At 37.5% G+C, this 144,179-nt stretch overlaps 1 protein-coding gene and 1 long non-coding RNA gene across 12 annotated transcripts; one reads left to right on the forward strand and one right to left on the reverse strand.

Moving 5' to 3' along the window:
* The first annotated feature begins 308 nt into the window (after positions 1-308).
* KTN1 (kinectin 1) lies at positions 309-107,839 on the forward strand. Of its 8 annotated transcripts, none has more exons than XM_042943322.1 (44): positions 309-425; positions 35,662-36,214; positions 39,676-39,813; positions 41,591-41,761; positions 42,795-42,925; positions 48,116-48,232; positions 50,794-50,934; positions 54,230-54,336; positions 55,152-55,284; positions 56,604-56,691; positions 60,015-60,181; positions 60,822-60,890; positions 62,331-62,368; positions 63,058-63,148; positions 63,492-63,560; positions 64,088-64,125; positions 64,273-64,354; positions 66,171-66,239; positions 71,293-71,327; positions 71,738-71,828; positions 72,520-72,588; positions 73,216-73,253; positions 73,952-74,042; positions 74,192-74,260; positions 75,545-75,582; positions 76,239-76,329; positions 76,385-76,474; positions 76,934-76,971; positions 79,140-79,230; positions 80,690-80,758; positions 81,796-81,833; positions 83,458-83,548; positions 85,547-85,633; positions 89,093-89,182; positions 92,932-93,012; positions 93,802-93,891; positions 94,020-94,112; positions 95,227-95,298; positions 95,537-95,620; positions 95,783-95,866; positions 98,470-98,553; positions 100,170-100,262; positions 101,337-101,457; positions 103,540-103,681. In XM_042943322.1, the coding sequence occupies exons 2-43, from the start codon at positions 35,692-35,694 to the stop codon at positions 101,448-101,450; spliced, it is 4,083 nt and encodes a 1,360-aa protein (XP_042799256.1). In that variant the 5' UTR covers positions 309-425; positions 35,662-35,691; the 3' UTR covers positions 101,451-101,457; positions 103,540-103,681. The 8 variants fall into 8 exon arrangements, with proteins under 8 accessions (XP_042799256.1, XP_042799258.1, XP_042799255.1 ...); XM_042943321.1 differs by lacking the exon at positions 103,540-103,681 and adding an exon at positions 107,357-107,839 and having other exon boundaries at positions 310-425; XM_042943323.1 differs by lacking the exon at positions 103,540-103,681 and adding an exon at positions 107,357-107,839 and having other exon boundaries at positions 311-425; positions 76,406-76,474.
* On the reverse strand, positions 35,695-58,570 carry LOC122222743. Of its 4 annotated transcripts, none has more exons than XR_006203838.1 (5): positions 58,371-58,570; positions 53,225-53,536; positions 42,733-42,880; positions 39,610-40,026; positions 35,695-35,802 (listed from the first exon to the last, which is right to left on the reverse strand). It is a non-coding gene; the product is annotated as an uncharacterized LOC122222743 (long non-coding RNA). The 4 variants fall into 4 exon arrangements; XR_006203836.1 differs by having other exon boundaries at positions 42,733-42,883; positions 58,371-58,569; XR_006203837.1 differs by lacking the exons at positions 42,733-42,880; positions 53,225-53,536 and having other exon boundaries at positions 58,371-58,552.
* Positions 107,840-144,179: the final 36,340 nt, after the last annotated feature.

The following is a 144,179-nucleotide window of genomic DNA, read 5'->3' on the forward strand; positions in this document are numbered from 1 at the left end:
ACGAAACCAGCTTTGGGGGAAGGAGGGAGCCAGGGAACGAGAGCAGGGCTAATGAATGAAGGGAATTCCGCTGAGCCTCCAAACCCTGGACTCCCACCCTCCACCTAGCTGCGGGACTTTGCCTCGGGAGGAAAGCCCCGGAATCCCGAGCCAGCGGCACGCTGGGGCTTACCGGAGCCCGCGGGCGCGTGCGCCAGGGCAAAGGCGGCGGGCGCCTGTCCCTTTAAGGGGCCGGTCTCCGGGCACCGCCGGCCCAGACGCCGGGACGTGCCGGGGGCCGCCCCGCCCCGAAGCCGCCCGTTTCCTGCCGGGCGGCGCGACGGCACCTGAGCAACTGCGGCGGCGGCGGCGCCTCTGAGCGGGCGGCCGGGGCTGTAGTGCCCGTGCCGCCGCGTCTTCCCGGTCTCCTTCCCCGGCTGCTTAGGGTAAGGGTGAGCAGGCCGCGCCGGGCCGGGCGCCGGCCTTGGGGACCAGGGTAGGGAGGGCTGTGCCGGCCGCGGTGTCCCAGGGCGGGCGGGAGGGCCGCGCTGGACGGGGGGCGCGGCCCCGGGGCCCGGACACCGCCCGCCGCCGCCACAGCCCGCTGGGTAGGCCTCGGGCACCGGGTCGCCACTGTGAAGCTCCTGCCTGGGTCGGGCCGCCGCGGTGGGAAGGCTCCGAGGGGCCGCTTGGCCTCGCCCGGCCGCCCAGGGCCCGACCCCGGCTCCGCCGCGGCGCCTACAAGTGTGGCCGGGGAGTCCCCCGGGGACGTCTCCCGGTGCGAGGTTGGCCGGAGAGGGCCCTGGGGTGACCGAGGCGCCTATTTTTAGCTGGGCCTGTGGGCCCCCAGGAGGAAGGCGGATTACCGCCTCCTCGGCCGGCGGACAGAGGGAGCGCGTCTCCGGCGGCGTCCCTGGGCCGGAGCTGGGCCATGCTTACGCCATGCTGGAATTTCAGTTCTCGCTGCCCCTCCGGATACTTAGGGAACCGGTGCTGGCACTCTTCCCAGTGCCCCCTCCCACCGCCGGGTGCGTGTCCCTGGGTCACGGTCGGGAAGGGGGGGGAGTTGGGGCTGGGAAAGATGCGTTTGGGGAGAGTTTGGAAAAATCTCTGGACCGCCCTCGAGACGGGGGAAGTTATCCCTTCCTCTCCCTGAGGGGTGTGTCTTCCTTAGTGATTCCCCCTCCCCCTTCAGTTTCCAACAATGAGAATTTTGGCTTTGGGGAGCTAGGCAGAAAACCAAACCGGCAGCCTAGGAAAGTCATACGGTAATCAGACACCAGGTGTGGGATGTGCAGCCCCGCACGTTGGTTGTCGAGGAGCATGTGTGCACCAGAGAAGGGCAGCTCCCGGCGCCGGGAGCGGCATCCTAACCTTGTACAGCTGCGGCTTGATCAGGTTAAAGAGCGGGCTGTTTACTTTTAGCCTTTCCTTCTGGGAGGAAGGAGGAATCGAAATTCGTAGTTGGGCCTGTATCAGAAAAGGATTCCTTAGAAGGTATGTGAATAGGCACTGCTTAAAGAGCTAACTGTTCCAAGTTGTGGGTTTTTTGAGATGCTTTGTGGAAAGTCTTGAAAATTTTAGACAGCTGTAGCCTGCTATAGATAAACACCTTGGGGTGAACAGAGCACTTTGAATTGTTTAGGAATTGATTTAAAAATTGAGTTTTTGCTAAATTAGGTTGCACTTGTTCTATCTCACCTAGTAGGCAAATGGCCACACTGCCTCCAGCTTGGCTAAAACGGTTGCCAACAAGACTGGGATGATCTTTGCAAGAATAACACTGAGTACTTTGGAGTTGATCTGTATTTGGGGTAGACGTGCCCTGCTGTAGGCTTTCATATTTACTGTGCTTTCTGATAAACAAGCTCTCCCTCCTCCCCGTTTCATTCAAAGATCTAACAAGAAATAGCTGGGTTTATTGTTTGTAGGTTCTAAGAAAAGTTTATCTTCTTCTGTAAAATTAGAAATATCTTTTCTAATTTTACAGCATGAGTGGTCATAACTGTATCTCTGTCAAGTGTGCTTAGAGAATGCGGTGTTCTATTTACTTTACCTTTATGAGACTCATAATCACACTGAAGCTTAAAATAAAAGAAAGCCAATGAAAAACTTTCTTTAAATATTAAGCTCTTTCAAATTGTAAGGGATATTGAGTATTAACCTTTTCTTGATGACTCAGGGTCAACATTCTGAAGAGTCATTAATTTATGATTTTGTTCCAATTTAGGTTTTTCTATGTCATCCCTTAGCATCAGTAGTCTTTTCTGCTTGATGCATGTGTTTTCTTGGGTCTCTGGCCCCAAGCATCCTTCCAGTTTGTAGGCTTTAATGTGGGAAGAACATTTTAATAATTAGCTGTTAATTAAGTCAATATGGATTTTTAATTTTTTAATTTAATTTTTAAATTTTTTTAATGTTTTTTGAGAGAGAGAGAGAGAGTGTGAGTGGGGCAGAGAGAGAGGGAGACACAGAATCTGAAGCAGGCTCCAGGCTCTGAGCTGTCAGCACAGAGCCCGGTGCGGGACCGGAACTCACTGTGAGATCATGACCTGAGCTGAAGTCAGATGCTTAACCAATTGAGCCACCCAGGCGCCCAATCAATATGGCTTTTTTAAAGTGCCTAAGAAGTGAACGCTTTTTTGAAACTTCTACGACTCAAGATTGTTACTGTTATTAAAGTTAAAATAGAATTTTCCTTAAAAATATGGAAGATATAATTTTAGTTAAATATTATAATTTTTGTGTGGCAAAGTTTTTTTTTTTTAATTTTTTTAATGTTTATTCTTGAGAGAGAGAGAGATAGAGGGACAGAGAGAGAGCATGAACGGGGGGAGGGGCAGAGAGAGAAACGGAGACGTGAAATCCGAAGCAGGCTCCAGGCTCTGAGCTGTCAGCACAGAGCCCAACTTGTGGCTCGAACCCATAAGCCGTGAGATCATGACCTGAGCTGAAGTCAGACGCTTAACCGACTGAGCCACCCAGCTGCCCCTGTAGCAAAGTTTTAATCTAAAGGATCTCATAATACTTTGTAAAAATTTCATTTGTTAGTAAATTTAGTATTTTCAGGAAGTACTTTTGGATTTTTCAGGAATCTGACCTCTAATATGTAATAAAGAAATGTAGAGAGACCATGCTTTGCAGGAGCATCAAATATTTGAGGGTAACATCTTATAAGCTGCTTGTTCTGTGTACTCTTTAAGTTTTTAGTTATTTTGAAGGTAAATCCAGACTACTTAGAGGCTAGAAGCGAGTAACTGGTTCTTTAGAAATGACATCAGTCACTGTTATGCATAGAGTTGAGTTTCATTCCTTTCTCTTTCCGTTTTTGTTAACATGACTTTGGATGTTCTCATCCTAAAAATGTAGTTTATATGCAAATCACAGGGAAAACATTGATTTAGATAGGAGTATATGCTACTTTTTCTATACACAAAATTAAAATCAAACGGGGAAAAAATCTTAAGCAATATGAACTAAGCAGTTTGATTAACTTAACCTGTGGTATCTGAGCTCTAGAAAAAGAAAAGTAATGACAATTTATAATTATTTGTATGCCGGGCTGTTGACTTGCTGTTTAAACGAGTTTTTGGTCTTTGAGAGAGATGGCAGTGCGGACCATTTAGGCTTTTTTTTTTTTTTTTTCCTCCTCTAATGTTATAGACTTTTATGTTAAAAAGATAAAATAGACAAAATATACTTTTAGTGCTAAGACTAATTTTAGTAGAGACTCCAATAGAAAATAGAGTATTTCTAGGAATTATTTAAGAAATGTTCCACTCCTTTTATAAAAGTTATGATTTAGTATTTTACATATCACTTTACTACAGTCTGATTAAGAACTTTTAATTTAAATCTGGTTTCAGCAAAGTGATTTGTATACAAGTGGAACTTAAATTAATTTGTTTATACTCCCCTCCTTCAGGGACAGTGTTTTTTGGGTTTCTTTCCTCACTAATTGCTATGCTCTTTCTGCCTTATGATTCATCCTCTACTCTTGAAGTTGAAGTGCTCAGTCCTTGGTTCACTTTTCTTTTTATATTTCTCTGGTGATCTCATCCAATGTCATGGCTTTAAATACCTATATGCTGATGGCTTCCATATTTATATCTCCGGCCCAGGCTTTCCTTCTGCACTCCAGACAACCTATTCTGCATTTCTGCTTGTAGGTGAAGTACTCAATTCAAACTGAACTTCCATTTTTCTCTTTAAACCTGCCTCAGATACAGTCTAGTCCATCTCATTTGGTGGTAGCTCCATCCAACATTCATGCAAAAAAAAAAGTTGGAGTCATTTCTGACTTATCTCTTTCACACTTGGCATTCTTGGTTCTATCTTATCTTGAAAATATATCTAGAATCAAGTCACTTCTTACCACCTGTATTGCTTTCGAGGCTGGTCCTGGCCATCTTATCTCTAGCCTAGATTTCTGTAGTTAGCCTCCTAACTGGCCTTCCTGCTTCTTCCCTAGCTCCCTTTGGTCTTTTTCAACTCAGCAACTAGATTCTATCACTTGTCTCCTCAAAACCCTGCAATGACTTCTCATAGGCAAAGTAAAAGCCTTTACATCGGCTGTTGTCCCTCTTTGGATCACTTTTTCCCTAAAAAATCATCATGGCCAACCCTGTAGTCTTCAAATCTTTGTTCTTCAAATGTTTTTCAAAAGGTCTATCTTATTTCATTTGAAGCTGTACTCCCCTACTTATGATCCCTGTATCTTGCTCTGTTTTCTCCATGGCACTTGCCACCTTCCAACACTATATAATTTCTTTGTTGATTGTGTTCATTGTCTCTCCTGTGTGTCCCCAACACACACTATAACTTCTGTGAAGGCATGGCTTTTTGTCTGTTTTGTTTATTGATGGATCTTAAGGGTTTCGGTCAGTTCAATAAAGATTTATTAAATATCTATTCATTATAAGTGAATTAAATCCTTATTCTGCAGTTTCTCACTGTGATGGATACCTCATTCTTGGATACATATAGTTTTCAGTTTACTCCTTTCCTAGGAGCAGAGAGCAGCAGAAAAGTGGCAGGAGGCTTTTGAGAACCCCTTGTTGGAGAGAGTGATGTTAGAGTGTTGTGGAGATCTTTTGGACCTTCTCTGTGTGATTAGGACCATTGGTTAGATAACTTGCATGTTTTAACTTAGAACATTTTTATTTGGATCAATCTCTTGTCTTTGAGTAAGGGGTTACTAATCTTTTTTTCTGTAAATCATACCCTAAAAGCATTGCCTATGATTTCTAGTATTGGTTTCTTTAAAATGGAATGAAAATGTAGGCACTGGGAAACTTTCCAAGTTAAAAATCATTCTAGATTTTCCATTCATTCATCAAGGCCTTCCAAAGGATGTAACTTAGTTTTTATAGAAATAACAGTTTTTGTTTTCATTCTTCTATTTAATGGATTTATAGAAATAAGTGAGTATATAGGAGAGTAGACTGCTAGCCAGAAACATTTAGCTTTCTGTGTAGACACTGGCCTATGTATTTTTATCAAGGGGAGAAATGTCATTTACTCCAGTGAGAGAGCTCCTTTTAGATAGTTTTCATGTTGAGTAAGTTTCATAGGGGCCATAGTATCCAACTGCCTACCATTATAAGAGGAAAATGTCCTTTATCCATATTTCTTTATTTTGACTGTAACATTTATTTATTTTTTAATGTTTGTTTATTTTTGAGAGTGTGTGAATGCGTGTGCTAGTGGGGGAGGGGCAGAGAGAGAGAGAGAGAGAAACAGAGGATATGAAGCAGGCTTTGCACTGACAGCAGAGAGCCCCATGCAGGGCTCGAACTCATGAACCCATGAGATCATGACCTGAGCTGAAATGGGATGTTTAGCAGACTGAGCCACATAGGCACTGTGACTGTTAGTAACATTTATGATTAGTTACCAGAACTTACATGATTTTCAGTAATTGTCTATCACAAGACTTGATGTTATACTACATTCTCACTGGAAAATGTGAGAATTTTTTGCACGAGTCATTTAATTTGCCAGGGAAACAGTGTGGTCTGGTGTAGTAAGCTGGAGGTCAGTATTTAGGAGACCTACAAATCTTAGACTTTACTAACTCCAAGATTTTATGTAAGTCCCCCCCCCCCCCCCCCCAGTAGTTGAATTATATAATGTGTGGTGTAGTGGAAAAAGCATGTGTGCTAGGGAGACTTAAGCGCTTAGGTTCGGCTCTGCTAACTAGTACCACTTACTGTATGTGTGAACTTAACTGTCTTAAACTGCCTGAGGTTCATTTGCCTTGCGTGTATTATCTTACTAGTTGCTACATAAGTGATGGCTAATATTAGGGTGCTTATTTGCTGTTAGTCTCTGTAAACACTTATGTACAGTGCCATATATAATCCTCTTAAACAGTTTTATGGGATAGGTACTATTTGGTGGAAACTAGGGAAACAGGTTAAATAATTTGTTTAAAGAGCAAGTAAGAGGAGGAACCTGAATGTGAACTGAGGTATTCTGATCTAGAGCCCATCCTGATTCATCGAATTGTTTTGAAAGAATGCTTTCTAAAGTAATAATAATAATAATGGGGTGCCTGGCTGGCTCAGTTGGTGGAGTGTGTCCCTCTTGATCTGGGGGTTGTGAGTTCAAGCCTATGTGGGGCATAGAGATTACTATACATGAATGAATAATAAATAGGCACTGTCTATGTGCAGTTATCTGTTAGGCATTAGAAAGCTACATTAATGTTATACAGGTTTTTTTTTCTCCCAGAGTTAGAGGATTGATTCTTAATGTTAGCGACTTAAATTTGAGGACTTGAAATTTTTCAAGTGGAGAAAATAGTAAAAGCAACTTAAAACCAAATATTATATAAAATGTTTTATGTAGAAACAGTAGGTAGACTATGCTCTTTCTAGATTCCAAGAAATTTTCTCAGGCTCATTTCTGTGAATGTGTGTTATGAGTTACTGCTGTAACTGCCCACTCTGAAGTGGGAACTTTGTCTTCTTTACCAGGGAACTATATTTCTTGTAGTAGGTGGTACTCAATTTGATGAATGAATGAATTGCTTGTTTGAAAATGATTGGGACTCATTGAGCCTTCTGCTTCTCATTTGTGCCATCAGTCTTCTGTTAGCATGGCTAGTTGATTTACATGGAATGCCATGTAAAGTGAGACCAAAAATAAGGGTTTCAGGTTTATTCTTGGGAGCGGAATGGAAAATGATTTAATACACGAATTCCAGCAAAAATATTTTTGTGCATAGTACCAGTTAACCTTGTTGATTAGTAATGTAAGTCTTCTGAGTAAAATGTGTGCATACATAATTTAGTGATTGCATGTGTTTAGATCTAGTTATCTTTGAAATAAATTTGAACAGGCTAAGCTGTACATTGAAAGCTCCCCAGTGTTCTGAATGCTATGTTGCTGAACATTTAAGATGTTTTCTTAAATTTTTAATATCCACACACAGGTTGAATTCCTTTATGTTGCTTCTGACCTGTATTCAGTTTATGGGAAGTCATGTTTATTTGAAATGTGTTGTGTAATTCTTTCACATTTTCATAACCTGGATGTCTGAGGGTGGCTGAAGGTTATGAATTCTGTGAAGTGAATTTCTCAAGCTTGTCATATTGGTACTCTTCATATCTGGGTACAGTTTCAGGTTCTCTGGTGTATAATAATCCTTGTGGTTGATACCCTTTTGCTAATGAATGGGAGTAATTTCTTAAATCCCTTCCAGTTTGACCTAGATGTTAACTATAATTTTAAGTTTAAATTGGATCCTTTATAAAAGCGACTTAGTCATTTTGCTCTTTTGGTTGTTGGGGGTGGGAGAGTGTCCAGAAAATTGCATTTATTTTTAACTTGAATAACGTCTTTCTGAGCTTGAAATTTTTGGAGCAGTTTTCAAGTAAAATACACATTTAAGATTAGCCTCGGAATTCTATGTAAAATATAACCCATGCATTTACCTTGTCTGATGGGGTAGGGGAGACAAGAAATACTTTATAAATATAAAATAACTGAAATGAACCAGGCTGAATTCTTTCCTGCTTGTCTAGCATTGTTTATATGGTATAAATAGGTGAGTAATCATATTCTATATTCTTTCAGTTTTATTTAAGCAAAACATCCCAGCAGCATTTAAAATAACATACCAATTAAAAAATTTTTTTTTTTTTTTTATTTTAGAGAGAGTGAGCACAGGGCAGGGTCAGTGGGAGAGAGAGGATTTTTAAGTTTATTTATTTTGAGAGAGCGTAAGCAGGGGAGGGGCAGAGAGAGAGTGGGACAGAGCATCTGAAGCAGGCTCTGCGCTGACAGCAGTGAGCCTGATGTGGGGCTTGAACTCACAAACTGTGAGATCATGACCAGAGCTGAAGCTAGAAAGAGAGAGATTGAGAGGTTGAGAGATTTTAATTTATATTTATCTCTTTCTACTTGTCATTTTTTTTATTTTGTTGAAAGTTAAAACAAGTATTGAATGATTCAGGTGTACAAAAGCATATAGAATATGTTGTACAATTTAAAGATGAAATATAAAAGAAATACCTTTGTACCAAATATCTGTGTACCTTTCACTCAATTTTAATTTTTTTTTGTTAAAAATTAAGTACATAAAAACAAAATAAAATATATGAAAGATAAAGAGTAAGGATGCAGTGAACAGCCTTGTATCTAATACCAGTTCAAGAACATTATCCTAACTTTTTCTTTCTTTTTGTGCTACTCTTCCCTGCCCCCCAGAAGTAACCATTATATTTGCCTTTTTTGTTTTTTGTGGGGTTTTTTAAGTATTTATTTATTTATTTATTTATTTATTTTTTTAACATTTTTAATTTATTTTTGGGACAGAGAGAGACAGAGCATGAACGGGGGAGGGGCAGAGAGAGAGGGAGACACAGAATCGGAAACAGGCTCCAGGCTCCGAGCCATCAGCCCAGAGCCTGACGCGGGGCTCGAACTCACGGACCGCGAGATCGTGACCTGGCTGAAGTCGGACGCTTAACCGACTGCGCCACCCAGGCGCCCCTTAAGTATTTATTTTTAAGAGAGAGAGAATGCGAGTGGGGAGGAGCAGAGAGAGAGACACAGAATCTGAAGCAGGCTCCAGGCTCTGAGCTGTCAGTGCAAATCCCGACATGGGGCTCGAACCCATGAACCATGAGATGTGACCTGAGCCGAAGTTGGACACTTAACCGACTGAGCCACCCAGGCGCCCCAACTTTTTTTGCTTTTATTTTTGTTTTTTGATGACTTTTTTTTATGTGATTTTACCACATCTATTTCTATCCCTAAAATATTTTTTTTTCTGTTTTGTTTTTGAACTCTATATAAAAGAGATCCTTCTGTATGAGTTCGTTTGCAACTTTCTTTTTACCCTCAGCTTTATGGTCCTGATATTCTTCCACCATTTTGCATATAGCTCTAATTCATTCACTTTCACTGCTGCATGGAATTTCATTATATGAATATATTTCACTTTATTACCTATTGACGGGCATTTGGGTTGTTTCCACTTTTGCTATTATTAAAAACTCTGCTGTGAACATCTTGCATAGGTGTATTGGTACTCTTGCATACATAAATATCTCCAGGATAGTGTTTTTAAAAATGTTTTTGTTACTAACAGTAGGAAATACATTTTACATTATGGGACTCAGTACATTATCAGATGTGCCACATATAGAACAAGAAAGTTTGTTGAAAAAAACCCACACCTATGTGATGGTAGGACATTTCATTAAAAATAAGATAATTAAGACCCACTAAGTCAATTTTTCTACTCACTAATGAGTTGAGATTTGCCCTTTGAGCAAATTGTTTTGGACTTTCTGTTTAGTTAGGAGTGGAATTGCTGAGTTGTGGGGGGGGGGGGGTGCATTTTCAGCTTTATTAGGCAGTGCCAAATTGTTTTCCAGGGCAGTTGTGCCAGTTTATTCCCCTCACTAACGTGTACATGTGATGGCTCCACATTCTTGCCTATACTTGATAATTGGCAAATATTAGAGTAAGCCTCATGATACCTTGTAGGTTTTGCATTTCTGCTTACTGAGAAGAAACATCTTTTCAAATGTTTGCTGGCCATTTTTGTTTCCTTTTCTCTGGAATGACTGTTGATTTTTCTGTTGGGTTGCTTTTCTTTTTGATAGGAGTTCTTAATAGGTTCTGAATATTAATTCTTTGCTGATTAGTATCACAAATGTCTTCTCCCACTTTGTGGCTTGTCTTCTTTGTTATATAGTGTCTTTGTTAATAGATAAAATTTTTAATTTTGTTGAATTTATCAGTATTTTCCTTTTATGATTTATATTTTGTGTCTTGTTTAGGAAATCCTTCCCTACCACAAGGTTATAAAGATATTCTTACATGTCCTCTTATAAAGTTTTATGTTGCCTTTCAAAGTTCTTTGCCTGGAATTAATTTGTGTTTCTTCTCTTTTATGCTACTGTTTTCTGTAAAATTTTACTGCTTAGCATTTCAATTTGGTTTTTTTAAGGGCTAGAATGTGTGAATTTAGTAGATGCTTTGAAATAAGTCTTTGAATTACTAGTTTTATGCATTGTCCACACCTTGCTTTTAGAGTCATGAGAGTATTAAAATATGGATAGAGTTTAAAGTACGGATAAATTTGAAGTCTCCACTCTCTCCGGGTGACATTATAAGAGATTTGCAAACATTTCAGTGATGCCAGGGTTTGCATCTGGTTTTCTTAAGTTGTTACGGATACTTGTTGTGAAGCAGTCTGGTTAATTATTTCCTTAAATAGCAGCTCATTGTGCTTGGTATTTCACAATTTCACCACAGTGTACTGTATATGAGGACAAACATCTATATATCCAACTAGTACTAAGAGTATGTATACATATAATCTGAGGAATCTGATCTTCAATTTTGGAAAATTCTCAGCTCTTCAAATATGGCTTCTGTTATTTTCACATCTTTTTTGAAAAACCTAAGTTGGGGTCTTTGTACCTCAATTGCTCTTTCAGGTTTTTTTTCTCTTTATTTTTCTGTGCCTTATACTAGGTGAATTCAGTACTCTATAGCAGTTTACCAATTCTACTCTGTTCAGTCTGGACTTCATTTTGTCTGTTGAGTCTATTTGCCAGTATGTATAGTTTTCATCTCTTAGATTTGGAGTTGCTTTTTCATATGCACCCATCTATTTCAGTTCTATTTTTGTTTTATAACCTTTTTGCTACTTTAAAAAAAGGAGTCTTTTTATCTCTGACATCTTTAACATGTTGAAATTTAAAAATCTTTATGAAGACTGTTTTATAAAACTAGTACCATTTGGTGTTAATGTTTTTTATTGATTTCTCCCCCTCCCTCATCATTAATTTTCTTCCTATGGTTTGGGGTTTTGGTTTGTCTGGCTTATTTTGAGTAGAGATGTAAAACAATTTTTTTTTTTCCATCTGTGCTAAATCCCCTGTTACCTCTCATTTTCAGCTGTTTCTACCTGGCTCACTGTGCCTCTAGTCACAAAATAGGTCTATTCTGGAACAGTTAAAAAAACACACACACACGCACACACACAAAAAGCAAAGTGGATACAAGTGTTTATAATATGCAGTCCTGTACTGATAAAGGAGATGATTTTGTGTGTGTGTGTGTGTGTGTGTGTGTGTGTGTCTTATTAAAAGTAGAAGAGAGGGGAGCCTGGATGGCTCATTTGGTTAAGCATCCACTTCTCCACTTCTTGATTTCAGCTCAGGTCATGATATCCCAATTCACGGGATCAAGCCCTGTGTTGGGCTCTGTGCTTGGGATTCTCTCTCTCTGCCCTTGCCCGGCGCTTACTCGCTTGCTTGCTTTCTCTCTCTCTCTCTCTCTCTCTCTCTCTCTCTCTCAAAATGAATAAATAACATTAAGAAATAGAAGAAAATGAAGTCTAAAAAATGATGGTTACTTATGAGGGAGAGACCTACAGTGTAGAAAAGCACAAGGGTATAATTTGTGCTTTGAATTAATTTTTCTTAAGACTTGACTTTGGAGACATTTAGATATTTTACATAATTGTTAAATGAAAATTTAAAAACCCTTAAAAATAAAAAGTAAAATGAAACCACTGAATCTTACTTGTATTCACTTGGTGAACACCAGAGTGAACTATGCCATGTGACTTTAAAACATGGTAACTTGGCTGTATATCCCAATTGAAATATACCCTGGGAGGAGAGTGGAGGAAGGATGGCAAAAAAGGCAAATCTCAAACTACTATAATCATAATTTTGGTGGTAATGTATATATATGTTGTTATTCCTGTACTATGTAATGTGCGCATTGTGGGCTAAATGAAATGAGTGATTACGCTGGTGTTGTTGAAAACAGATTTTTAGCATTGTTGAAAACAGATGTAGTGTCAAGGTCAGTGAAATGACATAAAAATTCCATAGTACTAATTTTAGTGAAACGTTCTATATGCCCTCATGCAATAATTTAGCTTAAAATATATACATTTTCTGGTCCTTTTTGACTAAGAAGACCTGGAAATAATGACTGCCTTAGTAGCAAAAAGCACTCCTGGTGCCTATATTGTGGTCTTTAAATACCTTTCACAATAAAACTAAATTAGTGCTCAAAATGGGCATTTTCTCAGTCTAAGCAGGAAATGTATGAGACAAACTTAAAATTTAATGATTAGTTTCTGTTACAGTATGATACAGGGTTAGATACTTAAAACAACACACATTTATTATACCATGGATTCTGTGGGTCAGGAGTTTAACTGGGTCTTCTGTATAACTGGGTCTACAGTGTTTCACAAAGTTGCTGTTAGGGTGTTGACCAGGGCTGGGGTCTCATGTGAGGCTTAGCCGGGGAAAAATATACTTCCAAGTTCATGTAATTGTTGGTAGCATTCAGTACTTTACAGGCTGCCTAAGCGAAAGCCTCAGTTTCTTGCTGGTTATTGTCCAGGAGGCTGTTTTTAGCTCCTTGCTCCATGGCTTTCTCCATAGGCAGCTTACCAACATGGCAGCTTGCTTCTTCAAAGCCATTAAGGGAGACGAAGCATGTCCTAGTAACATGGGTTACAGTCTTAAGTATCATAATCATGTGTATGTAATCAATTACATCCTGTCACCTTTGCCATACTTTTTTGATATGAAGCAGGTCACAGATCTCACTCACCCTTACCAAGAGATTGCACAAGGGTGAGAACACCCAAGTGGCAGAGACCATGAGGACCACTTTAGAGTCTGTTTGCCACAGACTAGAACATACCTGAAGCAATAGAGGCAAAAAGTATGAGGGTAGTGTTGAAACAACCTAGGAGCCGTCCTGAATAGGATCCCATTGGCCAAAAGGGAATTTGAACATCAATAAAGATAATAACTAATGAATTGAAACCAATCAAATGTGTTTAACCTGTGAATCCATACTACAACATTTTTTAACAAAAACCTTTAATTAATTGCTGTTGGACCAGCTTATTGTTTTGACAATTGGTAAATAGAAGCATTTATCCTACTCATATGAATTGTTTCTCAGGTCAGGGAAGAAATTTCTATAGATGTATTCTACCTAATCAAGAAAGAATGATAGACTTAGAATACCACCAGTTTGCATCTCCCTAATGAATAATGTCTAGGCAAGGATAACCAGTAGCTGCTACTATCACTACAAAGGGGGAGACATCTGGACATTAGATACATACTTTTGGAAATATGCCACGTTGTCTGTGCTGTAGTCTTACACTCAAGTCATAATCCTGAATGCGATGTAGCCTCTAAATTTGCCAATTTATTGGAAATAAAAAGGACTAAAAACTTGTTAAATACTATGAAGATGCTAACAACCTATTTATACTAGGAATCTCTACACCAGCTACGTGGCTTTTCCAACCCCAAATTCTAAGAATTATAAGAAACTGAATAATAAAAAGAGAAACAAGGATGATGAAAGGAGACAAGAAATGTATCAATCACAGTTCGAGCCCCATGTTGGGATCTGGGCTGACAGCTCAGAGCCTGGAGCCTAGTTCTGATTCTGTTTCCCTCTCTCTTTGCCCCTCCCCAACTTGTGCGTGTGTGTGTGCGAGCGCGCGCATGCTCTCAAAAACAAATGAACATTAAAAAAAAAATACATCAATCACAGAATAACTGAAAAGATATTTATAGTTATGGGGAGATGTGAATGTTTTATCTGTCATTTTAAGTGTTTGGAATAAAACCATCCTTATGGAAGTCTTCATCTTCGTTTTTACCTATTCCTATTTTTTAAATTTATTTGAGAGAGAGAGACAGAGAATGTGCGCGTGTGCACACAGGAGAGGGGCAGAGAGAGAGGGAGAGAAAGAATCTCAAGTACACTCCACTCTCATCACAGAGCCCTAGGAAGGGCTCGGACCCCTGAACTATGAGATCATGACCTGAGCCTAACCAGGAGTCAGGCTCTTAACTGCCTAACCAACTGAGCCATCCAGGTGCCCCTCCTAATTTGTTTTTTGAAGCTCAGCTCACAGTATCCTGACTGCTCTAGTTCTGTGATCTGTTCCCTTCCTTTGCTCAACTCTGCCTTCTTTTAATCTTGTTGGGTTATTATTCAACTCTTCAGAATAAATTTGATTTTAGTATCACACTAATTTGTTATGATTACAATCAATTAAAATCTTTAAGCCTTGAAGTGTGATTCTTATTCCTACTAGTTGATCTCACTCATCCTATGTTTCTTTAGTCTATTTTGGTGTATAGGTATCCCTTGCTAGTCTAGCTGAGGCTGAATAATTTTTTCTTTTTGAGATAGAACTGGTGTCCCTTGCCCTCTAAACTCTTATGGAACTCAGAATCAGATGTATTTATCCTTGCTTTAATATCTTGAATTCATTCTTGAAAACCCTGCTGCTAAGCGAAAAGCTATTACATGAAAACATTCCATTAATTTTAATGGTAAGTTATGTTGTGTTCTCACAACAGTTGTGTTCTCAACTGACCAATTTCACATGTAAGAAAATATTAATCTAGCAATGAAGATGAGTTAATGTAAATAGAAACAATTTGAAAACAAATACACTTTGATTGTAAAATGTAATAGGTAAAATGAAGACATATCATACCAAAGGGAAGAGAAAACTTGATGGTGGTGGTGGTTGGTGGGGTGTTACTCTTTGGAAAGTTTATTCTTTTTGTACTGTTTTCTGCACTAATTTCAGCATTTTTGGAGCTCAGGGTTATCTTGCATTTTATCTGCACTTGAGTGGCGCTTGGATGGCTCAGTTGGTTAAGTGTCTGACTTTGGCTCAGGTCATGATCTCACGGTTCATGAGTTCAAGCCCCGCGTGGGTCTCTGTGCTGACAGCTCAGAGCCAGGAGCCTGCTTGGATTCTGTACTCCCTCTCTCTCTGCCCCTCCCCTGCTCGCACTCTCTCAAAAAATGAATAAACATTTAAAAATAATTTTATTTGCACTTGAAAGTCAAATTATGGCTCAGATAGGCACCTTCAGAGGAATAAAGGCCAAACACAAGTCCTTTAAACAGTGTGGAAATTTAAGCCAGGCAGAAACAATGGAAAAGTTGTAGAAGATGCTAGCTCTGCGGTCCTCTTGACTGGCATATGTGTACAAAGCAAAATGTGCTGGGTTCATCCAGTTGTGTGTAGTATATTGATATGTATGATATAATTGGAAACCATTATGTTAAATAAATTGTTGAGCATGTCTTTAGCTGAAATCATAATGTTGAAATTTTATTGTAGAATATTTAGTGTGCATTTAGGTGAACAGTCCCTAATACAAAAAAAAAAAAAAAAAAAGCCATTGTTAGAAAAGTAGTACTTTTCAAGAGCCATTTTCATGAAAATCAGTTAATTGAATTATTTATTTAATAGAGTTTATTTATTTATTTTGAGAGAGAATGCATAAGCAGGGGAGGGACAGAGAGAGGGAGAGAGAGAGAATCCAAAGCAGTCTCAGTGTTGTCATCGAGGAGCCCAATGCAGGGCTTGATCTCATGAACTGTGAGTCATGACCTGAGATGAAATCAAGAGTCGGACACGTAACCTACTAAGTTACCCAGGTACCCCTGAACAATTTATTATGTGAGGTAAATCTGTAGACTGAAATAACATGGCATCCCTCCTTATCTAAGCTAGCTACTGCTACTGGAATTTCTGCTCTTCCAGCTGGGGAACTGAAGGAGTTTGGTGGCAAAGGATAAAATAAAAATCTTACTTTATGAAACATTATTTAGTTGGTTTATCCTTTGTTTTCATTCCTCGTTTGAGATATTCTTATGTTCAACACATCATCATAAACTGACTTATTCAAGAAATTTATTAAAATGTAAGTAAGTTCAGGCAGAGAACAGAGAGTCCTTTGATAGGTGATTAAGGCACTTTCTAAAACATTAATTGGCATCTTTGGGATATGATCATTTAACCTTTTAACTATTCCCTGATTGGTACTACCATTCAGTCATGTTCATTATTTACCTATCTTGTCTTCAAGGGTAGCTTGTCTACTTTATCAACTGTTCTGCCAGAATCAGTCATTCTATAATGTGTATTGGGTTTTCCTGATTTAGTAAGCCTTTTGTATTTAAAACAAAAAGAGAGAGAGAGAGAGAAAGGGACATTGGAATGACTTGTTTATACTGAATGACTTTTGATGCACCTAAATTTTTTAGTTAGTGACTTTGGATTTATCCATAATGAATTCACCAATTTTAGTTTGACTACTTCCTGCTCTTTTCAGTACATGCTCTTTTCAGTACATAAAACAAGTCTTTTATAGATCTTGAAATGTAGAATTGTGGCAGCTGTGTACTGTCTTTTGAAGGCAGTATCTATCTTCACATGGCTCTTAAGGTTGTCTTGTAAACATGGTTTCTAAGCCCAGTCTGCAGAACAGAATAGCTTTAGGATAGGAGCCTCTTCTTATGGCTATATTTTATTTTATTTATTTTTTTCCAGCATTATGAAAGTGTAATTGAGATAACATTATGTAAAGTACAGTGTAATGATTCGATATATGTATACTTTGCAAATAATAAGGTTAGTAAACATATCCATCACCTCATACAGTTATTTTTTACGTTTTGTTGTTTTTTTGCAGTGAGAACTTTTAAGATTTACTCTATTAGTAACTTTAAAGTATGTAGTAGAGTATTGTTAACTGTAGTCCCAATGTTGTTCATTAGATCCCCAGAACTTACTCATCTTGTCATTGGAAGCTTGTGCCCTTTGACCACCTTCACCAATTCTCCCTCCCTCTCTTTGTAACCACCAATCTACTTTCTGTATGTATGAGTTTGGATTTTTGAGGAACCTTTGTACTGTTTTCCATAGGGCTATACCAGTTTGCATTCCCACCAGCAGGGTGCACGTGTTGTCTGGATAGCCTTGCCGGTGCATGTTATCTGTCTTTTTGATAATAGCCATTCTGACGGGTCAAAGGTGATATTTCATTGTGGTTTTGATTTTCATTTTCCTGATGATTAGTGACATTGAGCACCTTTTCATGTGCCTGTTGGCCATTTGTATATCTTCTTTGGAAAAATGTCCATTCAGGTCCTTTGCCCATTAAAAAAATTAAAAAAAATTTTTTTTTTAATGTTTGTTTATTTTTGAAAGAGACAGAGGGCAAGGAGGGGAGGGGCAGAGAGAGAGGGAGACACAGAATCTGAAGCAGGCTCCAGGCTAGGAGCTGTAAGCACAAAGCCCGACAGCGGGGCTCGAACTCATGGACTGTGAGATTATGACCTGTGCCAAAGTCTGATGCTTAACTGACTGAGCCAGCCAGGCGCCCCTTTTGCCCATTTTTTAAATTGATTTTTTTTTTTTTTTTTTTTTTGCTGTTGAGTTGTAGGAATTCCATACATAATTTGGATATTAACCCCTTATTTGATACTGAGTTTACAGATATTTTCATCCCATTCCACAGGTTACTTTTTCATTTTGGTGGTAGTTTCTTTTGCTATACAGAAGTTTTTAGTTTGATATAGTCCTATTGATTTTTGCTTTTGTTCGTTGTGCTTTTGGTGTCCTATCCAAAAATCACTGCCAACACCAATGTCAAGGAGCCTTGTCCTTATGTTTTCTTCTAGTAGTTTCACATTTAAACCTTTAATTCATTTCAAATTAATTTTTGTGAGTGTTGTAAGATAGGAGTTCAGTTTATTCTTTTACACGTGAATATCCCGTTTCCTCTGCACTGTTTGTTGAAAAGACTATCTTTTCTCCATTGAGTATTCTTAACTCCCTTGTCAAATACTAATTGACCAGATATGTGTGAGCTTATTTCTGGGTCCTTGATTCTGTCCCATTGCTTTATGTGTCTGTTTTTATTCTACTACCATGTTATTTTGATTACTGTAGCCTTGTAGTATAGTTTGAAATCAGGAAGTGTGATGCCTCCAGCTTTGTTCTTCTTTCTCAAGATTGTTTTGGCTATTCTGGGTCTTCTGCGGTTCCACATGAAATTTAGGATGGTTTATTTCTGTAAGACATGCCGGTAGAATTTTGATAGAGATTGCATTGAATCTATAGCTCTAAGGCTTAGGACAGACAGTATGGACATTTTAACAATATTCTTCTTTTCCTTGAACACATGATATCTTCCCATATATTTGTATTTTCTTCAATTCTTTCATTGTCTAACAGCTTTCAGTGTATACATCTTTCATTTCCTTGGTTGCATTTATTCATGAGTATTTTATTGTTTCTGGTGCTATTATGAATGGGATTGTTTTCTTGTGACTATATTTTAGATTTCTTGTATCTCCTTCGAACTTCTTAAAATATATTTCTGTTGTCTGGAAGGGAGTCTTTGCAATCACAGATTTTGAAGGTGCACTGTATTCAGTGTTTTGATTATGTTAACTAGATAGTTTATAAACAATTTAAGAGTGTGGAAACTCCGTTGGTGAAATCTCAGAGACTTGACTTTTTCTCAGAGATTGTTCTTAATAAGGTAACTTACTGTTTTTTGTTTAGGTTGCCTGTTAGGAGTGATGTCAAATCAAATCAATGGCATCAATAGGAAAAAACCCCAAAACACAACTTGTTTTTTGACTCTTGTAGGTTTAAATGTTTGTTAAAATATAAAAGTTGTACCTGTTTCCAGTTTATGGTAGTTTTATCTGGACTATTTGATTTTTAACTTTCCATTATGTATCCTTTTGTAGCTTCAAGAAAATAATGAAGTCCATATGGTGATAAAAAGTCCTTGATTTTGTTTTTCAGAGTACTGGTGAACACAGATAGGATTAGTGTGTATTGTATTTTTGAAGGTTTATTTTGTCTTTTTTTTTTTTTTTTAATTTTTTTTTTTTTTTCAACGTTTATTTATTTTTGGGACAGAGAGAGACAGAGCATGAACGGGGGAGGGACAGAGAGAGAGGGAGACACAGAATCGGAAACAGGCTCCAGGCTCTGAGCCATCAGCCCAGAGCCTGACGCGGGGCTCGAACTCACGGACCGTGAGATCGTGACCTGGCTGAAGTCGGACGCTTAACCGACTGCGCCACCCAGGCGCCCCTGAAGGTTTATTTTGAAAGAAAATCCAAAGAGAAGGACTCAAGGATTACCTTATATGTTATAAAAAAAACCCATAAAATTATTTGTTTTGAAATTATTTATGTCATGAAGTAAACCTTTTTTTTCCCCCCTTGCTGGTTGCCTTTTAGTCATCTATTTCCACAGTACTATGTGTTGAGCACTGTGTTGGGTTTACAGACAGTAGGTAGGAAAGAAGACCATGCAGTCAGTAGGAGAGTCACTCATTTGGCATGTTAAACTTTCAGTAGTGTAAGCAAACCTTTTAATAGGACTACAATAGGACTACATCTAACCTTAGTGTGTAAGAAGTAAGTAAAAATCTTGAGTGAATGTTGTTTTAAACCATCAGTTTTTATCAAGATCTTTCTGTTTGGTAATTCTTCAGTTTTAAAAGTCTGTGTGTCTTTCTTATGTGTATGAATGCTCTTAACACAATTTGTAATTTCCTCAGTTCTTTCTAATCTCTCTGGTGTTTTATATTCTTTTAATTCTCTGGTCTTTTAATTCTTTGTGTGATTTCTTTTATGCGTCTAATACCTGAAAATTTTTTTATAGTATCTCACATTTTTCTGTTTGGGATTCTTGGGGGTATAATCCCTGTTTGTAAGTTTACCTTCAGCAGGGGTGTATCTGAAAATGCTGCACTGTGCAGGCTAGATTGGGTAGAAGGAATTTTTTTTCCCAGAGGATTTCATGACCTTGGCACTACTTTTGTGTTAACTAATTTTTGGTAGAAGAGGTGAGAGTATTCTGGACTGGCAGAGACTATGGATGCAAATCTCAGAGCCCATGGTTATAAAATCTTTATGAAAACTTTTTTTTTTTTTTTTTTGGCTTTTGAGTGGTAGGAAAAGTGGGACAAGCTTTCTCTCTTCCTCTTAATTTACCCTTTGCTGACTGTAGACCTCTTGAAAGTCTGTTTTTCATACCTCATTTCCCCTTTTCCAGCTGCAGTTCAGTGTCTTGTGTCTTTACCTTAAGTGTCTTTACCTTTCATTTCCCATTTGATTTTCCCTCTTCCTTAGGATTTCCCTTAATTACCAGAAAATTTGTCTGTTTTAGAGCAAAACAGTTTTTGTTGTATTTAATTGGAAGAGTTTTCGCTCATATGGCTAGACATGGATTCCTCAATTTAGTTTTTAAAAGTTGCAATTTAGGGCGCCTGGGTGGCTCAGTTGGTTGAGTGTCTGGCTTTGGCTCGTGAGTTTGAGCCTCACATAGGGCTCTGCTGTCAGCCTGCTTCAGAACCTCTGTCCCCCTCTCTCTTTGCCCCTCCCTGGTGCGCTCTCTCTCTCTCTCTCTTCCAAAAGTAAATAAAACATTTAAAAATCAGTAAAAGTCACAATTTAATTCATAATTTAAAAATATAATTAAATTTACATTATGTTATAAAATATGTGTGCATGATGGGAAAATGTAAACGTTTTGAAGGATGTAAGATGAAAAGTTACTAAGAAAAGCACCAAGAAGTCGCCATAGAGTTAATGGTTTCTCATGTGTCCTGGGAATTTTCTAAGCATGTATGAGCATGATTCTGTCATGTAAAAGGGAATTTTCTCTCTGTACCACTCTACAACTTGCTTTTTATGTATGTTTGATTTATTTACAATATATTTTTTTAGTGACCATATTACATATGAGGCTACCACAGGCTTATTTAGTCATTTCCCTAATGCCGGACATAGGTTTTTAGTTTTTACAAAGTTATATTGCTAACAGTGAACACTCCTGGGTATATCTTTGTAATTGTGTGATTATATCTATGTATATAGATATCTAGTAGTAGTTTTAACAAGAAAATGAATTTTCTCTGTTGAAGGGTATGTACTATTTTTATACTTTAAGATTTTTCCAAATTTTTCTTTAAGATCGTACTAGTAGTTATAATCAGACTAACACTAAATCAGAGTATTGTGTTTCATACTCCCTGGTCCATGTCTTACTTTTTTTAGACAGTTTTATCGAGGTGTAGTTGACACACAATAAATGGCATATATTTAAAGCATACGGTATGATCAATTGTGACACAAGTGTACATTGGTGAAACCACCATAGTCATGATCCTCCATACCCTTTTGATCCTCGTTTGCACATTTTCCTGCCCTGCCAGCCTGAGTGTGAATTTGCATTTAATAGAAATTAATTTAATGTGACTAAGGTTGCATTATTTAAAAATACACTTAGTGGATGTCTTTTTTTTTTTTTTTCCTTTGAGAATCTTCTAAACATGTCCTTTTGGGTTTATCTTTTTCTCACATTTTTTAATTTGTTTTTTTAATTTACCTCCAAGTTAGCATATAGTGCAACGATGATTTCAGGAATAGATTCTTTAATGCCCCTTACCCATTTAGCCCATCCCCCCTCCCACAACCCCTCCAGTAACCCTCTGTTTGTTCTCCATATTTCAGAGTCTCTTATGTTTTTGTCCCCCTCCCTGTTTTTATATTTTTTTACTTCCCTTCTGTTCATCTGTTTTGTATCTTAAAGTCCTCATATGAGTGAAGTTACATGATATTTGTCTTTCTCTAATTTCACTTAGCATGATACCCTCCAGTTCCATCCACATAGTTGCCAATGGCAAGATTTCATTCTTTTTGATTGCCGTGTAGTACTCCATTGTATATATATACCACATCTTCTTTATCCGCTCATCCATCGATGGACATTTGGGCTCTTTCTGTCCTTTGGCTATTGTTGATAGTGCTGCCAAAAACACCATAAAAGTGGGGTGCATGTGCCCCTTCGAAACAGCATACCTGTATCACTTGGGTAAATACTTAGTAGTGCAATTTCTGGGTCTTAGGGTAGTTCTATTTTTAATTTTTTGAGGAACCTCCATACTGTTTTCCAGAGTGGCTGCACCAGTTTGCATTCCCACCAGCAGTGCAAAAGAGATCCTCTTTCTCCGCATCCTCGCCAACATCTGTTGTTGCCTGAGTTGTCAATGTGAGCCATTCTGACAGGTGTGAGGTGGTATCTCAGTGTGGTTTTGATTTGTGTTTCCCTGATGATGAGTGATGTTGAGCATTTTTTCATGTGTCAGTTGGCCATCTGGATGTCTTCTTTGGACAAGTGTCTATTCATGTCTTTTGCCCATTTCTTCACTGGATTCTTTGTTTTTTGGGTGTTGAGTTTGATAAGTTCTTTATAGATTTTGGATACTAACGCTTTATCTGATATGTCATTTGCAAAAATCTTCTCCCATTCTGTGTGTTGCCTTTTAGTTTTGCCGATTGTTTCTTTGCTGTGCAGAAGCTTTTTATTTTGATGAGGTCTCAGTAGTTCATTTTGCTTTTGTTTCCCTTGCCTCTGGAGACGTGTTGAGTAGGAAGTTTCTGCGGCCAAGGTCAAAGAGGTTTTTGCCTGCTTTCTCCTCGAGGATTTGATGGCTTCCTGTCTTACATTTAGGTCTTTCATCCATTTTGAGTTTATTTTTGTGTAGGTGTGAGAAAGTGGTCCAGGTTCATTTTTCTGCATGTCTCTGTCCAGTTTTCCCAGCACCACTTACTGAAGAGACTGTCTTTATCCCATTGAATATTCTTTCCTGCTTTGTCAAAGGTTAGTTGGCCATACATTTGTGGGTCCATTTCTGGGTTCTCTATTCTGTTCCATTGATCTGAGTGTCCGTTCTTGTGCCAGTACCATATTGTCTTGATTACAGCTTTGTAATACAGCTTCAAGTCTGGGATGCTTCCTGCTTTGGTTTTCTTATTCAAGATTGCTTTGGCTATTCGGGGTCTTTTCTGATTCCATACAAATTTAGGATTGTTTGTTCTAGCTCTGTGAAGAATGCCAGAGCTGTTATTTTGATAGGTATTGCACTAAATATGTAGGTTGCTTTGGATAGTATTGACATTTTAACAATATTTGCTCTTCCTATCCTGGAGCATGGAATATTTTTCCATTTTTTTGTATCTTCTTCAATTTCTTTTCATAAACTTTCTATAGTTTCAGTGTATAGATTTTCACTTCTTTGATTAGATTTATTCCTAGGTATTTTATGGTTTTTGGTGTCTTTTTCTCACATTTTAAGGGGTTAAAAGGGGTTAAGGCAATCAGACCTTGGTCGTTTTTTGGAATTTAGTCACTTTTCTTTTGCCATACAAGTCTTTAACATGTTTTCTAGTCAGATTTCCCAGGCTTTTCCTTTACAGCACTAGGTTTTACATGAGACCAAGAAAAGCCTTTTACGAAATAGAGTTATTTTACAATGCAAAGAAATAGACTTGTGTCTTCTAGTTCTTTCTTGGTTTAATTTTTAAACTGTTAAAACCAAAATTTATATTACTGAGGTGTAGGGACTTCGTTTCCCCTGAAAATGGCTGTCATTTGTGTCAGTACTACTTATTAAATAATCTACATTTTTTACATGTTGATTTGAAATGGCTTGTTGATTATATACTAAACTTTTCATATGTATTTGGTCTATTTCTACTGTGTTTATTTGGCTGTTCTTGGGCACGTTTTAAAAATTCTTGTTTAATAAGTGAAGCTTTTTTAGTAGTTCCCTCAGTGTTTTTGAGTAGTATTTGACATTCTTGTCATTTGCATTTCATTTTTAGTTTGTAAAATGATGCTTTTTAGTTTGGGAATAGTAGGCAAGAATAAATACATTTTATCATTTTAGTACTTTCATTGTTGAGTGACCTAAGTTGATGCACTTAAAAGTTATTTTAACAGCCTGTTATGTTCAACTTTAAAACTCCAGTCAGACTTTCCTAAGGGATGACAGGTTTTGAAGTAAGTTTTGTTTGCTGGTAAGTTTAATTGCTACCAGATACCAGTTATTAAAACTACTTTTTGGTAGTGGGAATGGACCTATTTGGTGAGGTTAGGCGGAAATAGGACCGCAGAATGAAGTTACAGGGAGAGAAGATTTTGGATCAAAACTAGGAAAAATGTTCTAATAGCTTTCTAAAGATACAAAAGGGGGGTTGGGGAAGTGTTCATCCCAGGTTTTCAAGTAGGCTCACTGATGATTCAGCTGGGTTCAATCTTTGAATGGCTAATTGGATTATGTGGCCTTTCTAACAAACCCAAAAAATTGTGTGAAAAAGTAAAAGTAGGTTAGGATTGTAGATGTTAGGGGAAGGAAGTCTTCTGTATATGGTACAGCTATTTTACAATTACATTGTTGATGTGAATTTCATGTTCTAATATTAATGTTTGAACAATTTTGATGATTTATGTTTTGTCTTTGGAAACTATTGATTTGAAATACTGAGTATTTAAAGTGTGTTTTTTGTATTAAATAAAGCTTTTGATTTGTCTGGTTATCAAAAGTTAGATTTCTTTACAGAATAAACTTTTAACCTGACTGTGGAGGTATCTTTAAATGAGCAGCGTTGCTTCCTGAGAAAATGGACTAGTTTGGGCTTGCTAGGGAAGCAGAAGTCTGAAAGATACTGGTTTCACTTTCAGTAGCTACCGGCTTTGTAGATCTTTTTTAATTTCTTTAAAGAGCGGTTCATACTGATTTATCTATTCTTGTGTTATAGAAAAAAATAAGTTTGGCTAAAAAAATAGAAGTTTCATATAGTGTGACATATCTATTGGAGAAATTAAATTTTATTACTCATCTCTGGCATTAGTTGAATTTGTTTCAGATTAGGGTAGCAGTACTTCAGAATGGGTATTGCTTGAAATAAGAAGTATGTGAATAAGGTGTGAGTCATAGAAATAACTGTGTTGCAGTTTAAAAGGAGAAATTGCACCACAGCTTTGAGATTTCAGCGTAGTCTATAAAGTTAATTTTAGACAAGTTACTGTAAATGGAGTTCCCATGTCAGGCAACTCTGTGTTTCATTTACTAGATTATCTTTTAGTTACTTTGAGTTTTTTCCCTCTTGTTTTAAAAGATAAGTTTACAATTGTACTGTGGGCTCTGGGGCCATTATACTTTTGGGGTAGTGACTGATGAGAGAGTGGAAATTTAGATGGGTTTTTATATTTTGATGGCTGTTTGAGGAAATGGCTAATGTTTGGTTTTTCTCTTTTCTTTTTCTTATTAATTTGAAGAATCAGGTTTTTAAAAATTATTGCAGGTGTAATACACCTGTAAACTTTTAACCATATACAACTACAAAATAGATTGAATCTGGGGCGCCTGAGTGGCTTAGTCGGTTGAGCGGCCGACTTCAGCTCAGGTCATGATCTTGCATTCCGTGAGTTCGAGCCCCATGTTGGGCTCTGTGCTGACAGCTCGGAGCCTGGAGCCTGTTTCAGATTCCGTGTCTCCCTCTCTCTGACCCTCCCCTGTTCATGCTCTGTCTCTCCCTGTCTCAAAAATAAATTAAAAAACGTTAAAAAAAATAAAAAAAAATAGATTGAATCTTTTTATTTTCTTGCATTTTCTTAAGTACTTTATACATTTTCTTATGTTTAAAACTTTAATCTGTCTGGATGTTTTTTGATGTAAGTGATCAGTAGCCTTTACTGACTTGAAATAATGTAAATTTTTATCTATTTGGATCTGTTTTAGATGGATTTCCACTACTATCTGTTCTTTTAACTTTATCACATTGTAGTATACTGTGGTCTCCTTTTAATTGTTAGATTTTCTCCTATGTCACAGAATTCTGTGAATGTGTACCTAGAGAGTTAAGTACTCTAGGGTTTTAGGAGGAGAACTAGCTGTAGGGATGGTATTTGAGCTGGAAGAGTAGAGCCACATGGAGACTCAGGTTTGGTTTTTTTATGCTCTGGTTTATAGATAATATGTGCTTTACTTCTGCAACAAGATCATTTAAAGTCGGCAAATCAATTTGTACAACACTGCTAAGCATCCTGCATTCTCCATTCAAGTTTTTAAATTTAAGTGGAGAATCAAAGTTTATAAGGAATAAAAATTTAACAATATAGTAACCATAATGTATTTCTGTGTGTCCTCCAATACCACCATTTTTACTCTTTCTCTGGACTACAACTTTGTTTCCCATTTCATTAAGAAAATAGTAGCATTGAGGAAGAGGATTTTCACAAACTTCTATACCATATCTACTTCCTTGCCTGTGCCTGTATACTCTTTCTTCCTTATGTTTTTACAGAAGATTGTACTTCCATCTAAGGCCGTGCTTTCTACTTGTACATCAAATTCTATTCTTTCTTGTCATTTGAAAGCATTGTCCTTCATTCTCCTGCATCATCGGTCTTACCGTTTCTACTGGATCATCTTTGTCAGCATATTAACATGCTGTAGTTTCTTCTATTTTTAAAACTCAAGCTCTCAAGCTCATATATCCTTCCAGCTTCCATTTCATTTCTCTCATCTCTTCATAGAAAATCTCCTCTAAAGAGTTGTCCACACTTGCTGGAGTACTTACTTTTGAATTCATTTTAGTCAGGTTTTGATCACAACTACTCTACTGCTTTGGCCAAAATCACCAGTGAAGTCTGTGTTGCTAAACCCAGCAGTCACTTTCTAGCTTTCATTGTACTTTATTACCGACACCATTTGATAAAGTTGATTGGTCTCTCCTCCTTGATAACACTGTTTAGCCACTAGGGTAACATCCTCCTGATTTTCTTTAATTGGCTTTAAGTATATAATTCATTTTGCTGAATACTCCTAAGTTTGTATCTCCAGCCTGCAGGTCTCACCTGTCACATACTCTTGTTTAGCTGTCTGCTGGGCATCTCCACCTCTCGAAAAGCTATCTCCTAATCTTCAACCCCAGTCATGTCCTTTCCACATTTCTCTCATCTCAGTAGAGGACAACTGTGTTGTTTTTGGCATAGTCTAAAATTTTTGGAGTTGACATTGTCTTTGCTTGTACTCTCGTGCCCCAGATTCTAGTTCTCAGCAAATCATCTGGTCTCTACTTTCAAAATGTATGCAGAATTTGACAACTTCTTACTACTCCCCTTGTCACCAACTTGCTCTAATCATCTCCTGCTTAGATTATTTCACTTGTCTCTTAACAGTTTTCCCTGCTTTCAGCTTTCCCTACATCTTTTTATACTCAGAACCCTTTACTAGTTTCCCATGTTACTCAGAGTCCAAGCCGTAGTCCCTCTAGTTGCCTTTAAGAGACTGCATGATTTGTTTGCTGCGCCTGTCCCCTTCACATGGTCTCTTTAACTTCATCTTCTACTTTTTATCTTTATTGTACTTGAATTACACTGCCCTTACTGTTCTTGCTCAATTATGTCATGTATTTTCCTATCTCCTATACTGTATATTAATTGCTGGACTGTCTTCCCTTTAGTAGGATGATGGACATAAAAGGGCAAGGATTGTAGCTTTTCTTTTTTCTTTTTATTGTTGTTTATTTTAGAGAATCCTAGAAAACAGTGCTGACATATAATTGGTGCTAAGTAACTCTAGAATGAATGAAAACCTATTGTGGAAGACCATAGTTGTAAAGATATATTCATAGGTATGATTTGAGCTGAGTTTTAAAGGATAAGTGAAGATTTCAAACAGAGGATAAGGCAAAGTTTTTTAGATTTGACTGTAGGGAGGAGGTGTGATAGGACTTGTTTGAAAAGTGACTTTTCGGTTTCTTGATTCAGAACCTGTGGTAGCTTCTTACTGCTGATTTTGTCTCCATTGACTGCTGATCTTCTCCACCTGGTTGTATTTCGTATTCAAAATCATGTCTAAAACTCCCAGACATGAACCTATTCCTGTATTCTTGATCTTGGCAAGTGGTTTATCCATTTATGGACCCTTCTAAGTTAGAAATGAAGAATTGTGGTAGACTCCTCCCTCACTTTGTGCTCTTAAGAGTTACCTTGTCCCTGTTAGTTGTTCCACCCAAGTGTGTCTGTCTGCATTGACTTAATTCACTCTCATCAGATCTCTTTGACCTATTAAAATATTAATTTTAATTGGCCTCCTTGCATTTATGTTCACTTGTCCATTGGATTTAAAATTTTGATATTTTTTATTTGTAGAAGTTCTGTTTGATTCATATCTACCCAGGCTACTCTGGGAGCCTGTATTTTCCCAGTTCCCTCTTATTTGTCTATGAGTGTATGTTGTAATCTATTAGTTCCAGTATCTTAAATCTTAAAGGGATCTAATTCCTTAGTTTGTTTTTGTTGCCTCTTGCTCCTAGTAGCTTATCTTATGTTCTGTCATTTTGGATGGTGAGCTTTTATCTGGATGACAGTCTTTGGAAATCTGGAGGAACCTGGCTTAAGGGAGCATTCCACCAGAGAGGATGGGCATTTACTTCTGGCCACAGGCACTGTGGGCACCACCAACTTGGAACCACTTACATTTTTTGGCTTGGTATTCCAAGATCATGCAGGTAATGTGAACATTAAGAACTTTGTAAGAAAAGACCCCTGGAGCCAAGGCTGAATTGGGACCAAAAGTCAAGATTCTCAACTTCATTTTAATGCTTTATTATGTTGCTATTCATTGGTTCTAAAGTTTATTTTTGTGGGGTACCTGGGTGGCTCAACTGGTTAAGTGAAAAACTCTTGGTTTTATCTCAGGTTATAATCTCACAGTTTGTGAGTTTGAGCCCCACATTGGGCTCTGCGCTGACAGTGCTGAGCCTGCCTGGGATCCTCTCTGTCTGCCACCCCTCCACCCCCAGTAAATAGATAAATTAAAAAAATACTTAATTTTGCTTAGGATGTGTCTGGAATATAACATGCATATTGTATTTGAAGATTAGTAACAACACAATGTGTACTCCTAAATTTTAGTAAGAGTTCAGAAAATATTATAGATACTTCTGTTGTGGAATGGAAATTTGATTAAATGATACTGGTCCACCAAATAATAGACTTTATCATTGTAGAGTACTTGCCATAAACTGTTTTTCTTAAAAAGATTAACTTGTACATTTAAAATAATAACTGTAAGATGTTGTGGATTTAAAGGAAGGGAAACATGGTATGAATAGTGGCATGTTTGGAATGCAAACTATTTAGATTCAGTGTGATCAGGTTACAGATTTTTTTTTTTTTTTTATATGAGCACTGTTTTTATAAAGAACCTGTAATAAGAGTTTTCAGCATAGGCTTCACAGCTACTTATAAAATTTTAACTATGTTGTATATTGAGTAAAGCCTCTGAAGGCAACTCTGGGAGCCTGTATATGTTTTAAAGGTGGGTTTATTTAGTTGTCCAGACAGTATTATACAGGAGCTTCTTTGAAATTTTGTATTCTTGGGTTGAAAACTACCATTCCCTCAATTGGTTGCCATTTATCTATCTATCTATCTATCTATCTATCTATCTATCTATCTATCTATCAGACATGCCGACCTACTAGTATGTTGTTTGGTGTACATCAGTGGGAAAAAATTGACTTTCAGTTTGTTTGGATTTTAGTTTTGAATTTTGTTACATTTTTCCTAATAGTTCTTTGAGTCATCCCAGTTGACAAAATTTTAACAATTGAAGAACAGAAGAATTTATAAAATTAAGTTTTGCCCTGTGTTTTAAATCTTTTTAGTTTAAAGGAAATGATGGCAGAAGCAAGAGTACCTGAAATGCCATGGTAGTAAGAAAGTAGAATTCAAACTCTTATGTTTACGTGAAGTTCAGTAGTATACTGACCAGACTGCTTTAGTTTTCCCTCCTCATAACATGTAAGCAATTCCTTTTTGTGTGTTTATTTATTTATTTTGAAGGGGGGGGTGCGTGTGAGTGGGGGAGGGGACAGAAGGAGAGAGACAGAAGGTCCACACTGAGCATGGAGCCTTATGTGGGGCTCCATCCCACGACCCTGGGATCATGACCTGAGCCGAAATCAAGGGCCAGACACTTAACTGACTGAGCCACCCAGGCACCCCTCTTTGTGTTTATTTAAACTTTTAAAAGTGTAATGTGCATTCAGGATGGTTACTTAAATTTCTGTTTTGATGTAGAAGAAATTTAAAAAGTTCAACAGTTAAGCAGGGGTTTGAGGCAATGGAAGATCCCCTTTTAAATTGACTACCCCAAAACTTAACTAATAGCCTATTGTTGACTGGGAGCCTTCCTGGTAACAGTTGACACATTTTATGTGTTATATGATTATATGCTGTATTCTTACAGTAAAGTAAGCTAAAGAATATGTTTCTTAAGATGTTATAAGGAAGAGAAAATACATTACAGCACTGTATTATATTTATAGATAATATAAGTTGATGTATGTATTGAAAAAAAGCTGTGTGTACGTGGACCACCTACACAGTTGAAACCTGTGTTGTTCGAAGGTCAGCTAGCTGTACATTAAAAATATTTGTAATTTCACTCTAAAAAATGACTCTCACTTTCTCTGTGTAGTCTCAGGTTATATTTATATGTATGTAATTGTGCTCAGCATAAGTAGTTTTTAGTTTTTTTGTTATTGTAGTGTATTTTGCTGCATTACACTGTCTTAATTATTTTAAATGGTGTGATTTTTATTTTAAAGATTTTTTAAATTTTTAAAATTTTTATTTAATTTTGAGAGAGAGCACGCGAGTAGGGAAGGGGCAGAGAGAGAGAGGGAGACACTGAATCTGAAGCAGTCTCCAAGTTTCAGGCTGTCAGCACAGAGCTCCACATGGGGCTTGAATTCATAAACTTTGAGATCATGACTTGAGCCAAAGTCAGACACTTAAACTGACTGAGGCACTGGGTGCCCCAATTTTTTTTTAATTATTATTTTTTTAATGTTATTTTTGAAAAAGTGTGAGTGGGGTAGGGGCAGAGAGAGAGGGGGCACAGAGGATACAAAGTGGGCTCTGTGCTGACAATAGAGAGCCCAATGCGGGGCTCGGACTCATGAACCATGATCATGACCTGAGCGGAAATTGGACGCTTAACCAACTGAGCCAGCCAGGCATCCCTAAGATTTTTTTTATTTTTAAATGATCTCTGTACCCAATGTGGGGCTCAAACTTACAACCCTGAGATCAAGAGTCATGTGCTCTATTGACTGAGCCAGCCAGGTGGTATGTTTAAATGTGTGATGTTTCTGTAGATGTCCTGCATTTATCTAAGCCTATTATTATGTCTAGTTATATCATTTTTAATTAAGCAATTGTGGTTGAAATCGTAGTAATTGCTCCTAGATTTTATTTGTAAATCATTTAAAATTTTAGGTTTTACGTTATTAATACTAAAAAGTTGTTGAACCTTCTGAGAAATGTATAGTACTTAACTGAGTAATGCAGCTCAATTTTTGTATGAACAAATTAAGTTAGAATAAGACAAGTACATGGAATCTTAAAATTATTTGATTAGCATTCATAATACATACTTACTTGAAACACAGAATCATAATACGTACTCAGATGAGACAGAATTTTTATATATTGTTTTCCATCCTGTTAACTTTTTTTTTTAAATTTTAAGTTCTTTATTGGTAGGGCAGGGATGAAAACTCATCTCTTATTCTAGAGCAGGATTTTAAATGTGGGATCCACCTTAGTATGTATTCTTTAGTTTTGGGAAAGTGGATTGGTCTTTTATCAATTTCTTGAAGGATTTATGTCTAAATAAAAGATTAAAGCCACTGGTATGGAATGTGTTTATTATGATTCCATGCTTATCTCACTCCTACTTTACTTGTCCACCATTGGCTATTAATTATATTCAGACTGGAATCTGTTAAGGTGGAAGGTATGAGGTAAAAAGCTCATTAATATTACAAAGGGAATATGGAAAAATTATTAACGTTGGTGACTTATGCTGTCATCTCAAAACCTGAGCTGCTAATTGTCTATATGTTATATCAACTCAACAAGCATATGTTGAGTTGTATATTATGGACTGAGAAAATTTTAGCAACCTGATTCCTTTCACCTTGAGCTAAATTAACTTTGTCTCAACCCCTCCTACCCTTTCCTTTTATTTTTTCATGGTCTTCCCCTGCCCCACGTAAAATGAAATCTCTTGCTACCTTTGTTCTTCTCTGTATTTTTCTGGATTTCATTCCCAGGCCCCCTTTGTCTCTTTTCTCTCCTTATATTACTCTTATACCCATGTGTATAATGTGAAACTATGGTTTATTATTGATATTTTAGTACTTACTCATTTTGCCATTTTTTGAATTAAGCAAAGAATTAAACGTTTTGTGAATATCTCTTAAAAATAACAAAGTGTAAAACTAAAATATTAAGGCAGATGAGACTGCACCCATGATTCTGGCACAACTCTTTTTTGTTTTTTTTTTTTTTTTTTAGAGCGAGAGATAGATAAGGAGTGTTCATGCACTTGGGAGGGGCAGAGGGAGAGGGAGAGAGAATCTCAAGCAGGCTCCACACTCAACGCAGAACCTGATGCAGGTCTCGATTTTGTGAACCATGAGATCATGACCTGAGCTGAAATCAAGAGTTGGACACTTAACCGACTCAGCCACCCAGGAGCCCTGATACACCTCTTTGTTTAATCATCTTGATATTGCCTATTATATGTAAAAAATTTTGATCATACAAGCAAAATTACGATTTTTGACTATACTGAATTGACAAGAAATCTTATTAAAGGCTTTTTTTGATTTTACAGTTTTAATAGCAATATTTTATTGTGTTGGTATTTGCTAATTGAACCCATTCTGATGTTGGATATTTTATGTCTCAGTTTTCATATTATATATAATGTTGCTGTGAACATCTTTATATGTGCTGCTTTTCCTTGCAAATTTCTTGGTTTAAAAATTCAGGATTATTGGATTAAAGAAATACAAGCATTTTCTTGACTTTAAATTTGTCTTGGTGTTCTGGTTAGACCTCTCTAGGTGCAGAAAGTAAGTTCAAGAGAAGGGGAATTGAATTGTGTGAAGGGAATCTTATGAAAATCCAGAAATGGGAATCATGATTCCTCCAGGCTTTTATGAGACCTGGAAAAGGGAACTAGAAAATCATCAGAACATTCGAAGAATCTGTGTTTTAGAGTTCTTGTGGTCTCATGGGCTCTTTCCCCTGAATGTCTGCTTCTTGCTTTAATCATAGATTTTGCTCTCCTGAGACCTAGGCTACACATGGCTGCAGTTTGCTGTTCAAGGTCTTTCTGACTTTGACTTGACATCCCCCACCCCCCACCCCCCACCCCCCAAGCATCTGTGGCTGCTGGTAAATGCCTTTGTGGCTTTTCTTCCCCGAAGCAAAAATCCAAGTTGTAACTCATTGTTTTGTTCTTTTTCTCCCCCAACCTCCCCAGCTAACTTCGACAGGCTGTGTGTACCCTGTGGATGGTAATGTTTAAACAAACAAAAAACCAAAGATAAAACGTGGTCTCTGCTCCTTGAAAGCATTTCTGTTTGACAAGTAACACTTAGACACAGTAAAATATGTCTGATTAGTTAAAAACCTGGAGAGTTCATGACTTATCAGGGAAGAACAATTCTGTATAAAGTTTCTTTTAGTATTTTGTTAGCACGTGATTCCTGTTCCCCGTCAACCTTTTAAAACCTTGTCTAAGTAAGTCTAGGGTTGTAACACCATTAAAAAAATTGCCTATGGAAATGTGAAATGGTAACAAATGCTGTTTTAATCATAAAGATCAAGAGTGTGCCTAATAAAACAACTTAATTTTCAGGTTCCACTTCTCACTATTTTTAGACTTAAGTCATTGTTGGTATATCTTGAAAAAAGTATACTCCACATTTTAAAATGAGATATAAGGAAGTTGAAAGACAAAGTTAAACTAAATGTGCTTAAGTTTGTCATAAACATAAGATTTCTAGGTCTGTTTATCTTGGCAGTTAACAGAGACTACTGTGAATAGCTTTATTTTGTCTTGGAAAACTCTTGAGTCCTATTAAAATGGTTCTGGTGAAGTCTTAAATTCATTAAACTCAGATTTATTCAACTTTAAAGCTGCTGTTTTCTAAGGTCTGAAATAATTCTTAGAATATTTCTGTTTAGGTAGAATTTTGTTTCTTTAATCATTACCGTTTTTGAGACTTCAGATGGATAATTTTAAGAACTTAAGATTCTCAGATTCATTTACACATTAAAAGTACAAAAGTAGAATTTACATAGCTTTACCTTAAGCATGTCCACGGGTTTAATTTCATCTGCATTACATACCTTGCCTTTTTTTCACAACAAATGTGATAGGAGTTATAAGGATACAAGCCGTATTTATGTGGCTTATACATATTTATAGGAATATTGATATCTAGAGCCTAAACATCAGAACCATTCTTACTTTGAGGTATAATTTTAGCTATAACTACCCTTCAGATGAGGGATTATAGTGTCTATGTTCAAGGCAGATCTGAGTAATCAGACCATACCTTTATTTTCTATAGCTGTTTGGTTAATCTAAAAGTAGGACTCATACTCTGTTGGTGAGGCAAGGCCTCTCTTATCTTTTAGCATTTAGAAAAGATTATTATGGCCAGCTTTGTTTTTTGCAGTATAATTTAGTTTGTAGTAAGGGGTACCCTGAAAAAAAATCAAGAAAAGCATCTAATTTGTAATTTATTTCAATACTGAATGACAGAGCCTAACATTTTAATTTGGCTGTAGTATGTTTCTGTATCTGTGATGTATCTCACTTATATCATGAGGCTGTTAGTTGTTGGAATAAAGGTACTAGCAGTTGGTGAATGGGCTTAAATTTCTAAATGGTGAGATGAACCATCTCTCTCTCTCTCTTTTTTTTTTTTTTTGCAATTAAAAGTATGGTACCTTTTGGTTTTTTTTTTTTGAGAGCGAGTGTGCAAGCAGGGGATAGGCAGAGAGAGAAGGAGAGAAAATTCCAGCAGGCTCTGCTCTGATAGTGCAGAGCTCAGTGCAGGGCTCGAACTCATGAACCCTGAGATCATAACCTGAGACAAAATCAAGAATTGGATGCTTAACTGACTGAGCCACCCAGGGACCCCAAAGTATGGTACTTTTAATGAATATCCAGTGTTTCGGTAACAGTTGATGGCTTCTGTTTCCACATATAGTAGTATTGGTCAACAGTGCAATAAGAGGAAAAAAGCTAAGTACTAATAAAATGTCAAAAGATGATGTTTGGGAAAAAAAGTAATGGATGTCTAGAGTTTTTTTTTTTTTCCTCCTGTGAAGACCTTTTCATTTGGTTTAAAAGCAGAGGATATATTACACTCTAATTATTACCACACATTTTTATTTCATAGTATATTTGAGTTGTAGATGGCAAAATAATTAAGTATGTGATTTAAACAACTGTAACCTGCTTAGATTTGTACATCAGGTTAGATCTGAAATACTACTTGAAAGAGCAGAGGTTTTGTGTTTAATTTGTATTATGCTGACTAAAGTTTTTGTTTTTTCTATCCCCCCCCCCGCCCCCCATTTAGGTTTTATAGGATCACATTAACAAAAGCACCATGGAGTTTTATGAATCAACATATTTTATTGTCCTTATTCCTTCAGTAGTTATTACAGTAATTTTCCTCTTCTTCTGGCTTTTCATGAAAGAAACATTATATGATGAAGTTCTTGCAAAACAGAAAAGAGAACAAAAGCTTATTCCTACCAAAACCGATAAAAAGAAGGCAGAAAAGAAAAAGAATAAAAAGAAAGAAATCCAGAATGGGAACCTCCATGAATCTGATTCTGAGAGTGTACCCCGGGACTTTAAATTATCTGATGCCTTGGCTGTAGAAGATGAGCAAGTTGTACCTGTTCCACTGAATGTAGTTGAAACTTCAAGTAGTGTCAGAGAAAGAAAGAAGAAGGAAAAGAAACACAAGCCTGTACTAGAAGAACAGGTCACCAAAGAAAGTGATGTGTCAAAGATTCCAGGCAAAAAAGTAGAACCTGTCCCAGTTACTAAACAGCCCACCCCCCCTTCTGAAGCAGCTGCCTCAAAGAAGAAACCAGGGCAGAAGAAGTCTAAAAATGGAAGCGGTATTATAATCTATTCAACTTTATTGTATGATTGTATTTGTTTTAATGACTTTAGAGCTTGAAATTTAGATACTTTGTTAGGTGTGTATACAAAATGTTAAAAATATGGAGTCTGAAACCAAGAACATTGTCATTTTCACTGTGTGTTTGCTTTCATTAACATTAAATGCTGATAAAATTATTGATCATAAAACAGCATTTAAAACTAAACTTTATATTAGAAATATGGAAAAGAAACTTAATGGAAATATATAAAATTCAACTGTTTTACTGGAACTAGTAAGGACCTATAAATATCAGCAGTTAGAAACTTCTGTTTTCTAATTAGTGTGATAGGAATTAAAGATGAAAAGATAGATACCGTTTTTGTCTTTAATTTTGCAAATGTTTTTCATACAGCTATTTTATACTAGGCATTATACTAGGTAATAGGGCTGCAGTGATAAAACTAGTGCGTTTTCAAACTGTCGACATGAACATAAATAATTATTGTAAAATGTTTAATATAATGATTTTGATATGTTTAAACCAGTGTAGGAGTTCTAAGTGGATCACTTAGAGGATGTAATGCCTAAAATTAACCTTAGAGGTTACGTAAGTACTAGCTGGTTTTTGGGTGGCTGGGAAGGGTGGGATAGGATATTCTAGGTAGAGGGGTTAACAGATGTAATGGAAAGCCCATGAGAAATGGTGTCATGACGTGTGAAACTACAAACAGTTTTTATGAAAGGACTTGTGTTTACCATTAAGTTGTTTGTGTGTCTTGTGGAGTGTTGAATTCGTTATATTGGATTTTAAATATTTGTTTGCCAGCTATGATCAAGGCATGATGCTAGAGAAATCAGAGTAAGCACTTCTATTTTAGTGGGGGAGAAGGACATGTAAGCCAGTAATGAAATGTGACTTACATAAGAGATGTTTGAAGTATACAAGAAATGCAGATGCCTAAACAACTACTACTTATGGGGATCAGAGGTAAAGAGCTTTACAGAGGAGACGGTGCCTGAGGTCTTCCAGGCACTGAATCACTTCACCAAGCAGCTTAGTGGGTCTCATTCTATACTGTCAGAATGTCACTTAGATAGAGATAGGAGTACAGTGTATTTTTGAACCATGAAATAGGAGGTTGGGAGTGGTAGGACACAAAGATGAAAAGACATGTAGAGGCTAGATCATGATGGTTTTTGTACACAGCGTTAAGGAGCTGGGGTGTTATAGTTTAGCCATTGTTGAAAATTTTTCAAGCCGGTCAGTTTATATGGTCTGGTCATATTTATATTTTAGAAAGATGTCTTTGGCAGAACTTGGGGAGGACAAGTTTTATGGAGTAGTATTTAATATAGATAATCTAGTTATGAGATTATTGTTTTCCAAAGTTAAATTGGAGGACTGAACTGTGGTAGTGACAGAAGAATTAGAAAGTAGATTAAAGGGGCACCTGGTTGGCTCTCAGTTGGTAGAACATCCTACTCTTGATCTCAAGGTCGTGGGTTCAAGCCCCACATTGGACCGGGAGCCTACTTAAAAAAAAGTAGATTAAAGAGGTCTATAAAGTAAAAACAACATGACTAATCTTATTGAATGAGGTATGGCAGATAAAGGAGAAGGCAGAATCAAGACTGATTATCCAAGTTTTAAGTTTCTCAGGGTTGGCATACTAAAATCTTGGAGCCAAATCTGGCCTGCTTTCTGTTTTTTATGGTCCATGAGCCAAGAATAGTTTTTATGTTTTCAGTGATTCGAAAAAAGTCCAAAAAAGAATCATATTTTGTTAAATGTGGAAATTACATGAAATGCAAACCTGTTTGTCTAGAAATGAAGTTTTTTTGAATGCAGCCATACTCATCCATTAACGTATGTGTATGGCTGGCTTTCATACTGCAACAGCAGATGAATAGTTTTAATTCTTTTTAAAATTTAATTTATTCATTTATTTTGAGAGAGAGAGTGGGGGGGAGGGAGAGTGAGAGAGGGAGTGAATCTCAAGCAAGCTCCATGCTCAGCGCAGAGCCCAACGAGGGGCTCGATCCCATGAACTGTGAGATCATGACCTGAGCCAAAATCAAGAGTTGGATACTTAACTGACTTGAGCCACCCAGGCGCCTCAAATAGTTTTGATAGAGTCTGTATGGATATGCAGACATATTTAATGTTTGGGCCTTTACAGAAAAAGTTTGCCAATCCCTGATTGGTAGGTGGTTGGTAGCACTAAGATAGGGAATATTGAGAGTGGATGTATATGGAGAGGAGAATGCTTTCAGGTTGTGTTTCAGGTTCCTATGGGGGGCCACTTACATAAAGAGCAATTTAGGATGCAATAGGATATGTAAGTGCAGATGCATAAGGCTAGAATATAGACTTGGAAGCTGTAAGCATGAAAATAGTTGTTGAAGTCACGGGTATAGATAAGCACATCCAAGGGAATTGTTTAAATTAAAGGTACTACCCTGAAGAATACCAGCATATGAGGTATTCTGTAGGAACAGTTTACAAAAGAATTTGCAAAGGAATATTTCAAGTGTAAGAAAAGAATTGTGGGAGCTGATAGAGAATTTTTGGGAGCTGATAGAGAATTTTTGGGAGGTGATAGAGAGTTTTAAATTTTACTTTATTGTGGCAAAATATACAATAACATTTACCATTTTACCATTTTTAAGTGTATAGTTCTGTGGCATTAAGTACGTTTACATTCTTATGCAACCATCATCACTAGTCATCTCAGGAATTTTTCATCTTCCCCAATAGAAACTCTGTACCCATTAAACAGTAATTCCCCATTTCCCTCCCTCCCCCCCCCCCCCCCCCCCCCCCCCCCCCAGCCCCTGGTAACAACCATTCTACTTTGTTTCTGTGAATTTGACTAGTCTGGGTACTTTATATAAGTGAAATCATACAATATTTGTCCTTTCATGATCTTATTTTACTTAGCCTAATGAAGACAGAATTTTAAGGAGGTAGAGATCAGTAGTATGAAATGCTAAATAGAAGTCAAAGAAGAAATAAAGGATATTGGTAGAGTATGGCATTTGGGATGCTAGCTTGCTCTGTAAAATCCTTTCATGGATAATGGAAGAGATAAAAATCAGGTTGCAATTGACAAATGATTGGTAAAAGAAGTACAGATCATTCTTTTGTTAATATAAGAAGAAATGGGTGTGGGAGGCTGGGAATTACAGTGGTGGGAAGGATTTTCTTTTTTAAGATGGTAGGGATTTGAGCATGCCCATAGGCTGAGTAGGATTAAGAGTGGCTGAGAAATGGGATATAAAAGAAGCAACAAGTATTTTTAGAAGTCTTGATGAAATTAAAGACAGGTGTAACAGAGTAAGAAAGCTGGAATAATACTATTAGAGAGTTTAAAATTTTGAAGGTAAAGCATTCTGGGAATTATTTACCAGTAATTGAATCTTCTGGTGTGTTCATTGTTTGCTATGATGACTTTTCATTTATTTTCAATAAAGATGATCAGGATAAAAAGGTGGAAACTCTTATGGCACCTTCAAAAAAGCAAGAGTCATTACCCCTCCATCAAGAGACTAAACAAGAAAGTGGATCAGGAAAGAAGAAAGTTTCTTCAAGGAAGCAAAAGACAGAAAACGGTGAAATGTGTAGATAATGTGTTTTATAAATACTAATTCCAGAGAAGTACACTTAGGACAAGGATCTTAGAACTCACATGCTCTTCAGTTCTCTGCTTAATGTGTACTATAACAATGTTAATGCTAAAAGAAGTCCAGGGATCTCTTGAGTCTTGTGGTTTCATAGTGTTTTGACAGATGGCCAGGGTATATGTTTGTGATGAAGAAGTTTATCTGAAATTTAAAAAGGACAAAGCATTTATTAAATGGTCTCAATGGAGTTTTGAAAATAATGTAAATAACATATAAACTATAGAAGAAAAGTATTCCTGAAACATTTGTACTTTTTTTTTTAATATGAAATTTATTGTCAAATTGGTTTCCATACAACACCCAGTGCTCATTCCAACAAGGAAACATTTGTACTTTGAAATATCACTTAAAGATTATGCTTGAGGACATTGTCTAGATATATCATTACCCTATATTCCCAATTATTTCCTAAACATTGTTTGCATGTATATGTGGGAAGCATCCCATTAAGAGTGATGGAGCAGTTTGTATATGTTCAGAATTGTCCAGGGAAAACCTCTGTGAAACGTGTGTAGATTAAATGGTGATATTCAAATAATATTGGACAGTGGTATCAACTAGTGCTGGAAAATATTAAAATTAGAAAGAGAAAAGATGAAATTGTATTACTTGCACGAAAATTATGATGTATCAAGCAACTAGGTACAGAAAAATATTACCCACAAATATTTCATAAGATTAAATATTTATTATAAATTAAAATAAATTTTTTTAATGTTTATTTTTGAGAGAGAGACAGTGTGAGCCAGGGAGGGGCAGAGAGAGAGAGAGAGAGAGAGAGGGAGGGAGGGAGAGAGAGAGAATGAATCCAAAACAGGCTCCAGGCTCTGAGCTGTCAGCAAAGAGCCTGATGCGGAGCTTGAACTCAGGAACTGTGAGATCATGACCTGAGCTGAAGTCGGATGCTTAACCCACTGAGCCACCCAGGCGCCCCATATTATAAAAAAAAACAAAAAACAAAACGAACAAAACACACTCTTCTTGCCCAAAAGCTTTTTTAAAAAGGTAGGAAGATAGATTTCCATATGTGTGCAGAAGTTTTTATCTTTAGCCAGCAGACATCAGACTTTAATGTTCAAACTCTTAAAGTTCTTCCTGTTAAAAGTAGGAACAAAGTGTAAGGAGGCTTCCTTCCTCCACTTTTAATGTTGTTCTGCAAATTTTAGCCAGTTCAGTAAGATGTGCCATGGAAATTACAGGCATAACTTTTAGAAATGAGACAATATCTGCAAGGAACAATGACTGATTTTTGTACCTAGAAAGTGGAAGGAACTCCGTTAAAAACTTATCATTTGCAGTAAGAATTCGGCAAAGTACAAACATAAATAAAGATTAGTAGTTTTCCTTGGGCACTAATTAAATGTGAATGGATTTTTTAGTTAAAACAGGAAGACAATGAGAACTAACGAAAATATAAAGGATATAGAAGAAGTTTTCAGATAGTGTTAGAAAGGAGATACGCTACACACTTTCAGATAACTTAAATGATTTACTGTAGAATAATATTGAATTGCTACTGCTTAATTAGAAGTGTGTTTTTACTTTATGTTAAATGATAAAATAGGAATTTAAAGCCAAATTGACTTGGTGTTAGATATTTGAAAATAACTGCATTTCTCATTGAACTTAAATGTGTGTACATGTTATTTAATTACTCTGCTGTAAAACCCTGAGTAATTCTAATTTTGTTGAACTTAAATTGCAGTCTTGGTAGATGAACCCCTTATTCATGCAACTGCTTATATTCCTTTGATGGATAATGCCGATTCAAATCCAGTGCTGGATAAGAGAGATGCTATTGATCTAATTAAACCTGACCAAGTAGAAGGAATCCAGAAAGCGGGGGCTAAAAAATTGAAGACTGAAACTGATAAAGGTAATATGCAGCATGTAACAATTTGTATTGAAGAAACACGTTTTTGAGTTCTGATGGAGTTGAGTAAATTTTCTCATAGAAACAATGAATGGTAAAAGAATTATAGAATCTTTGTAATAAAAGGTTTATTGGTAATTTTCTAGTCCAACCTGCTAAGTTTTATGGGGCCAGACCCTTGAATTTGACTTGCCCAAGATTTCACAGCTATTTTGCTGTCTGATGATTTTTTCTCTTATGCTATGGTCTCTTGTGAAGTTTCTGTGCTAATTCACAACCACCATTCATTATTATTTTACTTTTTTAATACACTTTTTTTTTTTTTTAAAGAATAATAGTAGCTTCACAGCAAAATTGAGTGGAAAGAACAGAGAATTCCCATACCTTGCTCTCACGCACACACATAACTGACTTTTTAAACTTATGATGTTGCTGAACTATTAAAGCCTTGGGCTTCTCTGGGTCTAATGCTTGGCAGTTGGTTTTTAAGGAAAGGAAGTTTGTGCTTTATGTAAGAGCCCCCGAGGAAATTGAGTGAGTCAGGGGATGCTTGATGCGTGGATTTTTTTAAATGTCAGGATTGTTTGTATATATTTGGTATTTGTAAAATCATATTTCCTTTTTTAAAAATTTTGTTTCCTTTTTATAATTATTTTCATGCTTATTTTATCACCTGTAAGGTTTGATTTGTATATCATGATTATTAAGTTTAAATGAGAATATTTGTGAACATACTTGGTACAGATACTAGCATACTAGACATTGGAATGATTTTTTTTTAAGTGAGGGCATACTGGCACTTTAGTATTCTGTAGTTTGATTAAATTTTAGTTAATATAATTGTTCCATAGTATATTAAAGATGATAAACACTTTTTCTCTCTTGACTGGAGCATTTTTTAGTTGTCTGACCTGAAATATAAATCTGTTTTCTCTTGCTGTTGACTTTCTGGGTCAAGAATTCTTGATGCTTACCTTTGCTGAAGTTATTACTTGTGTCTCTTAAATGCCAATTCTTTTCTTTTTTTTTTTTTAAGAAAATGCTGAAGTGAAATTTAAAGATTTTCTTCTGTCCTTGAAGACTATGATGTTTTCTGAGGATGAGGCCCTTTGTGTTGTAGACCTGCTAAAGGAGAAGTCTGGTGTGATACAGGATGCTTTGAAGAAGGTAAGCATGTTTTTTAGTATGGGCATGTTTGGGAACAGTGATGAGAAGTTCACCAAATAAGACTTTTGCTAGAGTAATAAATTCATATTCCCATCATTCATACTCCAAAGCACATAGTCACATTTAAAAGTTCTGGAATGGCTTCAGAAGTTATTTTGTATATCTATACTAATCAGTACACTTATTTAGTCAGGTGTCTGACAAAAGTGAAGTGCTTATAAGTAAGATGATTTATAGGGCTTTAAAGTCATTTGACACTTAACACCGTACCTTGCTTTGCTCTGTTCTGAAGGGAAGGTAAGGCGATTTCTGGATAGAATATATGGAATGCTTTTGTGACTGAAGATAGCACACTTCAGAGAACTTGGGAATCTTTGCTCTTTTGTGTGTGTGTGTGTGTGTGTGTGTGTGTGTGTGTGTGTGTATGAAGTATCATCCTTCTAAAATAAGTGATTTGGATGGTAGAACCGCTGCTATGATGGACTAAAACTTGTAAACAAAAAACAAACAAAAAAAAACAATCCATGGAGTTAATACTTAATTTCTCATGGGTCAGGCTCACTATATTATCATGTATACTATGTCATACTGGAAAGGTGACAAGTTTTCAAATGTTATTTGTGTGAGGTAAGATGACACGGTATCTGATGTTCAATATTAGATGTGGACTTCACTATTCTTATTCTCAGCACGGGTGCGCGCGCGCACACACACACACACACACACACACACACCCCTCATTTAAAACAATGAGTGGCTTTCATTTTTTTTTCGTTAAAGAGCACGCGAGTCCAGGCTATCCCCCTCACCTGATTACCTTTAGTAGTCTCCTATTTGTTGTTTCTGTATCATTTCCCCATATAAAGCTAATCTGAATTCCCAGTCTAAATTGTTCTCTCTGCTATTCTTTCTCATAACCATCTGGGCTTTTTTTGTCATAGCATTTATCGTAGCATATTAAGTCTGCTATACCTCCAAGTATCTATTGACAGTGAGTTTTACAAGTCTGGCATTTTACAGTGTAGTATGCTTGTTGGACGGTCTCCATGTGGTGCCAACAATGGCTCAGTGTAAGCAAGGTGTTCCAGGGTAATCAGGGTGAGTGTTGTAACTGTGTGACTTTGGATATAATATCTGATTATTCTGTTGCAAGAAACTTTCTTGAAATACTTGACTGAAGAATTTGTCCTTTGATTTATTTTAATCGGCTAAGTATATCTATCTTAAAGGGTTTCTTAGTTATTTGTGGGGATAAGGGAAAAGCCTTCAGCTGAAGTTTTTGTGTTATACCCAGTGTTTGAAATTACTGCTTTTTAAAATTGAAAATAATTGCTTTTAGTGTTCTCTTCTAAGGATGTTGGTAGTGACTTAAGGGGGCAAGAGTAGTTATTTTATTGTCTGAGATAGCTTTGAACTCTAGAGACTGGGGGGTAAATCAGCCTCCCCGTGTTTTAGTTGTTTTAGGCAGGCCAAGGAAAAAGTTGGGGACTGTTAAAGGTAGTGTTTTGAAATAGACTATTTTGCAGCTTCACTTTTTTTCCCTATCTTTGGAACTTTTTGTTCCAAAATCTAATTATTCTGTGTTTCTCGTAGAGTGGTTCTGTTCTCATCTCCAGGGACACAGTGTCTTTGTAGGTCCCCAGTATTTGCAAAGGTAAATTTAGTTTCTCCCTTTTCCTGTCATAGGAACTGTTTTGGTCAGACCTTTTAATAGATATCAAGTTTCCAGGTATAAGTAAATCCCCACCCCTAATACTGCTCCAGAGGAAGGGGGAAGATAAATGCAGGATCACCAGCATAGGATGGAAATGGAGGAGTTAGAGGACCTGCTGGCCAGTTAGATGAGGTAGCTAAAGAAGAGTCTAGAATGAATGCTTGTTTTTGCTCTTGAGTAACTTGGTAAATTGTGGTGACAATGCTATTTATGAACACTTTGCAGAGGAGGAGAGAGTAGAGGATTGTGAAAACTTTTGTGTAGTTGTTTTAGGCATCCTCTGAATCATTGAAGTAGATATATTCATTTCACAGTTGAATATGTATTTCTCTGGAGTTGAAAAAAAGATCATAATGGGTGTGATTTAGGAAAATACTCCACTATCAGCAATACACATGGTGGATGTGTGCTAGACTAGAGAGAATGTGGGGAGTGCTAAGAAAATTCAAGAGTGAACCCTGAGAAACGCCAACATTTAAAGGGCAAGGAAAGCCACCGCAAAGGATACTGAAGAGGAGTAGGAGGAGAAGCAACACCAGGGAGACAGTGGAATCACAGACACTTAGGGATGGTAGAGAGTTCACCAGTGAGGGGAAAAGTCAACAGTGACATGCTTTAGAGAGATGAAGGATGATAAGGACTGAAAAATTGGATTTGATATCATCAGTGAAAGTTTGATTGAAGTACTAGACTGTAGATAATCAAATGAATAGGAAAGGGGACAGTGTCCACCCTGAATACCTTAGATGGGAAAGGGAAAACAGTAAAAGCTAGAGGGCTTGCAGAGTTGAAGAGATGTCATGTGTTGTATGTGTGCCTGTGCGTGTGTGTGTGCACGTGTGTGCGCATGTGCCTTATGTTTAAGCTGCAGGATACTTGTGTTTTATATTAGAGTTAATATCCTGGGTTCTAGAGTCAGATTTCCTGGATTCATATCTGAGTTCTGCCACATTGATATTTGTTTGGCCTTAAGTTACATAACCCCAGTGTCTCACTTTCCTCTTCTCCCAAGTGGGAATGATAATCAGGTTTTGAATATTAAATGAAATAATACATAGTAGGCGCTTAGAGTTCTTAGCATACAGTAATTGCTCAAAAATGGTAACGGTTAATGCATTAGTAAGAAAATATTTGATTTGATTATTTTAGTCAGTCATTCTTGGTGTTGACCTTTAAATGTATTTGCCTCAATTATGTGATTTTTCAACTTTAAATTGTTAACTCTTCTGACTCTATGCTATATAATAGGAGGTTTGCCTACTTAAAATTTTTTCCTACCCCTTCTCCTTTTTCCCGTTCAACTTTTGTTGGGGATAGCATTTGTTTGTCAGATACTTAAAACATTTAATGTTTACTTTGTGACTATAATTTTCATGTTTTAGTCGCAATTCTGCAGGTTAATGGTGGGTTCAAAGCTTGATAACAGTTCTTTTGCCATGGTGTCTGTATTTGTCTCTTGGTTGGCTGAATTTATTTTTCCTGGAATTTCTTCAGGAAAGGCTCATAGAAACTATTATTTCCCAGGTTGTGGCAAGTTAAAATGCTTTTTTGTTGTCATTATAGATGAATGATAATTTGATGGGGTATGATATTTCTGGGTTTCACTTTCTTTCCTTGAGAATTTTCCTACTTGCTTTACCATTCTTTACTCAGCTGGATAGAGGTCTAAGAACACACTGAATTTTGTATTCTTTTCATGTATTTTTGTCAGATTACTCTCACAATAAAAACATCTTTTGGGCAACCCACCCAGATGTTTATTTTTTGAACTTTTCCAGTGTCTACCCTACCGTACAAACATCAAGGGATTCATTTTCTTTTAAGTTCAGCAGGAAATTTAATATGGTTTTGGCCTTGACTCCTGTGTCCTCTATATTTCTTAGGATAAAGCATATCTTTTCAGCCATGAGATTTATCCCTTAAAATAATTGAAATAATGGGTATCAAGTAAGCATATACTAAATCTTTGCCTATTGTCTTTGTGTTTCATGTTTTAATCCTAAGAGAAAAGCTTTTGGTTTATTTCTACTTCTTTTTTTTTTTTTTTTTCACTTCTCTCCATCCTAGACTCTGTCTCTTAATATATTTCAGCAGCCTGTCTCTTTTTGTTTTCTACTTCTAATTGGATTGTATTTCTGAGATAGCGTTACTTTTACTTCCAGTTTGGGTTTTGCTGGCTCATACTTCATCTCATTCTGTGGTCTTTTCTTTGAGCTTTTCTTGTGAACTTTATTCTTTACTCTTGATTTCCAGAAATGACTACTATAAGATTTTTAAAACTCATAGTGATTTTTTTTTATCACAATTTTTGTCTGCTTTTTGACAATCTTTTTTGGTGATTTTTCTTCACTTGTCATTTGTTTTTTGTGTTTTCTTTTTTCATGTATCTTGCATAGACTTTTTTGTCTTAAAAAAAAATTTTTTTTAAGTAATTACTTTGAGAGAGACAGAGACAGGACGAGCAGGGGAGGGGTGGGGGGGGGAGGGAGGGAGGGAGGGAATCCCAAGCAGGCTCCTTGCTGCCAGTGCAGAGCCAGACATGGGGCTCGAACTCCTTGAAACTATGAGATCGTGACCTGAGCCAACCAAGAGTCGGATGCTCAACTGACTGAGCCACCCAGGTGCCCCGACTCTGTTTTCTTTTTGATCTGTACTCCTCTTTTAGTGAGGGTGTTCCTCTTGGATAAACTCTGTGCCTGGAGATTGACAATGAAGGACCAATGCTAAGTGCTGTTCTTTTCAGGCTGTATGTGAAAATAAGTTCTTTTAGCCTTTCTGTCTTACAGATAAAAGACGTCACTACAGAGTATGACTATGAAGAATTTCTCCCCACTCTGCCTCACTAGCTGCTTCCTTTGAGTAAAGTTTGTATGATTTCTTCTTCATTCTCACTTCCTTTGCTTCTTGAGCTCTCCTTCCAAGAAGATTCCTACCTTCTGTCTTTGTTCCTGATGTCAAATGGAAGATAATTGGTTTTTCCATATGCTGGTTGATTGCAGAGAACTAGGCACCAGGGCACTTCTGTAGTCTTGAGTATATTTTGACAGGGTTGTGGAGCACCTGTGTTTGATCTCCATACTTTTGGCAGTCTTTTCTGATGTTATGCTTTGACATTACAGGTGATTGTTTCATTTTGGTTGTTTGTATTTTGGTTTCATATTCCTCTTTTGATCTTTTAGGAGGAGAAGGGAGAGATTGCAATCTTGACTCTGGGTTTAAAACTATAGAGTCCTATAATTCTTTGTAAAAAATTTATTTCTTGGTTGATATGTATCCTATTGTATGCCTCAGAATATAGAATGATAAAGTGAATCATGAATCATGAATGATATTTCACTGACCAGGATTTGGCAGTCATTCTACTTTATACGTAATTGTGAACTCTGCATTGGCCCAAGAACATTTGATATTAGATGCTTCATTTTCATTAGCTCATGTTAACTATTACTAATTCTGTATTGATTTCTCTACTGTAGTCAAGTAAAGGAGAATTGACCGCACTTGTACATCAGCTTCAAGAAAAAGATAAGTTACTTGCTGCTGTGAAGGAAGATGCTGTTGCTATGAAGGATAGGTGTAAGCAGTTAACTCAGGTGAGGACATTTTTATATTTAAGGGATATATGTTCTGAATCAGAAGCAGTAAAGGACTTCAGAAACCATGTATAATTACAGATTTAATTATTTGTGTAGTAAATTTTACCCAGTTAAAGTCCATTTCTTATACAGTTGTGGTGGTGGTGTCTCACTTTGTCATGTTGTTTAAGCCTGTGGTTGAATTATGAATTTAAAGTAACAGTGCTTCTAGATACATTAATTTAAAATGACAGAAACATTTGCACACTGGGGGCATGTTTCATTTGGATCTGACTTAGAATTAGTCTCTAAGGAAGCACAGAACTAACTAGGTGTGATCTTGTTTAAATCCAGTAGGATAAGTGTAAAACTTATACCGATAATTTATTTATAAAGGTTTTTGTGATAAATATTGGTAACTTTTAATCAGTGAAATTCTTTAAACCCCAGAATTTTACTCCAGAAGGGGGGGAAATCTTTAAAAAATTGTGTTAAATAATATAGATTTCCAGTTATAAATCAGTTCTGGGGATGTAATGTACAGCAGTATAACTATAGTTTGTAATAATATGTTGTATATTTGAAAGTTGCTAGAAAGTATATCTTAAAAGTTCTTATGAGAAAAAAAATTATAACTATAGTGGTGATGGTGTTAACTAGACTTAATGCGGTGATCGTTTTGCAATGCGTACAAATCCCAAACCATGTTGTATACCTGAAACTTTCATAAAGTTCTATGTCAATTATATCTCAAAAAGAAATTATATAGACTGAGAACATAATTGAAATTCTATAGAAAATGTGGTTTTATTCTTCCTGAGGTGCTTGTTTCTCCTTTTAGGAATTCAGTACGGCACATGAGGTTTGTATTACTCACAAAACTGCTTGATGACATTAGGATGGCCTCATTTGAATATAAAGCCTTTTAGGTGAATTTGAACTAAAAAAAGTTAATGGAAACACTTGGTCAGATTAAGATTAATCAAAGTTGTTACTAAAATAAGCATGTTTCTTTAAGATTAGAAACCTTAGTATAGTTTTATGTGACTATGGTTTTTGGACTATAATTTAAAAATTAAAAAGCTATCCACTTTGTGGTAATTCATTAAGCTATACACGTAAGATATATATATGCTTTCTTCCTAAGCAGTATAACACCTTGCAGATGTATGTGAACTCTTGAGGGCAGCCATTAAGACATAAAAGTTTTAAATTTTGTCAGTTTCTTAGAGGAGGGTGTATAAATTGATCATTCTTGCAAATAATTTAAAGTTGGTTGGCTCTTGGGGTGCTTGGGTGGCTCAGTCAGTTGAGTGTCTGGCCTTGGTTCAGGTCATGATCTCTCAGTTTGTGAGTTTGAGCCCCACATCGGTCTTGGCTGCTGTCAGTGCAGAGCCTGCTTCGGATCCTCTTTCCCCGCCGCCCACTCCCCCCCCCCCCCCCATCACCCACGTGAACTCGCTGTCTAAAATAAATAAAACAGAAAGAGTTGGTTGGCTCTCTTTTACTTTGATGATTAATATTTGTTCTGGGAGTTCATGATAGTTGCAACGTAAAATGAAATCACCCTTTTGATTTGACTTGGGAAGACAATAAAACTTTGAGTTCTGATTTTTTACTTTCCCTTATTCCAAGCTTCCATTTTGTTGTAAGCATGTCTTCCTTATCTTTTCTCTTAGGAAAGAGACTTCTTCTTTTCCTCTGCTAGATTTTTTTTTTTAAGCCTCTTTCTAAACCCTAAAAGAGAGCTAGTACCTGTGAATAATAGAGAATTAACTCTTTTGCTTTAAAACATCTCTTCCAATAAATAAATAAATAAATAGGTAGAAAGAAAGAACGAATGAACGAGCTATTCTTTCTTCTAATCAAGTTAGAATATAGAATTTATTCTAGGTTCAGCTCTTTAGCTCTTAGACCAGAAAGTGCATCTGGAATAAGAGTAAACAGAACAGCAAAGTGGTTGTGAAGGAATTGGTGTAAAGGTAGATGCAGGTAAATGCAGAAGACAATTTCTTTTTTTTTTTTTCTTTTTTTAATGTTTATTTTTGAGAGACAGAGTGTGAGTGGGGGAGGGACAGAGAGAGAGGGAGACACAGAATCTGAAGCAGGCTCCAGACTTTGAGCTTGTCAGCACAGAACCTGATGCAGGGCTTGAACCCACATACGGTGAGATCATGACTTGAGCTGAAGTTGGATGCTCAATGTCCCTGACAAATTCTATTTTAAACCTTTGATCTTAGGGGTACCTCATCTTGATTTCAGCTCAGGTCATGTTCCCAGGGTCATGGTATAGAGTGCCACATGAGGCTCTGCACACAGCAATGAGCCTGCTTGAGATTCCCTCTTTTGCTCTCTCCCCCTCCCCCTCCCCCCTGGCCCTTTTCCCTGTTTGCGCGTGCTCTATCTCTTAAAAAAACCAAAAAACACAAAAAAACTGATCTTAAGCATGTAGTTACTTCAAAATTCATCATTGTTTTATTGACATCATTTTGCTGATGCTAAAAATGTCTTTATTATAAATTATGGTACTTACTTTTTTAATAAAATGTTTTCATAATTTTTTTTCTGGTTTATTCTAGGAAATGATGTCAGAGAAAGAAAGAAGCAATGTGGTTATAGCAAGGATGAAAGATCGGATTGGAACGTTAGAAAAGGAACATAACGTATTTCAAAACAAAATGCATGTCAGTTATCAAGAGACTCAGCAGATGCAGATGAAGGTATATTTTTACTTTTTGAAAACAAAATGAAATTTTGCATTCATTTAACTAGGAAACTTTAAATGCCTAATATGTGCAAGGCAGCGTGCTGGGCTATGGTATTATAGCTAGTTAAACTGGCTCCCTGCGTGTAAGTAAGCACCTTTTCTAGGTGCAGATGAGGAAGAAGCTGGAAGGTGACATGTAAATATACTCCATTACAATATTGTAGTCCCCCCTCCTTATTCCTTTTCACTTTCTGTGGTTTCAGTTACCTGTGGTCAACTGAAGTCTGGAAGCAGATGATCCTCCTTCTGACATAGTGTCAGAAGGTCAGTAGTAGCCTAATACTATGTCATAATGCCTATGTCATTTATCTCTCTTCTCATCATGTAGGCATTTTATCATTTCACATCATCACAAGAAGGGTGAATTCAGTATAATAGGATATTTTGAGAGGGAGAGGAACACCTTCATGTAACTTTTAATATAGTATATTATTAAAGTTCTGTTTTTAGTTGTTAATCTCATAACTGTGCCTGATTTATAAATTAGTGATATGTGTGTGTAAGGAAAAACATAGGATACCTAGGGTTTAGTATTCTGCAGTTTCAGGCATCTATTGGGGGTCTTGAAGGTAGGTATTCCCTGTGGATGGGGGGATTACTGTAGAGGTAACCAGTGGGCGCTTTGGAACCATTGGGATGAAAGGTGGGGAAGAGAGAGGTTATAGAGCAGACTTGTTAGAAATGATATGTAAACTGTATTGAATGTTTTGAAACAATCAGGCATTATTAGAGAGTGAAGAAATCGGCACTGGGTTATTACTTGGTGTGATTCCTTAGTTCTGTCCTTAGAGGTGATGGGTCCATGGGTCTGTAAAGGGGTCCAGGATGGAACCTTTTAATGCGTGCTACTCAGGTGTTTCTGATAGAAATTGCCCAGTGATAACGGTTTTTGAGAAATGCAGTAGCAGTTGTGTTTGGAAATCAGTACTAGAATGAGGAGAAGATCTAGAGATATAAATAGAGACCCTATCTTAAAGGGACTTGTATACTGAAAGACTAGGGAGCCGCTAAAGGAGTTTAAGCAATTCAACAGTGTGATTTTATTAGCAGGTTTTTTTTAAGTTTGTTTATTTTGAAAGGGAGGAAAGTACATGAGCAGGGGGAGGGGCAGAGAGAGAGAGAGAGAGAGAGAGAGAGAGAGAGAATCCCAAACAGGCTCTGCACTGTCAGCACAGAGCCCGACTTGAACCTGTAACTCACAGATCATGACCTGAGCTGAAATCAAGAGTTGGATGCTTAACTAACTGAGCCGCCCAGGAGCCTCAAGTATTTTTAACTATTACTCTGGTAGAAGTGTGGAGAGTGGAATAAGGAATAATTGGAAGGCTTTTGCAGGAATCCAAGTCAGAGAACAAGGGCCTGAAATCAGATGTTGACAGTGAGAGGTTGAGTTTGAGTGATAACAGAAGAGTTAGTAGATGGGGCTTGGTGATGGAATAGAGAGAGCAAGAGAAAAATTATAATGAAGGATGACTCCTAAGGTTTTTGCCTAAGTGACTTAATCTCTTGTTACTTTCACCTGTCTTCTTTCAACATGACACAAGGTTCAGTTCTTACTGTCTTTTCCATATATTGATCATTTTCATGATTCCAGTTAGCCTGGACCCATGGTTGGTTGGTTGGTTTTCTTTCTCTCTCTCTTTTTAAGATTGAAATACCACTTTTACTATTGATAAAGAGGCTATTGAAGAACATGGTTTGGGTCTGCTTGCCTGGTGATCTAATAATATTTCCCCTAATTGAACTCTCTGAACCAATGATTTTTTTAATTATTTCCATTACTAGTTGATGCTTCAAATTTGGAAGCTCTTGTGATCACCTTATATTTAACATATGTCTAGAATCAAACTCTTGTTTTTGATCAAGTTGTTTTTATTTTCTAATATTTGAGGCATCATTATCCTTATGCTTGAATCCTTTGACTTCTCTCTCTTGTCCAGTTCATAGTTTGTTCTGAAATCTTAAAGATAATTTATTTCTAGGTACTCTTGCATTCAGTTCTTAGCTATTACCTTAGTTTATTGTTTCATACTAGTATCATTATAGCCCCTTTTTAATAGGTCTCTCATTTCCATTTTAACATGTAATATCAGGTTTTTGTTTGTAAGATACTATTCTAATCACATTGCTAGTCTGCTGAAAATTTTAAAATTAATCTTTACTGTTATCTAAGTCCCAGTGTTTTCCATGGAAATAAACTAATAGCAAAAAAGTAGTGAATGAATCTGTGGTCCGGTTCTTACCCTGTCCACTGCTGTCTGCTTTCATTTGGTCCAATCCTCTCTCTTTCCAAACCCCAGCCATTTGAGATCTTCTTTCCCATTAATAAATAGTTCTTCTTATTGAAGAACTGATTTTCCTACTCTCAAGGGATCTTTTCTGTTTCTTAATTCCTACTTCCTAGTCATTGGAAATTAGTCAAGTACTTATAGCACCGTCTTTTATTGAGGATGGAAGGTGATTTCTCATTTTTCTTTCCTTCTCTCTCTCTCTCTTTTTTTTTTTTATTTAATTGCATTTAGAAGCCAAGATATAGGTTCCATATGAAAAGTTCTCTGAAAAATAGAAACATATACTTTAATTTCTCTTAACTGAATAGGTTTACTTAAAATTATTAAGATTATTTCACATTCTAAAATAAGGCATATCCCTATGGGAATATAAGACTCAGTGTTCTTTATCTTTTGGTCCTGTAGTTGTGAAATAAGAGGCCATAATATTTTAGTAGATTTTTGAGTGATAAATTTGCCATCTATTTGGTTATAGCTCAATTTGTAACTTAATATAAATATGTTGAACATATTTTCAGTTTTTATTTTGATTACTTTTGATTACTAAGTAAATACTGAATAAACTTTTGATTACTAAAATCTTTCATTACAAATACTGCTAACCTCAAATTGATATAGGTTTAAGATAGAGTTAATTCTATATGAGTCTTTTGGGTAGGAACAAAATTCAGTGTCTTATTTCTCAAACATCTCTACATGTATTTATTTTACATTTCCAGTATAAGAGCAGCAAGCATCTACTTGCATTCTTGGATGTTGTGGCAGCTTGTATTGACTTTGCATTCATCACTATCAAAATATAATTCTTCCCTTAAACTTCTTTATATTTATTTGAGAAGGATGGTTCAGACTTCATTCTATTGATGCTTTTTACATTCTCATCATAATAAAGTTTCTTTTAAAAGTTAGCTTTGGCAGTTATTGTTTCTAAATCTTATGTTTGTAAAATAATTTTAGTTCCAGCAGGTTCGTGAGCAGATGGAGGCGGAGATAGCTCACTTGAAGCAGGAAAATGGCATATTGAGAGATGCTGTCAGCAACACTACAAACCAACTAGAGAGCAAGTATGTTTCCAAATGCTTTATTTTTAATTGAATGGCAGAATATTTTCATTAAATGGCAGATATTTTCTTGAGCCATCAAAATGTGTTTGATAGTAATTGGTTAGATTTCTGTATTTTACATGTTTTTAAAATGAATTAATTTTCACAATTTTTTTTTGCTATGTGAAGAACTTCTTCAGCTAAACTATGTGATAAATACAATGCTGGCGCAATGGAACATTGTCTACAAATTTGAGACTGCATTTATAAGTTTTAAAACATCTATCCCCGTTAACAGTAGTTCTCAAACTTTATTATTCTGAAGAGCATCTGACATGTTTGTCAAAAAAGCATATTCTTGAGTCCTACCTCTAAAAGATTATGATTCACTGGCTCTGAGGTAGAGCCCAGGAGTCTGCATATTAAGGCACATTCCTTGTGATAGTGATGAAATTGACTCTGGGCCACACTTTGAAAACCTGTATCTTGGAGAAGACTAGTAGCATGCTTACAAGAATAAGCACTCCGACTGATTTTAATAGATTTTCAGAACACCAGTTTGAAGGTGACAATGTTGACTTATGTTCATGAGTATGTGGTCATCCATTTCTTTTGATTATTTTATGGTGATTTTGGAATCTGTGTAATTGTTACCAGAGTGATTCAGAGATGATACTCAACCAAACTTCATTATTAGTAGTTGCTTACAACTTTTCTGTTTCAGTTGGCTATAAGTGGAATTACTAACTCAGAAAGACTAATAGAAAATATGTTTTGTTTGTTCTTTTTATGTGTTTGTAATAATAGAAGGTTCCTAATCCAGTTACTGTTTTCAGGCAGTCTGCTGAACTAAATAAACTACGCCAGGATTACGCTAGGTTGGTGAATGAGCTAACTGAGAAAACAGGAAAGCTCCAGCAGGAGGAAGTCCAAAAGAAGAATGCTGAGCAAGCAGTTACTCAGTTGAAGGTGACATATTCCCACCTTTATTTATCACTTCATAAATAATGTAGACGTTAAACTTAGGGACCTAAATATAAATATGTACGTAGGTTTGAGAAACGTAGGTTGAGTCTTAAAAGTCTAAGCACTCTGCCTGTATAGAAGCTTGTGCATTAATGAAAGAATTGAATATAGGCTTGAGTTTCAGGTTGTAGACTGTCTGAAGATAAGAAAAATGAAATTTGCTGATTGACAGATACAAGCCGACTTTCTTCTTGTATATAGAAGTTAGGTTCATAAGGGTGAGGCAAAAACCATGTAGTTAAAATTACCTTCAATATCACTTATCCATAACTTGGACTTTTCAATAAGTTCAGTAAAAACTATTTTTCTTCTAGTATTGGAATGGATGATTTTCCTTTGCTTTAGCACAAGACCAGGAAATGCTCCAGTAGCTTTCACTTGAGCCATACTACATAGTAATTCATAGTAATTCAGCTGAGTCAGTTTCTTTAGATATCAGAATGGTACTTAGTATCATGAGAAGGTCATGCTGAGATGTGATACATGGGGTTGCTCAGGCTACAGAGGAATAGATTTGTTCCTTTTGTATCTTATAGTGTATGTACATTGAATAGAATGATGAGAAGTGTCCTTTCTTCCTTTGGGGGGAGGATTTGTTGAACATATAGTTCAATTTGTGTAAAGTCAAATGTATTAGATTCTTAGGTCTTGGGTAGAATTCTTCCTGATAGCAGTTCCAGAGTAGGAGGGGTTAAGAGGACTTTGACAATAAATGAAGGTGGAAAATAGTGCAGTTTTTATTTTTTTGAAGTTTTCAAAAAAACAGAAGTCCCTGTGGGGGATTGATAAAATTTGTCTTGCTGGTGTGTTTGCTGCTGGAACTTAGGAATATGGAAGTTCTGTATGGATATGGATAAGCATATAGATGATGCTGAAGGTTATAGTCATCATTGAACTCTTGTGCTGTACCTCAAAATAGGAATTTTAGGTACCTACTGAGATTTACCAGTAAAGATACCATCCTGTCTTTTGATAGCCAGTTGGCTGAAGAAGTAAAAATGGATAGCTAAATGGATCAGATCTATACATAGTAGGAGTTATAGTTATCTATCCGTATTCAGTTTCTGTAAATGCTGCATATTGGAGGATAGAATGGCTGTGGCTGATAATATCTTTGCAGAAGTCTGGGCGTATCTGCTTGTTTTAGTAATGTAGGAGATGATTTGTTGGAATAGGTGGTTTTATGACAGGACTAAAGATAGAGGATGCTTTGTTTTTTTAATTTGAAGGTTTGTGATTGTGCTGACTTACCCTTTTTTCAGGTTCAACTACAAGAAGCTGAGAGAAGGTGGGAAGAAGTCCAGAGTTATATCAGGAAGAGAACGGCAGAGCATGAGGCAGCACAACAAGGTAAGGTGAAAAGGTATTCATGTAAATTTAGTATATAGTCCTGCTTAAAATCTTCTTCCCTCTGTATATGAAGAAAGAATAATCTGACCTTTTTGTTTAGGCCAATAAAAATAGCTTTTATACTTTCAGAGTACCTTTATTTCTTTAAGAGTTCTTAGAGTTTTAAAATAAACTCTACTAGCTTTATCTTGAAACATTGAGTTGCAGATAAAATTATGGTTTCTAAGGTAATAGTAACCTAGCTGTGCGTTTCCTATCTGAATTTATTCCCTTTGGTTCCTTGATTACTTCTTTATTTTTCCTTTGTAAGGGAGGACTCACTTCCTTTATGGTGGGGGGAAAAAAGCATTACCATTCCAAATAGTTGACTTAAAACAGTCTACTTAAATGTTAACTTTCATTACTTATTTATTTTTTTTAAGTTTATTTATTCTGAAGAGAGAGAGAAAGAGAAAGCAGGGGAGGGGGGCAGAGAGAGAGGAAGGGAATCCCAAGCAGGCTCTGTGATGGCTGCACAGAGCCCGACGCGGGGCCCGGTCTCATAAGATGTGAGATCATGACCTGAGCCAAAATCAAGAGTCAGATGCCTAACCGACTGTGCCACCTATGTGCCCCTCATTACTTATTCTTAATTTGATGAATCCATCTGGGAGGTAATGGAACTTGTATTATATGTATTATTCGTCTCTATTACTCCTTTTCTCCCACAAAAGAGGCAGTGAGCTAGTTAAATACAGTTCTAAGCAATAGGGTAGGTCATACGGACTTTTAGCTTTTTAGACCTTTGGTTTCCTCTGATTCCATATACCTGGCATCCCTCCACCTCCCTATTTCCCTTTGGCTCAAAATAAATATACCCACGCTATTTAGAGGCCTTTTTCTTTATATATAAAATTTATGTTTATGTTAAGATACATTAGCTTACTTTTATTTATTTTTATTTTTTTAATATAATTTATTGTCAAATTGGTTTCCTTACAACACCCAGTGCTCATTCCAACAAGTGCCCTCCTCAGTGCCCATCACCCACTTTCCCCTCTCCCCCACTGCCCATCAACCCTCTGTTCTGTGTTTAAGAGTCTCTTATGGTTTGCCTCCCTCCCTCTCTGTAACTTTTTTTCCCCTTTCCCTTCCCCCATGGTTTTAAGTTTCTCAAGATCCACATATGAGTGAAAACATATGTTATCTTTCTCTGACTGGCTTATTTCACTCAGCATAATACCCTCCAGTTCCATCCACATTGCTGCAAATGGCAGGATTTCATTCTTTCTCATTGCCAAGTAGTAGTATTCCATTGTATGTATAAACCACATCTTCTTTATCTATTCATCAGTTGAAGGACATTTAGTCTCTTTCCATAATTTGGCTATTATTGAAAGCGCTGATATAAATACTGGGGTACATGTGCTCCTATGCATCAACACTTTTGTACCCCTTGGGTAAATTCCTAGCAGTATTAGCTTACTTTTACAATTACGTTTCATCAGTGAAGCACACATGAATTTTGATAAGAATTGTAGCTATAAACTATGTATCTCTCTATAAACTATGTATGTCACTGTAAACAGTAAAGCTTCACTCTGACTAGAAGCAGTCACTTTTGCTTTTAGTATTTTCTGTCACTTTTGCTTTTAGTATTTTCTGTCATATTTCTAAATAAGCATATTATTTGTACTTACACTGTTATCTCTTAATAGGCATCTGTTGACTTTGTATTACAGGAAATGAGGACTTAACACTCCCACACCATTGCTCCCACCTTCCCAACATTCTACCAGTAATGGCTATGCATTCTTTTTGATTACATCAGCATTCACTCTTTGCATCATTAGGACTTTGTGACTCAATCCTGAGCCAAGATAAACATTAAAACTGCAATTCTTCTCATAAACAATATTAATTTCCTAGAGCTTATTATTGCTTTATGTTTTTAACTTGTTTGATCCTCATTTTCTTATTTAAAATTTTACCTGTGGTTATACTTCTCTTACCATCTTCCCTCTTCCACCTTCACAACATATGAAGTACTGGAGAATGTTTTCAGTTTTTTGGGGGATATCCCTCTGGAGTCCTCTGTCTTCCCGTTCCAGTACTTGTTGTTTTCTAGGTTGGCTCCATGACTGTCTTCCTGAGACTGCCTATTGTTTGAATACTCTGTCACCGCCATCTTTCTTGCTTTCCTCTCTCATTCAATAGCATATCTTTTAATAGCATAAGAGTATGCCTTTAAGTACATTTGTTGAGGCTTTGCATATCTGAAAATGTTTTTATTCTTTCTACCTTCATGCTTGATTGGTAGTTTGGATGTAGAGTTCTAGGTTATAAATAATTTTCCCCCACAGAAATGTGAAGGCATTCAGTGTTTTAACTTTTACTATTGCTGGTAAAGAAATATTGTGCTCTTTCGAGTTCTAATCCTGAAATGACCATTATATGTTTAATTATCAAGAGTTCTTTTTTGAGTTGTGTTTCATTCTGTTACTAGTGTCTTGTTAGGGCATTAATAGATTTTCTTAAAATGTGATATGTGCGCGCACACACACACACACACACACACACTCTTTTTCTCTCTATATGCCTCCCTTCCTTGATGGTAGTGGTGGTGAACTTGTTTATGTTATGGGGCCAAAGGCAGCTCTCATGATACCTGGTCTCTCCATTTCCTGAGCCTTTCCAGATTTCTGGAACACTTTTCCCTTCCAAGTTAGTGATCATCTCTCCATTTTATCTTAATTTCTGTGATTTGGAGTTACATTCATACTCTGATTGCATCAAAGATAGTTTGTGCTTGTTGCTTATTTTCTTTGTTGTTTTGGGGTCATTGCTAAGAAGAGAAGTAGGCAGACAAGTTTTACTTTATTCTATACCAGCGCATTTGTTAACCATCAGCATCTTTCTCTGTTTTCCAGGTAGGAGAGTATGGGGAATTTATAAGAAATACGCTAGATAACTTTCTAAGTGTCTTTGGGGGAAATGAATGCTTTCAAGAAATGATACAACAGTTTTAAACATTCACGTACCATTCGGTTAACACATTTATTGAGTATGTACTATGCGTGAGCCTTGGACACTGCTCTGGGTATAGAAAAAAGGCAATCTCTGATCTCAAAAAGCTCACTTCCTGGGTGAGGAGAAGAGTTAGTACAGAGTGGCAGGTTCTGTGATTAGGTAAACCAAGGCTGCTCAGGGGAGCCATGTGCAGGAGGGGAAGAAGAGGAAAGATTCAAGGTGTGTTCTCTAGAGGAGATAATGCCTGCGCTAAAGATGAGTAGTAGTACCAAGCAAAGGAAGAGACCTTTGTAAAATGCAATGTTCTGTTACAGATTTACAGAGTAAATTTGTGGCCAAAGAAAATGAAGTACAGAGTCTTCATAGTAAGCTTACAGATACCTTGGTATCAAAACAACAGTTGGAGCAAAGACTAATGCAGTTAATGGAATCGGAGCAAAAAAGGGTGACCAAAGAAGAATCTTTACAGATGCAAGTTCAGGTATCTGATTTTCCCTTGCTTTTACTTTATTTAATTTTTTAATTTTTTTAAACGTTTATTTTTGAGAGAGAGCACAAGTACGGGAGAGAGAAAGGAAGACAGAAGATCTGAAGCAGGCTCTATGCTGAGAGCAGCAAGCCAGATATAGGGCTCGAACTCACAAACTGTGAGATCATGACCTGAGCCAAACCCAGATGCTCAACTGACTGAGCTACCCAGGTGCCCCTAATTTTCCCTCTTTTTAAAAAATAAAGGTGGGCAGTGGCTGGATGTGTCTCTGTAGAAGAGAAAAGTTGGTCTACTTTATCCTAATTCTGGAGTGTTGATGAGTAATTATAGCTTAATCTTTAAGCAGTTGTCATGATATGGTGTGTTTGTGTGCTTAAAGATGTCCCCTTTAAGCACAGTTTTAAATTCTTTGTGTTAGATTACGAACAGCACAACTTATTAATTTATACCTTATAAATCAACTCTCAAAATAGGTGCCTAGTGATTGTTGTTTAAATTATGCCTTTTGGAATCTAAGAATGCCTTTTTAAAGATAAGCAGAAGTTTATACCTTATTTTGTTCATATATGTTGGTGTATTTGTTAACAGCACACTTTTCTCCTCTCTCCTTTTTGGTTGCTATTTATGAAAGGATATTTTGGAGCAGAACGAGGCTTTGAAAGCTCAAATTCAACAATTCCATTCCCAGATAGCAGCCCAGGTAATCGTGCTTTTTAAAATGTTGTTTATCATTACTAACAGCTGCTGCTTTTTGTTTGTTTGTTTCCTTACTGATAGCTTCCTAGCCATTTAAATAGTCATCTGAATGCCTGTTGAGTGCCAAGCACAGGATTAGTAGTTGGGAGACTAGTCAGTCAACAGTGATGATCCTGATTGCTCAGCACTCTGATAATTATGTATAGTGCTATGGGAAAACACCAAGAAAGAAATCCAAATCCAACTAATGGAGAGTTTTTACCATAGGAGGAAAAAATGTTGATAATCTTGACACAAAACAGAAGAAATTGGCCAAATGGTGTTAAGAATAGTGGTTTATGTATTAAAAATGCTTGCTGAATATTAACTAGCCATAAGGGAAAACTTTATATACCCTCAGAGGGTAGCAGTATGTTAATATAATATATATTAATCTCAGGTTATATATGCAAAAATTCACTTTAAAACTTATACTTCTGTTTAGTAAGTAGGAATACCTTCCAGAGTTTTGCCAGTTGTGTTGTTAGACCTGTTACTCTTTGGCAACATTGCTGTGCCACATAGATATATTCTAAAGCATATATCTCTATAATAAAACATTAAGAAAAAGAAAAAAAGCTTCTAAGTACTTATTTCTCAGTACTTACTATATACATACTGTGAATTTCGGTTTCAATTCCTCAACTTTAAAATTCAAAAAATTGTGGAGAAAGTATTAGCTTAGCATAGAAGTCACTTTTCTGTGTTAAAAAGCAGTTTTAATGTTAACAATTTGTTTTTAAGGTTTATGCAAAGTCAAACTCCCAAACTTTTGGGACATTTTTGTTTTTTTTTTTCTAGTTGCTTTGTAGAAACTATCATCTAAAATGAATTGGGTAAGAATTATTTACTATAGGAAAGGGTGTCTATCTATATGAAATATACATGTATATATAAATTATCAACTCAGAGTGGATTGAAATCTTGTTATTAGCTGAGAGGTAGCTCTAGAAAATTTATCAGGAATTAAATATTTAGAGACTGCTACCAGTATGTTTTTGAAAAGTGAAGATGAGCATGTGTATTACCAAATGACTCGGTTATTACCTTAATCATGAACTGTATCATTTCATTATTGGAAATAGTTACTAAGATAAGATGAAAAATGGCCTTTCTGGATATTTTTCCTATGTATTTGTTACTTGTCAGTTATACAGTTCCCAGGCCTGGCAGTTTGTTTTATTTGAACTGTTCTGTGCTAATTCCTTAATACTGTTTGTTAGTGATCAAAGTTGCTTTCAGAATAATAGCTACTATTTATTGAACATTCATGATGGGCCAGATACTCCTCTAACAACTTGATGTACGTTAATTTCTTTTAATTTTTGAAGCTCTATTTGATTATTGTACAACTTTTAAACTTTCTTTTAAATGCTTTTATGTTGACACTGTTCTTCTTTCTTAGACCTCTGCTTCAGTTCTGGCAGAAGAATTACATAAAGTGTAAGCCTGCCTTTCTACACTTCTCTTATAATTACTTAGTTACCACTAACTGATACCTGTTTTATCAACACTTAGGATTTACTTTATGTTCTAACTTGTTCCGAAAATACTCCCAACTAGATTTGGAGCGACTTTGCTCTCTTCCCTCCATCAGTGAGTTGAGTTCCTAAACATTGCACATTTTGTGTTTTATGTCCTTATTGTAAAAGAGTTGAGGAACCTTTCTTTTATTTGGACTTTAGCAGTTATGTAAGAGAGAACTGTGATTTGAGATTAATGGAGGTAAATTACTTTTGTGTCTAATAAGTAGTTTTACCCACTCTGTATCTTAACTATATGGTGGTATACCCAAAACAAGGTTCTGTTTTTAGTGTATTGTTTAATTTGCTTAGACATGAATTGCTCGAGTTCAGAAGACCTGAAATCTGGCTTTGGCATTGCCAGGTTTGTAAGCTTAAACAAATTACTTCTTTTCACCTCAAGTTTTAAAATAGGGGTATGTATTTTAGGGAGTTGTAGTAATACATATGATAGTTATTACTAAACTGAAAGGAGCTATAGAAATGGAGGGTATGGCTACATGAGAAACGATTTAAATAAGCATGACAATATTTAAGGCATTTAATCCCTTGAGCTGTGACTTGACTTGTAAACGTTTATTGAATGTACAAATGTATTTCCTGTTAAAGGATTGCTGAAAAGGATAAGCAGATAAAACAGACCGAAGATTCTTTAGCAAATGAACATGATCATTTAACAAGTAAAGAGGAGGAACTTAAGGTACAGTAATTCTTACAAATGGCAACAGTATTTTATAGGCATTGAATTTGTGATGGTAATCAGTATGAATGTCTATCAAGAATGGAAAATACCCTGCATTCATTTTAAAAGTGCCTATGTCTTTTCTACAAAATCCTCTTTAGCTTTCTAAGAAAAGTTGAGAACACTTTTCTCATATGCTATAATTCACGGTAATTTGGGAAACATGCTACGTAACAGGATATGGTTTCTCTTTCTGTTTTAAGAAATTGTAATTTGAGACCTTTGCTTAGGTAGAAGAGATGCTTTACAAACTTTAGAGTTAATTATATTAAATATTTTTTAATATTTTTCCTTCTTGTAGGATACACAAAATATGAATTTCTTATTAAAAGCTGAAGTGCAAAAGTTACAGGCGCTGGCAAATGAACAGGTAGGTAAATCTTCATTGCTGTTGAACATTCACCTCAGAATTTCAGTTAGTCTATACTTACTTGCATTGGTATTGCAAGTCCTAATTTCATATACATAGTAAATATAATGGTTACTTGTGTTCACCTAATGTTTATTGTTGAAAGCCTCTTCTATTTGACCATGAGTCTCACAACCCACCTAGATATTGCTGTTTTCATGTTGAAACTAATGTTCGATCGAATGAGTTGATCACTTTTAGGGTCTCCAAGGAATCAATTACAACATTCTTAATGTGCTGATTTGTTTTAGCCTTCTGCCGTTGAATCAAAAAACTGTATACCTTTATTAGGGTAAAATTTGATCAGTGAGAAGTATAGAATATTGGGACAGCAAAAAGTATTACAGAAATCTGTAGGATATTGCTTTAACTTTTATTTACTCCCAGATATATGAAAATGTAGCTTTTCAGTATATAAAACTAAGTGAACAAATAGTTTTGAGTGTTTGCTGAGAAATAATGCAGTTCTCATCTCATTTCAAACACAGGCTGCTGCTGCACGTGAACTGGAGAAGATGCAGAAAAGGTGATTGAAGTATTGCTGTATATGGAGCCATCCTACATTTATGTTCAATTGCAGAAATTACTGCTACTCATAACTGATAGTTGTGCATGTAATTTGTGTAAACTTTATGAATGTATGAAGTATTTCAATTGATTTTCTTTCTCGTAGTATTCATGTTAAGGATGATCAAATAAGATTGCTTGAAGAACAGCTGCAATGTGAAATTTCAAACAAAATGGAAGAATTTAAGGTGTGTGATTAAGCTTGTCAACTGTGCTTAGAACGACCTTATACAATTTCAGTTGAAGTGAATCTAGAAATACTAGGTTTGTTTTTTTTTTTTTTTTTTATTTAAGAGAGCATGCTAGTGAGCATGAGCGGGGGGAGGGGCAGAGGGCTGGAGAGGGAGAGAATCCAAGGCAGGCTCTGTGCTCTGCATCGCTGAGCCAAAATCAACCCACTGAGCACCTAGGTGTCCCCTAGAAATACTAGTTTTTATATGAAATCAGTCTGATGCAGTGTGACTATAGTTTATTTGGGGGCTTTTACAACCAGTGCATTTTATCATGTACTTCTTGTCTAGACTATCTTATCTGTTCCTTTTTTTGTTTGTTTTTTAATGTTTATTTTTTTTTGAGAGAGCGCACAAACGGGGGAGGGGTAGTGAGAGAGAGGGAGACGCAGAATCTGAAGCAGGCTGCAGGCTGTGAGCTGTCAGCATAGAGCCTGACGCAGGGCTCGAACTCAGGAAGGGCGAGATCATGACCTGAGCCACCCAGGTGCCCCATAGACTATCTTATCTGTTTTTATAATAGACGTTTGAAACTCGTTTTGCCTCAGTGTTTGTAGTTTTTAGTTTGTGATGGTTTTAACTGCCTCCATTGTGTCAGTTTCTGGTCATGGCTGCTCAGCTTGAGGATTGTAAAGCATTCTTATCACTAGGGTGCATCTCTTCATGTGCATGAGATTTGCATTCTTCTTCTTTTTGCATTTATTTTATTTTTTTAGATTTTTTTTATGTTTATTTAGTTTTGAGAGCGAGAGACAGCATGAGTGGGGGAGGGGCAGAGAGAGAGAGAGAGAGAGAGGGAGATGCAGAATCCGAAGCAGGCTCCAGGCTCTGAGTCTTCAGCACAGAGCCCGATGTAGAGCTCCAACCCATGGACTGTGACATCATGACCTCAGCCCAAGTTGGACACCTAACCGATTGAGCCACCCAGGCGCCCCTTTTTGCATTTATTTTATAAGAATCCCATATTTACTCACTTATCAAGGCAGGATTTCCCAGAATCCAGTGGCACAAACTGAATTATTTGAAATACACATGAAATAATTCTAAGCACAGTGTTAATACTGTTTTCAGATAAAGCACGTGACTGATTTGGGGGCTCAGTAGAAACTGATGATTTTGATTTTCATTGTGATGAAATTTAAAGTGGGGTTCATGAGTACACGCCTAAGACAATTCTTGAGACGTTTGGTGCAAAAGGTGATTTTATTAAAGCGTGGGGACATGACCCGGGGGCAGAAAGAACTGCACTGGGATTGTGAGGTGTGACTATATACTTTTAAGTTTGTGGAGGGAGTGGGGGAAGTAAGTTTCTAAGGAATTTTGAAGCAAGGCTTTCAGGATCTTGAAGGGACTAGCTGCTGTTAAGATAAGGTTACTTTTAGTTTTTAATGAAACATAAACATTAAGGCACCAAGGCAGCAATGAGTTTCTTGAGGAAGGTCACGCTCTGCATGTTTCAGGAGTTTATCAGTGGGCTGCAAGTTGTAAGGAAATTTAATTTAAGCTACATTTCTCTTACCTTTGTTTCCCTCATCAATTGTACATGTACTTTATATATTAGTACTGTGTTTCTGTGTTTTGGAAATATATATTCATTGAAACTGGAAAATGAAACCACATGAGATTTGTATTACATTTGTATATAATTCACTTGTCACTTTATGAGTACTTGAATAATATGGGTTGTTTTTTTTTTTTTTTTTTAACCCATTCAGATGATTGCTTGGTTACCTTTTCTTAATAAAACAGTAAACTCTGAGATTCTTTCTTTCAGATTCTAAATGACCAAAACAAAGCATTACAGTTAGAAGTTCAGAAGCTACAGACTCTTGTTTCTGAACAGGTAAGGCTTTTGTGAATCACAGGGTAGAACTATCTAATATTAACAAGATCTGGTTCTTCTTAAATATTAACCAACGCATTCTTTTTGAGGAGTTTTACTTAAGCGATAGATAAGTCTTTTAATTGCATTTCTATTCATCTTGTGCTTATCAGGTGCCTAAATTAAGGGAAATAGAATTTTTCTTCCCTGAGAGAAAGCTAATGCTAACCTCCTATTTATAAGCACTTTAAAAAAAGGTGTAATAGGATACATAAAAAGCATTTAAGGCCTTTTGATACAGTTGGCTCTCAGGATAAAAGTCCTTACATTTTTGGAGCCTCACCTTTTTCTCTAAGGCAACAATGGCTTCTTAAAAAGAGAGTAAGTAAGCTTAACACTTGCTATCAGCACTTAAAAGCAATTATGTTGATCAAATTGCTTAACCCTTCTGAGACCTTTCATTCCAAGTCTTTCACATTGAGATTTTATTTACATCATGAATATGTTAGATTTAAATGGGGAAGTTTATGTATAGTGTTTAGCCTGGTACTTGGCCTTTAACAGGTATCTTAAACCTTAATTCCTCTCCCTTTGGATATTTCTTTTTTCATCTCCTCTCTACCCTCTACTGTCATCATACTTTTTTCTGTATTTTTAGCAAGCCATCGAAATTATATAGTGGTCTGAGTAAGCATGGCTCCATAAACTAGAGTTCCAGGCAATGTCCATTGTATGGCTTTTCCTAAGAGTTAGTTGCCTTCAGACTTCTCTTATACATAACTCTTCAAATTCCAGTGTTAAAAATATTCTAGAAACTCTTGATATTAGATGACACATTAAAATAGAAACTTTGAATGTTGCTCTAACAGTGTTAAATTTGGGAACCTGTATTAGAAGCTGAAGTTATGATAGCACATAAGTGCAGATGATAGCACTTCCTTTCACAGATGCATGCTCTCTTTTTTATTTTAAAATTTACATTATGCGGATATTAAATTGGTTTAGCTACTAAGCTGTGCCAAATACTGTGGAAGTATTTTGTTCACATCTCTTTACTTTTCAAGAAATAATCTACTTTTTTCCTCCCCTTCTTGAATATGGTAGTAAGTGCCTTGCATAATCTTTACTACTTTGTATATGCTTTATCCTTGCAAACAAAAGGCAGTAGAGGAGATAATGCTAAACTGATGATATTTAGTACAGTGCAGGGACATGACTTCATGCCACTGTAATGCTAAAGTAATATTTAAGGTTTATTCTTAAATCTTATTCTCATTTCCCTTGTGGTGGCATAGTTTATAAGAGATCTATTTCATCAAATCTGAGACTTTTCCCCCCTCATAGTTTCTGGTTACAGTTTAGCTGGCAGCATCTAAAATTTTAGTAGCAACATAAAATACTATGTGTGAGATGCAACATTAATGACTAGGATTAGGTGAAGTAGGAATGATAATTTTTGGTTGTGTTAATTCTTACCCAGAAAAGCAGAATGTAAATTTTGGGTTGTTTATCAGAGATTCTGAGTCACCTATTTCAATATATAAGCTTTTAAATACTTTCTAAAATTAACTTCATAGAAGGTAAAATAAATGTCTAGAAACAGATGAATCTGCCCTGGAATTCCAGTATTAAAGGTGTTGGTTACTTTCACTTAACATTTAAGCCAAAAACCTGAATCTTTACAAATCTTTTAACTTTAAAATCTTTTAATATTTTAGTTCTGTACTAAAAATGTATTCTCCCTGATTAGGTAAGAACAAAATCTCTAGCCTCAAATTTTTCTTTTTCCTTAAAGATTGTATGAGGACTTAAGAATTGCCATTCTAATATCTTACGTAAAATCCCCCATCATGTGTGTGAAAGTTAATATTAAAAAAGAAAATCCTCTAATTTCTACCTTAACTGAGTCAGCCTTCCACCTACTGCTAAGGTTTCTGTGTACTTTTAGATATTCTGTTAAAATGACAACCTTTAGCATGTGATAGATTTTGCTTGAATGAAGAATAGTCCAATTTAATCCAAGGAACAAAATTTTATATCTAAATTAAAAAAATGTATTTAAAAGAATTTGATAGGAGGGAAAACTGGTACTAATTTAAGATTTTCTCTTTGGTAATTCTTAGAATTTTTCTTGTTCTTAAAGCTCTGTCTTTTAAAAATAGTTTAGAAAGCGTATAACTAGGATGGGTATGTTTTGGTTGTGGTTGTAACTTCTCTCAACTTGGCAGACCATAGAACCATCTTTTTGGCTTTTTCTCTGTTCATTTTTATTGCTATTGCTAGTGAAAGGAGAGAGAAAAATTAGTGTAATCTTAATTTCTTTCATTTCCACCTTTTTTTTAACCCCTTCCTACCCAGCAGTCAGAATTCCAAGTGACAGTTGAGGATGAACAGTCTAGTTACATAAAAAAAAGTTCAGTCCTTTTGCTCTTTGGATTTTTATCTGGGAGAAAAAGATTGAGCTTATTGAAACAGGAACCAGTAATGGTGCCTAGTTGTTGTTTCTTCAGGTGTAGGAAGCAGAAAGACAACAAATACCAGGTAAGGTAACCTGTTCATACACTAAAGAAGGGAAGGCTCCATTTGGATGCAGGCCTGTGGATGATGATACAAATAAATCAGTTACTAAGATCTCATTTATTCAGAATAAAATAAACTTCTGGGGAGGCAGGGTTCTGAAGTATCTTTTCTTTTTTCTTTCTTTTTTTTCTTTTTAAGCTCTTTTTAACAAAAGAGCAGGGTTTTCATTCTTATTTGGTAGATTTTAAAGATTCAGTGATCAGAATTATTAAGTAAAAACTATAAGGAGTAGGAAATTTTTCTTTTTGTCCTGTTGCCTGGTTGTATATTATTGTAGAGGGATTTATTATTGCATAAATTGTAGTTTTGGAGAACATCTAGGGAGAACAGAATTGGATTAGATTAGGCCAATTATGTATAAAGGAAAAAGGTTGGATAGATGCTAAACTGGTCAGTTTTTTAGAATTATTTGATAAGCTGTTGACCAAGAGTATGTGTTACACTGTAACCTTGTTAAAGGAAATTGATTTCATTACATATTTATGAATGGAGTCTGTTGGATATTGTCCTACATCCTGAAGCTACAGACATGAATGAGACTTGGTTCCTGTTCTCAAGAATGTGGCTTAGTGTGGAGATAGAGGTGTCATACAGAAAAGTATGATGAATAAAATTCTTGAACTGTGGTACAGGTTTAGAGGAAGAGATAATAAATTCTATCTGGAGGAGAGTGAGGGTGAAGAGGCACCACAGAGAAGGAACAACTAAACCTGATATTGAAAAAAATTGCCCAACCCCTGACGGGAAGTTCAAGCTAAGGGGATACAGTGTTAAAAATCATGGGAATGTATGCCAGACTGGTGTATTCACAGTATACTGGCATGTTGTGGAAGTGTAAAGTTTGAGGTGTAAGTAGAGAAAGATTGGCTAAGACCCAATTATGAAGGACTTTGTATGCTGTTTAAGGACCATGAACTTGATCTAGCCTGTTTTATGGTAAACCTCTGAAGGGTATTACAAGGATGAATAAATGTTTTGTCTAACATTTTAGATCACTCTGGTAACAATGAAGTGTTTGAATTTGTGTGGGGGAGAAGTATGTAGGACTAAAGATATAATACAATAAATGATTAAGGTGCAGATAATAGTGTTAAAAGTTTGTTTTTTTTTTTTTAGTTGAGAGATAATTGACATATAGCAAATTAGTTTCAGGTGTATAGCATAATGACTTACATGTGTATAGAATATGAAATGATCACAACGATAAGTCTAGTTAATAGTTAACATCCATCATCATGCATAGTTACAAATTTTTTGTTAAATCTTTATGTGAGATGGCATTCGTCAAAAATAAAAATGGACAAAAACCCATCTTGATAGATTTATAAACTTATTATATGATTTATTTTCATTGTTTATAAACTTGACTTAATATACTTTTGACAGCTCCTGTTTCTTTTCTAATGATAGGAAAGTTTTTCCCATTGGGATGTTCTTCCTGTACCCCTCACAAAATAATCCTTACAGACTATAGGCAGAGAGAAGGATCGTATGGTATTTTGATATTCGAGATGAGTGAAACTGAGGGCCTAACCTCAGGCATTGAAGCAAAGGGGACTACTTTTAAAAATATGTAAGAAGTAGAGTCTTAGGACTTGGATTTAGCAATGGAAAAATTAATAGTATTTGTGAAAAATGGTTACAATAAAATTGGGGGAAAAGTAAGAAACTAGCAAAATTCAAAGAGTACCAGTGGGAACTGGGATGGGCAGAAAAAATGTTCAAGGAAAAAGACCCCAAGCCTGTTTTGGTAGGCTGCTTAATTGCCTGAAGGCTTGGAAATGCCAAGGGGGAAGAAAGCCCCTCTTCTGGACACAAATTATAGCAGCGGGGACTTCTGTGTTTCTGGGGAGATGCTAGAAGGAAAGTGGTTAAAAGTAGCAGTTAACTTTCATGTTTTAATGCTTTACAAGGAAAATACGTTCATGGGTTGCTTCTGCAGTTTACAGTCTGTTTTAAAACATTATGTTTTAAGTGGAATCACATAATATTTACATGTTAAAAGTTCATTGATTTGTACACAGGATTTTTACACTTGCTCATATATATGTTGTATCATAGTTTTTAAAAAGTCAAAAAAGTCAATTATAAGAAGAAAGAACAAAGTCTCTTTCCTGGCCTTCAAGGCTTTAGAGCTTTGAGTTTTTTATATTTGAAGAATTGAATTGATATAGAAGAAGCAAGTTCTCTTCTTATTCTTAAGGTTTTCTTTTATAGTAATTAAAAAATTATAAGGTACTAATTCATTTTGCTAGCCCATATTATGCTTATCTTTTTTCTGTGTCTTTTTTGTAATTGCTTCTCTACTGTCTTGTGTTTTCTGAATTAAATAGTTCTTTAATTATCAGCAGTCTTCAAGTGTGGATTGCCTTCCTAAATTTTGGATCTAATTAAAACTAAATAATTTTCATAGAATTCTGTTTCTGAACTAGTTTTACCTCATCAAACTTGGTAAAATTAAACTTTTTTCTTTTTTTGGTGATTTTTATTTTAGCCTAATAAAGATGTTGTGGAACAAATGGAAAAATGGTGAGAGTTTAAAATTTTCTTTTTATATTTTAATGACTCATTTCTACCAAATTTGAGGTAACAGAATTACTAACTATATTAATCTAGGTTGTTAAAATGCTCTTTGTACTTCATAATGGAAGAGGGTGATATGCTGTTGAGTGATTTGATTTGGGCTTACGTTAGGTTTGTGGCATTATGTGTGGTGGTGATTTTGTTTAGGCTAGCATGTAAGCATGTATTACTTGAACATGTTTTACTTATTGTTAAAGAAGTACCCTTAGACCATGATCAGAGATCCTCACAAACCTTTGTAGAATTAAGTTTATAAGAAATGATGGACACAGGAATTGATTGATGTAAAATATTTAGCAGTAATAGCATTTACTTTGAAAAATAGTTAATTCATATGTTTTAAATTTGTAATTTAGCATTCAAGAAAAAGATGAGAAGTTGAAGACAGTGGAAGAATTACTTGAAACTGGACTTATTCAGGTGGCCACAAAAGAGGAGGAACTGAATGTAAAGCATTTTATAGATTTGTTTTTCTTATGGGGTAGTTAGTGAACGTGAAGGAGATTTACTATAATTTTAGATTTTCCCCATAGCTTTTGAAACTTCATATTAGTTATCCACATTTTATGAATATATCTTTTTTCATGAAATGTAACATTATTAGGAATACCAAAATGTGTAGTTGATTGTAGCATTCACTGTCTTAATGAAATAGATACTGTTTTTATGGTTTATATATGCTTCCTTTCTTCCACCCTTGCCCAAATTATAACCAAATGATAACTAGCAGACTTCATAAGTTCATGAGGTAGTATTGGAAGCCAGGGAAAGAAAGGAGAGTCTACAGCAGTGTTTTGTGATTATCATTAGCCTTAACTGACTTGACTCCTTCTTTCTGGAAGAAATGTTAAAAAGATGTATCTGAGTTTAGGGGGAGAAATGACTTGATAAGTGGTATATAACATGCTGTTAAAGTGGTGGAAACATAAGCAGAAATACTTGTGGGCATAAATGAATTAAAGATCCATTTGGCTATCTCTAGAAGTTAGAGAATTATAGACATGAGTGACAAGGAGATTTCTGGACCTTCCAGAGATGGAAAGAAGCAGCTAAAGAAAAATGAGAAGGTAGGGTATTTTGAAGATAGCTAATTTTTTAGAAAATAAAAGTATGTTGTGCTTATGTGTCTTTGTAAAAGGCAATAAGAACAGAAAATTCATCTCTGACGAAAGAAGTTCAAGACTTAAAGGCTAAGCAAAATGATCAGGTAGTGTATTCAGTAGATCTTGCAACTGTTCTCTTTTAAAACAATGTTCTCTTTTAAACAATGGACAAACCTGCTTTGTTCAAATAGAGCAAATCTATTGTTAATTCCTCCCTTCACCAGTGTGGAATTGTCAGAGTTTTCATCTGAATGATTAGTGACTTAATTAACAGTACTAGAAGCTACATTTCATTGAATGCTGACTTGTACACCAGACACTGGGTAGAGTACTCTAGATAGGGTGTCATTGCTGCTTACTACGGCAATAAAAGGTTTTGCGTATACAAGTATAATGCAAGACTCTACGTAGCAGTAGAAGAAGCTCTCTGAAACTGGGCAGTTTTCTAGTTATTTTTTCTTTTCATGTGGTTAGAATTATTAATTGAATAATTGTAACTTGTTATCTATTGATTTTTCTTAACTGTAAATACCCTTAAAGCTACTTACTTCCAGAGTGCTTTTCATTTTCACTATTATGACATTTAAAAAAAATCTAGAAAGAATTCCTGGGTTTACTTTTCTCATTTGGATTTTGGTATAGTGGAAAATTTAAGGATAATATACTTTTCTGTTTCTGAATTCATTTATATTTTGAGCAGATTACTAAGTAGGATGCCCTCCTATTTCCAGGTTTCTTTTGCATCTCTAGTTGAAGAACTGAAGAAAGTGTAAGTAATGACCTTTTTAAACTGGTCTTTCTCTTTTGGTCCATTTTCTTAGTGCTCGTGAATCTTGTTTTATTGTGCAATTGAGACAGTTGATGTATGTTAATAGTTTAACCTTCCACTCCAGAATTTTTTGCTGGTGGATTAAGAGAATTTAGCTGTGCTTCCTTAGGGTAGTGTGGTTGCTAAAACATATATTTCTATAATCGATTCCATTTATTTTCTGAACTTATGGCATCAAATTATTAATTTTCTCTTTTTGCAGTAAGAACAGTAAGAACAGGTTATACTGGATAGAGAGGTCATGTACCCTCTTGAGGTGTCTATGAGTTTGATGCCATTATTGTGTAGAAGTTCTGCCACTGCTTTCAGAACTCTGGAAGCCAGTATTGTTGAGAGTAACTTGATTGTCCCTAGTGTTCTTCAGGGTATTCTTAACATCCTCTGTGCACTTTCAGAGCATGTCACCTGTTTCTCTTTGTGTGCATAGGCTTTAGCCATCTGGTATATCCTGATTAATTCTCATTTAGAAAGACTTAAGTATTTTTTTTTTTTTTCCTTCTTATCTGCAAGATACATTGCTATCTTACTTAAAATGGGAAGAGTTGATTTGGATGGCACTATTCATGATTTGGTTCTGTTATGTCTTGGTGGATCTTGATATTTCTATTAAAGTTTAATACTGCATTTCTTCATCTAAGGATCCATGAAAAGGATGGAAAGATCAAGTCTGTGGAAGAGCTTCTGGAAGCAGAAGTTCTCAAAGTTGCTAATAAGGAGAAAACTATTCAGGTATTGAGAAAGAGAAAATTGTATGTTTTGTATTTTTGTTTATCAACTTAGTGAATATCATTTAATTTCATGTGTTTGTCTGTACATTGCATTTTATGTCAATTTCTATGTTTCCATTGTCCAATCTTGTCTGTTTTGTCATTGTCAAGGATTTGAAACAGGAAATAGAGGCTCTAAAAGAAGAAATAGGAAATATCCAGCTTGAAAAGGCTCAACAGGTAAAAATCCCAGAGCCATAGCATGACAGATTTATTAGTGTATGTGTATTTATGAGCTATTTGGTTTTTTTCTTGTTACTCAGAAAAAAACTTTCAGTAGTGTGCTGTAAGTATTTTGGGTTATGTGCTTTTTATTTATTTTTTGCCTGATTTGAGAAAGTGTTCTTGATATCAATGTATTTTTTAACTCTTAAAGATTCTTTTCTAGAAGTTTTGTGTATTAATGTTTCATTTTAGTTTGCCAACTTAAATACAAAACAGTTTGGTAAATCTTTTTAACCTTTTTGTTTTTTTTAAATTGCATGGATCAAAATGTTTTGTTATAGAATATTGCTCAACCTTTGCCTGTAGAACCAAGTAAAACTTCATTGGGGGATTTCAGAGGTAGCTGGGATTACCGGACATACAGGGTTTGGGTGAATTTAATCTGATAAAGCTTCATGGAAAAAATGGTGAGATTGTGTGGACGAGATGATTCATCCAACAATTATTCAACGATATTTCCTGAGTTCCTCCTACTTGTGAAAACACTATGTTAGTGATTGAAGATAATGTGTTGAACAAAACAGGGTATGATGAAAATATCACAGTTCTCTAATATAGATTGAGAGATTAGGAAAGTCTCTTGAGGAACTGACATCTAAGCCAAAATCTGAAAGGACAGTGAAGAGAGTGAGGGATAAAATATAGTATTGAACTACTGTGTATGATGAGAAAAGCAGGACAAAGTAGAGTACTGTTCAGTAGTTGTCCTTGAAGAGCTCTGATACGGTAGGGAAGTATATGTACAGTTAATACTCTATAATTTTCACAACTTGAGAATGAACACATTATTCAGATTTACTGTTCATATTTTTATTTTGTTACTCTTACTGTCATTGGAAACCAGAGAAGGCAAAATCAAAACACATCTCATTTTGGCATGAATAATTCAGCTAGGATTTTTTTTTAATGTTTATTTATTGTGAGAGAGAGAGAGAAGTGCGCACGTGTGCGCACCTATGAGTGGGGGAAGGGCAGAGAGGGTGGAGGAGAAAGAGAGAATCCCAAGTAGGCTCTGTGCTGACAGTGCAGAGGCAGGGATTGATTGTACAAACCGGGAGATCGTGACCTGAGCCAAAATCAAGAGTTGGATGCTTAATGGACTGAGCCACCCAGCTGTCCCTCAGCTAGGATCTTTGTAATTTAAAGTGTACACCTTTTAAAGCTTATCATAAGGCTTAAGGTAAATTGAAAGGATTATAAATTGCTTTTTTTCTGAAAGGTTTTTTCTTTGTATTTCAGTTGTCTATCACCTCTCAAATTCAGGAGCTTCAGAACTTGTAAGTACCATTTCTTTCATTTTCCTTTAATATCTCTTTTCCACAAGTTAAATACAAGTATATGCAAGTCAAATACAAATCAAATGCAATTATAATGAAAATCATAACTTCTTTTTAATTTCAAGTAATATTTTTAGGAATATGAAGTAATATCTCAAAAAGCTCTCATGGTTTTAAGTTTTCCATTGGGATTTAACTTATAGACTTTATGATGGGAATGGGGATAGTGTGGAAAGTCTTATTTTTCATAATTTATAATCCGAATATGACCTCAAACTGAGATGTTGCTCTTTGCCTATTTTAATAGCCACTGTGAAACTGGCTATATAATTCATAGCCAGACCAGTGATGCTAAGCTATCTAAATTCACTGGTATTGGCCTAAACAGAATGATATGGGATGAGAGTAGGGCTACTCTAATTTATTCAAGATCTGGATCTGCAGTGATAGATGGAATTTCTTTCTTTAATTTTCCTATACTTCTCAACTTATTATCTGCAAAATCACGTTGGCCTGTATACTTAAAATATTTATTTTTTAGTTTATTTTGTATCAGCCTGGACTGTAAATACAACCTAAAATCTTTTACAGTCTCCACTTTTGTTTGTACAGTCCTATAACATTTTCACTGATGCTTCTTATTAACTTATTGTCAGATTAAAAGGAAAGGAGGAACAGATGAATACCATGAAGATTGTTTTAGAAGAGAAGGAGAAAGACATAGCCAATAGAGCAAAATGGTTGCAGGTGAGAAGTCAAAAACAAAAATAAACACTTTTTTTATACCTGAATGTCAATTCAGTTCATACCAATTCTTTTTCAGGATCTTCAAGAAGAAAATGAATCTTTAAAAGCTCATGTTCAGGAGATAGCACAACATAACTTGAAAGAGGTATAGTGTAAACAGATTACTAGCATATTACATAAGAAATGAGAAATCTCTTTTTTATTGTACTAGAAAATAAATTGAGTTTCCTTGTCATAAAAATTGGTTTATCATAATTTTGTTGTTGATAGAATAAATTAAATTTTATCTTTGTTAGGTCTTTCTGCCTGATTTGTCAACCTAAGTTTAAAAGTATTACCTATCCTTACTTTTTCACTCATACTTCAGTATCTGTTTAGTTGTTATATTAATCTGTAATCCTTTAAGAGGTGGATATTAAAAATTGAGTTAAAGTTCATTCTGTCTGTTTTATAAACAGCCTAATTTGAACATTTAATTACATTTTTATTTTATTGGTGAGTGATTATGTGTGTATGTATGTGTAATGTGTGTGTGTGTGTATGTATGTATTGGTAGTACCTGATCTTTTAATGTTAGAATTAAAAATGTGAATCTGTTTCTTAGGCATGTTCTGCATCACGATTTGAAGAACTTGAGACGGTGTAAGTATAATTTTAGCCAGCATTTTAAAAGAGGAACTTCTCATAATTTTCCAGAAAGCACGTATTCAAGTGCTTTCTGGAAAAAAAACTCATACTGAGTTTCTTTTAAGTCATTTTTTGTTAAATTAGGAATTATGGCCCAGAGGCAAAAAAAAAAAAAAAAAAAAAAGGGTGGGGGGCAGTCTCTGTTTGGCATAATAAAAAAGAGGCCTTTTAAGTGCTTTCAGATACCTGGAGACTTTATTCTTTCCAAGCCCTTCAAATCCATTTTCTGATACCTTCTTTCTGCTAATATAGACTGGTTTTATTTAAAGTCCTTTTTTTTTTTAAACAAAGTATGCAATTATTCTAAAGACAGGTTAAATTTATTTCAAATTGAAATCATTGTATTTGAAAGTATAACAGCTCTGAATCAACCAGAAGATAATCTTAGTTACAGCCTTGATGAAGATGATTGAATCTTTCTAGAAAAGTAACTTGCTTATTGAAGAGAATAGTATCTGTTGTCCTATCAGTTATGCTGTGCTGAATACTAAAAATATTAAATCTGATCACCAGTCTTTATAGATGTTTATGCTAGAAAATTTTTACCTTATAAAGTCTTCTTTTAAGCTAAATCAGTCTACAGTGGTAAGAAAGATATCTGGACTTCATCTTTTTGGCACACTATAAAATTAACAGATTTTGCTTTGATGTGATGCTATCAGTCTTTATTGATATTTAAGAAGAGGCCCCTTGAAAATGTGTCTTTAAAAGTAAGGTATTGAGGATATTAGGTCATTGTCTTTTTGAAGACAAAGGAGATCTCTCCTCTTGACACTAAAATTCTTATATGTGTAACATAATTGTTTATCTTGGAGGCCTTGTGTAACTGTTAAGGTGCTTTCATTTGCTAATAGAAAGCTTGGAGACACATTTGGGGTCCATTTGTAATAGGTATTTAGGTCATTAAAGAATGTGTTTTTAGATTTATTGCTACATCATATTTTTCTTTTTTTAATTAATAGAATTTGGTTGGGGGGAGCAATTTTAGGTTTACAGAAAAAACTGAAAGTACAGAGTTCTTGTATACCCCCTACCCCCACTCAATTTCTGTTATTTATTCTTGCAGTAGTGTGGTATGTTTGTTAGAATTGGTAAACCAGTGTTGACATACTGTTATTAACTAAAGTCTGTAGTTTCCCTTAGGGTGTTGTACATTCTGTGGGTTCTGAGGAATGTATAATGACATGTATCTATCATTACAGTATCATACAAAATAGTTTCACTTTCCTAAAAATCTCCTGGCTCTACCTGTTCATCCCTTCCTTCCTCTAACCTCCATCCCCAATCTTTGGCTACCACTGATCTCCATAATTACGGTCTCCATAATTTTGCCTTTTCCAGAATGTCGTATAGTTGGAATCATACAGAATGTAGCCTTTCAGAATAGCTTCTTTCACTTAGCAGTATGTATTTAAGTTTTGCTGGGGTTCCCCCCCCCCGCCCCCTGACTTTTAATCCTATTCTTCATGTGTGCTCTTTTGTCATTTTTCGTGTAGACTTATAAACATCTTGAAATTCTTTTTACTTTCTACATTAAGGTGGGACAAAAATAACGTTCATTTCAACAAATATTTGAGAGTCTGTTACAGGCCCTCTGGCACTGGGAATACTGAAATGGCCAAGATGGGTTCCTGCCCTGAGGAAATAGATAAACAGACCATTTTAATAGCATTAAGTGCTACTCTAGAGGTCTGTTGAATAGGGTGACAAGGGCAATTGGGATTCACTTGAGCTAGATAGAGTAAGATTTATGCCTATGCTGGCTAAGGGAGAACCAGATTAAATTATACGTAGCATCTCTTCACAAAGGCTTGGGCATATTGTAAATTCCCAGGTCAACTAACTATGGCTTTATTTTTTTTATTTTAGATTTTTCTCCTAGATAAAGCCATACTTAAGAAATGTTAACTATGAAATAAAGTGTAGCAGTTTTATGATGTACTTTGAGTTGAGTGATTCTGGGAATAATATCTTTTAAAACAAATTTATAAGTTGGTATAATATGGGGCGAAAGAGCTGTTAGGCATTGTTTCTGCTATCTTTTTTTTTTTTTTTTATAGATGATATAGAAGTCTGTCCTTTTTTATGTGTATAACTGAATCAGATCTTTGTAAAAATTCTAGGTTGAAAGAAAAGGAAAATGAAATGAAGAGAATAGAAACTGTACTAAAAGAGAGAGAGAGTGATCTTTCTAGCAGAACAAAGCTGTTACAGGTGAATACATTTAATTAAAATTAATTGTGTGACTTGTCTTTGCATGTTTTAAACAATTTTAACTACACAAAAAATAGGATAGAGACTCTTTCCTCCCAGGCAGATACTGGGTCTCATTCCTAAGAAAACTATCAATTATTTGTATATCTTTTGAGAAAGTGCCCATGCATAAAATACGTGTGTAGGTGTGTACTTGTTTTTTAAACACTGTTTAACCATGCACATGTTTGTATTTGGCTTTTCTCCCTCAATTATTAATGTTTTTGAAATCTTTCCACATAAGCACGTTTCTGTCTTCAACTTTCTTTTAAATGTTTATTTTTGAGAGAGAGAGAGAGTGCGAGTTGGGGAGGGGGAGAGAGAGGAGGGTACAGAGGATCGGAAGCTGTCTCCATGCTCCCTGCAGAGAGCCCAGAGTGGGGCTGGAACTCACCAACTGTGAGGTCATGACCTGAGTGGGAGTTGGCCACTTAACCGACTGAGCCACCCAGGTGCCCCTCTGGCTTCAACTTTTAATGGCTTCATGGTGTTCTCTTGTATCATCTGTCCTCATTTATATAACCAGTCCTGATTTACAGATGCCTGGATTATTTAGAGTTGTGTTTCCTGTTACAACAGTGAATATCCTTAAACACACATTTTTAATACTTTGCCTGTATTTAAAATTCCAGGAAGTGAATTTTGGGGTCAAAGGTTTATGCGGTTTCTTTTTTCTTTTTGAAAGAGGTAGTTAAAATTGAAAATCCATATCTCTTCATCTTGTAGCTAATATTGAACATACTTTCCTGAGTGTTAAGTCTTGGAATGAAAGGTATCTTTCACTCTGTGATCATAAAAATATTTTCATGTGTTTTGATATGTTTATAATTTACTTTTTTGTTTGATGTCTTACGCATATGTAATTTATTTAAGTTATGAGAATAACATTTCAACCTTGAAAAAAATGCTAGCCACATTATTAAATAATCCATTATTATTTTACTGCAGTGGTTCTGCCCCCCAGGGGACATTTAGCAGTATCTAGAGACTTTTTGGTTGTCACAGCGGTGGAGAGCTGCTACTGCATATAGTGAATGGAGGCCATGGATACTGCTAAACCTCCTACAGTGTACAGGACAGTCCTATCAGCAGAGAAATAGCCAGCCCAAAATGTTACTAGAACTTGCCCTACTGATCTGAAATGTCACCCCATACTAAATTCTTATAGGTATTTAGATCTGTTTCTGGATCCTGTTTTCTTCCAGTGAGACTGCCCACTCCCAAATTGGTACTGAATAATTTAATTATTCTAATCTTATACTGTGTTTTAATATAGGGCTTATTACTCTTAATATTCTCACTTGAAAAAAATTACTACTATTTTAGAATTTTCCTGGCTTGTATGGTATGTTTCAAAAGTTTATATGGAAAATAAAATCTCTGCACAGGTATTCATGTTAAAATTTTTTTTTTTAAATAGGAAGTACAGGATGAAAACAAATTGTACAAATCTGAAATCGAGCAGCTTAAGCAACAGAACTACCAACAGGTAGGTACTGTTAGGTGGCTTGCCTTTCATTTATGTGGTGAAAAGTTAAATAATTCAGACTGTCTATAAGTATTCTTACCATTATGCCTTTTTATTGAAAATAAAGTATGTTGGTTTATTTATCAAATTTCTTTAAAAAATTTTGCTATGTTATATCCAAAGTAATATATAATTTATAAAGCATACACAAACAATGTTACTATCTATATTCCAGCTCTGTTATATATCTGTGTGTATGTTTTCAGATCCTCCAGAATGCTTTTCTTAGCAAGTCCGTTAAAATCCTATCATGGTTAAATGTAGGTGTATACCATTTTCCCTTTCCCTCCAGGAAAAATATGAGTAATTGGAGAGAAACTAGAAAATGTGTAATATTATCAGTAATAGTTTACCACTATTGGAAATACTTTTTCAAGGCATAATTCTTCTTGGTAAAAATAAAATGGAAATACGTTTTTTTTTTTTAAAGATGTTACCAATATATCCTTTCAATTATTTTCTGAATGTATATAAACTAGAAAGTATTATGAAGGGCAAAAGAATTTGTCCCTCTCAGCAAGGAGATTATAGTATAGTAGTTTAGTATGAAAGATTATAATCTTCAAGGTATATAAATACTGTATGTTGTGTACTTTTGCACGTTATGTAAAATTAACTTTCTGTTACGTGCAAGTTAACTTTTCTTAGTTTTTCTTTTAACTTCACTTATGTTATTTGGACTTTTGGAAGCTTAATATAGTCAAAAGAATTGTACAGTAGGAAAATTTAATGTGTTAACTCAGTGCTTTGCACATGCTATGAAGTTGATAAATACTTGTTAAGTGAAGAATTTAAGTATGTAGTGACAATGATTTGATTTAGTACTCAGTACATTTTTAAAATGTATACATATTTTTATTAAGATTACTTGGTGACAGGCATACAGAATATATAGTATTTTTACCTTTGTTGTCTTAATTTATATCTGAGAAGAGTTTTAATTTTTTGTGGTCTTCTAGAAAGCTTTACTTTGAAATAATATTTAACTCTTTTAACAGGCCTCATCTTTTCCTCCACATGAAGAACTATTAAAAGTGTAAGTAATAATTTTGATTCACAGTTGGGGAAGTGGTAATTGTTTTTATGTGCTAAACAGTTCTCAGATAAGCAATTTAACTATAAATGGCACCTAATTTTTCTAATTCTATTTAGATTTCTTGCACCTGCAGGTCACTAGAGTTTAGCTGTGCCCTTGGCTGAACTGATGTACCTTTTTATGGTGTTTAGGGTTTAGTTGAGGGAGATTTTGAGGTTTTTAGGCATTCAGAAAACATCTGAATAAAGTTAAATTGTATTTTCAAGGCTTTACTTATTTACCTTACATTATCTCAGTTATCTTCCTGATATCATTGCGGAATTGGATGATGCAAATTTAGTTTCTGCTTCTGCATTTTATTTTATTTAAAAAAATTTTTTAAATGTTTATTTTTGAGTGGGGGGGCGGGGGACAGAGGATCTGAAGTGGGCTTCATGCTGACAGCAGAGAGCCCAGTGTGGGGCTTGAACTCACAAACTGTGAGGTCATGATCTGAGCAGAAGTTGGACCCTTAACCAACTGAGTCACCCAGGCGCCCCACTGCTTCTGCATTTTAAAAAAAAATTTCATCATCTTTATGGTTGCTATCTTTTAAGGGGACTTTTTATGCTGAAGCACTTTTCTTTCATTGTTGGCTGGTATTTTTCTCTCAGAGGGTACATTTAAGGTTATTTTGGCTAACTTGGTATGTTTGAACATGCTAGATGTTGACCACATTAAGTGTTGTTCCATCTTGAATCATTTACAGGGTTGTTGGCTTACTGGTTTAGAATTATTTACTGGTGAATTAAGTCTGGAGTTTGACTGTTTATAGCAAAGTCAGCAAACTTTTTCTGTAAATGGCGTGTAGTGAATATTTTAGTCTTTGTGGGCCACAGAGTTCTGCTTCGTATTTTTTTTTTTTTTTTTTTTAATTCTTTAAAAACGTAAAATCACCTCTTGGCTAGAGGGCCAAAGAAGCTCTGTGGTTTGGGCCCAGAGCCCTAATTTGCCAACCCCTTGTATAGAGCCTTATTCTTAAGGAAGAGCTATTTGTAATTTGACTTTATATCCAAGCTGCTCTCAACTGTAACAGAATTGAATTGGGAATCTTTGCCATTGCTTTCTGCGTTTCTGGGAATTAACTAATGCATTAGAACTAGAAAAACCTGAATCCTGATAATGTTATGAAAATGATGACACTTACCTTACATTAATATCACACTTTTGTTGTGGGTTAGCCATTTAAAGAAAGTCATAACTGATTTCATTACCTTTTGGAAAAAATATTTAAGGGAATGCTTGTACATCAGTTTTCACTCTTCTGAAAATAGCCATTTCTCTGCCATAGATAAAAATAGAAACAACTTTAACTGCAGAAGTTCATATACTCATAAACTATTTCTTCAGGGGATGATTTCTCTTTAGCACAAATATCAGCATGTCATATTGTAAAAGTCATTTTTGAAAATAAGAGTGCATCAGGAATAGGTTTTCCATGGTGACAATTAATAGTTAAGTTTAAAAGAGTTTACCTGTTAATACATTCTGCAAAGCATTGTCTGCTTGCTGTTTTTATTTTGTAGTAGTAAATACCATGTTCACTGCCTAAAATGTTGCTATGTGTATTCATGTTTTGGTTTAGAATTTCAGAAAGAGAGCAAGAAATAACTGGTCTTCAGAATGAGTTAGATTCTTTGAAGGAGGCTGTTGAACACCAGAGGAAGAAAAACAATGTAAGCAAATCTTGTCAGAATAAAACTTTCCTTTTTATTATTTCACTGAAATACCATGATTCAGAATTTTTTTAAATTTTAATGTAGATTTTTTCTTAATCTTGCTGTTTTGTGTGTACCTTATTTGAAAGGATTATTAATCATTTTATTAGAGAACATATTTTAATAAATAAATGAAATGACTAATTTGTATATTTCTGATTATAATTTTAAGTATTGAAACTATATTACAGCTTCAGATTTTAATTTTTTTATTAAAATGCAATTGACTTTTGGTTGAACTTTTATTTGAAAAAATTCTTTCGTCTCAATATTTTAAAATCCATTGTATTTTTTTTTAATTTGACTAGGCTAGCCTTTTTGTAAACTGAAAGTAAGCCAGTATTGAAACTCAATATTTTCAGTAATTATGTCTTTCGGAACCTTCTGGAACTTCCCTTTTTTTAACTGAGAGGTGGTTCAAATTTTGGTAACGAAGTGTGTTAGAGGCCTCAGAACCTGAATACATTTACAGTATAGTGGAAGAGGATAGTGCCCTAAGAAATACAAATCTTAATACTTTTACTGAATAGACAGTGATTTAGGTGATTCTTAAAAAATTCTGACCAGAAGGTGATAACTGTAAGTAGAATCCAACCATTTCTTGCTAGAGAAGGAATTTTTGCACACAAAAGTATGCTTGCTAAGACTTGAGCAAGGTTAAAAATGTTCCTGAAATCTCTAAGGGGATCTTGATGGGAAATTGATATGTGTTTTCCAATGGAAGTTTAATTTTCAAAGTCTGCATTAATTTGTTAATTTAACATTAGTTGACATGTACTTGCACCCCAGAGTTTGTCAAAATTAGGTATGTGAATTGCCCTTTGTGTGTCTGTGTAACATTACTAACAGCATTGCTTGGCCACAAAACCAATATATTTGAATTTGCCAATATATTGTTAACATCTTAACTGTGTTTTATCGTCCGGATTCTGAGGCAGGGAGGACGTAGTAATACCAGTGTAATGCAGCAGCATCGCTGCAGGCATGGAAGTCTGTGAGAAGTGCCCGGACACTGAAGGCCAGCAGATTGCGGCGTCAGTCCATTCCCGCTCAGCCACTTCACTGGCTGTGTGCACTTCGCCAAATTTCTGAAATGACCCCAGCTGTGGTTTCCCCATCTATAAAATGTTATGAGGATTAGTGCACCAAGTGCACCAATTAGTGCACCAAGTTCAGTGTTGGGCACATAAGTAAGCATTCAGTAAATGGTGATTATTGGCTTTTTGTTTTCAATGTTTAGATTTCTCAATCTGAAGAAAGACTGAAATATAGCAGATTGTACGTACTTCTATTTGCTAATGAAATGCTGTTAAAATAGATCTTTCAGAGCTCAGTTTCCAATGATTTCTGTTTCTCTTCCAAGAGAATGTGGTTTTATAGCTTTCTAGCCTCCCCATTTTCAGCCTCGATGAGGTAGCTCATACACTCATGTCAGGTTGCTTTGTGGCATACACGTGTGCAAGAGCAGTGACTATGTTATTCTTAGGTAGACTCAACATGCGTTAATTTGATAAAACCTATTTAGAGGGGAAAGTTATGCCACAGTGGAAAGTCCGAGTGATAATGGGCCTCGTTTAAAAGCCACAATGTAAAGCTTTTTGCAATACTTGTGTATTTTCTGTCCTTAATCCCCTAATATTTGATGTACCTGAAATCATTTTTATCTTGGTTTGTGTGTTTACTTTTGAATGCTTTCTTCTTTGTCACACGTGCATAATAATTACTCTACAGCTGGCATATTTGGTGTGTATACTAAAACATGGGAAGTGGGCATCTTTATTTTCTCATTCAGACTTCTAAACATTGCTTTTTATTTTTTTGCTAATATACATATTTCCCATTGAAATAATTTTGCAGTAACCAGCATTTAAATGCAGTGCAAAATACTGATGAAGTAAAGAGCAAAAATCTTTCAATAATGGATAAACTGAAATCATTCTTTCTAAAAATGATTAGGACCTTCGGGAGAAAAACTGGGAAGCAATGGAAGCATTGGCATCAACTGAAAAAATGCTGCAGGACAAAGTGAACAAGACTTCCAAGGTTGTAATGCTAACTCCTAGAAACAATCCACCGAACAGAGAAAATCTGCAGCTTGTCTTAAAATCAGACTAAAGCATTTAATTTTACTGCAATTTAAATATAAAATCTCCTTATCATCCACATTATCATCTCTGTCATCTCTGCTTTTTTTCATCTACTCTTCAAAGCTTTAATTTTGGCCATGCGGTTTGTTGTGATTACCTGATTGTTTGAGCTTTGGTGATTACTGCTTTAAGCTGTAGAGTCTCAGGAGACCTATGCTACCCATGTAAGCCCTTGTCACTGTATGCCTCGGGGGATGGTTAAGAGCCTCGGAAAAAACCCTGACCCCCTCAAAATCTAACTGAATTAAACACATTTGAATACATAGATGTACATGAAATCTGCTGGGTTCTTTGGGGCACACCAAGAGGACTCACACAGGGTAGAAAATGATCAAAGTGTTAAGTACAGGGAAGCGATCAGTTCTGGCTGGGTTGTTCCTTAGAGGAGATGAAATTAAAATTAAACTTAAGGTTTTGAAGTGGCTGGACAGTAATGAGGCATGTGTTATGTATAGTGTGGAATATTAATAGAAGGGATTATTCTCCTGACTGGAGTATGTAAAGTACTCCTGAAACATACAGCTCCCTCTGTCTTCACAATGGTAAAGGATATTCTTCCTGAGTTTAAGTTGTTGGATGGTTTGGAAGATTCTAATGAGATGTAATGGAAAAGAGTTGTTTTTAATGATTGAAACAAATGTGCCAGTTTAGTCAGGCATTTTGAAAACTCCTACCAAGAATAAATGTGGAACAGGAGTATTGAATTTTGTACATGGGCTAATAAAGTTAATTATGTGATTCAGTTCATCATTCTGGAAGTATTTTGTGGACTGAGGGAATCTTTTATTTTTCCTGTAGTGTAATAGATTTGTATTTCTATACCTACTCACCTGGGCTTAATTTTCACTAAAACCTAAATTTGAGATAGCTGGCAGACACTGGGACTAGAGAAATCTAGGCCAGGGAAAAGAATGATCTAGGCCAGGTAGGACTTTTATTTATTTATTTATTTTTTGAGCGTAGTTGCAGTCAGTTCTGTTGGGGGGGGGGGGGTGTCTCTTTACTTTCTTTTTCACTGTTAACACCTGCCTTTTAGCTTCTATTTTGTTAATGAGACTGGGTTTCTGGGAAGTGCTAATTACTTATTATGCCATTCCTGCAAGAAATTATGGGCCACTGTCATAGGCATTCTTGTATATTGTTTACAAAAGAGAACTAGAATTTATCCATGTTTCATCCTGTGATTGGTGAGGAGTATAAAACTTTACCCTTGTTTCAAACTTATCACCAAGTGCATGATGTTTTCTTACATAGCCAGTGTTCTACAGAGAATAGAAATTGCAGTCTTCCTCTATTTTAATGGAATTTAGACTGTTTTTCAGGGAGCCTAGGTGTAAAGTGATGTTGATTGACTCAGAACCACAAGTTAGGTTGGAGGAGAAAGAAGTATGTACAAGAATTCCTTTAGTGTTTTAGATGATACAAATAAGTAATAATCTTACCTAAAATGTAGGCGAGGATGGTATACTACTTTTTCAGGTTTATCTTTAAATTAGTAAGTATTCTTGAGGAGCTACTATCAATGATAAGTTCACATGAAAGATACTTCGTATATATTACACTTAGATAGAGATAGCAATTTTCAACATAAGATCTTTTCTAGGCATTAAAGTAGAATGGAGATTGCTATCCACAACCAAACTACTGTATCAAATGAAAACTTTTTAGCAAAATTAGTACAAATCAAAAGTAACTTCTCATTTTTTTTGCCTCTTGTTATAAGTTTGACACTTGTTTCTTTTACTTAGATTCTTTTTACCTTGGAAAGCTTTCTAAAAAGTGCCTCTTTTCCTATTTTTCTTCAGTGATTGTTCTACCACTTCTGTGGTCACATGATAAAAATGACCTCTTTTTTTTTTTAATTTTTTTTAACGTTTATTTATTTTTGAGACAGAGACAGAGCATGAACAGGGGAGGGGCAGAGAGAGAGGGAGACACAGAATCTGAAACAGGCTCCAGGCTCTGAGCTGTCAGCACAGAGCCTGACTCGGGGCTCAAACTCACGGACCGCGAGATCGTGACCTGAGCCGAAGTCGGACGCTTAACCGACTGCGCCACCCAGGTGCCCCAAAAATGACCTCTTAATTGTGAATTAATTCTGAATCAGCGGTTAATTTTCTTTGAATGAATGTATCTTATGCAGTTAGATGGGTGTATTTCTGAAAATTTATTGAATCATTGAAAATACTCCATTAAAACATCTAGTAAAGCCCTGCCACTAATCTTGAGTAAAGTTTTTTTGTGTCTGCAGAGAATATGATTAATCTCTAGTTTTTATTGTGTAATTTTAGATTTTCATGTTAGATTTTCTAAATTGGTGCGTATGCCTCTTAAATCAGTACTGGATTTCAAAGGTCGCATTTAGATGATGTTGGAAAGATAGGGTTGAGATGTTGTTAGCTTGCTTGTCTTGTCACCTCAGCTTCATAAATGTTTTTTCTTGGCTTGGTTTAGATGTGCATTTTTATAGATGTCATTTTTTAAAAAATCTGGTAGAGGTAGTTTGATTATTAGAGTTTTATTTTGCTTGTGATCAAGTTGTTACCCTAATTTTGACAAACCATGGTTTTGAGTTAATAATTGATACCCATTGTACTTGGTTTTAAAATCACCAAATTTAGACATGCATTTGTAATACCTTTAAATTTACAGCTGACAGAGTCCCTACAAGTGTCAGAATTAGTTTTCTTGATGCTTGGTATTAATGAATTAATTGCCATGAGTTTTTCCTCTTTCCTCTTTTTCCCATATGTACCACCCATCAAATTTTGACAGCCTTTTTTTTCTTTGTTTAGCATAAGTAACTTCACTTGACCTTGAAGCTGGAAATGTGAGATTTGCCATTTTAATCCCATCATTATTATAGTCCATCAGTAGTGCATTTTTTTTGTAGAGAGATTTGCTAGACCATAAGCCTCAATGTTGCTCAGATGCATATTTTTTGCATATAGTTTAACTTTTAGCTATAGGAAGTGTTTTTTTTTTTTTTTTTTTATAACATGTAGTTTAAAGTTTTAGCTATAGGAAGTGTATTTTTTGTTTTCTTATTTTTGTTTCTGTTTTTTGAATTGAGGGGCAAATCACTTGATTTCTAATGGCAAGGGAATTATCAGATATTGCCTTGGCTTGATTAATATAAGACATGGTTATTTAGGATGCTTTAGAGATTTTGCAGATTTTTTCTTACAGAAGCATTTTAATATTTTAAAAAGAGAAATTTTAACTTTTACCAGTATTAAGATGAATTTTTAAAATACTGTGACTTTTTTCTCCCTTAGAACTTAAAAGACTGTAACTTTTTTTTTTTTTAATTCTATAATCTTGTAAGTTTGATTTGGTTCATCTTCTGCTTTAGGAAAGACAACAACATGTGGAAGCTGTTGAATTAGAAGCTAAAGAAGTTCTCAAAAAATTATTTCCAAAGGTGTCTGTTCCTCCTAATTTGGTAAGATTGATTTTTATTTCTTTGCACATGTCATCTTTATCATTATTCAAGGAAGTTGTAATGAGCATTCTGCACTTGGTTCACAAGTACATCTATTCCTTAATCTTTTCCATTTTTAACTTAGGGTGCTTTTGAGTAGGTAAGATAAATAACTTGGTTCAAAACTCATTTCTCTTTATACAACTGATACTTTTGTTGTATGCTACAAAATTTACGTAATATATTATTTAGAGGATCATAAGCATATTTGGGAAAGAAAAATTTCTTAATGTTTACTAAATCAGTAATGTTTTTAATGGCTTTATTCAAAATAGAGCTTAATTTTAAATGATTGCTTCTTAGTTTTAGGAGCACTTTATTTTCTAATTAAATGTGTTTAATACTTTGAGGCTTTTTTTTCTTTTCAAAACTCAACATCTGTTAACTTCTTTAAGCAAAAGGCTTGAAGGTAGTACAGAACAGCTTGCTTTACTTGAGGTTAAATGAGAAAAGTTGCTTTGATTCACAGAATTATTACAGTGAATATTTGAGGCAGAGAAAGTGAGTGTGCACGTAGTTTTGTAAAATGGTGTTGTAGGTCTTTTTTTAAAAATTTTATTTTAATGGAAAATTGTATACACACTCAAAAGTAGAATAGCGTAATGAGCCTGATGTACCCCCTTCCATACATCAATACACAGTCTTGTTTTACCTCCTTTCCTGTACTTTCTAGATTATTTTGAAAGAAATCAAACATCAAAGCATTTCATCAATAGCTATTTTAGTATGTATTTCTAAAAGATAAGGATTCCTTTAAAAAAATTACATGAAAAAAATCTTTAATTTCATACATTTTGTCAATACATTTCTCCATTTGTTATATAAATTTTTAATTTTAATGAAATAACCACTTACTTTAGTTTGTTGTTTTCTTTTTAATGTTTATTTATTGTTGAGAGAGAGAGGCAGACCAAGCATGAGCTGAGGAGGGACAGAGAGAGAGGGAGACACAGAACCGAAGCAGGCTTCAGACTCTGAGCTGTCAGTACAGAGCCCACCGCAGGGCTTAAACTCATGAACCATGATATCATGACCTGAGCTGAAGTCGGACACTAAACCAACTGAGCCACCCAGGCGCCCCACCACTTACTTTAGTTTGTTTTAATCAGGACCTTAAGTAAGGTCAATATGTAATTGGTTTAAGATGTCTCTTAGATTTTTTTTTTTTTTTTTTTTAAATTCCATGGATCCCCTCCTAAATGTCAGCAACACCCCTTCTCTCTCTCTCTTTTTTAAAACCTAATGGTTTCATATGAAGTTTCCTAGTCTGGATTTAGCTGACTCCACCCTTGTAGTGTCAGTGTGTTCTCTGTCCTTTGTATATCTCATAAATTGCTGGTCCATAGAGGCTTGATTAGATTCAGATTCAATACTTTGGACGTAGGGTGGAGTAGGGCAATATTTCATGGGCAGTGTTGTGCACTTCTGTCATGAGGTCTATAAATGTCTGCTTGTCTTTCTTCGGCCCATTGGAACTTATTTAGGCTGGCTATCCAATCCTTTTGACAAAGCAGTGCTATGTCAACATTTTCTACCTCAAACTTGGAATCAACTGTTTCTCCAAGGAACTCTTGGCTCTTCCTGTGGGCACTAGGTGTGGTATAAATAAACTTAACAGCCTGTTCTATGTGTAGTTTGAGTTTAGCTCTTGTTCTCAGATTATATCTACATACAGTCTAAGTTGAACTTGTACGAGAAGCAACAATTCTTTTGTTTCCTTTGTAACTGTTGAGGATACATTCAGGTTTGATCAGTTTGGTAGATCTCTACCACTGTGGGTTTAACTGATGAAATAACTTGCACTGGATAGGCAAATGGATACATTGTCAGTTCTAGTGCTGGTCTTAACTTTGAACCTAGAAGAAGGGGTTGTTATTCATCTATTTTATATTTTTTCTTTTGTGGCCATAATGTGTTTTTAATTCTTTATTCCCACTTTAATTTTATTACTTAATGGAAATAAAATTTGGGGATTGATTTCTTTGACAGTATTTTTATGAGCCAAGAGAGTTAATGGTTTATAATATCTATTCTTTTTTTTAATTTAAATTTTTTTAAGTTTATTTTTGAGAGGTAGAGAAAGAGACAGAGTGTGAGCAGGGAAGGGGCAGAGAGAGAGACAGAGAGACATAGAATCCGAAGCAGGCTCCAGGCTCTGAGTTGTCAGCACAGAGCCAGACGCGGGGCTTGATACCACAAACTGTGAGATGATGACCTAAGCCAAAGTTGGACACTTAACTGACTGAGCCACCCAGGCACCCCTTGTAATACCTATTCTTGAAAGATTGTGTAAGATCACCAGCATTAAAAATCCTTTTTTATGTAACAGATTTATTCTTACCAACCGTATTACCCACCCTCAATAGCCAAATGTTTTTGACACTATAAATGTTTATAAATCGCCGTTAGACTTGGATGATGATATTTGGCTTTGGTTCATCCACTTGTTAAAAGTTGAATATTTCTGCATGTAGTCTATATTTGAGGAATATATTAACTATACCTCTTAGAGTGTAGTGTTTTAGGTTTTTAAAGGTATGAAGGATAGGATAATTTATTTAACTTAAGATAATAAAGCAGCTTTAAATTTAATCTTAAGCCAATATAGTCAGGTATAAAAGGACTTGTATACCTGAAGTATAATCCTTTTACTGTTTTGTTTTTGTGCTAAGCAAATCCTTATAGGAAAGATCTAAACTATATAACCTAGAGGAATGTTTACAAACATTAAGCAACTAAATTAGCTTTTTTTTAATAGAGACTCTTGACTAATTTATACTGTGGGGTATTGTATTGTGGGGGTGATCTCAGCATCCAGTTTTATTGTTTTTTTTTAATTCTTATTTGATAGAGTATAGAGAATCCTGATTCAGCACATAAGTAATGCTTGATGTTAGAGCAGTTAATAGAAATTTCATGTGTGTTCTTTTTTCTTGGAGTAAATTAAACCAAGGACTTTAAATCAAATTTCCTCTTCTTCTTCTTTTTAGGTATTTGTTAACAAATACTCTTTACCAGAGTTTAAAATTTGGATAAGAAGCATTAAAAATGTAGCACAATTTGTTCTAAAATTTAGAATAATTACTAAAACCAAAACATATGCCTGGGTTTGCATCCATTTAACCTATTAGCACAAATAGAGTTTTTGTTATTTTTAAACAAGTAAATGTTTGTGTATTCTTATCACTTCTCATTATGATTTTAAAAACACTTCATAATACATATTTATTTTGAGGTATGTTCAGAATCTCTGGAGCATCTTCATGGAGTTTGAAATCCTCTGAATTGAGTATTTTCCGTTGAACTTTCAGTTTGAGAACTCGGGTTACTTAGTTTTTGAGAACTGGTTTATCTGAAAAAAGTTTTGAAAATTCTTTCTCTGTTTTAAAGATTGAATCTGTTAGTCCTGGCACTATTTAAGTGGTAGAGGCTGGAATTAAGTGAGCCTAGATCTCTATCTAAGTCCCGAATTCAGTTGCCGATAACCTTGGTCAAAGTAAATAAGATTTGATTTTGATGGTAGTACCTAGGTATATTTTTAGTGTTTATTTTCAAATCTGGGTTAGGTACAATTTACACAGCAGTTTTTCTTCGAAATTTCCAGAGAGGTGGTTTCTTTCATAGTCCTCTAGTTTGGTTATTTAAAATTTTGTCCCTATTTCGTTTAGGTATTTTTGGAAATTGCTTATTTTGACTTTTCTTTGTTACAGAATTATCGTGAATGGCTGCATGGATTTGAAAAGAAGGCAAAAGAATGTGTGGCTGAAACTTCAAGTTCAGAGGAGGTTAAGGTTAGTTCAAGAAATGAAGTATCTCTGTTTTAACCGACATGGAAAAATGAAGTAAATCCGAATTTACCTTTATGAGCGTGGAACAATAAAGTATATATTATGAGTAGAATAATGACCTTTTGAGAAAGTGTAAGAAAGTGATTTCATTTTGAATAAATTTTGGTAGAAATGCCACAAGTCTTCATTGCATTTGGTACATATACAAAGCTAATGTTTGCTGTTTTTTTAACTCTGTATTGTAATCACTTCTAAAACTGTATATTTAACTATCTCTTACTCTGTTTTTAGTCTGTTTAAAAAGTAAAGATCAGTTGAGGTAGGTAGGTAGAAACTGACTGGTTTGCTAAAGTATCCCCAAATACATCATTAAGAGTGTTCAGAATCTAGATGTGTCTTTATCTTTGCTAATGTTTGGAAGATATTTTGTATCTCAAGTGGCATGAATAAAATCCTCTTTTCCATGTGTGTGTAGCATAGGTGTTGTGACTTGACTTCACTTGTGGGTCTGCTTTGATTTTACCATCCTGCTAAAGAGCGATAAGCCTATTTATTATAAAATTGTGTAATATATTTTATAATAATCAGACTCAGGGAGTTTTATTAGTGAAGACTGAGTGACCAAAAAGGTCATTGAACTTTATTTTTACTTAAGAAGGTTGAAATGTAGTGTTTCACTATAAAGCAGTCAGAAATCATTTGTCAAAATATACCATTAAATACTGCAACAAATTTGAAGTACACAGTTTCCTGGTAAAACTAGAGAATTTTTCTTTATTTTATTCTCTGTAGGTTCTAGAGCACAAGCTGAAAGAAGCTGATGAAATGCACACATTGTTACAGCTCGAGTGTGAAAAATATAAATCCGTCCTTGCAGAAACAGTAGGAAATGATTTTTAGTCTACATTTTAGTTTTATTTTTAAATTATTAACGTATTCCTTAGAGTCTTAAATACTGATCTTGTCATTAGAACATGAATTTTTCAAAACAACCATTCTTTTGCCCATAGGAAGGAATTTTACAGAAGCTACAGAGAAGTGTGGAGCAAGAAGAAAACAAATGGAAAGTTAAGGTCGATGAATCACAGAAGACTATTAAACAGGTATTTACAAAAGAAAAGCATAGTGCAGTAGTTCTGAAGAATGTGGGCCCTGGATCAGTAGCATCAGTGTAATGTGGAAACTGGTTAGAAATGCTTTTTCTTGGCCCCACCTGAGGTTTTCTGAATATGAAACTGTGGGGACAGCAGTCTGTGTTTCAAGCACCCCCACAATGGATTCTAATGCCCACCCAAGTTTGAGAATCACTTGTTTAGTGTACGACCAGACAGTAGTGATAGAGGATGTAAAGTGCTTTGAACATAAGGCAAAGAATTTGGGGTTCAAAATAAGCTTTTCATTGGGGCTCCTGGGTGGCTCAGTTGGTTAAGCGGCCGACTTTGGCTCAGGTAATGATCTCACGGTCCGTGAGTTCAAGGCCTGCGTTGGGCTCTGTGCTGACAGCTCAGAGCCTGGAGCCTGTTTCAGATTCTGTGTCTCCCTCTCTCTGACCCTCCTCCATTCATGCTCGCGCGCGCTCGCTCTCTCTCTCTCTCTCTCTCTCTCTCTGTCTCAAAAATAAATGTTTAAAAAAAAATTAAAAAAAAAAAAAGCTTTACAGCATTGATATGTGATCCATGATACAGTATTCAAGAAAAACTTCTTTTCATGTGATCTGAATGTTACTGTAATTTTTCTCCCATTTATTTGGCTGTGGTAAAGGGTGTCATCTTTGTATGGTGACAGATAGTAACTAGACTTTGGGGGCCATTTTGTAATGTATGAAAGTAATCGAATCACTATAATGTACACCTGAAACTAACAGGATATTGTATGTCAATTATACTTCAATAAAAATATGTAATAATCACTTGTTTTCCGGTGCCAACCTGTGCAAAATCTAGGGTTGCCAATGGTATTCTATGTTAATGCATTTGGGGATTAAATACAGCCAGTTATTAGTTGATTGTTTTAAAAAAATTCAGCACTTTTAGCTAGGCCTTAATATCATGCAAATGGGGTGGGTTTGACTACTGGTTAAATCAAATGTCATACTCTCATATTTAAAGTCTTTTAAAATTCAGTATGATTTTAAATGAGATACATTTCAGAACCTCTGAAGTGTCTGCTTAAACTGCAACAAGGTTTACGTGGTCATATGATTGTTTCGCATTTCAGATGCAGTTGTCATTCACATCTTCAGAACAAGAGCTAGAGCGATTAAGAAGAGAAAGTAAAGATATTGAAAATGTATGTTACTTCATCACTTGTAACCTGTGGACTCATTTTTAGTATTAAGGGTTGTCTTAAGATCTATGTGTTAAGATTTCTGTTATCTAATGATGCAGTTGTTATGCTTTTAAGAATATCATGGGTAGTGTTTGAGATGATAAAGTGTTATGTTTGTGTTATAACTTTTCATTATGGGGGAGCATTGTGAAAGGAGATCTTAAATATGTTAACTTTTCCTTCTTTGTTGCTTTGCCAGCTGAGAAGAGAGCGAGAGCATTTGGAAATGGAACTAGAGAAGGCAGAACTTGAGCGATCTACCTATGTTACGGAAGTCAGAGAGGTACTTACAGTAGAACTTTTTCTACCTTGCTTCTCAATTTAAATGAAGTTTATAACAGTGATAGTGTTTCCGTAGAAGTTGTTTGTGGCGGAGCTTCCGAGTAGCATACAAAACATGGGATATCATAAGGAGATCAATCTTAAACTCTAAACTTCATTGCAGCTGAAAGATCTGTTGACTGAATTGCAGAAAAAACTTGATGATTCATATTCTGAAGCAGTAAGACAGAATGAAGAGCTAAATTTGGTAAGAAGCTTGTTCTCCACTGGGTATCAAGTAGGCTCTGAAAACACTTGTGTTGACATGTGGAGAAGCCATCCAGACTTCTTCTCCTTGCTAACCTCTTTAGCTTGGCATTTTTGTAAGTTTAAGATAATCTTCATATTCTGATGACTTCCTAAGATGATCTTTCTTTTCTTTACTCCTAAGATGACCCCTCCTTTCTTAGCTCCTCTAACAATAGCATGTTGGGCTTGCAACTCTTCTCCAGAAAAAATTTCTGTGTTTTATAAAACCTGTTTCTTGGACAGCATTATTTTCAGTGAATAAAGAAGTGAATCAGACAGCTAAATATTGGCTGAATTGTGAAGATTGTTTTCTCAGTTACCATGCTTAACTGGACCTCTTATTTTCTAACCTGGAAGGAGATTATTGAAGGTTGAAGATACGTCTTCTTCATTCAAGGACGATAATTCATTCCATATTTTAACTGGTCTTTCTATAGATTATAGATAACAAAAAGCTTGTGAAAATTCTTTATCATTATTATAACATTTAGAGCATGGTAATTCTAATCTATAGACGTAAAGATAACTAAGTTTAGCTAAATGCCTTATAAAACATAGAGTACCCTGTATTCCCACTCTTAAATTTTCTGGCAATTTACACTGATTATGACAAGCTTAGTTGTTAGATAAATAGGACTATCTTGTTGTATGTTTCAAACAATCATGTCTTTCTGTGACTTAAAAATTGTTATAGCACATGACTAGATTTAAAGTACTTGGATAAACTCTAGGAAGATTATAAGATTGTAAGTTCCTCTTAGCCCAAATTAATCCTGCACACTTTGGAACTTTCTTATACTGCTGTGTATATCAAAGAAAACTTCTTAACTCACTCATTTGGCTGGTCTTCTTTGTTATGGCAGTGATTTATGGGAATGAGTTTTCAAAGTAGGCCTCTTTGAAATGTACACATTTGAGCCTTCTCCTGCCCTCCCCTTTAGTTTTGAAATAAAATTTTGGTTTTTACTTATCTTCATTTTACTTTAATTAAGTCATTTCCACTGCAGTGTGACTGGTTTTATACATATGCTTACTATTATATTGCACAGATTGGGACTGAGATTATGTCACAGCTACAAGCCATAAGCCCTACCCTACAATGTGTTGTTAAAAAATGTTTAACTACTATTGTTAGAGATCTTACTTTTTAAAAATTTTATTTTTAAGTTTATTTTTGAGAGAGAGAGAGAGAGAGAGAGTGAGCGGGGGGGGGGCAGAGAAAGAGGAAGACAGAGGATCTGAAGCAGGCCTTGCCCTGACAGCAGAGAGCCCAATGTGGGACTTGAACTCAAGAAATGTGAGACCGTGACGGGAACTGAAGTTGGAGGCTCAACCAACTGAGCCACCCAGGCACCCCAAGATTTTACTTTTAACTTTGGTCCTAGGTAGCTGACTCCAACGGTAGTATCGAGCCCATAGGATTATAGTTTAGTCTTCATTTGGCCTGATGTTCTCTTTGTAGTTTTTACCTACTTCCATTAAGAGACCATTTTAAATGGTATTTGTTTCTTATTTTTGCCTTGAATCTTCATTTGAGTCTTCTTTTTGTTTGCTCAGGATAACTGTTGCCACATTTTAAGATAAAATAATTTTGTTTTCCTGTACATACTTTGTGTGTTTGGAATAATCTCTCTGATGTACTAAATTAGAGTTAGGTAAAGGAGCAAAAACTGAAGCATTTGGGTATTTAAATAGAGTTCCCAAAATCAAATTTCCACATGAAAAGTCCCTCACTAATTTTCTCTCCAGTCTGAAGGTTAGGATCTTCTATTTCCCCTTTATGGGTCTTAAGGAACTGTTTGGAAATTTAGGCCAATAGGTGCGAGGCAAGGTCAGTTAACCTGATGACTTTAATAAGAAAGTTATTTTTTTGTCAGTATAATCCCTTTCCCTTATTCATATTTAATTGGAACATTTATCATGGGAAAAGGCATTATATACTGACACTAGAGTTTATGGAACTTTACAACTATTTTGACAAAGTGGTTGTTGAGACATATCTTAAGATATCTCTTGTATAATTAGGCCATTGTGGTCTTGCACTGATCTCTTCAGTGATGTTTTAAAGGATTATCAACTTCTAAATTTTTAAGTTTTCATTTTACTGTATTTGTAATCTTCTGTTCAATGTCTTTTAAAATATTACACAGTTGACTCTTAACTGGAGAGGTCAAGAAAGCCTTAAAAAACTAATTAGTAAAATTTCTGACTACTTGCCTTTTAATTCGGAATAATTTAAATATGAACGAAGTACTTAATGAATAGTGATTAAGTAACACTTTTTAAAAGCCCTTTACTGGAATGTGATGGTTTTGTTTTTACATTTGCAGTTTTCTATTCTAAACTCTAGTTTGTTTCTATAGCTTTTCTTATATTTAGCTTTACAGATGGGAACCTCCACCGCTTAGCTTTTCTATACATCTGGTGCAGCATATTGGCTAATCCACTGTGCATAATAACTGTTAGCGATCCCATTCTTTCTCATTCATTCTTCTAGAGGTCTCAGCACAATCAAAGAAGGATGCAGATTAAGTTAACTGTGGTGTTCCTTTATTTTTACAGTTAAAGACACAATTAAATGAAACACTCACAAAGCTTAGAACTGAACAAAGTGAAAGACAGAAGGTAGCTGGCGACTTGCATAAGGTAAGATGTGGCTTGTCCTGAAGATGCCATATCATCATACTGTGTTGTGCTTTGAATCTTAAGCAAACACACTGCTAATTGTAGATTTTTTTTTTTTTTTTTTTTTTTTGCACATTAATGTGTTTATAAATTGAAGCTGTTTTACAGTCACATTTTTGGAACAAAAATTTTGGCTTGTTTTTCCATTCTTAATTTGCTTCATTATTTCAACACATTTATATAAGTACTTGCTTTATGAAGTACAGATTAAGTTTTAAATTTGAGTGAAGGTACTCTTAAAAATTTGGTTACATCCATTTATTGTTTTGTTGAGATTTGCTTATGTAGTTGCTTACAAAGCATGTTTCTTTAGATTTTTATAGATCTAAAAGATGTTTCAGAAATTTGTGCCTTTTGTTTCTTTGTAGAAGTACACTTTCTTTGACTCATATAAATGGGCAGTTTTTAAGATTACATTTCTTTTTACATTAGATTAATAAGTTATTTGTAATTGTTAGATATTTTTAGTAATGCAGCTTACATATGCTTATATCAGCTGCTTTAGAGTCTGTGTTTGTGGGAGTCATTAGCAAAACAAATATGTCACTTTTTTAAAAGTTGAGAGAAATATTTTTATTTGTTCTGTATGATATAGCTTGTAATTGTTATCTAGAAGCCTAGGAATCTATAGAGTACGTTTAGCATGATGGAAAACACAATCTAGGAATTCAGAATAGCTTTAAGTTACTTTGGTGTTAGTGTTATCAGAACATAAAATGTGAACTCAGGATGTTTTGTATCAGCTCAAACTTAGATACGTGATACATTGTCAAGGATGAGCAATCTGATTTACTTTGATATGTGCTTTTAATTTTTGACCTTGATCAAAATATACAACGTGCGCTTTTAGCCTAGCAGTTTGGTTTCTCAGATACTAAGGATATTAAACAGGTGCTCAAAGATAAGGATGTGCCGTGTTACTTACAACAGAAATACTGTGCAACATTTGATTGGAAATGCACATAAATATTTATTGATATAAAAAGTTAACAAAAATACTTTGTGAAACAAACAAGTATAAAACAGCATGTATGTTAAAATCCCATTTATATGAAAGTTTCTGCCCATATTTTCTACTGTCGCAAGATGTATACAAGAGGGATCTGGACAAGAGAGTCTGGGCAAACCCACTGACTTTTTTAGGATTTGTGGGGCATATATGGTTTCTCTCACATATTCATTTTTGCTGGTGTGCTTAACACAATGCTTTAAAAATGTAAAAACCACTCTTAGTTTGCGAGCTATACAAAGACAGGCTGTGTCCAGAATTGGCCGATGCCTTATCTAGACTAATAACCTAAATATCAACTGTGGTTATTTCTTTTTTAAATTTCTTTATACATTTTCTGTATTGTTTGAACTTTTCAGACAATAAGCAGTGAGCATGTGTTTTTATAATCTGGTCAGGGAGGAAGCTGTTTTCATTTTGGAGAGAAAAACAATAGATTGGCTGTACCTATATTTTGACATGAGCTTTATTTAATCTTGTACAGAATATGTAAGAAAATCGCTCATTTTTTTTCTCATATGTTTATCAGTTGTAGTATTTCGAGGCTACCATATTGTTTTCCTTACAGGCTCAACAGTCACTTGATCTTATCCAGTCAAAAATAGTAAAAGCTGCTGGAGACACTACTGTTATTGAGAATAGTGATGTTTCCCCAGACACGGTATGCGTTTTCTTTAACCGCACATCTCTAGGCTAATTACCTTGTAAATCACGTGAAGAATTAAAAGTGTGCAAGAACCATCTCTGACTTAAAAAATGTCTTTGTAACGTATGTCCATCAGTTACATTGAATTCTTACCGAAAGCCATCTTTTCTATGATATATTTTATCTCTGAAGTGCAGTGTTTTTATTAAGTATGTTTTCACTTTAGCTTAATAAGGTGTTATATTCATTTTAATGTTTGTGTTGTAAGTATTATGGTATACTGCTTAAGAGTGTGGACTTTGGTAGACTGCTGCCTGGGCTTGAATCCTGACCCTGCTGCTTAGTAGCTTTGGACAACTTTCCTTAGCCTCTCTGTGCTTTAGTTGCCCCATCTGTGAAAGGCAGTGATAATAGTACCAATCCTATAGGATTGTTGAAGGGAATAAATGAGTTCCTATATAAAACACTTAGAATAGTCTGTAACATTTACAGTAGTGCCTAGCTCAGTATATGTGAACTTACTTTTACTGTTATGAATGTGCTTTCCTTTGGTGTCTGGCGAATTTTTTTCTGAAAAGAGAAATGGATTTATAACTGATATTCAGGGTCTAGATTGTTGCCTTTGTTGGCCTAGTAACATTTGTAACCTAGCTTTCTTTGGTGCAACCTTATTTGCACCCCTAGGTAGCAAGCAATATTTCTTTTTTAATGTTTGTTTATTTTTAAGAGAGAGAGAGAGAGACAGAGCGTGAGTGGGGGAGGGACAGAACATGAAAGAGAGAGAGAGGAAGACACAGATTCTGAAGCAGACTCCAGGCTCTGAGCTGTCAGCACAGAGCCCAGTGTAGGGCTCAATCTCATAAACCGTGAGATCATGACCTGAGCCCGTTGGATACTTAACTGACTGAGCCACCCAAGTCCCTTGCACACACTATATTTCTTTATGTGGTTTTTGTTATTATTTATTCTCATGTGATTTTCAGTATTTTTCATGTTTGTATTTAAAACAACAATAAAATATTTTCTATTTTGGTTGCAAATGCCTTTTCCTTATTCTGGAGTTTCTCATCACTTTCCCCTTCTCTTTAGGAGTCTTCTGAGAAGGAGACGATGTCTGTAAGTCTAAATCAGACTGTAACACAGTTACAGCAGCTGCTTGAGGCAGTAAACCAACAGCTCACAAAGGAGAAAGAACACTACTAGGCATTAGGTAAGGATAACTGAAGTGTCATTGTCTGTGGGTTATTGACACTGTGTATGTGAATGTGTCTGTAGCGTATGCTTGCCGTGAGTACAGAAGCTCTTGTTGCCCTAATGGAAATATTCCCCCTTTCTCACTCTCCGTACCTCCAGATGATAGCTTTAGGTTTCTTGGAGCTTTATTTCCATCTCTTAACATATTTTGGTCTTGTGGCTTGGAGGGGGAAAATCCTTTTATTTTTGCCACCTTTGACCTTCTTATAAAACAGACTCTCTTGTAACTTGTTCACCTAGGTTTTGTTCATTGCATAATGTGTGCACCTGTTTCTTTAGTTTATCCTCATCTTCGTTCTGGTACAGGATCTATGTGATTTTTTTTAATGACTTGGTAAAATAAAGTGACTAATGTTTTTACTGAGGTAAGATGCTGAATTGAAAATCAGATTATCACAATTTCTTTAAACTGGAAACCGAGTTTTACTTATGTGTGCTTATAGGGTAAAGAAATTCCCCCTTTTTTAATGTTTATTCATTTTTTGAGAGTGAGTGAGTGAGTGGAGGAGGGGCAGAGAGAGGGAGACACAGAATCCAAAGCAGGCTCCAGGCTCTGAGCCATCCTCATAGAGCCCGATGCAGGGCTCAAACTCACAAACTGTGAGATCATGACCTGGGCTAAAGTTGGAATTTTAACTGACTGAGCCACCCAGGCGCCCCAAGAAATCCCAGGTTTTTTTTGGGTTTTTTTGGTTTTTTTTTTTAACATTTATTTATTTTTGAGACAGAGAGAGACAGAGCATGAACGGGGGAGGGTCAGAGAGAGGGAGACACAGAATCTGAAACAGGCTCCAGGCTCTGAGCAGTCAGCACAGAGCCCGACGCGGGGCTCGAACCCACGGACAGTGAGATCGTGACCTGAGCCGAAGTCGGACGCTTAGCCGACTGAGCCACCCAGGCGCCCCAAGAAATCCCAGTTTTTAACTCCTGAAGTGAGAGTCTGAATTGAAGATAAATAAACCTATCATTAACCTAACCATGTTATGAAATTTTATTGCCCTCAGGATAGGTTAGGTGTCCTGGAAAAGTTGAGCGGGTCACCATTTTGATTACAGGGGCAGCAGTCTATCTCACTTTCATAGAACGATTGTCTTCTGACCTGTCTTGGCATAAAATCTCCTTTAAAATGCTATTTCAGGTCAGTTACCTCTAAAAGACTTTGTAGATAAACCCAGCTCATTCTTTTAAACTGCCAGCAAAAATAATTACTCCTTAATCTTTTATCCTTGGTAAGCTGATCTCTCCATAGCATATAAACTTCTGCCACATTACCTCCCTTCTCCAAATTGGAAAATAACTTGCTTCCTGTTTCATTGGGAAACTCTTTCTCTCATGTTTTCAGCCTTACTCTCTTTACTGCACATGTTCCTTCTGTAGTCTTAAAAACCTGTTCTGATGTCTTGTTTTAACCTCATACTTCCTTCAGGATACCACCTTAATTTTGTTTGTTTAACAGATATTCTTAAACTATTCTCACAGTATGCACTTCTCTACTTGCTGTTAACAGCTTCCTCTAGTCTAGAATACCATTCCAGTGAAAACTTTTTTGCTGGGGTCATTAGTGATTTCCTAATTGCTAGATCTGATACAGGACTTTCTTTTAATACTGAAAGTATAAGAAAGTATAATAGTTTTCAGTATAAAAACTGAAAATAGTTATGAAATATGCTAAATATGCTGGAGTCAGGCCATAGGCCTTTGTGTGATAGGGAAAGGGCTTCATTTTTGAGAGCCTAAAAAATTCCAAGAATACTTACTATCCTTGTCTTTCAACCTTGTCAGTCGCATCTCTCCGTCATCTCAGAGGTGTCCCTTAATATTTCTTTTTCTTCCCAAACACATGGTTTGCTCATATTAAGTCTTGTGAACCTGTTTCTACATTGGTCTTCATCATATTAAGTTTGAGACTAAATACTGATTGATGGTAGTATAACACTTTTATTTTTCAGATTTGTTTTCTCTGATGTATGAAATTATAGTAACTTTTAAAATATATATATCCTGGCAGTACAACTAAAACTGAGCTATTGTTTGGCAGGTAGCTCCCCTGAGTGCTAACTCTTATCAGCTAATGAACAGAAGTCCAGGTTTGACAAGTGAAAGGGTGGTTGAGCATCAGCAGTGCATTGTGAAGGATAGGATGGATTGTATGAAGATCACCGTCCACCAGGCACTTGAGAACTCTGTCGTCTATAGGTTCTACCCGGCATTGACAGTGATAACACTTCCCTACACATCCGTTGGTTCCCACAGCTCTTCTTTGTGCCCTTTAAATGTTTATGTTACCAGGGGTGCCTGGGTCGCTCAGTCGGTTGAGCATCCGACTTCAGGTTATGATCTCACGGTTCGTGAGTTCGAGCCCCTCCCTGTCGGGCTCTGTGCTGACAACTCAGAGCCTGGAGCCTGCTTCAGATTCTGTCTCCCTCTTTCTCTGATCCTCCCCCGCTCACATTCTGTCTCTCTCTCCCTCAAAATAAATGAACATTAAAAAAAATTTTTTAAATGCTTATGTTACCCTCAGTGTTTTAACTTTAGCCATCATTTTTGCTCAGTGTTTTCTCTCTCTCGTTGAACTCTCTTAAAACTAGTACTTATGATGAGAAAAAAATCCAAACTACTACCTGATGATTAAATTGGAAGTTTAATTTGCTTAATCATCAAAATGTAGATAATAGATTAATATCTGATGTCAGGAAAATTACTTCTTTTAAGTATGCACCACAAGTACATATGAATTGTTCAAAATAATGCTGTACAGTTTTGATAAGGGAAAGACAATGTTTGAAAGACAAAAATGAGAGAGGTGATGACATGTAGTAATTTAGTTTTCTAAATCCTAATATATGTTACTTAGCATGTAGGGGTAGGTATATTGATCTTACAGACTTAATTTGTAAACCCTTAAGCCTTCTCTTTTGGAAGTCTTCCTATCCATCTCCTATCCCTCCTCCCTCTCTCCCTCCCCAAAAGAGATTATCATTCCTTCCCTTTTTCATGAGTTGAGGTCATTTTTTTTAGGTTTGAACTGGCAACACTAGTACTTTATAGTATAACCTTTTTTTTTGTTACCTATCTTTCAGATATCTATTTTTCTTTATGTTTCATGTTTGCCTAGCTTCTCAGTATTCAAAGTGTGTATCTGACCATATCAGAAGATTTTATTACTCCAGAGTCTTAGTCTGGGCTGCTATAACAAAAATCCCATAGACTGGGTGGCTTAAACAACATTTATATTTGATGGTTCTGGGGGCTGCAGAGTCCAAGATCAGGGCTGCAGCAGATTCTGTGCCTGGTGAGACCTTCCTGGTTTAAAGACGGTCATCTTCCCACAGTGTCCTTGCATGGCAGAAGGGGCAAGAGAGCTCTCTTGGATCTCTTTTAGAAGGACACTAATCCCATTCATGATGGTGGAGTCTTCCAAAGGCCTCACTTCCAAATGCCATTGCATTGGGAGTTAGACTCTCAACATATAAATTTTGGGAGACACAAACATTCAGACCATAACATTCAGGTCCTGTTACCTTGGAACCAGGGTATGGAATCCTGGGGAGGTAGGACGATAATTTTAACAGCAGTCACTTTATGAGTGTGCTCCTAAGCATGAGCAGGCTTCTGACATGTGGTCATTCATTTAATCTTGACAACAACCTAGGATGGTAGATAGGTGGTATTATTATTATCATTATCATTATTATTGATTATTACCATTTTATAACGGACCCAAAGAGGTTCCTGTAATTTGCCCAAGGTCATGCAGCTGGTAACTGGATGAGCTGGGATTTGAGTCGAGGTGATCTCTGCCCAGCACCTATGCTCTTAATCAGTACTTTTCTTCTCCTTTAATCCACGCATTCTGTGCTCTGACCCCTTTTGTTGCTGCTTTCTTTTCTCTTCATCTGGCTAATCCTTAGTTGCCAGCCTCTTCTTGCTCGTGTAGTCAATTCTGACTTTTTCCTAAAGTTGGTATTTGGTTTGTCAGTAGTGAATTGGAGAGGCTCTCGATGTTATCCAGAAAAAATTGAGGGGAAGTTTTGTGTATGTGTTTTGTATGTATGTTCATTCCCTACTCTTGTGTGACAAATAGATTTTTTTTATGATGTAGTTGTCTCTTGTTTCTGAAAGAAAGATGTTCTTTTATAGCAGTATTGAAGCATAAAGACTAGTGTTCCAGATAAAAGCTGGCATTCATTTCTACGTGTTACACTGGCTATCACAGTGCTCAGGTTTTCATTTTCTGTGATATGTTTGCGTAGCACTTAATAGTATCCTGTACCAGTGGGCTAGGTAGACTTTCTGATCCCCTACTAATCTTGTTTTCAATTAGAGAACATGATAACCAGTGAGAACTTTGCTTTTTAATTTTCTAATTCTTTTCCCCTCAACTTTTTATTTTGAAAAAGTTCACACATAAAGAAAAGCTGAGGGGCGCTTGGGTGACTCAGTCAGTTAAGCGTCTGGCTCTTGATTTCGGCTCAGGTCATGATCTTACACTTCGTGAGTTTGAGCCCCACATTGGGGCTCTGTGCTGACAGCGTGGAGCCTGCTTGGAATTCTCTCTCTCCCTCTCTCTCTGCTTGTCCCCTGCTCATGCTCGCTCTGTCTCAAAATAAATAAACTTAGAAAAGCTGAAAGAATGGTGCAACACTCATACATCCTTTACCTGCTTGATCTCTTTATGTGTATACATGTATTTTGTTGATGTCAAACCATTTGAAAGTAACTTACAGATACCATGACATTTTATCCCAAAGCACTTCAATATGTATCTCTGAAGAACATAGTCATTCTCTTATAAATCCACAGTAGTATCCTTATCACATCCAAAAAAACAAAAACAAAAAAAAAAAACCAAGAAAAAAAAATCCCTCAAAAAAGCAGTAGTTCTATAAAATCATCCAGTATTAAAACCATATATTCAAATTTTTTCAATTTTACCACAGATACCTTTTTAGCTGTTTTTCCCAAACCAGTCACAATTGTATATGTTGTGTTTGGATAAGTCTTTTTAGTCTCTATAATGGCTTTTAAAGTTTCACTTCTTATAGTCATTTTATCTGACTTGGAAAGCCTCACATGACCTCAGAAAATCTCAGCCTGAAACTTTGTTCATTCATGGGGGAGAGTTGTAAATTCCAGTGCGCCTCACCTTATTAGCTTTATATTTTCTTGAGTAAAACTAATAAAAATGGATTCCAGGTGTTGTTCTTTTAAAAGTTTCCTTTTCTTTCTTTCTTTCTTTCTTTCTTTCTTTCTTTCTTTCTTTCTTTCTTTCTTTCTTCCTTTCTTTCCTTTCTTTCCTTTCTTTCCTTTCTTTCCTTTCTTTCTTTCTTTCTATATACTTTATTGTCAAATTGGCTTCCATACACTACCCAATGCTCATCCCAACAGGTGCCCTCCTCAATGCCCATCACCCACTCCCCCCACCCCCCGCCCCATCAACCTTCAGTTTGTTCTCTGTATTTAAGAATCTCTTATGGTTTGCCTCCCTCCCTCTCTCCCTGTTTGTAACTTTGTTTTTTCCCTTCCCCTCCCCCATGGTCTTCTGTTAAGTTTCTCAAGATCCACATATGAGTGAAAGCATACCGTATCTGTTCCTAATAGTACTTTCAAATCCCTACATTATTCTCAGTTTGGTCTGAGGTTTTCACTCATATATTTTTAAATCCACCTCATAAGCTTCTGAATCCTGAGATTTTTTTCTTGTTTTCGATTACCATTAGTATAGTTGCTTTGATCCTGGTCAAAAGAGCAGGCTAGATCAAATAGAGTATATATTTTTGATGTTTGACAAATGTCTTCTGATTGCCTTTTGTTTCTTGTCTTAAAATGAATTTCTTCTTTCTGATCTTTTACAGAGTGAAGCAACTGGGAAGCTGTTCATTCAAGGATAACAGAAGGCATTGTATTATATTTTGCCAAATTAAAGCCTTATTTATGTTTTCACCCTTTCTACTTTGTCAGAAACACTGAACAGAGTTTTGTCTTTTCTAATCCTTGTTAGACTACTGATTTAAAGAGAGAAAAAAAAAAAGCCAACTCTGTAGACACCTTCAGAGTTTAGTTTTATAATAAAAACTGTTTGAATAATTAGACCTTTACATTCCTGAAGATAAAATAAACATGTAATCTTTTATCTTATTTTGCTCAATAAAATTGTTCAGAAGATCAAAAGTGGTAAAGACAATATAAAATTTAACATTTTAATACTGATGTTGTACACTGTTTTACTTAACATTTTGGGGAGTAACTGCCTCTGACTTCAAGAAAACACTTTTTTGTTGCTAATGTAATCCGTTTTTTGTAATGGCGTCAGCAAATAAAGGGATGCTTATTATTCAGACTTGCTCCAATTTTCATTGCGCTGTAACAGATCTCATTAGTCCTACAGATCGACATGATTTAGAATACAGTTATTAACTGCAACTTTTGGACAGGAAAGATAGGTGTTACTGTTCATACACCTTCTCTGAGGGGAGTTCTGGGTCTTCTCTGTGGCTGTGTGCAGTGTAAACTGTGTCCGGCAGTGCTGTGCATGGGAAGGAGGAGGCACGAGAATATAGCTCTCAAACTCACCACTGCAGCTTCAGGTGGGAGAGCTCTCCTTTTACACTTCCTGTTACTTTCTTAACTAAGTTTTAGTTTCCGTCTTGTCAGGCACATGTTACATAGTTTGCGTGTATTATTTTTTGTTGAAGAGAGTTTTAATTCATTAAATAATTTTATGAAAGCACTGGACCCTACAGATGCTAAATAACCACTGAAAGATCTGTTGTGCCATTGAGGGTTTTTTTGTTTTGGTTTTTTGATTTTGGGGTTTTTTTTGTTTTTTTGTTTTTTTCTTTTTGTTTTTATTGATTGATTGATTGATTGATTTTTGCCATCAAGTATTAAAGTGCCTGTTAGGCCATACTACGGCCTCCTTGCTTTTTCAGTAATGCTTCTACCTAAAACTCTCTTCTCTTGGATATGTCTTGGCTTCTTCATCTTGAAATCTGTTTGAATGTCACCTTTTTCATCAGGTCTTTCTTGACCATCCAGTATCCCCCTTGCCTCCCTATCCATCTACCTACTTTTGTCTATGATGTTTATAAACTCCAATATATACTTGGTCACACCTCTTCCTTCCACCAGAAAGTAGCTCCATGAGGACAGGAATCTTCTCTTCTGTTCTTTGCTTTTCCCCCAGTCCTGGGAAAGTGCCTTCCACTTATTTGTGCTCAGGTAATGAAATGAATGAATGGATGAAATTCGTTTTTATAGTTTGAGGATTATCTAAAGGGGTGCCTTCTAACCTTTTCACATCACACCATGCACACCAAATAGTATTTCTAAATTATGTAGAAATAAACTGGAGAGGTTGCTCATGGCCAGTGATGACTGGCCTGAGGACTTGGACTACCCCACACCTTACCTAGCTGCTTTCAGCAAACGCCTGGAAAATTGATCTGAAGGCCAGATACCGTGTCATCATCATCACCATCATCTCTCTCTCTCTCTCTCAATCTTTTTCCTCTGCCGTTGTCCATAAGGATAGCTATGTCCCTGCCATCTGAAAAAAGCAAACAAATCCCGCCTTTCTTACAACCTCTTGCTCCTCTCCTTTCAGAGCTTAGTTCCTCCAAAGAAATTTGTAATTGTACTATTTTTCAACCTCCTCGTATATTTGAATGTTTGAAAAAATAATTGCAAGAGACTAAGGATTCAGTCCAATCTCATTAATTTGTGTCCCCTCCCTCAGGATCCTAAGCAAATATGCATTCATCTTTTTGCATCTGAAATGGCAGGAAGTTCACAACATTGCCTGTTTATGATTTGGGACAGTTTTGTAATTGTCTCTTCTGTCCTCCACTGTCCACCTTTCCCCAGTGTGTTATAAGCAGATTGCCCAGAGAGGAAAGGAGCATCGAAAAAAGAGTCCTATGTCCTCCGTCTCTAGTGACTCCCTTTGCCACTGTTGCAGCCAACTGAGGCCGGAAGCCCTAAGAAATTTCCTCAGGTTGAAGAGAGCCTACAGGAAGGGGAGAATGACCACTGCACAATGTGAACAAAATCATGCATGGTAAAAGATCCATTTAAAGAGCAAGATAAACTCATGGATTTTAGTGTAACGGTACAAAAAGCTCACTCATTGGGTTTCAGACTCCACTTTGCAATTAATCTTTAAGAAATTACAACATGCAGAGTTGTGCTATTGTGTCAGAGAATATCCACGCTGTCTGAATGACTGCTCCTCTGTTTTCCAGTGAGGCCAGATTTCCTTTGTATGCTCCAACCCAAACAGCATACCACAGCAGACTGCATGCAGAAGCAGGTGTCTTTTATTAAGCCAGATAGTAAGGAAATTTGCAAACATGTAATGCCAGTTTTCTCACCATTGTTTTGGTTGGTTGGTTTTGGAAAATGAAGTTACATTTCACAAAAGCATGTTCATTATGTTGTTTTAAAATAGGAAATAAACATCTACATTTTTCTTGGTTTCAATTTCTAATATGTTGAATATTCTAGAAATACCAAAACCAAAAGCTTTTGAAAGTGTAAAGGAATTCTGAGACCAAACATCTTAGAGCTACTGGTCTTTAGCATGTTCTTTTGTCCAGCACTTTTTAATTGTACTGAGCAATTCTGTCAGCACTTTCTGGTTGTAGTTTGTTTTATACTTAATCCATTTATTAATTTAAAATGATAAAAACGTTTTCAGTCTTTTTTTGGCTTATTTTCTGCTGTGCCAACTTCTTGTTTTTAAAATTTATTTTCAATTTTCTTGTCATTTTATTTTTTATTTTTTTATTTTTTTTTAAATGTTTATTTATTTTTGAGACAGAGAGAGACAGAGCATGAACGGGGGAGGAGCAGAGAGAGGGAAACACAGAATCCGAAGCAGGCTTCTGGCTCTGAACTGTCAGCATAGAGCCCAACGCGGGGCTCAAACTCACGGACCATGAGATCGTGACCTGGGCCGAAGTCGGACGCTTAACCGACTGAGCCACCCAGGCGCCCCTCTTCTTGTCATTTTAGATTGTAAGTTCTCTGTTACTACTTTATACCCCACAGATTTTGATATGTAGGGATTTTTTTGTCTTTCAGTTCTTAATTTTATTTATTTTTTTACATTTTATTTATTTTTGAGAGAGAGACAGAGCACAAGTGGGGGAGGGGCAGACAGAGAGAGAGAGGAGAGGGAGAGGGAGACACAGAATCTGAAGCAAACTTCAGGCTCTGAGTTGTTAGCACAGAGCCCAACACGGGGCTCAAACTCACAAACTGTGAGATCATGACCTGAGCCGAAGTCAGACGCTTAACCGACTGAGCCACACAGGGGCCCCCAGTTCTTAATTTTTAAAAAATCATAAATATTTCAGACATACGGAAAATCATGGAAAAAACCTGTGGAGAAAATCATGGAGAAAACAATGGAGAAAAACCTGTGTATCCCCTCAGTATAAATTATTAACATTCTCTTCTATTTGCATTAAAAAAAAAAATAAGGTACAGTTTAAATATCTTGTATACCCCTCCCTGGTCCCATTTCCCTCCCTCTCCAGAGGTAGCCAAAGGTGATGTTTATCATTTAATTTCACATTGTTATACAATTAACACCCATGTATCCAGAAACAATATGTTTTGCACATTTTAAAATTTTATATAAATTATTCTATTTGCTTTACTTGTTCAATATTAGCTTTAAAATTTATACATGGAGCTTTTCTTCATTTTTAACTATAGATATCCCACAATTTATTTGTGTATTCCTCTAAGGGACATCTAAAATATCACTAAATTATGAAAATTTTATCTAACTTCGATTTCCTTTATGCCAAGAGATTTTTTTTAGTGTTTTTCACATCCTAGATTTTTAAAGTATTGTTTCTTAGTATTATATTTGAGTCTGTGAACATAACCTGTATGACACCAATTTCCTGAATTTGTGAAGACTTCAGAAGAAAGAAAAACTGTAAGCCAAAAAATAAAATTATTTAGTTTTGGTTTAGAGTAAAAGAGGTTATCAGCAAGAATGTTAAGCTTTGGCAGGAAATGATTTCATTATGTGAAGTCATTTGAAATCTCAAATTACCAGGCTCATTCTTATCCTCTTCAGTTAGAAAATGAGAATTGGGTAGTAGTTATTTTCTGGTGATCCCAGGAACACAGGAAACAGTCAAAGAGGTGGGGGAAGATCTTATTTACATTTACATTTATGCATTCTCTTGCTATGAAGAATCCAGAAGTTATGACTTTTTTAGTTCAGAGCAGGTTCTTCCTGAACTATTCCAGAGTTCTTGGGATTTCATTCAATGCCAAAATACAAAGTTTCTGTTTTTCTACTCAATGTAGTATTCATTTCAAAATCAATAAAATACGGTATTCTAATCCATAGACCATAGTTGTGGGAAATGGAAATTCACTTACGTTGATGAATTGTGTTGACTTGTGCAGGCTTTTCGGCCCTGGGCATCTAGTTTTTCTTGTTCGCTGTGCAAGTAGTAAAAAGATGTGGCTATAGTAAATTCTAACCCAAATACAATAATGCGTTTTCTTCAGTTGCTTTGTTGCCAATGGCCAATATTTGTAAATATTCCAAGCAACTGAAAAGAATGGATATTTTCTTTTTTTAAGTTATTTTTATTATTATTATTTGTATTTTTAGAGAGAGAGTGCAGGGGAGAGGGGCAGAGGCAGAGAGAGAGAGAATCCCAAGTAGGCTCCACGCTCAGTGCAGAGCCCGACACGGGCCTCCCTCCCATAACCCTGGTATCATGTGAGCCAAAATCAATAGTAGGATGCTCAACTGACAGAGCCACCCAGGCGCCCCAACAATGGATATTTTCTATTTGTTACATTCAAATTTGTTAAGGGATACATTCCTACCACGTTTCTGGCTTATTAGGTCTTAGATGGGGTCAAGAATTTGCAATTTAGAGAGTTCCACGTGATGCTAATGTGGGTTTGGGAAACAACACTTTGAAAATCATGCAGTATGGTTTTCAATTTCCTTCTTTTGCAGTTTCTTGGCAGTTTCTTGTGAAATGACAGTTCTCGTTTTCAAACATTGCTAAGGATTTGCTATTTATTTTTATATCATTTCTATAATTTCTACAAATTTGGGGAGGGGGAAAGAGATTGTAGCATGTCGATCTACTATTTGGAAAACACTTCTCCCAAAGCCTAAAAAAGGTAAAGTGCTAATTGGTGGTTTTCTTGGTGTTCTTGGTGTTGCTTGATATTTCCTGGTTATGCCACATAGGTTATTTTTTTTAAAAAACAAGTTTACCTTAAGCCTTTTTCCTTGTTGGTGAATTTCTTTATCCCCCTATTCCAAGCCTGAATATGCATGAATGTTATTCTCCCTCTGACTAATGTTAGAATTTTTATCTCCTTAGGAACAATCAGGTGGAATAATTTTTTTTTTCCTCTTGATACCAAGGACATGATTTATGCAACCAACAATGTGAGGACAGTATAGAAACTCAGATATATAAGACTCTTAAAGAATCTTTGCCTTGATATCCTCTTGGGGACAGTCTGTACAGACTTGGTTTTCTGTCAGGTGAACATGTCCAATCAGATGGAACAGGTTTTTCTAACAAACTTTTTGACTGTAACTTGATGCCTATTTTGAATAAACTAATTTCATTTCCTACCATACTTGCATAAAAGGTACAAAACTTTCTCATATGTGCTCAACTGGTTTTAATGCTATGAGTGGCCCTAACAGACAGCTGGCCCTGAGCTCTCTTACAGCGGCATTAGGAAATGACTGCAATCACTCCTGGCTGCGATTTTCTGTCGTCTGCACCCTGTAGATGTCCCTGCTTATCCAGCGACTGTAGACCAGCTCTGGCCCAGGGCCACCCAGTGGACTTCTGTGCCCTCACTGGGCCACAACAACACCTTCTGTGAGGCTTGAACTCCAACCCTTCCCTCCAAGCTGTCCTTCAATATGAACTCTCCCTCAGCCCCCAGGTGATGTTTAGAGTTACTTTTACTCTGTTACAGGTCATCCTCTGGCATAATGAATAATTCTTTATATTAAACTTGACCTGTTCAAATTTTGTGGGGTTTTGTCTCCTGATTTGACCTTAACTGTTACACCTGCCAAACCTCCTCTCCCAGATTCTCATCCTCACACTGCCATGTGTTTTCTTACCACTGACCCAGTCTCTCTCCTTGCTTTGTTCTCACCTCAGCCTTTGTACTTCTCCCTTAGAAAAGAGATGCCCTCATCCATTCTTTAAAAACAAAACAAAACAAAAAAACCCTCGCTTGAATCTCACGCTGTCTAGAAATACTGCCTCTCTTCTTTGCTGCCAACCATACACCTCCAAGTCCCTCATCCCCATTTGTTGAAAGTTGGCATCCACTTTATGGCCTTCTTTCCAGTACAAGCTCCACAACTATCATTAGTGATTTGGACTTCTACATGGGTCCCCTTGCTCAGCAGTCTAGGCTTCAGTTTCTCCGCTTTGACTTATAGAGTTTACTATGGCTGCTGTAACAAATCACCGTGAACTTAGTGGCTTAAAACAATACATACTTCCTCACAGTTCAGAGGCTGGAAGCCCAGAATGAGTTTCACGGACTAAATGTGTCAGCAGGGTTCGTCCCTTCTGTAGGCTCTTGAGGAGAATCTGTTCCCTTGCCTTTTCTGGCTTTGGAAGGCCTCCCGCATTCCTTGGCTGGGGAGCAGCCCTTGCTTGTGTCATTCTGAACACTTGCTCCTGTTGTCACATCTAATTCGTGCTCTTCTTGCCTTCCTCTGATAGAGACCCTTGTGATTATATTGAAGACCCACCCGGATAATCCAGGATAATCTTCCCGTCTCAAAATCCTTGATTATAGCTGAAAGCCCCCATTGCTATGTAACATAGTTAGAGGTTCTGGGGAATTCGGATGTGGCTGTCTTTGGGTAGGGGGGTGTTATTCAAACTACTGCAACTCCAAAGACCTTCATTTCTTTCCTTGAACCTTGTAATTATTCTCCAAAGACCTTCATTTCTTCAACACCTGTAACCACACCTTGAACCTTGTAATTATTCTCCAACACTGTATCGTCTGATACAATCTCACATCATTCTTAACGCCACCGTTCCTGTCATTTGCTCTCATGGAGGCTTTAGCCCCTCGACAACCTTTTCAAAAAAAGTCATAATGCCTGTTCATACTATCCCTTGCTCGATGGTCCATCATATCTACAGCTCTTTTGTGATATATTGAGTTCCATGACCCCCTCATTCCTCACACATCCTGGCAGAGAGCTCCAAATCTGTATATTACAGTGGAAGCTGTGTGTGAAGTGGGGTGAGATACTGAAAATGGAATATGGGGGGAAAGGACGCTGATGCTCTTAATTCCCATATCCACTCTGATGGCATAAAAGGGTTCAAAGTTAGAACAAGTTGAGAGGGAATTTTTCAGAGATTGCTTTTATGGGGCCGTGAGTCCCATCTCCACCAAGGGGGAGAAATAGGTGGTGGGTGGCAGGGAGAATCATTCATCTCCAGTCAAGAGGGAAGGCTTTCAATGGGACCATCTCGAGAACTTGTAATGAATGCATCTTCTGCATTTGGAAGACAGTGGACTGGCAAACAACTCATGGAAAATCCAAAGGCCAAAAGATGGTCACTTGGATAGCAGGTTAGGGGAGAGTTGGCTATGCTGGATGGCCTGCATTACCCAAATTTTTCAGAATGAAAGATATGTGGATACCCACCATGGACCGGACAGGAGGCACAGGAGGGAGAAAGCCAATGGGACTATATTGGATTCTGTCCAGAAGGACCATCTGGAGGAGGAAAAGACCCCAGCAGACAAAAGCCAAAGGTACCAGCAGATGCCTAGTAGTTGAAGAAGTAAGCAGCAAGTCGGAATAGAGATGCTCTTGCCCTCAGGGAAGTGGAGGTGAGAGGTCTCTGTGGCTAAGAATGCAGGATCAGGGTTGATGGAGCCACACCAAAGAGCTCAGATCCCAGAGTCAGTACTTGGAGGACAGCTATGCAGAAGCATGCTGTGGGGGAGAGAAATAATCTAACTTTAGCCGCTGGGGCTTATCTGTTGCCACAGCATTTTACAGCCTTTCAGTGTGGTCCCACATACAGCACAGCCATTTACCCCAGAGTCATGGTGAGGAAAGTGAGATGCCACGTGTACAGCGCCTGGCACATGTTGAGCCCTGAGTAATGTTATTCTTCCTCCCTCCATGGTGAACTAGATGAGCCTCATACGGTAAACACTTGCAAGAGACTGGCACATGTACTGAAGTATGTCTATGGCAGGGGCATTGGGCCCTTACTGCCAGGAAGCCAATTTAGATCCTTTGAGCACCATCTCTCAGCCTAATTTATCAGTTTGTCTTTCTAATTTTGGTTCCAGTATTAGGATTATCTACAGATCTCAACAGAAAGTGGCTTCTTGGTATTGGGCCATATCAAGGTTAAGCACATTCCTTTTTGGCTTCACTTCTAGGGTGTTTTTTCTTCGCTTACTTGTTTTCTTTTTCTTTTTTTTTTTTTTTTGGCTAGGAATACAGGCACTTCCCTATAGATATGGGTATACTACAATGTGTTTATGGCAGATGTGTGACTTTTATTCATTAAGTTTTTATTGTAAGTCTTCTAGAAGTCAGGCAGAAGGTCTGGGGCTGGGACATAGCAGAGAACAAGAGACATGGTGGTGTCTTCACAGAATTCAGGGGGCCCCAGGGAGTTACAAATCATGGAAACTCCAGTGGGAGGGCCATGAGCCAGGTCAGGGCTGGTTCCTAGGAGACACAACTATCTAAACTTTGGCCTAAAGTGGGAGGCACAAAGAAGGGAATGTTAGGGTGGGGAGTGATGGAGTGGGAGGAGATGGTGGAGCAGGAGGTACAGGAGATAGGAAAGGATAATGTTAGGTATGTTTCCACCTTCATCTAAATAATTCCCATGCTTGAGCAAGTACATGACAGTGATGACAATTCTGTGCCTAAAGTTTTACTCTTAAAGCATTTCTGAATGAGAACCAGCACGTCAATCATGGCACTCATTTATGGATTGTGAATTAGGAATCAAGACTCAGTTTAAGCATACCTTAGTTTGTTCGGGCTCCTATAACAAAATGCCATGCTTATAAAACAGAAATTTATTTCTCACAGTTCTGGAGGTTGGAAGTCTGAGATCAGGGTGCCAGCGTGGTGGAGTGAGGGCTGGCTTCCAGGTCATAGATTTCTCATTCTGTCCCCACATGGTGGGAGGGGCAAGGGAGCTCTCTTGGGCCTCTTTCATAAAGGCACTAATCCTATTCACGAGTGCTCCTTCCTCATAACCTAGTCACCTCCCAAACGTCCCACCTCCTACTACCATCCCCCCTGGGGATGAGATTTCGACATATGAATTTTGGAAGGTTACATTCAGACCATAGCAAGCATGATACCTGCTTTGAAACTTTCCTGACCTGTCCCCCCAACAGCCACACCCAACCTCCCTCTCCTTTGCTGCCTCCCACTTTTCAGGGGCTGAAAAGCCAAATACTTTTCCAGGTTCCTTTTCAGGTAAGGGTGGTGATGTAACCCAGATCTGGGCTGGGAACCCTAAGTAGCAGTCTACAGGAGGGGCTTCTGGAAATGCAAAATCTCTCTTGGTTGAAAAAGAAGAAGAAAGGAAAAGAATACGTGAGCTGATCTAGCCCCTTTGCCTTTTCCCTTTTTCCTGCCTTGAACACAGACACAATGGCCGGAGATGCAGCAGCCATCTTGTGGCATGAAGGACAAACCAAAGAAGTTGCAGAAGAATAAACCCCCAAATCTTTGAAACTCTGACACCCCCTTGTGATTTCTCACCTCCAGACTTCTGAGCATGTTTAAAAAAAAAAACAAAATCCTAAAAACTGTGTTTAAACCACTACAGTGGTTTGCAGTGCAAACCAATCCTAATGGTTATACATTGCTGGGCAGAATCTGGCGGTCCTTTGATTTTCTGCCTTACATGTTGCACAGTCTTCCATTCCATTATCACTAAGTATTATTTTTGGTTTGTCTGTCTGACTTTCCCAATGCTGAGAGTTCTTTGGGGTTAGGGACTATTACCATTTTGGTGACCCCAAAGCTACTCAGTGTCTGGCACATAATAGCAGCTTAGTAATATTTTGTTAAATGAGCGAAGGACTGAATGAATAATGTGGTCATGTGGAGGATGGTGTGGGGAAGGAGACATTAGTGGCAGTGAGGTCAGTGAAGAGGTTGCAGCAGTAAGAATCCAGGCAAGAGGCAGTGAGACCATGAGCTAAAGCAGGACCATGCAGATGAGAAAAAGGATGGATTCAGGGGTTATTTAGGAAGCACAAGGGACAGGACCTGGTAAGGGCTTGGGGAAGAGAGGGGGGAAGAGAGGGGGGAAGAGGAAGAGCTCTAAGATGGCTGAGAGCCCTTTAATGCATGGCGGGTTTGGGTGTCCTCCCAGTTCTGTGGTCTTCGGTTGCTCAGACATATAGGTACCTTAGTCACCTCCTCTGAAAACTAGGGAAAACAGTAACGCACACTTAAGTTTGTTGGAGGAGGCAAATGACTTACTTAGCACCTGTAAACTGCTTATAACAGTGCCTGACACATTGTGTTTGATGCATGTTATCAGTTGTCACCACCATCATCATCGATATTGGGGTAAGAGAGCGGGAAACCAGGCAGGTTGTTGAAAGAGAGGAGGGTGAAGGGGAGTTCAGGAGGAATGGGAAGGAGGACCCAAGCAGCTAGCAGAGTGACTTTAGAAGGCTCAACAGCTTCTCGGGTCTCGTCCCCTGGAAAGAAAGACTTTATTTAAAGTGGGACTGAAAGTCATTTAATGAGCTCAAGAGAAATGGGATTAGGTGCAGCCTGCTTTTATTCAAGACTTGTGTCAACTGGTTATGCTGCTTTGATTATTGTTTTAAACATGTCCCAGGAGGGGGGTTGGGGTAAGAAATGAAGAGTTGAGGATGCTCACTTTTAATGGTGAAGCATTGTAAGCTATTCTTGGGCACAGTAGGAATCTCAGGAGGGTTGTGCCTAACAGATTTCTGAAATGATTAATGAAACCTAAGAGCAAGAATAACCTAAGAGGCACCATGTGAGGGCCATTAGCCTCGAGGCAGTGGAGGACCCTGCACGATCAGGCAGGGTGAAATGGCAGGGCAATAACCACGCTCTCTCACTCCTGCAACCAGAGGCCTTTGACTAGGTTACATGGGAACAATGACAAATTTCCACTTACTGAATGCCTGAGAGGGTCCGGTATTTTACACATAACTTTAATCTTCTTGACTTCTCTGCGAGAGTTGTTATTACGATGCCCATTTTAAGAATGAGAAAACTGAGGACTGAAGAGGTTAAATACCATTTCCAAAATCCACCAACCAGGAAGAGGTAGAACCAGGATTCAAAACAGGTCTGGCCAAGATTTGGCTGTTTCCTTTTCACTGTGTTGTAGCTCATGACACCGCTGCTCGGGAATTTTATAGGCAGAGTTCTTGCCAGGGGGTGCTTTTCAGCTCATACTCTATCTGGAAGTTTACTTCCAGGAAGAACAGAGTATAAACACTCTATCATGTCTGAATCATGGGCAACACATGTGAATAGAATACTTCAGTTCAACCTAACAGACATCTGTTGTGTGCGAATAGATGGTTTCTGATTCCCAAGTGGCCCTGGCCTCTGGGGAGTGGGTCTGCAGAGTGGGTGTTCAGCTTATTAAAGTTCCATTGGCCCTTGGTGTGGGTTTGCAGGGCCGACCTGAAGCTCTGAAGGAGTTGAGACCATGATGGAATTTCCTGCTTGCCCCTTTAGGGACTGGAGTATGAGATCGTTAGCCTCGCTGCAGAGATGCATGTATGGGCTTGATTGTGTGTGGCTGATGTCTTGCATCCCAGCGTGTGAGTTTCATAGGGTATCTTCCTACTGTGCTGTAAAAGAATTCTGGTCCTCCACACCATGGAGGTGGCAAGGGTGGTGTTTTCTTTAGAAGGAGGTATCAGGATAAAAACATTTCTGTAGTCCCTGATTTCGCTTTTTTCTTTCTCCCCAGCTTGTTATCTCATAAGACCTCAAAGGGACCTGGTGGAGTCTTGACCCCACCATGGAGCAGAGACAGAGGGTACTGCTCATTAGGAGGGCTGCCTGGATGACATCTGTGGTGTCAAAGGTGTTTGCTCAGGAACAAAGTGCTCTTCATCCTGAACATCTGCTCAGTCTAGGTGCTGGACCTATTTTTGGTAGCCAAGTACAGGAATTACTTTGCACCATCCCCAATAGATCTCATGAGCCTGTAATTGCTCTAAACCTTTATGGACTTGTGTGTGTGTGTGTGTGTGTGTGTGTGTGTGTGTGTGCATGTGTGCGCACGCACGCACTTTATAAGCTTGCTTAGATAATAAGCCTGATTTAGAGTTGTAAAGAGCTCCCTACAGATTTTTCTGCCCCTCCTCATGACTACTTGTTCCTCTTTTTCCACCAGGGTATAAAGTCTTTGAGGAAGAGAATCCATTCTGAACAAAGCTTGGTCTGAACATGGTTGTGCTCAGAAACTTGGGTGCCTGGGGGGTGGACAGAGAAACTCTCATAGGAACGGAAGGAATAGCAAGAAAGGGTGTCCTGTGGGTTTGCATGTGGCTCTAGGCTTGAGACCAAAGGTGAAGGAGGGAAGAAGAGGACTCTTGTAATACCAAGGTTCTTTAGAAGTGAAGTGTATGACAGATCATAAGCCAGGCCAAAATAGAAGAAATAGCTGGAAGATAAGGGTAATTGAACAAAGGAAAAGTATATTTAAATACTTACTAGCAACATGTTTTTCAGTTTCAGGGAAGAAATGCCTCTGAGCAGGTCCAGAAACCATAAATGGATATCTAAGCAAGTGGAAACCCCTCCTCAAAGATGCCCTTAACAACAGCAGCAGCAACAGAGTCATGAAATTTTTACAGGCCTTAGCTCACACCAGGCACAATGCACAACTAGTATAAAAATATGACTCATTGAGTCCTTATTGCATCTCTGTGATACATGCGGTCTCAATCCCATTTCACACACAGAAATGGAGGCACAGGATATAAGCCACCGGCTGGAAACTGCAAAGGGATGCACGGTGGCACCAGGCTTCAAATGCAGGTTCGACTCTAAACTCCTAGCTTGTTCTCTTTTCCCTGTTTTGATGAATAGGCTCCAAAGCAATGTCAATGTGAAGCAATTGGTGGTAGAATACACCCCGCCCATTTCACAGGGCTGTCATCAGGATACAGAGATTTCGTGTGTGAAAGCAATTTGGGGAACGTGCACTTCTATACAAGTTAAAAAAAGCATTAATATTGTCATTGGGTCACGTAATTTTCCGACTCTGTTGATGGATTCTTAGTGTACATCCCATTTGCAATCACTAGGGGGAGGCAACAGACAATGCATATAAGCAAACTTTGTCTTGGAAGGGAAGTGTATTTTTCTTGTAAATAATGCTCATGGATTTAAAATAGAAAAGCAAAGGCTTGTATTAGGGACTGGTAGCCATTCTCATCAAAGTTTGATCTTGTGCTTTTATTGAAGTGTTTTCACAAAAGCATCTTAGACTCTCACGAATCCTTTTGAGTAATGGGTGTTGCCCAAAAAATGAATGGATGATATTAAAGGCTAAGCATTGACTCTCCTTGTTCTCTGGCTTGTTTTCTTGCCTTTTGTCTCCTTTGTGATCATTTCTGTTTTTTGTTTTTGTTTTTAGGTTCAGTTTTCTCCTTCTTTCTCTCCACTTCATTTCACTGCAGTAAGGTACGTTCTTGACCCCTCTCATCCCTTTAATGGTGCTCTCCTGAGCTGGCCTTTTTGACTGTTATATATAGACCATTTGATGGCTATTTCTAGGTCATTGTCATCTGCATTTTTCTCTGATTTGTTCTTTTCTCCTTACGTTCTTCTAGAATTCTTCAGCTCCCTTCTACTAGGTGGAAGGCATATTGGATTAGGAATTCAAGCCCTGTTAGGAATTCAAGTCCTGTTGCATACCCCTTCCTTACTAGTTAGTTGACCTTAGGCCATAGTAGAATCCCACTGAGCCTTTGTTTCAGGGGTAATTATAATTTCCATATTTACCATCAGGCAAAACACTATTTTTTAACCTAGATTAATCAGGCTCTTGTCTCTACTGTTTAAGCAGAATTATCTAAATAGTCCATGTACGTTTCTACTTTGAAGTATTTCTGGGAGTCAGTCTCCAGGTACTCACAAAGAAGTCTCTACCTGTAGTGTCTGTTCTGTTTTGCCAGGTACAGATAATCCCCCAGCCATAGTAGATTCTTCTGCGGCTTCTCTGGAACCAAAGCTATATGGGGCTCTGTTGCTAAAGGAAAGAGTGGCTCTCTTACTTTTGTGTTACCCCCTGTTAGAAGGGTCCCAAAGCAGCATTGTTAGAACTTCCATGTAGAGTTGCCTCTCTCACATCGAGGACTGGCTGGAGGTGGATTCACATAATAGCCCCGCACTCTTATCTTGAGAACCTCTATCTCCTTTAACAACCAAGGCCCAATCAGTTGTGTTGAATACCCCTACCCTTTAGGACGATTCCTACCTTGCTATATCCCTCTGAAAATAGGTTGGTTGTGAGGCAAAACAAAATTTCTGAATCCATCAGAGGACAAATTTTGAGTTCTTCCTATGAGACTTCCCATGCACATAGACTGTTGTTAGGCCTGTTCCTATGGCTCCTGAACATGTCTGAACTCCAGTGGTGGACAATGGGAAGCTCTGGCTGAATATGAGGTCTCTGTTTTAGTTGAAACCATAACTATCCTCTTGTCCAGTCCTTCATGGTTCCTCTTCCTTCTTCCGCATTTCTCTCAATCTGTTTCTTTCATTTTAAATATCACTCTATGTGTTTAAAGAACAGCTGAAGGGGACATGTCAAAAGGACACATAATTTGTTTAAAGGGGTTCCCCTAACCAAATTTGGGACAATTGGAATATCAAAATTAATAATGACAGTAATGGATAGTAACACATTGCATTAAAAAAAGAATCTCCAGTCTACATTTATACTGAATAAAAGAGGGAGGGGTGAAGGAAAAGCCTTTCTTTGCAGGAGAGTGCCAATTAATAACTCTAGAGAAATGACCAAATTACAAAACCACCATTTTCCAACCACCATCATAATAATTAACTCGTGCAGGAATTACTAACGGATGCTAGAACCATTGGGTGAAGCGTAGCCACGCGGTTTCAAAGCATCATCTTCCAGATCACTTACTAATTACAAAGGGAAAAAAGCCCTATTATGATGGAGAAATCTGGCAGACACCAGCTTAACTAAGTGATCAAACAACATCACCAGGAAAGGACAAATCGACCTCATGGCTTCTGGTATGACACATGAGGATACAAGGCCACCCCCATGGGATTCTTGCCAAAAATGTTGAGCCTGAATCTAATCAAGAAGAAACAATGAAACATCCAAATCTGGGGACATTCTGCAAAACAACTGGCCTAGATTCTTCAAAAATACAATGTCATAAAAGACAAAATGTCAAGGAACTATTCCAGAGCAAAGAGATTATCAAGACATTTCAAATAAGTGCAATGTGTGATCCTTGATTGGATCCTGGATACTGAAGAAAAAGACTGTAAAGGACAGCATTAGGACACCTGAGGAAATCTGAATATGGCCAGTAATAGTATTATATCAATGTTAGAAATTATAATTTATATAATAAAGGGAAAATTAAAATTAAGTTAGAAATAAAGTGAAATAAAGTATCATGCATTATTTATGCATTTGTGTCTCAGAAAACTAATCTCAATGTTTTTCTAAAAGTCTCCAAATTTTATAGGCTGGTAAATATTCCTGTGATCCTAACTTGCTCCTTTTCTAATCTCTCTCAATTTTCTTTCCTTTATTTTTCAGGGACAGAGATCTCACAAAGAAGAGGGAAAATAATCAAGAAATGGCAATTTTAAGGGTAACTGGTGTTATTAGCTGGTGTTTCCCTTTGAGACAATTGTGGGAGAGTCATAGCCTTTAATGGCAGAGGCCATTTCTGTTTTTGCTGGACAAGTGCTTGTATAGCACTGGATTTGTGTAAGACATTTTTACTTCCTTTGGGGCTTAAAAGGCTGCTTATTTGAAAAAACAGCATTTCCTTTCTTTGCTCTTTCAGGCTGAATACCCAGGGCAGATGCTAGAACAAGGGAGGCTCTATAAATGGTTCCTATGGATCGCATAGTTCCTTGGGCTACATACTAGGCTGTGAAACCTGCAGTTCCTTGCCAAGAGGAGAAACGTTGCTATTTAAAAATCATCATCATTATTGCTATTGTTGTTTGAGTTCCAGAAGTCAAAAAAACCTGAAGGAGCATAAGACTGACTTCATAAACAATAGGATTGGAAAGACTGAATAACTAAGTAAGGGCAGTCTTTCTTGCCAAGTGCAAAATTTATTGGCTTTGGAGAAGCTTCTTTGGTTTTGTTTTTTGAGGTAGTAATAAATTGAATTTGATGTTAGGAGTATTTCAGAGAAAGGTACACACCATTAGAGCCCAGCACCAGAGGAGAGATGTCAATAGAAACCCCAGATAAGTCCAGGTAAGCCCAGAGCATGGGTGACCTGTGTTCCCTGATCTTAAGACCTCAGAGGTGGAGAAGTCACAGGTGATAGGGGGACAGCCAGGAGACCCCAAGGAAGCCTGGTGGAGTCCTGGCATCCCATCTTAGTGCAATGAGAATACCTAAAGGTCCCATGCCCCCTCGAAAGGGCAAGGAAGGGCTGAGAGAGGCCCAGACTGATGAAGACACAGTATGCATTGACAATGATTTAAATTTGACAAGATTAAGTTCGCTGCCTCAGCAAAATGGGGGCTCAGATACAGAAATTGATTTATATAAAATTAATGTTATACCTTGACAGTCTGAGTCAAAGGCTGTGAAATTTGGATGGCTATATCTATTTTGTTGGGCTTCGCTGGGGCCTGAACAAATGAGCAGGCATTGTTCTGGTGTTACCAAGAGTGGACTGCATCTGACTTTTCTTTGCCTGTTTTGCTCTGGATTAAAAGGCCTCCCAGGGCCGTGAGGCCAGATCCTCTATTTTAGCCCAGTTCTCCTGGCCCATCTGGAGATCCTGACCCAGAAAAGCTCTGAGTGATTTGCAGTGGATCTTCCTCCACGTTTCCAGGGCTCACTCCCTATTCTCAGTCTGCATCCTGTGACACAAGATAATGGATATGACTGTAAAGGTCCTGGGGACACAGACACCCAAGGGTGCCCATGGTAGAAGACCATCCACAGTCCCTATGAAGCAGGAGGTTCTCTTCCATCCTGGGCAGCAGGAGCAGTTGCTGCAATTTCTTTCAGCCATGCACATAACTTTCCTGGCTGGTAGGGGTGGTCAGATGTGAGCATTAGGCAGAGGAGTTGCTGTGAGCACAAGCACAGTGCATCCTGGGGTAAGGAGAAGCAGGCAGGGAGCTGGGGGGCTGGGGGGAGAGGGGCAGCATAGAGTGGGGGGGCACGGGGAGGGAGTGAGGTGCGGGTGGAGGGTGGGCATAGGCTTCGGCTGCCAGTTCCCATCCTCCTTGCTCCTGCATCTTGTATAATCTCTCTACAGTATAAAAATCTGTGAGGGGAGGCTGCAGCTCGGAAAAACCACTAGCTCGGAGCTGTGGGGGCCTTTTGGTAATTGTGAAGAAATCACGCATGTGCGTGTGACTTTTGCGGACCCAAGAAAGTTACGTGGAAATCGGCAGCTTAAGTAGTCTTATGGAAACCGCAATTCTGTTTGTATTCTGAGGCTTGGGGATTTTACATCTGGAATTATGAACTAGCCATTACCCAAGAGACTCACTGTTGTAGGAAACAGAATGCATCATTTGGGGAGGAGAAAATGGGATACCTCCTACATCCTCAGAAGAGTGTTGGCCAGTACCAAATGGCTCAAGGATGGTCATGGGGCCGGGGGCTGGCCTTTGAGGGTTGCAGCTATCTAAGGAGGTATTTGTCTATTTAAAAAAAAATTAATGTTTATTCATTTTTGAGAGAGAGAGAGAGAGAGAGGGCAAGGGCAGAGAGGGAGAGAGAGGGAGACACAGAATCTGAATCAGGCTCCAGGCTCTGAGCTGTCAGCACAGAGCCTGATGCAGGGCTCAAACTCATGAACCATGAGATCATGACCTGAGCCAAAGTTGGATGCTTAACCAACTGAGCCACCCAGGCACCCTGGGATTTGTCTACCTTTAAGGACTTACTCCAGCTCCTCTTCCTCAGCACTCTGCTGCCCTCAGCACTCCAGATGGTGACAGCTGGATCATGCCTCCCTGCACTCACCTTTTAATGGAGGGAGCAGCCATTTCCAGACGTGAAACATTGAAGGGTTAGCGCTCAGCCAGCCACCTATCCTAGAAAGGGTGCTAGGTGCAGGACACAAGCCAGCTGCCAGTTTCTTTACCTGGAAAAATGGGAGTGGGATGAAGGTGGATAAAGGAGGATGGCACATGGGAAAGGAGGTAAAAGATGCAGCTTATCATCAAGTACATTGACATGACAGCACAATGACAGTAAAGCAGGAGGAATAAATAAGTTTGTAAACAATGAGGTCAAATGCAGTCACAATTTACCTCCCAACTTTTTGGCAGCAAGGACAAAAAAATGAAGGATAATGATGGGCAAGAGAATTTCTATTTATTAATAACAATAGCTGGTATTTCTTGACTTCTAGATGCTACTGAGGCACTTGCCAGAGAGAGAATGTCTCATTTCATCCTCACCACACCTCTATGAAGAGGTTCTGATTTTATGCCCATTTTTATGCAAGAGAGCACAGAGAGAGAAAGACATTACATAAGTGAGAAGTGGTGGCCTCAGTTACATTAGGCTGTCAGACTCCGGGGTCCAACCTAAAACCCTTGGCCTAATGCTGTGCTGCCCGCCTCAATATATGGAAAAGGGCATGCATACTTCTTTTTGGCTTCTTGATATGCATCATCAAACCAAGAACTAGAGAGGAGTCCCACAATTGCCCACTGGGCCCAAACTGACTTCATTTGGTCAATATTATGTTTGTGGATGGAAAGTGGAAAGCCTGTCTCAGAGAGCAGGTGCAACAAGGCACTAGGCATCTTCCATTGCTGAAGGTCACTTAGAGAGGCAGAGGGGCAGGGAGCTCTTTGCTTCACATTAGGCTGTAGAGAAGTCTCACTGTGAGAAACCTTGTGGTCACTGGAGGCACATATTTCGGATTTCTATCACACAACCTCCAGATTTTGCCGATTCCAGTGATGGGTTCAGAGTCAATGACAAGCTATGTTGAAAATCAGGAGCAAGGGATAATGATTTACTTTAACTAAATGTCATGTAGTTTTATCTGACACCTCTCAGGTGACCTGACCTCTTCTTCTCTTGGCCTTGCCTGCTAGACGCAGCTGCTTACTCCATCTCAGCTGTTGCGGTGGGGATCGACTCTGGCAAGGCTCTAGTGGGGTTCTGATACCCAGAGTCTCTGTCTCCTCCCAGCACTTCTGGGCATGAATGAGCATCATGCCACAGGTGTGTGTGGTGGGTGTCCTAGCTTTCTCAGGGCAGGGGCCATTCATTGCAACTCAGAAATTCAGGGAAGTTCAATGGGCCACATTTTGGCCAGTAAGACTAGAGATGAGTAAATTCTCTCTCCATTCTTCTCTTCGATGGACAGCCCTGTGGTACATTGTTTTCCTCCTTGTAGCCTGACTGGAGATGTCATATGTGGCCAAGCAGGTACACCCATAAGACAATGGCTGTCTCTCTTTGAGACTTGTTGGGAAGCACTGGACAGCATAGTAAGACATGAGCTTGCATTTACTTCCCACCCTTCCCTGACTCACCCTCCTTTCCTTCCACTTTATTTCCCTGGCATTGAACTTCCCAGCTAAAGCATTAGCCTTTAATCCTTGCCTAAGGAATCTAGGCTAAGAGTAATCTAACATGGGCTTTAGAGTTCAAAGTGAAGTTCCTTCTGAATTTTTCATCTAGGCCACTGTCCTACGCCATTCAGTTTTCAGGGAAGGGACTGTGTCCATGGTCCAGAAAGTCCAGGAAGCAGAACCCAATGGCTATGTGGAGATGCGGGCTTTGATCAGGCAGACTGATCTCCACTGACTGCCTGACAAGTTTGGGATGGGGAATTCAGAACCAGAGGACTATGACATTTCCCACTATCTTTCATTTCCTTGCTGTTTACCTGGACCTGCCTTGATGCCTGCATCTTCTCTCTTTTGTCTATGCACTGGCAGCTATGCTTTCTGCCTTTAAATCTGTTGTACTGAGATGATCCAAATTGCTGTGACTGAGCCTTACATCATTCCTTCCTAATAAACTAAATGATGGCTCAGCCCCCAAAGACTGCATATCTCTGTTGTGAATTAATGATAGTAGCAAGTTACCATTATAACTTTCCATTCGAATCACTCGGAATGAGTTCCTCTGCTCTGATGTGACTGCCAAATTCTTGTGGGACTCTTTCACAGATGAATCCTAGACAACTGAGCATCTTGTTGGCAAACAGAGAAATAGGAACTGGAACTTTTTCCCCTATGGGGACTAGGAAAATGCTGACAGAAGTCCTGGTGCCCACTGATAATGCTACCTTTCTTTAATCACTTGGTCCTCTGTTGGCCCCTAGCTGTAGACAAGTCTCACTGTGAGAAACCATGTGGTCACTAGAGACATATATTTCAGATCTCTTTCTATTGGCTCTCACACAACAATGACATGACCTAAGATTTCATGAGCTAATGAATTTCTAAAAATCCAACTTAAGTCTTTAGGGTTTAGAAAATGTCCCCAAATTCTGTAGATATCATAATGAAAATACCAGAGTAAAGCCAGCCCATAGCAAAGTTGCTGAACCTCCATTCCAAGCTAATGATGAGGGGCTGTGTTGGTAATGTCAGTATGAAAGAAGCTGCCTTATTTGGGAAGAGAAAGGATTAGCTCATAACTTCAGAGTCCCTTAGGCTGGGTCAGATTGCAGATAAGATGGGGGAAGGTCTTTGAGGGTCAGGGAAAGCAACCCAACAACGTATGATCCATGGTTTTGTCTTTTTCCACTTCAATCCTGAGGCAGAGAGGTACATTGTGAGGTCTATGCCCCTCAGACTGAGACGGGAGCTTCTCCTGGAGTCAGTGCTTGGAGGACAAGTCATTTAAAGTGATCCTCCCTGGGATTTTCAAAGAAGTTCCTTTTGGGCATATGGTGTCTGGGGGCTCTGGCCTCAGAAGCAGCATATGGTGTCACCTGGGCCTGCCCTGGAAGGAGCTCAACAGTGGAAAGAGTTAGGGATGATGAAAGGCAAGGAACTGTGGTAAAAGTAAGGCACAGAGGTGTCCCATGATGTCCAAAGATGAAGCATCAGTTTCTACAGAGAAGAGCTGCCCTGGCCCAGGAGTCAGAAGCAAGCTGAGTTCTGAGACCCCATTGCCCAAACCTTGGGTCTCTTTTCTCCATCTGTCATCAGTGCTGTCTCCCATTCTCCTTCCTGGCCAGTGAAACTCCCTACCCTTGTCTAGTCCCTAGAAGACAGAATAGGTTAGGGGGCCTCACAGAAGGGTCCCCAGACAGGAGCTTCTAGGATCAACATGACCCCTTTAGATGCTGGAGTCTGGGTTCTTCTGGTGCCATTTATTGCTTAATGGATGAAATCAGAACAGCACAAGCCCGTTTCATTTCAGGCTGTGTATGTTGCAGGGACAACCAGGATGAAAACAGTTTGATGCATTTGGAGTCAAAGACTTTTTGCTATAGGATTCGTTTGGGATCATAGACCTGTACACAGAGATCATTTCCCAGTGTTTTATTGGTCATATCTTTGGTGCCAGAGTGTCTGACTACTGTTTTGTCTGGAGATACATCCATAATTGACTACAGACAATTAAGCCTGGGGTCTAGTTTCCCTCTCTCTGTGGACTCAGCAGGACTGTCAGCTGATAGGCCATCACAAACCTGGACGCAGATACAACCTCTACTCAAGCTTCTTTGATCTCTCAACTTCCTTCAGCCTGTGTGAATCTTTCAATAGCTGGGTTTAACCACTTCTTTAAAAATTTTTTTTTAATGTTTATTTTTGAGATAGAGATAGAGATAGAGAGAGAGCATGAGTAGGGGAGGGACACAGAGAGAGACACACACACAATTTGAAGCAGGCTCCAGGCTCTGTGCTGTCAGCACACAGCCCGACATGGGGCTTGAAGTCACAGACCAGAGATCGTGACCTGAGCTGAAGTCAGATGCTCAACCAACTGAGCCACCCAGGCGCCCCTGGGTTGAACCATTTCTATAAAGACAGCTGGGTAAGTTCCTATGAAATAAGGTGACAAGATAGCATTTCCATGGTGGCATCATTCTGTTTTTCTACCTGTTTTTTAATTTCTCTTCTCCTTCTTCCACGTGGCTTTGTTTTTTTAATGTTAATCAAGTAAGGGCCCCAGTAGGCTGTTGAGGCACTCAGGTTCACTGGTTCTTCCTGGAGTGATGAGGGGTAACTAATGTTCACCGTCAAGAAAGGAAACTACCTTCCTCTGGAAACCCAGAACACTGCTATACACATAGCTACTTCTCTTTTGTGGGGGGCAGGGTTCTGGCATTCTCTTTAGTTCTCATCACACTGTGGGGCTTTCAGTGACAGAGAAGGCACTTAAATGGCAAGTCACCTGATTCAGGCCAAATGTGTCCTCCTTCCCACCCCCAGTTCTGGGGAAGAAGGGCAATGATGTCTCTACTTGACATCCTCCTTGGCACTGGTATGTGGGTCCCCTTAACCATTAGGCTCCGGGGAAACTCAAGGCCTTGACTTCCAGACTCAGCATAGTGGGGAGGGATTCCAGATAAAGAAGTCAGAGCTGTAAGGATGACCTGGCAGTTTCCCCCAAGCAGCAGGGGGCAAGGCAGGGGGCTACAGGGGGTGGGTTGGCATGGGGAAGGGAGACAGCTTAGTTAGGCTTCCTAGAGATCCTCACACCTCAAGAAAAGGGTCCCACCTCCCACAGCTCCCCTAAGGGCAGTGGTTAAATAGGGGGTGTAGAGACACCCCCTATCCCATGCAGCTGCTGGGCCTAGTACAGTGCTGGGCACAGAGACGATGCTCAATAAATGTGTTCTGAGTTAGTGAATAATCGTAACAAAGAGAGTGTGAGGGACAAAGGACATGACCTGGGGCACCTTGGCCTAGGCTGTTCATTCAGAAAATAGCAGTTTAAAAAATGTAAAAATCCTTTCCTTCCATCCCTCCAGTTTATGGGCCCAGGAAAGAGGTGAAAGAAGTGTGTCCCTCCCAACCCTTCCTTTTTCCCTTCCCCTAAAAATCTATGTATACATATACGTATGTATATGGCACCACAAAGCAGTCCTCCCTATGCCCCTAGACCAGGAGCTGGGGGAGCCAAGGCCCAATGCCTTGGGGGTAGTCAAGGTAAATGTGAGGGGTCAGGGCTTGGGTGCTGTGGGGAGCAGCCTTAAGCTGCTAAGCCTAGAGAAGCTGGGCTCTTTGGTCCTGAAGGACAGACCCTTCTCCCTTCACAAGTGGTAACAGATCTTCTCCCCTCTCTGTCCTCGTAGGCAGAGATTGGTGAGGCCTGTATCAGTTCCAAGGGAGGAGGTGGAGACTGGTTCCTCCCCTACCAGCCTAGACTGCAGCAACCTGGAGACTGTTCAAGGCAAGGGCTGAGGGTTCATGGGCCCTGGGAAAATCAGGTGGGGAAGAGAGCTCGATTATGCAAGGCACCTGGTGTCAACTGTTCCCAGGCTGGGGGCCCAAGACATGGGGCAGTGGGTACCCTGCCCCCTCCCCCAAATAGAACCGGAAAGGGCCAACGTGCCCAATTTGGCAGCAGTAAAGATACAGAAAAGGGAGAGCAGCACCCAGGACCCCACTGGATCAAGAAGTAAGTTTTAAGGCACTGACAAGAGGACCCAGGGGCCCAATGCCCTCCGTGCAACCTGCTGTCCCCTTCGCAGCCTGGCCAGGCTGGTTGAGAGAGCCCACTTCCCCAAGATGCTGAGGCAGTGGTGGCCACTGGGTTATCTTAAGGATGAGTCTGCATTTGGGGCGCCTGGGTGGCTCAGTCGTTGAGCGTGGGACTTCGGCTCAGGTCACGATCTCACAATTGGTGGGTTCCAGCCCCCCTCCGCCCTCTGTGCTGACAGTGTGGAGCCCGGAGGCTGCTTCAGATTCTGTGTCTCCCTCTGTCTCTGCCCCTCCCCCACTCACGCTCTCTTTCTCTCTCAAAAATAAAATACACATTAAAAAAAAAAAAAAAAAAAAAAAAAAAAGGATGAGTTTGCGTTGTGAGTGGTGTGGGCCTTGGTCTGGGGCAGGTCTTGGCTGCCCGGCCGGGGCTGCCCAAGCACTGAGTACGCGGCATCCTCGCGGCTGGGCTGCTCGGAGAGGGCAGGAGGTCGTGGAGCTCCGAGTCACTCCTGTTGCCAAACCAGTGGTCCGGCGCTGTCTGCACGGAAGACGTAGGGGGCGGGTGAGCTGTCCGGGATAAGCACGCGCCGCAGGTCTCGGGCCAGCCTGCTCCGGTCCTGGGGGAAGACACACCACCCGTGAAACAGCTGCGCCCGGAAGGCCGCATGCGCCTGCAGCAGGTCCGCTACGGAGTCTGCGCACTTGGCCAGGCTGGCAGTGAACGGCGTGCTCTCACAGACCTCGCGCGTTGGCTACAGGAACTCATGCGCTTGGGGCCACTTCAGCGAGTAGACCGGGTGCCAGCCCTGCAGTCGCCACAGGGATGCTGAAGTTGGCCTTGTTCACCGGCTTGAAGGGGCTGTGCGCCTGGGGCTCATCCAGGGCGACGACTTCGCAGATCTTCCGTGTCCTGGGCCTTGGCCTCAGGGAGCAGGTAGTAGACTGGGGTCTTGGGGACAGTGCCGTTTTCCTCCACCAGCAAGAGCCCTGCACCCTGGCCAGAGGAGCAGAAAGCGAGGGGGAGGATGTCCTGGTTCCGGGGCTTCTGAGAAGCGGCTGATTTCCGGTCACTTTTGCCCTATAGCGACCTGCACCTCTTCCTGCGATCTGAGTAATGGTGGCAGAGCTGTGTGCGAGGCCAGGGTCAGGCCCCGGCTCCTGGCCTCCTGTCACTCTGGGCTCCGGCCAGAATTGGGGCCCGGAGGAGACAGACGTTTTCTGATACTTATGGTGGCAGGGAAGCCGGGTTCTCAGGAGGAGGGGAGGGAGGGGGCGTGGAGGAAACACCATTACAACAGGGACTTGACTTCCTGTGAGGCAAATGCAGACATGGAACCTCTATAGCTGCCTCTTTGATGGGGCACACTAGATACTGACTTTTCTTATAATCTGGGCATTTCCTAGAACAGGGGCGCTTTTGAACCAACTGAGCCACCCAGGCACCTCTAGAGGGGCACTTTTTAAAGAATCAGACCTTTGCTGGGGCACCTGGGTGGCTCAGTCCCTTAAGCGTGGGGCTCTTGATTTCGGCTCAGGTAATTGATCTTGGTTGCTGAGTTCTAGCCCCACCTGGGGCTGTGTGCTGACAGCACGAAGCCTGCTTGGGATTCTCTGCCTCCTTCCGTCTCTGCCCCTCCATGCTTGGGCTTTCTCTCTTAAAAACAAATAAACATTAAAAAAAAAAAAAAAAAAAAAGCTAAAGGAGCAGACTCTTCCTCAAGGGAAAAACCATAGCCCCAATGTATTAAACAGATGAAGTAGACGCCTTGGTTGAGGTGGGATAGAGGCCCACCCTCTTGACCTTCTCTTTCCCCTGTCTTGGCAGCAGTCTGTGAGCCCTTCTGGGAAACCTGGCACTTAGTGGAACAGTGAAAAGGTACTATGCCAGCAGAAAGTGTGAGCTGATATATTTGGTATTTATTGGTAAGATCATGATACACTTAAAGAATATATGTATCATCAGTTTGAGAAAAGCAGTTTTAGATATTGATGGTACAGGGGCTATGGCCCCTATACAAGGCCATTTGAGAGTTAGAGTTAGTTCTTGCCTAGAGGGAAGTGACAACTTAAGTCTGAAAACAGACACATAGTTATGTATATGGTGGTGGTGCTGAGTTCCCATTTCCAGCTGGGCCACCATGACCTAGCCCAGAAGCACAAAGGTGTGAAGAATACCACTTGTAGTCTTGAGAGCTACCAGTTCTGTCCACCATTTTAGCAGGAGAGTTTTCTTCTATCATTTCTGAATCAAGCCTCCTGGACAGGCAGAAAGTCAAAGGGCTTCATTTTGGGTTACCTCGACCCTCTGTTGTTGTAGCGAAATTGGTCTGTTCCTTTTGCCTTGAAAGTTGTTGATAACAAATTGATACCTTTGGTGACTGTTACATAATTGTTTTAGGGTATTTGAATTTGGACTGATTCTACCTGACTCTTATTTTTTGCATCCCATATGTTTCTGATTCCCATTGCTAGAGCATGCTATGGACCATTTACTAACTGGCTGGGGCCGAGCCTTTCTCATCATGCACAGTTGAGGTGTGGACAACACTTAGAAGTGTGTGATCTGAGAGTTGTTGACTGACAAGGCCTTATATGTGACACTAACATACCGTAGCCAACTGGTGTTACCCCTGCAGCTTCTACTTACTGCAGCTTCTACTTAGCTATAGTGATGATACACTTACTTACAGCCCCCTTTGTCATGTGAAAGAAAAAAGGGACAAGGGCTTGAAGGTAGCTTATGGGCTTAGTCTGATAAATCATATCCCATTAATTTCCAAATATTCCCGAGAAATCAGGAAGGGGAACCTAGTAAGTTCTGTTAATTCATGGCCAAGTGATTACTAATTGGTTTTGTATTTTGAAACACAGAGAATTACATTTAATGTTTTCTTCATCTGGAGAGAGATTTGTTTTGTTTGACAGATCACGACATCTGGAGGACCACTTGTTCCTTCCTGAAAATTCATAGATAATGGAGTTTTAAAATTTCTTTTAGGTGAGCATTAAGATAATAGGTACTAAATTATACTTCCAATTTTTTGGTCTTATAGCATGGAAATAGTACCTTTCGGGCCTGATGGAGCTTGCCTGCTTTGTCCATTGGGTCTCCCCCTTCTCCCTGAAGATAAGCATGAATTCCCTCTTCTGCCTATATCCTATGACACCTCCCTAAAACACTTTGTTCAATAAAATGTCTTCCTTGGCTTATAAAAAGGCAGTGGTGCAATGAGGTTCAGTATTCAGAATCTGGCACACATATTTTGTGTTAAGGGGGTGACAGAGTTGAAATGATGGATTTCATTTATGATGGGGATGTTGTTGACTAGCACAGGAAGAGCATCAATTTGAGTTTTCTTCAGTTGCTGATGATGAATTGCTATTCACTCATTTAGTAAATATCAGTTGGCCCCCTCTATGCTCCGATCTGCCCCTTTTCTTCTGCTCTTTATATGTTCAAGAACTTATCTGTTGGTTAATTGTCTGGTGCTAGGGAGATGCTGAGTATAATCATGGAGAAGAATAAAACAGTATGCCAAAATGAACCTACAGTTCTTAGCATGGCCTTTGAACTTATGGGGCAATTGCATCAGCCACCGTTCCTTTTTCCTGATAAGCGGGATTTCAAAAATAATGACTATTGATTAGAGCCATGGTGAAGAAGTTAAGAACGTGGGTTTCAGAAAAAGATGGTCTGTGCTTGACTCCACACTCTGCCACTTACTATTTAGGGCCCTTTAGGCAAGGTACTTCACCTTATGGTGCCTCAGTTCCCTGAAAAATGGGGTGATATTACCTACCTACCTCATAGTGGTAGTGTGAAGATTAAATGAGATAATCCTCTAAAAGTTAATAGAATAAGACCTGGCATAGGGTAAATTCTTAGTAAATGTTAGCTGTTATTATGGCTCTTATATTTGTAATCATTTTTTGATTTCTTTAATTTTCTTTCATTGTTAGGCAAAATATAGGTCTGAAGCATAGTCATGATATAGGAATAGTGAAAACAGTCTTTGGCTTACCTGACCCTTGTCTAAAAGCTTGCTGCCAAAGACACTATCCTGGGGTGCAGTATATTGTTCTCCCTTCTGGCCTCCATGCATAAAAGGTAGGGGATAGCAGTGAGACATAAGATTATGTTGGAAGTCAGGAGAGACCAAGTTGGATGTTAACACCTTCTTGACTGTAGAACAACTTTGGCTCAATTCTTCAATCACCTTCAGGTCACCTTTCCCCATGTACAAAACTGAACTGTTAGGAACCACAGCAGGTGGCAGTGAGAGCCTTGAGACATTATTGTGGTTTAATTTATATTTTAAAGAATTTTGTATATAATATGCAAATGAGCAAAAGCACACATCTCTGTGAACCCACTGGTCTCATTGGTAAGTCTTTTTTTTTTTTTTTAAATTTTTTTTTAACTGGAAGTCTTTTAATGTAGTAAGAAACAAAAGCTTATCATTTACTGAGTTTCCAAGTATGTGCTAGTTCTGTCACCTCATTTATTCTTCACAGCAACTTCATGAGTAAGTTGTATTATTCCCATTTTTCAGATAAGGAATCTGAGCCTCCTAGACTTTAAGTGATGTGTTTAAGTTCACATGGTTAATGAGAAGCAGAGAGGGATTCAAAGCTGGACTTTCTTAAGCATTGCCTCTGTGGTAGTCATCAGTGCTCTTTACTTCCAGGCCAGAAGGTTTAATTGCTGATGCAAGATTCTCCTTCTGGAAGGGTGATTGGCTGCTCTTTCAGCCTGTGTCCTCAGGTTACTCTGATGAACAGAATGCTCTGGCAGCCTGAGATGGACATGTGGTTTGAGCATGAAATAAACCTTTGTGGTTTTTGGTCATTAAGGTGTTAGGGTTCTTTGTTACTGCAGCGCAACCTGCCATATCTTGGCTAATACATGCTCCAATAAGATGATTAACACTGATAACTAAATTATCTCTATAATTTTCTTGTTTGTCAGGTAGAGGCAGCAGGCTGAATGGTCTTTGGGAGAAATAATGGTTAAATGTTTCTCATTGCTAGTGAGATAGGCCATGGGTTGAAAGGAACTCTTATAATTTTTTCAGTATTTTCTTTCCCTTCTTCTGCCATTTTTTCCTCTGCTTTCTACTGCTTTCATTCCTTGCCCTGGGCCTCCTTCTAGTCTCTATACAGTTTGAATGCCTACTGCTTAGTACCACTCAAATATTTTTTGGAATAGGAAGGAAAATTCAGAATCCAGAAAAGCACCGTGTTGAATTCCAAATTCTCTTCCTTTTGTTGACAATTTGGTTAAAAAGATGATGTTTATGGAGTTTACTTTACTTTTCACTAAACAAAGCAATCATAAAACTCAATTTCTTAGTTTTCACATACCTTCAAAGTTCTTTTCACCCCATTTCTCTGGGTACCACAACTATGTGGCTTGAGGAGGAATCTTGGCTAGGATGCTTGTGCAGGAAGATTAAATTTCTAGCTGAGCCCATCTCTGTCTGTCATCCAATTATCATCAATAAATATTTATCGGCTAGCAACCTCCAGTGGAGCTCTGGATATTAGGCTTCTGTGAGTCCCAGCTGATCATTATTAATTCAATGAATGTAGTTGTAAATTGGCTAAGAACACACAAAGGAAGCCATTACATGTGCTCTTGTCAATGTAGGCTCACTCCATTGAACGATGTTTTAGATCTGCTTTTGCCTCATTTTAAGAAAATATGAGATGCTGTTTGCTTCAAACTAAATGCTCCTTTAGTTTCTTGCCCAAATATTAAGCAAGAATAAGGCAGGTTGGAAGGGCCATCTCTGGAATGTATTGTTCTAAATGACTTGGGAGTTTACAGGGTCTCTTTTTGAGCTAATGTGAATTGGCAGGCAAAATGCTTTCCACTGAGATGAATTATGTGCTTAGGGTCACCTGGTTTTTTATTTGAGTTAGACAGAGAAGTCAGAAGTAGATAGAAATGAAATGACCCATTATCAAATAATCAATGAAAAAGCTACACTCCTGCAATGTTTCTGGATCAATATACAAGTTACCTTTCAGAGAGATGAATTATTCTTGAGTAGTTCAGAGCAAAACAAAGCTCACTTCCAGCCATACTCCCCAAACGCATTACGTGTGAAATCAGAGAAAGAGGGCATTAACCTACCAGAGACAAGAAAGAGGGGTGCTCTCCATGCAGTAGCCTTTCCAAAATAGTGCCTGGTGGGGGTATTCTTGGGAACGTGATTTGGCAAACATTGATGCCGAGACACAAGCTGCTGCAGGTTGAGGGGATACTATAGATGAAGGTCTGGGGAAAGGGCGTGTTCCTACCTGGAGGGCAGGAGTATAAGCTGGCAAAGACTTTCTGAAAGGCAATTTTGCGCTATTATCAGAATTTAAATTTCTCTACTCTTTGACCTAGCAATCCAATTCTTAGAATTTATTCTACAAATAAAGTTCCATATGTATAAGGATGTTTCTCTTTTGTGATGGTAAACACATAACACAGCTTGAAAATGTCCATCAAAAAGGGAATGGTTAAGTCAACTGTAATTAATCAATACTGTTGAATATTACCAGCCACTAAAAAATGAGGTAAATATATATGTTCTGACATATGACCTTGGGGGAATTATGAAGTTCCTCTTACTGTTTGAAGTATCTCATTTGTAAAATGAGTATAGTATTTAATAAGTATTAGTTGAATGACAGACTGAATGACTATATTTGTGTGTGTGTGTGTGTGTATGTTGTACATGTACAATTTCTTTTTTATTTTTGGAAGGACTAAAATTTATAAAAGTAACTGAGGAACCCAGGTTTAGCATCCCTAGATCCTTATCTGGGAGTCGAGGGTGGTAGATGGAGAGACAGAGGAGGAAGGAAAGTAGTCTTTATTGAAAACACACAGTATGCTAGGCTATCTGCTATATACTTTATATAATCATATTATTTAGTTTTCACAATCATCTGAAGTAGGAACTGTTATCTTCATTTTACAGATGAGAGTAGTAAGGCTCAGAGAAAACTTACCTGAGGTCGTACAGTTGCGAGTAGCAGAAGGCTTCCAGTTTAGGTCTAATGTCAAAGCCATGCTTCCCACCATCTCCTTTTAGGCCGAGATCATATCTTAGTCACTTCTGAATATTTGATGTTTAGCGTAGGACCTGACTTCACAATGCTTGTTACATTTAAAAGAATATTTGCTAAAAACATTGAGGATGCTAACATAGATCACCCTTGCTTTATATTCTTTAATATGTGGGAATATTATTATGATACTTTCTTTAGTGTATTTTTCTGTAATTATCTTACCTTTATCAGTCACCATAGGCTAATTTCTGCTGCGGTGATAAACAATTCCAAAACTCTCAGAGGACTACTGTTTTGTTACGTGTACTTCCTGGATAGACTGCCACTCTGCTCCACGTTGCCTTCATTTCAGCATGTAGGCTGAAGAAGCAGCCCTTTCCTGGGACATTGTGAGTCTCACGGGAGAGGAGATGAGGGATGGAGGAATTGTGCAATAGTCCGCAAAGCTTCTGCACAGAAGCAGCACATGTCACTTTCATGCACATTTCACTGGTCAAAGTGAGTCAGATGGCCAGACATGAACACATAGGGTGGGAAGAGTATAATCTTCCCATAGGGAGAGTCTGCCCTTGAGGAGCAGCGGGTAAGTGGGGTAGCAGATATTTTGAAGAGGAATGCACTATACCTCATGACCCTAGGCAAGATAAAATTTAATTATGTATTTGCTAATAGGATTAAAATAGACACTGTCTTAAAATAGACACTGTTTTCTACTTCTGTTTATATATATATATGTGTGTGTGTGTGTGTGTGTGTGTGTATATATACATATATATATATATGGAACTTATACTTTATTGATTCTTGTGCTTTTTTTCACCATTTCACCTTTATGGGAGTCAGTCTGATCCCAAATCAGCAGTTCTCAAAATGTCTCGAGGGAACTCTGAGACACTGTCAGGGGTCTGTGAGGACAAAACTCTCTTAATAAGAATACCAACTTGTTATCTCCATTTTCACTCTCATTCTCTCATGTGTGTGTACTGGGGACTTCCAGATGCTACATGACAAGTAATATGGGAGCACTCTGAATATAGGAGCAGATATGAGAATCCAGTTATCTGTGATGAAGCCAGGCATTAAAGAGATGAGCAAAAAATGTTTTTTGTTTTGGAAAATGTAGTTGCGCTTTATAAAAATTTTAACATATAATAGGATTTTTCTTAATACAATTAGCAAATACATACTTAAAATTTTCAGCTTTAATTTCTAATATAGCAAATGTCAATACTCATAGCACATCTAAACAGTAGCTCTTTGGGATACTTAATAACTTTGATCAGAATGTAAAGGAGTTCTGAGAACAAAACATTTGAGAACTTCCATCCTAAAATGATGTGACAGTCCCTGCCTGTCTCAATAAGAGTATTAGTGGAAAGATCATTAAACACAGTTAAAGTTTCCTTAGCTATACTGAAGATAGCATGGAGCCCAGTGGATTCCAATAAATACTGTTATTTTTCATAATCATCACCAGTGTTCCATATCTTGTACCTCCTGAAGGAGAGAGATGATTAGTTTGTTAAAGAAGATTGGTTGCATGAATTATTTCCAGCCTTGCAGAAGTTCACAGCTTGATGTTACACAGTAATGAATAAGAAAAATGGCGGTACATAACCCTGAAAAGAAAAATGCCGCTTTCTAATAAGAGGTGCTAGTAATTTAACGTTGTCTTGGAACTTTATCATCATGTCTTACTAGCTTCAGCACAGAAGAACTGAAAGCAAACCACACACTTACACTGATGAATAGTAATAATGAAGACTACTTTGTGGAGAGCCTTTATTCAGGCTCTATAGTGTTTTTCATGTATGAGCTAATTAAGCTTACTTTCACATTTATGACCAAACTCAGTGAGTTTTTCTTCTTTTTAAATCTTCCCCCTGCTTTTTTGAGTTTGCACTTTGCCAGTACCCTTCTCCCCAAAGAGGTATCTCCTAATAAAAGGACTTAAGTTTATGGTCAGAATCTTTTGTCTCTGTTGCAGAATTCTTAATCAAATAACCTTGTTCTGAAAGTTAGTTCTGAAAGGATAGCTCTGAAGGGGCATCTGGATATGTACACTTGTGTGTGTGTGTGTGTGTGTGTGTGTGTGTGTGTGTGTGTGTGTGTTGGTATTTAATGCCATAAAGAACTTTGTTTCTTCTGAGAAGCAGAAGAAACCAAGCAGCGAGAGGTATGTAACATGCTACATTGCATTTTCTGCCTTGGCTTCCTGGAAGTTCAGTCCTTACCTGATATTTACCTTTGGTGATTTTTTACTCTTTTTTATTGCAAGTTACTTCCATTTGAGGAAGCAGGCACAAGATATAATATTATTAAAGGAACAACGACAGTAAAACTAGTCAGATGAAGGATGGCCTTTAAACATATAGAATCAGTAACTATAACATTTGAAAGGCTTAGCTAGGGCAGGAATTCCTTCTTGAGTACCATGTATCCACCACTATTACCTGAAATTCCTTCCATCAGGGTCCCTCCTATCAAGTAAGGTATTTAGTCTTTAGAAGGCTGCTATGTTACAAAGAAAACATGCTACTGGGAGGAATCCTACCTAAACCCGTTGGTCCTTATTGAGGCCATGGCAAGTGTGTGTTCATCTGCCTGGTCAGGCTTGAGAACACAGTTCTGAGAAGATGGGACAGGAACATGAAATTACTGCAAACGACAGGCGGGTCATGTGGGGCTATCAGGCATCCCAAGAAAACATGAAGAACTGGCATTGTGGCATATGGACTGGGGAAAGGTTGGGCTAACAACGTGGAAAGGGAATGAGTATCACAGTTCATCATTTCACCGTCTTACTGATTAAGAGACTATGGCAGGTATGGACAGAGGGGGAGAGTCTGGAAGGAGCTTTGGTCATTTAAGAGTTTGGTTGGCGTTCTGCTGGTTCTATAGAGGGGTCTGCTACAGCAATGGCTGACACTTGCAAAACTCACATTTGTCCTCTTGTCTAATTGCACTAACCACTAGAATGTTACTAGACAATAGTAGAGACATGGACAACTTTCGTTCTTCTGGATTTTAACAAGTATTTCTATAGTTATGCACCATTAAGTAGTAAGCTGCTTCTTTTGAGATCTACATATATATTTATCCTTCCTTAAATATACATGTTATTTATTATGTTACCACATATAATATAACCACATGTTCCTAGATACATATTATCCTACCTTACTATGAGTTTTTATGAGGAATGAGTATTAAATTTTACTAAATTCTTTTTTAGGATTGTATTTATATGATCACATAGTTTTTCCCCTTTGATCTATTAATGTAGGGATTTATATGAATAGATTACAAAATTTTTAAAAATTAAGTTTATTTATTTTGAGAGAGACAGAGACAGCGGGAGTGGGGGAGGGACAGAGAGAGGGAGAGGGAGAATCCCAAGCAGGTTCTGCACTGTCAGCACAGAGCCCAGTGTAGGGCTTGAACTCACAAAACTGTGAGATCATGACCTGAGCCGAAACCAAGAGTCAGACACTTAACTGACTGAGCCACCCAGGCGCCCCTGAATAGGTTTCTTAATATTGAATTATTTTTGTATTTTTGGAATAGAAATTCCCTGATAATATTGCTTTTTCAATGTTTTGCTGCATTTTCCTTGTTAAGGTTTGCTAAGTTTTGAAGTCAGTAGTATTTGAACTTTTTGAAAAGAATTGAAAATCTGTACTTCTTTCTCTATGCCTTGGAACAGGTTTGGGTAACCATGGGAATTATCAGTTTCTTGAAAATTTAAGAGAATTCATCCCTGGAGCCATCAAGGACAGCTGTTTTTGTCAGGGGCAGTTATTTGCAATTTTTATAATTGCTGTCAAACTTATTGACCTTTTTTCCTATATCACTTTGGTGAATTTTGATATACTTTTTCCTAGACAATGTTTCATTTTATCCAGGTTTTCAAATTTGTTGACACAGAGCTGTATATCATTCTTATTTTATTTTTTTTAAGTTTATTTATTTTGAGAGAGACAGAGACGGCATGAGTAGAGGAGGGGCAGAGAGAGAGGAAGAGAAAGAGAGAATCCCAGGGAGGCTCCACACTGCCAGTGCAGAGCCCAATGTGGGGCTCGAACCCATGAAACCGCAAGATCATGACCTGAGCTGAAACCGAGAGTTGGACACTTAACCGACTGAGCCACCTAGGTGCCCTGAGCTGTACATCATTCTTTTATTATTGCTTTATATAACATTATTTTTAAAGTGTGCATAATATTCCATCATGTGGATGTGCCATAATTTATGTAACCAATTCTTATTATTGGACATTGAAGTTGTTTCTGAGTATCTTCTATTTTAGATAATGGTCTGAGAAACAAACTTGTAGGCTAATCTTTGTACCCATTTTACTAGTAGTTTTAAGGTAATTGACTGGTAAGTGAAGCCAGTTTTTTCTTCTTGAGTCCTACTGTCCACTCTGCCCTCCTCCCACCTCTTGATGAGAGAAGTTGTTATAACAAAGTGACTTGGCCTTTGAATTCAAATCTTATCTCTGAAGTTTAATAGATCGGAACTTTAGGGAATGAATTTCTCTACACTTTAGTTTTCTCTTCTGGAGAGTGCAGATAATGATAGTAATTTCAGTACTCAGTACAAGGAATGGGAACCCTTCCAAATATTTTAAGCAGAAAGGGATTTAATACAGGGAATTATGTACTTATGCAATTGTTGGCAAGGCTGGAGGAGCAGTCACTCGTCTGGATCTCCTGGAATGATTCCCCATAACAGAACTGACCCACCAGGGGAGCCCGTACCTCTGAAGCCACCACAGGAACTGTTGAGTTCAGGAACATACAACTTGTTCAGGAACAAGGGTGTCATGTTGTCATTGCTTCTGCCTCAGGTGCCCAGGAAGCTGGAGAAGGACTACAATGCTGCAGAAAACATCTCACATTTCCACACTTTCTGCCAGAATGAAACTTCCGAAGCGTGCACGCACAAAGCAGCCTGAGCCTCATTTCTGCCTTTCGAAACTCAAGCAAATACTTAGGATCAATGAAGCCTAATTTTCATGCAAAACTGAGAGAGCTTCACAGGAATCTGAGAAACAGTTCTCAGCTTTGCAGCCTAGGGGTTGAGTAAGCCAGTCCACAACCAAATACCTTTCATGAGATTGTTGTGAAAATTAAATAAAATAATGTACGCAGGTTCCTGGTACAGTGTGTGATGCAAGCAGTATTGTTATTTGTTATTGTTTATTAATAGCAAATCATGCAGAGATTGCATTCATTTATTGGGGATGGAAAAACTAATAATGTTTCTTTGCTGTCCTCAGAATATTCCCAGTATAAGTAAGAAGTAGGGACTAAAGAAATAATTATATCACAATGAAAAAACTGCTACAAGAAGATAAGGGACAGGGTAATTCTTTTGGCAGTATGTGTTACTTCATGTATTCATTCATTAAAAAATAGATTTATCAACATAATTCATTATATGGACCAGGCCTAGTGCTAGGTGCTGGCATGCAGAAGTGAGCCAGACAGGATGTTGTCCCTCCTCGGTGTGGGGTGTGGTGTGTGTGTGTGTGTGTGTGTGTGTGTGTGTAGAGGGTGGTGGGGATTGATAGAAAAGTCAGAGGGGAAGGCTTTATAGAGGACAGGACATCTGGGCTGGATCTGTAAGGATGAAGGAGATTTTCCGCAGAGAAGGGAAAGAAAGCAAGAACAGAATCAGATGCCAGATTTATAAAGGACTTT

This window comes from Panthera leo, chromosome B3 (genome assembly GCF_018350215.1).
Source record: "Panthera leo isolate Ple1 chromosome B3, P.leo_Ple1_pat1.1, whole genome shotgun sequence".
Taxonomy (NCBI): domain Eukaryota; kingdom Metazoa; phylum Chordata; class Mammalia; order Carnivora; family Felidae; genus Panthera; species Panthera leo.

Excerpts from the sequence above, each read along its gene's own strand:
- KTN1 (XM_042943322.1), top strand. The coding sequence starts at position 35,692 with ATGGAGTTTTATGAATCAACATATTTTATTGTCCTTATTCCTTCAGTA. Across the intron at positions 64,126-64,272 it reads CTGGAGAAGATGCAGAAAAG|TATTCATGTTAAGGATGATC; the intron begins GTGATTGAAGTA and ends TCTTTCTCGTAG. Across the intron at positions 66,240-71,292 it reads AGACTCTTGTTTCTGAACAG|CCTAATAAAGATGTTGTGGA; the intron begins GTAAGGCTTTTG and ends TTTTTATTTTAG.